The sequence below is a fragment of the Rhopalosiphum maidis genome, chromosome 1, assembly GCF_003676215.2.
Source record: "Rhopalosiphum maidis isolate BTI-1 chromosome 1, ASM367621v3, whole genome shotgun sequence".
In the NCBI taxonomy this organism is placed as follows: Eukaryota; Metazoa; Arthropoda; class Insecta; order Hemiptera; family Aphididae; genus Rhopalosiphum; species Rhopalosiphum maidis.
Genome location: NC_040877.1, coordinates 61,309,473 through 61,431,368, shown reverse-complemented (window position 1 = coordinate 61,431,368; position 121,896 = coordinate 61,309,473). Strand labels below are relative to the sequence as shown.

The 121,896-nt window shown below is 26.9% G+C and overlaps 8 protein-coding genes and 1 long non-coding RNA gene across 16 annotated transcripts; 5 read left to right on the top strand and 4 right to left on the bottom strand.

Moving 5' to 3' along the window:
- Positions 1 to 21,468: 21,468 nt before the first annotated feature.
- On the bottom strand, positions 21,469 to 27,435 carry LOC113548537 (synaptogyrin). Its single transcript, XM_026949477.1, has 5 exons — positions 26,967 to 27,435; positions 23,311 to 23,548; positions 22,492 to 22,631; positions 22,265 to 22,412; positions 21,469 to 21,694 (listed from the first exon to the last, which is right to left on the bottom strand). The coding sequence occupies exons 1-5, from the start codon at positions 27,069 to 27,071 to the stop codon at positions 21,669 to 21,671; spliced, it is 657 nt and encodes a 218-aa protein (XP_026805278.1). The 5' UTR covers positions 27,072 to 27,435; the 3' UTR covers positions 21,469 to 21,668.
- Positions 27,436 to 29,797: 2,362 nt separating this feature from the next.
- LOC113561064 (phosphoribosyl pyrophosphate synthase-associated protein 2) lies at positions 29,798 to 33,045 on the top strand. Its single transcript, XM_026967266.1, has 7 exons — positions 29,798 to 30,039; positions 30,108 to 30,227; positions 31,575 to 31,684; positions 31,745 to 31,923; positions 32,168 to 32,446; positions 32,515 to 32,661; positions 32,725 to 33,045. The coding sequence occupies exons 1-7, from the start codon at positions 29,963 to 29,965 to the stop codon at positions 32,881 to 32,883; spliced, it is 1,071 nt and encodes a 356-aa protein (XP_026823067.1). The 5' UTR covers positions 29,798 to 29,962; the 3' UTR covers positions 32,884 to 33,045.
- A 6,162-nt stretch (positions 33,046 to 39,207) lies between these two features.
- LOC113548167 (myosin heavy chain, non-muscle) lies at positions 39,208 to 63,212 on the top strand. Of its 5 annotated transcripts, none has more exons than XM_026948896.1 (30): positions 39,208 to 39,962; positions 45,811 to 45,967; positions 46,037 to 46,164; positions 54,466 to 54,489; positions 54,693 to 54,716; positions 54,779 to 54,871; positions 54,933 to 55,095; positions 55,184 to 55,327; positions 55,394 to 55,761; positions 55,827 to 55,997; positions 56,063 to 56,848; positions 56,928 to 57,187; positions 57,256 to 57,472; positions 57,567 to 57,896; positions 57,965 to 58,088; positions 58,148 to 58,356; positions 58,439 to 58,567; positions 58,643 to 58,775; positions 58,854 to 59,032; positions 59,107 to 59,340; positions 59,396 to 59,581; positions 59,660 to 59,854; positions 59,918 to 60,082; positions 60,251 to 60,678; positions 60,744 to 60,889; positions 60,952 to 61,141; positions 61,235 to 61,352; positions 61,412 to 61,575; positions 61,653 to 61,798; positions 62,885 to 63,212. In XM_026948896.1, exons 1-30 carry the CDS (start codon positions 39,615 to 39,617, stop codon positions 62,890 to 62,892), a joined length of 5,967 nt encoding a protein of 1,988 aa, XP_026804697.1. In that variant the 5' UTR covers positions 39,208 to 39,614; the 3' UTR covers positions 62,893 to 63,212. The 5 variants fall into 5 exon arrangements, with proteins under 5 accessions (XP_026804697.1, XP_026804696.1, XP_026804695.1 ...); XM_026948895.1 differs by lacking the exon at positions 62,885 to 63,212 and adding an exon at positions 61,904 to 61,954 and having other exon boundaries at positions 60,747 to 60,889; XM_026948894.1 differs by lacking the exon at positions 62,885 to 63,212 and adding an exon at positions 61,904 to 61,954.
- A 413-nt stretch (positions 63,213 to 63,625) lies between these two features.
- LOC113548170 (intraflagellar transport protein 20 homolog) lies at positions 63,626 to 65,763 on the bottom strand. Of its 3 annotated transcripts, none has more exons than XM_026948901.1 (4): positions 65,391 to 65,763; positions 64,182 to 64,311; positions 63,957 to 64,111; positions 63,626 to 63,891 (listed from the first exon to the last, which is right to left on the bottom strand). In XM_026948901.1, the coding sequence occupies exons 2-4, from the start codon at positions 64,306 to 64,308 to the stop codon at positions 63,775 to 63,777; spliced, it is 399 nt and encodes a 132-aa protein (XP_026804702.1). In that variant the 5' UTR covers positions 64,309 to 64,311; positions 65,391 to 65,763; the 3' UTR covers positions 63,626 to 63,774. The 3 variants fall into 3 exon arrangements, with proteins under 3 accessions (XP_026804702.1, XP_026804705.1, XP_026804704.1); XM_026948904.1 differs by having other exon boundaries at positions 65,401 to 65,763; XM_026948903.1 differs by lacking the exon at positions 65,391 to 65,763 and adding an exon at positions 65,162 to 65,227.
- A 79-nt stretch (positions 65,764 to 65,842) lies between these two features.
- On the top strand, positions 65,843 to 67,293 carry LOC113548169 (28 kDa heat- and acid-stable phosphoprotein-like). Its single transcript, XM_026948900.1, has 5 exons — positions 65,843 to 66,002; positions 66,131 to 66,351; positions 66,419 to 66,549; positions 66,615 to 66,766; positions 67,053 to 67,293. The coding sequence occupies exons 1-5, from the start codon at positions 65,993 to 65,995 to the stop codon at positions 67,109 to 67,111; spliced, it is 573 nt and encodes a 190-aa protein (XP_026804701.1). The 5' UTR covers positions 65,843 to 65,992; the 3' UTR covers positions 67,112 to 67,293.
- A 98-nt stretch (positions 67,294 to 67,391) lies between these two features.
- Positions 67,392 to 70,012, bottom strand: LOC113548168 (tRNA (cytosine(38)-C(5))-methyltransferase). The gene is made up of 4 exons (XM_026948899.1): positions 69,820 to 70,012; positions 69,520 to 69,709; positions 69,144 to 69,438; positions 67,392 to 68,307 (listed from the first exon to the last, which is right to left on the bottom strand). Exons 1-4 carry the CDS (start codon positions 69,872 to 69,874, stop codon positions 67,861 to 67,863), a joined length of 987 nt encoding a protein of 328 aa, XP_026804700.1. The 5' UTR covers positions 69,875 to 70,012; the 3' UTR covers positions 67,392 to 67,860.
- A 9,415-nt stretch (positions 70,013 to 79,427) lies between these two features.
- Positions 79,428 to 82,617, bottom strand: LOC113561186. The gene is made up of 3 exons (XR_003406147.1): positions 82,483 to 82,617; positions 80,089 to 80,283; positions 79,428 to 80,032 (listed from the first exon to the last, which is right to left on the bottom strand). It is a non-coding gene; the product is annotated as an uncharacterized LOC113561186 (long non-coding RNA).
- On the top strand, positions 81,726 to 96,407 carry LOC113560979 (fatty acyl-CoA reductase wat-like). Of its 2 annotated transcripts, XM_026967174.1 has the most exons (10): positions 81,726 to 81,877; positions 81,947 to 82,040; positions 85,509 to 85,769; positions 87,548 to 87,693; positions 88,673 to 88,782; positions 90,299 to 90,491; positions 90,962 to 91,109; positions 91,209 to 91,333; positions 91,426 to 91,683; positions 96,203 to 96,407. In XM_026967174.1, the coding sequence occupies exons 1-10, from the start codon at positions 81,726 to 81,728 to the stop codon at positions 96,279 to 96,281; spliced, it is 1,566 nt and encodes a 521-aa protein (XP_026822975.1). In that variant the 3' UTR covers positions 96,282 to 96,407. The 2 variants fall into 2 exon arrangements, with proteins under 2 accessions (XP_026822975.1, XP_026823058.1); XM_026967257.1 differs by lacking the exon at positions 81,947 to 82,040 and having other exon boundaries at positions 81,740 to 81,877.
- Positions 96,408 to 101,273: 4,866 nt separating this feature from the next.
- LOC113561112 (fatty acyl-CoA reductase wat-like) lies at positions 101,274 to 109,090 on the top strand. Its single transcript, XM_026967377.1, has 10 exons — positions 101,274 to 101,608; positions 103,095 to 103,185; positions 103,252 to 103,500; positions 103,624 to 103,769; positions 103,892 to 104,001; positions 104,925 to 105,117; positions 105,851 to 105,977; positions 106,081 to 106,205; positions 107,615 to 107,869; positions 107,949 to 109,090. Exons 1-10 carry the CDS (start codon positions 101,478 to 101,480, stop codon positions 108,040 to 108,042), a joined length of 1,521 nt encoding a protein of 506 aa, XP_026823178.1. The 5' UTR covers positions 101,274 to 101,477; the 3' UTR covers positions 108,043 to 109,090.
- The last annotated feature ends 12,806 nt before the right edge of the window (positions 109,091 to 121,896 follow it).

Genomic DNA, 121,896 nt, shown 5'->3' with positions numbered 1-121,896 from the left:
CCAAAATATATTTAAAACATTTAACCCCAACATATAAACCCGGTGTTATAACTTAAAATTTCGTTTCACTTTATTCATTTCGATATAATGTGGTTTTTAATCATAAAAAACCCTAAATGAAAACACTCGATAAAATGCTTGATCTGACCCCAGCTAAAAAAACATACTTGCTGGTACTTTAACAATATATTTTTTTAGATGGTTGCAGTTGGTAGTTCTTTGTAATTATTAATAAAAAAGATAGAAGACTATTCAACAATTCAAAACGACTTCGTTTAGTAAGCTATTTCGATAAAAATCTCTATATTACGAGTAAAAAACACTACTGCAATACAATACATTCCGAGCTCTCTTTATTTTGCATGCAAAAATATAATATTAAAAAGCAATAAGGAAATATTACATTTATTCGCTTGTATTGTTGTGTCCTGGAATTATGAATTATAATTAAAATTGTTAATAGAATGTCATTATTTAACAAAAAAAAAAAAAAGTTTAATATAATATCCCTGTATTTCTTATAAGACTGTTATAACTACAGCTAATGTGATGTTTATAAATTTATCAATTTTTATATTTTCGATTACAAACATTCTAAACACGTATAGTTGTAGGTTATAAGACAATAACAATATTAATTGTTTACCACGAAATTAACTCAGTTGACAGAAACCGTATTAAAACATAATATTGTTCGTCATCATTAGCATACACGCATTATTATACATATGTTCTATGCTCAATATTCGTAAACATAATATTGTAATCAATGTTTCCAGTATAATAAGAAAATAATTCAACTTCATTTATTAACTTCGGTGTTTTGCTGTTTATTGTTTTTCGACTAAAGTTGCATGACAGAATAGCTCCTAAACTTTAAATTCATTGAATACATTTTCGCCTGTCGGAAGAAAAACACGCGAATCCGTCATCGTATAAACGTCATCACGAATTCACGAACACCTACACTAGCGCCCCCACCACCGCCCAATGCATTATACTGCAGACGCGGAATCTGACCATAAGTAGGATTTCCATTTTCTTCACATCGGCAATTCAGTCAACAGGATTTGGACAACGCCGTCTTGTCTGTTTTCTAATACGCGACAAGAACATCGAGTAACCGTTTTGCATTTAACACAACGGCAACGTGTGAGAGGGTCCATGTACATGCATATTTAGATGTATAGATATGCTGCGCATTGTGGTTGCACGGAATCCCGAAACTTTTTCTTCGTTTTAGTATTCACGCGCGGTTTTCCCGTTAAAGTATCTAACCATTACATATAACTACGCAGTGTTTCCGGTCTGTTGGCCGTATTTAATTACTCTGCCGTGAGCCCCCGAGAATGATGTTAGAAAAATAAAAATGACTTTTAACAAAACTTTCACGTCTTTATACATATACATATAATAGTGAGAGAAAAACGCATTGTTGCCTTCGCCGTCATTCGTGATAATTATTCAAATGTCTGCCAATTTTCCACCATCAATTTATGGTTTACCATTTCCTTTGTCAACGTGAAATGTAAATTTCACAGTGTTTGAAATCTAATTGTCCTTTACGCGATTGTCGTCCTTGCCCATTTTATGCTAACTCAAACACCAAAAGAAAAATTCAACAATATTTTCTTTTATTTATTCGTATATGTATACATACACATCAGAATACATTTTTACTAATAATATTATATTATTATAAAATGTACTTTTTACAAAGTAGTAGAAGTGATTCTCGGGAAAAATCCAGGTGCATTTATAGCATGAGTATATGCCACATGGCTCTGATGTTCCCGGGTTGATAACAAAACAAAACGGTTTTTTTTAATATTCTAAAAACAGAGATAAGGTTAAAATACAATATTTTAATTTATTTTTTCTAGATGTATACATATACATTTTTTTCTATATCCTGTATAATAATTTATTCATATAATACCGTTTCTTGTTTATATATATTTTTATACCTATATTAACTTTTGTATTATGTTTAATGTACACATATGCGATAAAACAAGTTGACACCAAAAAACTATTAAGATTGAAAATTCAGACTTATAGAGTTTTACGTACAAGTTAAGACTTACATACGTAGTAACTAGTACTTATAATTAATAGTGTCATAAACAGGTTTGTTTTCTTCAAACAATAACCATTTTAAAATACGCATTACATTTTTCTATAAATTTTACTGGTGTATCTCTTGATTTCTGAAAAAACTTTTCCCCCTCCCACAAGTCTGAGAGTTTCTACACTGGTGGGTTATCCACCTCATGTTATTTCACTTTCATGCTGTTATTCAGCAAAGCTATCAAATTTACTTATTGTATATAATAATATTACAGATCGTAAATATACTTTGTTTAAATAAAAAAAATAATGATATAAACTACATAACTGGAAAAAAATAGAAAATTATTTATAGATTTATTTTTAGATTCATAATATTTGTCAATATACTTCTGTCTAGAAGAAAAATTAATTTTAAATTAATAACTAGTGGAAAAACTGGAAACAACTGTGTTACTATTTATGGGAATAACTTGATTTAAAATTAATTAAAATAAAAATGTTCAAAGAATTCTATAAATATAGCTGATCTTTTTATAAAAGAACTACATGATACAATTAAAGTCTAACTATTCATAATATTTTCTGTATTATTATTTACTTAAAAATGATCAATAAATAATATTATACAAATATTGTTAAAAAGATACAAACTTAATATGCGTAATATAAGCTGTTTTAATAATTATTCTTTAAATGTATTATTAAATACAGCACAACAATACATTTACTGATTTAAAATATGATTTCAAACCAAAAAAATTCAATTGTTTTAACCTTTTAATAAATGTTTTTATTTACCTTTTTCATTTAAAATATTCAATTTAATGTGCTATTATATTATTGCTATATATTATTATACATGATGACTAGAATGTTGTTATGTCTATACTATATGGTTTTTATACATTGTTAGTGTTTGTTTATTATTTTATTATTTAAATTTAGATTGGCCTTTTCCTGTTTTATCACTACTGCCGTGTACAGGAGTCAATCCGGTTATCGTCACTACCAAATTATTCGTTGACCTACCTACAAACTATCGTAACAATGACACTGTAGGCCGTTGCGGATTAAAATATATACAATAGCTACCGTAATATTTTAACATCTACGCATATCCTTTTTGTATTAACTTATAATTTATTATTTTTTAATATAAAAATACGACAAAATAATACCTCTATTTTTTTATCTAATAATCGTACTACTGTTTAATCGGAATTTATGTTTAAAAAAATAATTTAACGCGATAATATTGTGATTGCACCTACCTAATCGTTCGGTTGATAGTTACGGCATAGATCAATTTAACAAATCAAAAGATACACGAGCCTTATTGTAACTTTGTTACAATTTCCAAGTGCGTACATGTGGTTGTTAATTATTTTATTGTAAATTACCAGAATGGTTGTATGTAAATTTCCAATCGTCACTAGTCCTATGTTTACACTTTAAAATATAAATAACAAATTTAATCATCTTCTTAAAAATTTTGAAAAGAATTACGTTTAATCAATAAATAACATTTTTAAATTGCTACTCAAAATTGTAGCTGAATAAATAAAGGAATTCTGTGTAATTCTATGTGACATCATAACAGAAAATTATATTAAATTTCTAAATAATTTTTCAAATTTTACTAAAATTAATTTAACTTAAATAACTTAACAAACGCCAAATTTGATATTTTTAATATTAATATCAATAAATATACAGTATTATACACCTTACTTCTCATATAATCATTATTAATTTATTTTAATATTAATGTTATTATATAAATAATCATCCAAATAGATAATTCAATCATTAAATTTAGTTTTAGTCTCTATATATGAAGAAATCACATGGAGGACAATTTCATGTTTATTTTTTGAACTTTGAGGCCCGTAAGGGCATACCCTCACGGGCTAGAGTTTTTTAATTAGTACAGCATAAAAATTACTACGTTTGAGGAACTAGTGAGTTTAAATTAAATATTTATAATTCATATATTATATGTACATACAAAATATGATTTTTTACAATTTTAGTATAAATAAATGATTACTTTGCCTTAGTCTTAAAATATATATTTATCTATCATTATATGAATTTATTATAATAATTTATTTAATGTAAAATTAACTATTATTTATTCATTTTTCTATCAGCTATCACTTACCGGACGATACTTAAAAAAGAAGAAATTATTTTGCGTATAGCCATTTCACCAGAAGAATGGCTATCTGTTACATTAAAGTATTGATTATTAATCTAACATAGTAACATATTCTTATTAGTTATTACAAATAAATTAATTTAAAAAAAAAAAACGAAATCAAGCTATATTAGTATTTTTTTAATATACCACACTCTATAGTTTGTATTGAATTAAATACAATTATATTTTCATTGTCATTATTAAAACAAATTTGATTACTCGTAAATCATAATGAATCATTCACAAAACAAATAAATTAAAATAAATTAAATGCTCTTTCAAATATATATATATAATAAATTAATAAATATGTTAATAGTCTACAAAATGCACCAAGTTGATAAAATAAGGTATTAATATTCTTTAGTTCAAACTTTTAATATTACTATTAGTATAGTTGATAGAAATATAATCTTTTTAATTTAAAGCTAAATGTAGAAATATAAAGTTCATATATAGTGTCTATTTTAATATTTAACATATTTCATATTGATTAGGCATAAGTTATAAAATACCTAGGTAGGTATAAGTGAGATCAAACATACATAACTCATAATAACAGTTCATTATCTAAATTTAACAGAAATAGTATTAATATTTAATAATATTAAAAACATAACAATTTTGACAAAAATAATATTAATAATATTTCAAGTAGTACAGCCTCTAATTATACGATCTATTAACTGTAATGGAGTTAATTTATTATATTTATGATAAAATTATTAATGTAAGTTTATACAAGAACGTAGGAATAATTTTATTTCAAAATTCGAGTTGACATCACTAAGTTAAATATGTAATTATTTAAATTATTATGATTATAAAATCGTTTTTCAGTATGAAAGCCCTAAACGATATACAATAACGACAATAACTGTTTAAAATTAAAAAGCTTTAGTTCAATTTATATTAAGTTATAAATTAGTAGGTAGTATGAGGTAATTCTACTGACAAATACATAAAAAAATAAACTTAATGGTAAGTTAAATTCATTATTGAGATTTATTCAGATAATAATGAATTCGTGATAAAAGTGCGCATTTTTGAGATGTATTAACAATAAAGATTTAAATAATTTAAGGATTTAATTTATTTTTTATATTCAATTGAATTTGGAATTTTACACTTAGTACATATTATTGTAATGTTGATGATTTAATAATAAATAATTAATAAATTTAATTACATAATATTATATGGACCTATGGTTATTACTTATTAGCTTATTGAAATTTCTATACATTTTCAATGATGGTGCATAAAATTGGGCATCTTGAAAAAGTTGTGAACACATGATTTTATACTAAGATTATATATAAAATACGAGTTCTGGTTCCGAGACAGCACAAGCATGTATAGCAATCGAGTTGTACTACAAACTTTGTCATACATTTCACCGGTAATGTGTCAGTCGTAATCCTATGTAGATTGACGATTTTGTCAATGTGGAGCTACTAGAATATATAATATGTATAAAAATTCTACATAAGTTCTTTATATTTGGTTATATTATAATAAAATACGAACTAAAAAAAAAATAATGACATTTACTGATTGCGCCAAATGGTGTTGAAAATATTTTGTTAAAATAAATATTTTTAATGATAAAATGAATTCATTCCAACTGTTTCTAATTTTAAGCTAGTTAGTATTTATTACTTAAATTTTATTTGTTTTTTCATTGAAAATCTTTTACTTATTCTATATATTTTAGGAAAAAAAGCATGTAAATCTTTCAATAAATTTTAGAAGCCATATAAATGTGGAAAAACATTTTATGGCTTCTTTTTCAATTAAAGAAAAAAATCAGCAACGTAAAGAAAGCAAGAAAAGCTCGGAAAACTATTCTTAAAGGTTTCATTAATTTATACTTAATCATTTTTAGATTCTAAAATATATGATTTTCTATAATATTCTGAATCTTATAAACTGTTCATTTTCATTTTTCATATTTATTAAAAATAAATTGATTGACAACACTTATATAAACATTATTCTTTGCTATTATTTTACTTCTGTAACACCATTTTTGTATTAATAATTTGTGGTTCAAATAGAGACAGCTCATACAGTAAATCTTATATTTCAGAATTAAAAATTCATTATTGGACGTGGCTAAATATTTAGGAAAAAAAAACATCTGACAAGACACATAAACGAGGGCCTTCGTATACGCGTTAGCATAATGTGTGTAGATGTCGGTATGTTGTGTTGTGGACCATCATTACAACGTTCTCGTGGCTGGTCCTGAGCAGATGAGCGCTGCGTGCGCGTAATGTCAAATTGACAACTATGACGACAATCGAATCCCAATCGGCGGCGGCCATGGGCTCCGACGGTTGATGGCTAGCGGCTAGTGCACGATGACGATGCAGATATGACAAAGGTCCGTTTATTTGTCTACATACCATTATTATTAATACATGTCTAAATAAATATAATATCATATGATAATATTTTATCGAAGATTCGTATTTCGATTTGTATAATATTATAATGTACTCATTATTTATACTATTATGTGGTCTCTTACTTTTTTCAATCTCATTCTATAGTTATTCCTGTATCTTTTTCAATAAAAAAGATTTTTCAACCATTTTACATTTAATACGACGATGATCTGTAGCTATATAGTACCATATTATAACATTGCATTCGGCCATCACCACGATATAGTATAATATTATGGTAATATAATTTATGTTTGCAGGTTGCTCTCGCCGGTTGTGCCCGAACAAGGATTCTAGATCTATCTCGACTGAAGCCCGCGCAATATACAATCCATCTAACCGTTCGCGCCGATATGAATTTGTTCGTATACAAAGGTCAAATCAGATGAAAATATATACAAATGGTGATGAAAAAACAGGAAATAATATTACATTATATCTTCGATTCGCGCATATTATCTACGACTAACTTGCCGGACTATTAGCAATATTAGCATATTGTGAAGAAAAACTGTATTACAAAATACACAAATATGATAAAATATGTCAAGTTTACATCATTCAATTTTAGGCAGGAAGTATTCGATTTTTTTTTTGATTTTTCTTGTGTTTGCGTACCTTTGTACAATAAAGATAATATTTCGATTTTTGTCTCAGAGATAATCGCAGATTTCCTACTACATACTCGTACATACTATTATAGCCAAATTTGACCATTATATTATATTATAATTTACCTATAAACAACGTGGAAACCCACGGAAAACGCTATAATATATTATACAATTATTATACGTGTAGGTAATAAGTAATAACTTCTAACACAATTTCTTTTAGATTTTTTAAAAACAAGGAATACGTTTAATTTTATACCTGTTACACTTTATTTATTTTAACGTTTTAGTCTGATAGAAACTTATACGACTTGCGTTAAATAGTAGAATGCAGCAGCTTACCTCAAATCACCCAGCTGACCATTTAATATTATAACTATGTACCAATGTAACGCGGAAGATTTTCAAATTTTCGACGGTCTTTTATCAGTAGTTACAACAACTAGGTTTTACTAAGCCCTAGAGCCGACTTAATTGATCATAAGTACTAGTCAGGAACTTTATACTACGACGGAGTATACCCGCAAAAGCCTTTGATGCGTCAAACGTGGACTTTGGCGGTCCTCCAAGGACCTGTCATACTCACGACATCGGTCACATTATATTATTATGCGAGGTTCTCGCACCACCGCCGCTGACAATTTCCGATATCAGTACGTTCAGATTGGTGTTCATCGAGGTGTGGTGAAGTATAGGTGACTTAAGTTTTATGTGTAAATCTGAAGAAGTGCCTTAAAGCCTTGGTCCGTTACTTAGGTCCCTAATAACTGATAACGCGAAAAATGACTTACTGTCGCTGTCGCCATCATATAACAGAATCAGTGCGAATTGGACCGACCTAACTATAGTATAGTAAATTAGACTACTAATATACACCAAAATTAAGAACTTCGACTCAACAACGGTTGGTCGCCCAATCAATCCGCAATGAAGTGTTCCAAAATAACGGGAAACTGTAATTGGTACCGAAGAATTGGCTAGTTGTTATGTATGGTAAAATTCAGACGCCACCGATGATTGAAGATAATTCTCGTATTCGAACCTGATAGAGTAATAGACCTGTTGGGTCTAATAGGATAAATAACTACAATCCTTAGTGAATGACGAAGACGAAAACAGAAAGTGATGGAATAGGCCGAACCGGATCTGACCAGTGACGGTGGTGAAGTATAATATATAATAATGCACAAATCGTGATGGTTGTACGTGACGCTTGTTATTATGATAATTTAGAAATTTTAAATCATAACGATTTTAAACGTAGTTCGGCTTAAAATTTAATAACGTACAAAGGTCGTTTTTATCGTTTAGAGATGCAAACGCAAAAACTGTTTGAAAATGTTAAATGTCTACGTTTCTATAATATTACCATAATATATTCTGTATAGTTATAATTATATTCCCGCGTTATTTATTAAGTGCTGAATTTAATTTTTACATGACTTTGTTAAAGTTATATAAGATTATTTAAGTTATAAAGCATATAATAGTTTATGGCTATTGAATTATTCATAAAAAAAATCTTTACAAAAATATTGTTAAAAGAATAAATAGACAGATGAAAAGTACAAGCATATAAGAATTTCTTTTATAGAATTTCATTATAGCAGTGTTATGGTGAAAACTCTGCGGCGAGATGATATTCAATGAAACGATTGTTGACACGTTCGTTGTTAGAAACAATATAATATTGAATATATATATATATATATATATATATATTAAATAATATAATATATTATATTGAATCACCTAATATTGGTCTTTGAAAGTATTAAATAGCCAGTTTCGTTAAGGAAAAAAAATATTTTTTAGTCGTATGACCATATTTTATAATGGTAATAATTCGTAATCTAAATTACCTAAAATATATAATTTAAAACAAATTATTAGATGGGCAAAAAAATTGAAGTTATACTAGATCATTCTAAATCCATTACTAGGACATCAACATCGAAGCCATGAAAATTTCGTTGTATGATATGCTCTATGGATTTTTTATTTCTTGATATTCTTCTTATTGTTATCTATACATTGATGTATTCATTATATTCATTATAACAATTATGTTTAATGTAAAAAAAAAATATGCATAATTTTATAATGTGAATAAAATTTCTATCAAAAAACTAACCGTTAAAAAAAGTCCATATTATAAAGACCATTTAATAAAAAAAAGCCAGCCTTTTAAAATATCTACAAAATTGCCCAGTTTAAAATTTTTTTACTCCATAACCTTATTTCTTTCATATTTAAATGAGCAACAATGCTTTTCAATTTGTATTGCCTAACACTTGGCCAGTTTCTGAATTGGCCTGTTGAGCGTTGTCAACATCTGTCGCTGTTAGCCAAATACTTATGAACATTTTTTAATGATTCTTTAAAAAAACTTAATATGTAATAACATATAAGATATCCTTAATTTAAAAAAACTGAATTTTTTGGGAGAAACCTTGAATTTTTTCTTTTTTTTATAATTTTTTTTTTCTAACACTCAATTGATAGGTTACTATAAAATTGGCCTAGTATTAAACAATACAAATAAAAGATTATTGTTGGCCGTGAAAGTAGAGGTAAAGTGAAGGGCTAAAGGAAGAGTAGACTTGGCCACAATGAAGATATAACTTCAATGATGGACCAGCTATTTTTTTAAGTATTCTTTAACTTGGCCTTTTTTTAATGGTTGGATTTTCGATAGGGATATCATACCTTTTTGTTAACTTTCAAGTTTCAACCATAGTTATCTACATATAGATAACCGTGTTTTCAACTGAAGCATAACCGAAAACTATGGTAAGATAAATTAATTTTAACCCAGGTACTAGATCTATACATTGGTTGCACCAAATATTTACATATAGATAAACTCATTTAACTGAAGTTAAAATAAAATCTATTGTATAAACCATGTTTTAAATTGTGTCTGTTGTTAAAAATGTACTTTATCACCAGTCAAATTAGAGACTGATTTATTGCCGTGTATATAATTGTATGTATGGTTAAATGTCGTTAATTATTTTTTTAGGTTTAATTTACGACAAGTTTGGAGTTTTATAAAACTATCCTAAGCAACGGTTGCAATTTCTCTCACTTCATTACGAGTAACTATACATTTTATTTATTGGTATTTTTAGTCGCTATAATAAATCATAATTATTATTTTTATTATTATTTCATGCGTTTAGAACTCTACTCTTTAAAGTGGCATTAATTTTTAAAAATTTGAAATTTTGAAATTTTTTCCCTTACTTACATTATAAGTTAATAAATCTTTGTGCTAAATTTCACGTTTTTATCTTTATTTACCTTTTGTACCTTAGACTTTTATGTAAATTTCAGAATGTGTAAATTAATAAAAACAATTTAAACTTTGCAGAAAGCCTTCCTATTGAAACTGCTTAAAATTATACGCTCAATTTTTTACATTGCCCTAAACATCAGTATTTCAAATTTCAAAAATCAAGAAAGTCAAAAAGCAGAAATATGAGAATGAGAAAATCTGGGTGAATTAGTTAATATAGAAATATTTGTAATGTGTTACAAATTTCCAATATTATGTTATTATGTACCAAAATAAAAAAAAATAACAGTTATTTGGAAAAAGAGTTTAAAAATCAATAATTAGATACTATATATAGGTATATAAAAAGCACAACATTTTTGAAGTTCAAACAGAACAGGCCAATAAAAAAAATTTAAAAACTTAAAATTGTTTAAGGGGTTGCAGCATTATCATTTCTAAGGAGTTGAATATAGGCAATTATTTACATAAATATATAATCTCATGGCCTGTATGTGTGTGCAAAGTAAATATTAGTGTGTGAGCCGTGAATTTCCACAAAATTTCAAACAATAGCAAGGATAATGATAGCTTAATATTTTGAAAACTGTTTATAATCAGTTAATATGACAAGCTGACACGGTCATATTTTACTTTACGTAAATACGTAATGATTGTCTTAAATATTATATAGGTTAGGTACTAATTATTTGTTTATCGTGGTAAATAAATATTAAAATATGTTTATATAAATATAACAATTAATATTCACAAATGTTATATTTATTATTTTAATATGAAAAATAATATATAATCTATTATATTTTACAACTTCGGATGAAAACTAAAAATTGATCCGTGAAAACCAATTTTTCATCCCAGACCAAGTACATGAAAAAATGTAAAAAGAACATCGATTATCCGTTTCTATTACAATCATATTAGTTTAAAATATTATATTACCTTTAAGTGTTTAAATACAAAAATAACAAATCTTTTTACTTGAAATGTTGTTAAATAAAATAATGATTTTTATTCTTAAGCGCTAAGTGTTGAATGCGTAACATAGACATTCGTTAATATGTGAAAATATTGTAAGATAATTTTTTTGAATTATTATTGAATTATTCCCTGGTAACAACACTAACAACGCCATTTTCCTCACTATTCAAGTACTCGCGTTTTTCATCATCGGCGCGACAGTTGCGATGGATTTTTATCAGAATGACAAAAACTAAAATGTCCGATATTATGGTCTGTCATATTTTATTTATTTATTAATACATTATTCAACAATATTTCAAAATGGCCTTAATATTGTTTACACTCGTAAACTTATTCTAACCTTTAACGAATTTAATGTTTAAAAGGAATTTTATCCAGAAAGGCGTTTTGTATTGCGTTGTTGTAAATTGTAATGTCTGTTGAATAATTACCTACACTTTTTAGTTTTAGTTTTCATTTTTGTTATATTTATTTAAATAACGATTCGACTGATACTTATGGATATTTAGTAAATTCAATAGTTTTTTTATTGTTTTCACTTGTGATGTAGAATTAATGTAACAATTTTAATAAATATTATTTAAGTCCGGTCCTTCTAATATTGTAGTCTTTTTTTTTCTATTTTTGATGCACTAAAAATACACCGACGATAGATTGATAGGCCGTGTTAATGAACAATTCACTCGTTTACCTTTGACAAATTTTATTAAAATCGAATTATAAAGTTCTGCTCAATTGTTATTATAACTATAAATTAAACGTTCAGTATGCTAGATTAAAAAATTTCGCGCTCTACAAAAATTATCTCAAACACCAAACTGCTTAAAATTAGAAACTCTTCTCAAAGAGAAATTCTTTTCCTAAAACAAAACAAAAAATAAATAAAATAACTTAATTCATAATAATAATAAATTTAAATAATTTGTATTTTCAAGCATTCTGTGGAATAGGGATGAAAACTATAAATTACATAAATATATAAATAAAAAATAAAAATAATGAACAATAATTACCATAATTTTAATTTTAATTTTGTTATTATATTATTGTTTTGATTTAAAACTCATTTTTATAGTGTAACCGATGATCCCAAAATTGGTGAGTCTATTAATTACCAACTATTCTGTATTTATATTGTACAAATAAAGTTTTATACCTTTCTTTTGGCCTTGATAAATGCGTTATTTTTTCAGGCACCTTTTAACTATGCTATTCGAACTCTGATATTCATTTATTATGGTCATTCGAATAACGATACTTCAAATTATGATAGGAAACTTAAACGATTTCGTCTAGAAAAAAAATCGTAGTTGTAAAAGTAACTTTTAAAAAAATGTACACTAAATTATATGCAAATATCATAAGAGTATAGAATGAGAACAATATTTCACTATATTATTTTAGTTATATGGTTGTTCATTATTCAACTGTTAACCTTGAAGTTAAAGAAGGCGTAACGGTAATGAAAATATATTTAAACACATGTTCGAGCATTTAAATTACAAGTTTATTATGTTATATAATATACTCTACGAGCTACGACTATGTCGATTTTGTTGATATTGTTGTAAAAACATTATTTGTTCACTAAAATAAACTAAAGAATATTTTTTAAATATCATTTCAGTTATACATACATATATATTCAGACTACGCACTCAATTTCAAATTTTAATTTACAAAATATTAGATTTATATTTTCATAAAAGTCGCTCAAGTACGCACAATATTGCTATTATATAATATATTAGGTACTTGTAAAAATATTCACAATCGTTTAGTATAAATTCTCAAATTTGGTATAAACACTATAAACACTAAAAACTACTTTTCGTTTTCAAAACCATTACGCCTTTTATACTGTTAGAAGTATAAAGCCACAACTTTGAAAGAATTTCGCGATTGTTGCAACAATCACATATGGCACTGACATCGAGACCTACTTATATAGTTCTTTACAAATGACATTTATAACATTTTGAAATTATTTTATTTTATATATCTCCTCACATTTTATTAAAATTGCTTTTATCGAACCCTTTAGAAATATTTACTTTAACGATGCAACATCCTCTTGGGAATTTTATTGATTCATTTCTATATGCTCGTAGTCGTGTAAACACCTAGCTATAGATATATACTATTAAAAAATATATCATTAAAAAATTTTGTTTGATTGATTGCTTTTACATTTTAATTCAACGCATATATTTGAATTTTAAGTTATGATTACAAATTGTACAAAATTCATTAAAATTCATGTTCTATAATTAGAACATTCAGAGCACAATTAATTTTAAATACATTAATCATATCGGTTAAAAATACGGTTGTGTACCTGAAAATTTTGTTATATATTTATTCGTACAGTAAAAAGTAAAATTAAGGCCTCGTTACAAATGTTAGCAACCGAATAGTAAATATTTTGCTCGTGTAAGTATACGTTATACCACTTGTACTAAAGCTAATAAATTTCGACATGTGATGTAATTTATTTAGATCTGAGTATTGCATAAAAAACAATAGCTAGCTTTGTGCATTATAAATGTTTGTTTTAACATAAAATGATAACAAGACTCAATAAAATCACTTCGTTAACTATGAGATACTTTAAAAGAGAAGAAAATAGTAATAGTGTGCTTCTTCGTAGGCTATTTGTATATTAGTAGAACTCCATATATTTTGAGTAAAATTAACTTGTAATAAACAGTTAAAAAGGTTTACAACATTTTTTATTTGAAGTAAATGATGCATACTCTGATATTCATATTGTTTTTTAGTATTTATAAAGGAAGGCTTTTACAAGTTGTAAAGATTAGGTAAAATTAGATTTAACATTTTTTTATCGATTTTTAAAGCATTTTTTTTATGTAAACCATATTTTGACTATATAAAATTATAGTTTATAATATATAATATAATAACATTTAGTTTAGTTTTATTACAAAAATATTTAAAGTAAGTAATCAATCAAAATGTTAAAAGGAATGATTGACATAAAAATTTAGTACGTCTGTATATTATAGAAAATAGGCTTGAGTCCCTATACATAAAACGAAATATAGTGAACTTTCAAAAGTTGACAGAACATCATAATTTTCTCTTATAAAACGCAATAGAATATTATATTCATTACCGTAGAGGGTCGAGCAAACAGAGCCATTACTAATACGCTATTTTGTGAATATATATTATATAACCTTTATAAAAGTTGCGTTTAATGTCACAGCTTATAATGGGCAACTGTATGATTATGAATGTCAATGGATCGATTAATTTCATCACCAGGCTGTCAAACATTATGTTTAGCAAATAATTTGAATGGAAAATAATTAGGCATTTATGTAATAATGTATTAATGCCATGTGCGCAAATAACCAATGTCAATTAATGGTTGAGCGTTGAGTTTATTATTATTATTTTTTTTTTTAATAATAATTTCTACTATATGATGTATTTTAATCTTTAACTTTATCGTACAAATTAATTTTCAAGTCTAAAAAAAATTTAAACGCCATCATATTTGCGTATAAATGTAATTTTTTTAAACATGTTTAAGAATGAATTCTTAAAGTCGAGATTGAAAGTTAAAACAATAATTTTCATTAATATAGATATAATGTAGCCTACGATGCTAAATATATAACTGATTTGGGTTATTACGATTTAATATAGCACTATAAAATAAGATTGTTTTGGATCAACAAACTCATTTTAATGATGAATGAAAACTATTTTAAATGTCGACGAATTTCAGTACCTACATTAAATTCAATTTTCAATTGTACGTTTATATAGTTTACCCAATAAATGGTTTTGACCATTTTAATTTTCAACAATTATTTTTCAATTTAACATAATATATTGCAAATCGTATTTTTATAAACCTAACAATAACAAAGCAGAATTTGTTTTTTAATTCAAATCTTGAATTATTAAAAATTAAGACTTGCATTATAAACATATTATTGCCATAATAAATACCTATATTAAATACAAATTCATCAACAATAAGAATTGTATCATAAAAAGTTTATGCTCGTGATTAGAAAATAAAAACTATCTAAATAATTAAATATTTTAAATTTACTTAAAATAATTTTAAAAAGTAACGAATGTTCATATAGCTGTTTTTAAACTTGATTTAATGTCAACTTTTAGTTTTTATTTACTTTCAATTAATTCAATGTAGCTGTTCGCTCATTATATGTATTTGGAATTCACTCAAATAGTTTTTATAAGCCTCCAGTTGTTATCCAGTCGAAACTTTATAAAATTGGTTATTTTAAACCACAGCTGTATTAGACATATTATATTACAGTTTAGCGTATTACAAATATTTGAAATATTTTATTCATTTTTGTTATTATATAGGTACTGATATTCGTTCAAATATTTGCTATTTTTCGACCGCTGAACCCAAAGATGATTTGGAGTGTACTGCATTATGCATTACTCTAACTGCCGGATCAATATAGAAAGTGCTGTAGACAATATTCAAGATAATTGAAGTGGAACCACATTGCAATGTAATAATATAATATTTGTGAAAGTACATTATATTTGTTTTTGAAGAGAAAAAAAATGTAAAAAATGTAATGTTAAAATTTTCAATTAATACAATATATTAAAACCTTTTATATGTATAAATAGTATTATATTCATATAGTTAAAAATAAATAATAATGTAAAAATGATATGCTAACATTTCAATGCAATACCTAAGTTCAATAAATATGTAACTATTAGTGTGATATATTTCATCTTTTCTATGCCACCATAATTAGAACCAGCGAGTAAATTAGGTTAATTCCTAAATAACCAGCCTTTAATTATTGTTCTTTTTAAATATCTATTTCGTTGTTCTCTTAATCATTGTGTTACTCTTATATGATATAAAAATAATAATGTTATAAATTATAATATATTGCAGATCTACAAAAAGGTAAAAAATTGATAAATATAAGGAATTAAAAAGGCAATTATTATATTTTTAGTACCTATTGAATTATGTTGTAACATAATATAAATATTATTAACAATAACTATTTGAGAAGTTAATAACAATATAATAATATATATACATATATATATTATATATATGTTTCTTCCCTTATTTTATTCATGTCGTTAAACTAATCGACTGGCTTCGTGGTAATTGCGCGTTTTGGATAGGTTGTTACTCGAACGAATGTGTTAAGCAGTGTGCTGTCATTTTAAATCTAAAAACGATTAATCATTACAGTCAAAAACTGATTTTCTGAGTTATGGGTTTTGACCGTAAACATAAGCGTTCTTTTATGATTTTCACGAAAATTAATGGGAATTTTATAATTTTGACATATTTGAAGTACGATCTACATCTAGTTTCTGATCTATTGCATATGCTGTACATGAAACTTTAAACACGTTTACTGATCTAAAATGTATTCACTCAAAACTAAAACCTGCTAAAGCTACTTCTTTCTCTCTCTCTCTCTCTCTACCCCCCTTTTTTTCATTGAATCGGAATTAATAAAAACTATAGTAACACTAAAATAATAGTGCTAAAAACCTAACACGTTTCTATCAAAAGTGCACTACACCCTTTTCCATCATTACTCATTTCCAACAAATGAGTATGAGATATTAACCGATTCTAAGTTTCAACCAAAATAATTTTTATACGTGTATTAAGAATTAAGTTATATATTTTTAATTTTACAACATAATGATTACTTTAAATTATGTGAAAATTTTCCCGGAAAATAAAAAAAAATGTTGATAATTCTTTTATGTTGTATTTAAAAAAAAAAGATTTTTTTGAAAATATGATAAATGGATTTATTGTTACTCGTTAGTTATTGAAGGGACAGATGAATCAAGAATGAATGAATCGATTGCATATTTATGTACTGATAATAAAATAAATACAAATATGGACTTCTTAAAAATATATATTTTTTTTTATATTTCAAGTAAAAAAAAAAGTGGACAAGTGGATAACATTCTTTTAGAAAATATATAAATATATTCAAGAAAAATATAGATCAATCAAATTCCAATTACGAAAATATAAATATAACACGCCGTAAATGATAAAAATGAATTGTTAATATACATACATAAACTAGAATATACACTTCACCGCGGTAGTTAAGTCGAAGGAAAATGTTTTAGTGACTGTGCCGCATAATATTTCTATGAGTTTTTAAGATTTTTAACTCAACTCGTATACCAAACTAATTTGTATAGGCAATTCTCATAAAAGAATTCCTTTGAACATGAAACACTGAAATGTCATAAAATATTAAACTTTATCGGTACACATTTTTTAATGGACAACCGAAAACTTCATAATTGGAAACATTATTGAGCTGCAACAGCTAATGATTTAGGTGTTTTTAAAGTATCCTAAACAGTATGCCACAATATTTTCAAAAGTATTCTACCAAATATCTATACTATACTATATACAATATAACACTTTAATTCCACTAAATAATAAAGATAAAGTTTTCAAACTACAATATGTATTATGAATGGCATGGGTCACGCGGACTAACTTTGAATTTCTTTAGGAACTCGCTCATTCAAGGTTCAAATCTTAAATTATAACTTTTATAAACTTTAACTAAACTTTTATTTTCAAATTTTCGTTATTTTTCATCGACATATGAATTCAAACGATTTTAAATAAGAAAATGTGTCTGGTTATGTATTTTTTATATTTTTCAATTGCTTAAGAAAAACTTATAAAGAGTTTTATATTAAATGTTCTATCTTTTTGACTAACAGATAATTTAAATTAACTATTATTATAAAAAAATATTATTTTATTTATTTGCATAAAGCAAATTGCTAGAAATTTTGAATATTACATGTGTTACCCCTCCCCTTCAATTAAAGTTACATAAAAATATTAAATATTTAGTGGATAATTAGCACATACTTTATATATATATTATAAAAAATAGTATACCTCTTATTATATAAGAATTAATAAGTTAAAAAGAAATTACTTTTGATTAATTTATATATGGACTTAATCTTTTTTTTTTTAATTAACTTTAACGCAAAAAATTATTTTTTCTATGATATGCAGTTGGTAATTAGATAATTAATTTTATATTCACTGTAAGTTAATTTTTTCTACATTATAAACTCCATTATACGTTTAAATAATATTTATTTTTTCGTAAAAGTTATGTTTTATTAGAAATAAACCTAATGAGTATACACACATTCTACGCTGCATGCAGATACATCAGTAAATGTTATTATGTTAATGTCTTATGGCTATTGACTAATTATTTACTATGAAGTTATTGTTATAACTATGAAAAGTTATCAGTTAAAATCACAAATACCAATAATATTCGGTTGTCGACATCGTTGAACAACTATCAAGTTGGAAGTTTTCCGTATTTATAAATTTTGTTTTTTTTTTTAATTTGTTTTTTTTATTTGGCTGGAAACTGGAGAGTAGAGCTGGTTTCGTTTTAACGTGGTAACGCTCTCCGTGTCGCACAAAAATCAAAATTACCCCCAGCCATAAGACATAAACGATTTGGATGCATGTTTTCAAAAATCAAATTTTAGAAAGCCGAGTTTTAGAATGACAACATTTTGAAAATTTATATTTTAGAATATAAAACTTTTAGAAAATCTGTGTTTTAGAATAATGTTAAATGGTGTTTTAGAATATAAGATCGGGAAAAAGACATATCAAAATATAGAAGTTTTAAACAAAATATTGTTTTATTTTGTAATATAATTTACAATACAAAATGTTGAAATTATGATACACTTCCAAATCTGTAATTAGTTTATGTTTGATCGGGAAGACGGTAAATATCAAAAATGCATATTAGTTATAATTATAACGCTTTGTTGTTCAATTATCGTTATCAAGATTGACACAATTTTATTTTATTTATATAGATTTGATTGAAGCAACGCGTTATGAACCATGATTTCCAATTGAAATGTGGTCAGTACATAGTCGAACTGTTAACGAAATGCCAAGAACATCCAATTCAGCAGAATGTTGGCACAACAAAACAAGGGCGGATCCAGCATGTATTTACGGTCGGGGCATTTTATTGGAAAAATTATATAATATAGATATAGCCCCCCCCAAAAAAAAACAATATAATAAAAATGCATGTTTTTTAATATTATTTTTTCCAGTGGGAGTGGCACTTGCCCCCCAGTACCCCCCTGAATCCGCCCTTGCAACAAAATATATCGTTTATTATCAACACATCCTGGTATACATGAATTTATCTTCAAAATTCAAAAAGAACAACATAAAACTGAAGCAACAATCGAATCATTGATTTCAAATAAAGTATTCAAGAAAAAAAAGTACAATGAAACACAGAACAATAACTTATTGAAAATATGTAAACGAATAGTTAATGATTCTAATTATAATTTAGATTATTTTTTTGGGAGCTATTGTTAATAACCTTAAGTATTAATAATTATTATATTTATTTTTTATTATGAAAGAATTATTAGAAAACATTTTATCATTTAACATTTTAAGTATTAATAATTATTAAATTTATTTTATATCATATTAATATAAATATTTTTATAAAAAAATTACAAGAAAACATTTTATAAACGAGTAAACAAAAAAAAAAAATATATTTCTAAAAATTGAAATTCTAAAAATTTTATTTTCTAAAACTTTATATTTTAAAACTCGGCATTCGAAAATATGACTTTCTAAAACCTGCCTCAATACCGACATAAACATGTCAAATTATCAAAATATAATTGTTGTATTTCTATGTCGTATTATATATTTAAATACTAATAGTCTAATAATATATTCTACTCGGCCAATACTCGCCACTTGTAATATTAAGTATACATATACATTGTATATAGGTACAACCATTTTAAATATATATTGTCCACTTATCTTAAAATCAATAATATGGTATCATGCGTTACTTTTAGGTTAAAAGAAATATAGGTACAATTGTTTTTTCTATACAGGTACTCTCATGGCTTTCGTGAAAAAAATGATCACGAATGAAAATATAAAAATACATTTTAGATAAAGAAGTCGAACATATCATCGTTTTATTATCTATAAAGAATTATAGGTAATCAAAACCCACAACATGAATAATCCGTATGCATATATTTCACATCACTTCAAATATATTTCAAGAAAAAAAAATATATAATATATACGTGCGTTAGCACTTGTATGTAATAATATAGTAATGTTTATATTAATAGTTGATTAATAATTTATATAATAGTATATAATATTAAGATATAGGAGGTATCTACCGACAAAATACTGATACGGCAAAATAGAAATGCGTTCGTAATAATCGCATTGATCACGATGATGTACCTAAATTATATCTAAATTACTAAAATCTAATATTGCCTGCGACATTTTTATTAATATGAGTAATTATTTCTATTTATTTAAAAATATGTTTGTCACTTATATTTTAGAAAAAGAACATTATTATAGAGATTGATTAGAATTATATTACTTCTTTTTGTACGTTACTTATAACAGTATATACATAAACAGCTATGCATATTATGTTATTGAGTATAAACTCTAAGAATTTGATCGTTAAACTTTGCGTCGTGATGCATTATATTTCATTTTAGCTTTCATCGGCGCTTGATATAATTTTATTTAAAGAAAATCTATTAACAATACCAATAATTATTTCACAATTTTTTACTAAAATTTACTTATGTTTTTATAAATGGACAACAACAATGATGTATAGAATATTAGTTTAAAATGTAATGATACAATAAGTATATCAAAAAATAAAAAATAAATAATAATAATAATAAAAATACATATAATTATCATAAACGAATTTGTTACAAATTTCAAAAATTGATACTACTCGCAACTAACTATTCAATAAAATACGTTGTTTAGTTATTGTGAAGTAATAAAACCAGTAATACCATCAGCGATAAGTAATTTGGTATGACGTGTAGTAAAAACACAATCTCCTGGTATGTTCAGTATCATCGTTGGAAAACTGATTGTGTACTTAGTAAGCTTGAGTTTGATATTCACCTAGATGATAAAACAAATGAATAACTACACAATAATTTCAATAATATGAGTGTTTTTGAATTGAGTGTAATTTTATGATGTCTTGTATGCTAATAGGATATATTTTATTCTCTTCATATTTTACATAAATACCTATTATAACCTATAAGGGTGGTTGATCTATGAAATTTTCACTAATTGGATGTTAACTTTTGACGTAAATGAATACATACATTTAATAAAAAAAACATTTGCGAGGGTAAATAATATTAAAATAGATGTATGTCAAAAATATTTATGTTAAACAAATTTATTGCTGATTTTTGTGATGTGAAATTTGTGCGATTTTTATTTGTGGCCTTTTAAACATTTTCCTTTTAACCGAAAAAAAATGCATATTAAAACCTATATTATACTTATATTATGTTTCGTAGTTTCGTATCATTAAGTATTAACACATACCTACACGTGTGGAGTAATATACCTGCTTACATAATATATTCGCTATATATGTAGTGAAAAAAAGTAAGAACAAAAACAATATTTACAATAACAAAATTTTTAATCACTATTTAATATATTAACTCATACCCGACATCTGTTTATTAAACGGAGATTCGTTGGTACTGTTATTTTGCGTTTCGTCGTATGCTCCAAACTGATCGGCTTCAAAAGATGATATAAATGCTGGATCTACGCCCATTTGATATCTTTGGTATGAAAAATATGCAGAAGTCCCCTGTGACAAAATTTAATCAAATACATAAATGATAATGATTATATATTGATGTAATCAAATACGAAGTTTTTGAACATACCCATGAAAAAATAGCAAATAATGCAAAATAAATGGCAGTGGTTGGATTGGCAGTGCTAATTGAATCAGGAAAATCGGGTGTATCACTCCATGAGTTAGATAGATAAATGAAAAGTAAAAAATTCCAAAACGACCATAGACCTGAAATTTAAAAATATATTAAAAGTATAGATGTAATACAAATATTTTGCATTTGTGTTCACTCGCCTCAAAATAAGTATTATGTTATTTAGCTATTTACTATATATAAAATTCTACACTCTCGATAAACTATATACTAAACAACATCTATAGCTTTCGGCTTAGTATAATATTTATTAGAAAAATTTTTTATTTTAACCACTAATTGAAAAATCGAATCAATAGATTTGCAATATTTTACAAAAACAATTGAATACTAATAATAATTCAATAATTCAATAATCTTAAACTTCAATATTAAGTTTAATTTTTTTTTCTATTTAGTGTCTTTACTGTCTTAGTAAAATGGAAATATTTTTTGATAGTTGTAATTTAACATACGATTATATATATATTTGTTTAAAACGAGTTTTTGGATTTTTTTTTTCATTATATTCTATGACTTAAATAATTGACAGAACTTATTGTTATCTATATCAATTGAAACTAGCAAAAAACACATTTTTAAAGTTACAAAATGGTTTATAGATAAAGCACAACAATTGTTGAATTATTTTTAAAACTATTTAGATACCTAACATTTATAAAATACTAAAAATAAATTAATAACCATATTTTGCGGAACTATATGATACGTGTCTAGAGTTTAGTTTTATGTTTGCTTATCAATGGTTCTTACATGAGAATCCAAGGTCAATGAGCACATAATGTTTACGGCTTTTCACCGACGGCACGTTTTCAAAATAATATTCGCCGCCAACGAATACAGCTGCTCCGATCACTGACGTAAAGCCCACCACTCCACCAATGTGACAACCAAAACTCTTAAGCTTGAACATGCATACTTCCTCGTTGGTTTTTGTGTCTGTAGTCCATGAGCCAGATGATGCACAAAAATATACGATCAAACCAAATAACTAAAATAATTATAAAGCACAAAAGAATTAATTAAAGAGATAAAAATATATAATAGATAAACATAAACATCAGTGTCAAGACATTAAATACTTCGAAAGTTTTTGGTTAAACATAAATTTAACTCAAAGTATATTTTTTTGAATTGAAGGATTAATTTGTTAGCTTAGATTAAGCTACGGAAAATCACCCAAGCTTGTTACAAAAAACATGTATCTCATACTGATTAATTTTTATTAATTATTATAACCTATATGTACTATAAGTAGAGTAACTTAATTTGATGATTCACAGTTACAAAATAATAATAAACATAATATTCTTAAAAATGTAAAAATTCACTTTTGAGCTCATCAAAAAAATAAATAAATAACAAATGTGAATTCAATTCAACAATAAATTGAGATAATTTTTAAATATCTTTAGATTTCGTTGATATTACAATTTTATAAAATAATAATAATATATAATGATTATTATTATATCCCAAAAACGTCTAATCGATAATTATTTTATAATTATGTTGTACTTAGGTAATATTCTATAAAATGCATTCGCAAATTTACTTTTCAAACCATCACAGTATAAAAGGTTACCACGTGAATAGAATATGCAAATAAGTATTTCTTTTCTTAAAATGCATATATTATATTCGTAGTTTGGTGCTTACTCATAGCATAAACAATATTTTTAAAATTTAAACAATTTCAGAAAGTTACGATACATTCATAATGTGCAAAAAAAAAATAAAATAATAATAAAAATATTATTAACAATAATATAATGCGTATACATTTATCACAAAAAATAGAACACTATACGAAATTTTGTTAATTTTATTCATTATATTTTATAAAATGTATCACATTTTTCATTTTACATATTAATATATAAGCCCCTTTACTTCAATAAAATAATATTTTAATATTTTTTTGAATTTCTATCTACTGCTTAAGATATCAATAAGATTATCTCCGTACCCTTAACTTTTAAATTATAATTATTTGTTACTTAGGTACATAATCCGTGCCTTATTTTGGTTTAAATTGCACTAAATCATTTATACCTAGTTGACTAATTGATATTTTTTTACTATACGTAATTGGAATTAGAAAAAAAAATGTATTGTTGATTTAAATATGTGTACTATTTCGGTCTTGTGAATGCAACTCCCCAGCTATTAAGTAAATATACATTTATGTTACATTTTACCTACACGAAGTAATATGTATAGTATATAGTATATATTATAGTATTAATAAATTTTAATATGATTATGCATGTTTTTGGAGGACTACATAGTGGTTTGAAGTGATGTTGACGTCGTGAAAACTGATAAAGGGGATGCTCTTCACTTTTATTTCTATATTGCACGTCATATACTTCACCATTATAACATTTTCTAACCGTACAAGTATTTTACTTCATAGATACTTCTACAGAAATTTTTTTTTACATAGCTTATTAATATTTATTTGGCTTTACCCGTGATTGCGTAATATAGTGCAAATCAGTATTGAAAATTGAGACTATAAAAGGAGTACGGCGTAAGCCATAAATGCACGTTTGTATGTGTGTATTTATATGTATAATGTATATATAATAATCCTTCCATCCATAATCTAACAAGGTACAATATATAGAAAAATTCCACTAAGCAAAAACTAAATTAAGGCATCAGCTATTAGTTAATCATGTAAAAGTTAAATGCATTGCATTTATAATTTCTTCCAAATGTAAAGAATTCATACAATAGCATAAATTATAGTTGTAAAGAAACCGTATAACGGCAGTAATTACTTCGTATGAAAATATTTCAAAAATATTCTCTTCTCGTAGTTTAATAGTAGCTATAGGTATTTAAGTTAAAGATGTGATATTAACCTAGTTATGGCTTTGATTGCGATTTTACGCTATGTTTCTCGTTGGATACAAAATTATTCTACGGTATTATTACAACACTATATATAGGTTATTACCTATCCATTTCCCCACCCACTTATATATTTGATTAGACTGCTTCGTCTATTACTACATACTATTAAACTAACCTTATACGGTTATAATACGCGATACGCATCAACGGATCATGATCATACATGAGTCGACGATCGCGACGGACAAAATAATATGAACGCAATATTATCTGCATATGCCATATATGACAATTCATATATGATATATCCATGTATGTATTATTAATGTTATTATATACAGGCTCGGTTTACCAATTAATACACCCAGTGTAATTTAAAATTATGGGTCACTATTTGTCACTATCTCTGTACATACTATACATATTATAGCTTCAATAATATTTATAAGTAAGAAGTCTAAGCCTGGTATTCAAATTAATTAAAAAATCACAAAATGTGTTTTTAAAAAATATACGTTTATGAGTTATTAAAAATGGCCAAGTATGGAGTGGTAAAATGTACTCGTTAAAACCGTGCTATTATAAAAAAATTGCACTACTGTTTATTTATTCGTTTGTTATTGTATTACCTATCTATAATTGTAATTTTCAAAGAATAATATAAAAACTAGTTAGGTATAGTAAAATATAGAAAAAAATTATAGTATTTTGTGCCTATTTTAAAGTATTAAATAATAATTTTAGTATAGGTAAACGTAGATTTTTTAAATTGATATTTTTTTGTTTCTACTGAACAACCAGTTTTTATTTTTATTTTCTTCAATTTTCAATTTTCAAAAGTTTCAAAATAGTGCAATATACCTATATGACCTTCAAATAGTAGTTTATATACGTATGATGCTCTAAAAAATGTAAAATGTTGAAATTTGCACGAATATACTCTACTACAGTAGAAATTGTATTTTTAATCTCACATTTTCACGAATCATATTGTTTTGTGCTTACTTAGCATAATAGGCAATACGATCGACCCGTAACAGCATTTAAATGCAAACAAACCAGAACAGTAGACTATAAGCACAACAAAAAATTGCGTGTATAATTTATACATAACACATATGTTATGTTCGCGGCTGAATCGCTGGATAAAAAGTTACAATTTAAAGCGTTATTAATTATTAATTAATAAAAAAAAAGAAACTAAACGTCACGTCACGTCATAAACACTGGTCATAAATGTGCGTTGATATTTCATCCACGCGCGTACATACAAATAAAAAAAGAATTCACTTAAACTACTCGTACGTCTGCGAATTTCAGTGATGTATATACATCGAACTAAATGTATTAAAATGAAAAATCGTCCCCTCAATCGTCGATCTGGCCCAATGCGATCGTCCCATGTAGGCACGTCATGTGCGTCACGTATGGCCATATCGTACGTCGCGTATTAAACGCGCACAGCACTGCACGTGTGCGCGTATTATATTTTATTATAATCTATCGTTATGATAATATTATATATTATAATATCGTATACGTACCAACGACAACAGTCTGACGAACACGTGCGGCTTGCGGACAAAGTTTTGAACGTTAAACTGGCCGCCCACTTTGCCGGCCCCGTAGGCTTGAGGACCAGGATCCATACCTGCGACGATCGACGGTGACAGCGATAAATGCGATCTGTACGGAGACGGTGCGCCGAAATAATAACGTTGAGCGCGGAAGACGGTATTCGCGGTACGGTCGACTTTTGCGCGATACAATATACTATAACGTTATAAAGGTCGCGGTGATCGATTAATAATATTTTACTGTCGCGATTACGCGTACACCTCTGTGCGTCGCGTATAATGTATTATATTATGATGTATTGTGCGGTCAGCGGTGGATTTCGTTTTGTTTTGATGTTTTCCGCTTGTGTACAAAACCCGCGTATTATCAAACGCGCGACGAGGCGGCGGCGGCGGCGGCCAGGAGAGAGCTTTTGCCGAGATAACGGCGTTCATTGATTTTTCAACGACGCTCGTCGCGCAACGGCTCCGCGGGATAAGGAGGGTGAAGTGGGCGCGCTGAGCCACCGCTATCGTCGTTGCATCCCGCCCGACGCGACCACCCGCTGCACCCATGCCGCGCTGTTCGATATATATTTATATAATATACACGCACACACACACACACACATTGAAAATATTATACATCGTGTCACCACTCGCGAGAGGGTTGCGCTGCACCGTTAGTTGGCCTTAACGATTCGGGGTGGGCGTCAGCGGCGAAAGCGCTCCGACGGCGGCGTCGCCGTCGCCACCGTAGAAGTCGTACCAACTTGCGGCCTCGCGGGTTTCTTTGCTGGCTGCCAACAGTTTGTATGTAAGGCCCGCGGTCGGCGTTGTACAGCTGCAGCTGTATGCCTGTGTAGCTGCATGACGGTCGTGCTGTGCTGGGTTCATGGGTAATACCTATATATACCTATTGGTGGCTGAAGCTCATTTAAGGGCACGGCGAATTGTTAAATCGTACATAATTAATATATGCCTTCTTGGGGGGTTCGGCGGCTACGCTGCGTCTCCCACTCACGCCGACAACACCAATTGCGGCCCGCGGGTATACAGAAGTTGGCAATTTAATTCAAAGATCATATAGATTATACACGTCGAAATGGAAGGGTAAAAGTTTTGAGTAATAAGTATCCTGAATCCACTCACGACTACGTTTTCTTTGTATATTATTGGCTGCAGGTGTAACTATATACAAATAATTATTCCGAAATAAAGATATAATTAAACGCATGTCACATAAATAGGTATACATCCGGTACAGCACGTGTAAGATGTGTTATATGAATAGAAGACGAAAATTAAAAATAAAGATAATCGTACAAATGTTTATTCTGTAGAAAGTAATTAAGTTAAAAAATCGCCTAAAATGGCCAAAAAAAGTCTTAAAAATAAAAAGCAAAATATAATTTCGAAATTGAATTTTTTTGTGTCTTATTTAATTCGATCCCATCTGTTTTTTCTACCAAACTTCACATAATATGTATACTGTGCTAATTTTACCAATTATCCTAGACATCGGATTAAATTTCTGAAAATACATTAGAATTCATTCTTGAAAATGTCATAATAATATTGAAGTGAAAAAATTAACTAAAAATGTTTAAGAAAGTTCTTTTCAAGTAAATTCCATAAAAATTCAAAAATATTCTCATAAATTCTATCGAATAAATAGGTCAGTTAAAATAATTTTCAAAAGATTAATGATTTAAACTTTTGACAAAAATAAACAAAATAATCACGTAATTTTGTGTAGTATGTTATTGAAGACAATAGGTATAGTAGGTACGTGCTCGTGCGGCAGCGCACTGATATTTCTTTTACACTTAGGTACACACAGTCATTCATACTATTTTAAAATGAGTAATAAGTAATCACTTACTACACACACATTTACATGATCGACACGAGACACGCACGCTCTTATAAAATTGCCTATATTGAAATCCTTAAAAATTAACACCCCTGAAAAAGCTTTGTACAATAAGCTAAATAAATTCATTTCCATACAAATTCTCAACTTTAGTTATTAAACACTCGTTTAAAATTTCCTAATATCCGAGCTATAATTAAGACGTATATTTAATATTATATATCTAACACAAGAGATTAACAAGATTGCTAAAATACTCCTCTGAAAATATTTCGCTCAAATATTGTGGTTTTATTTCTGTTTAGTTTTTTTTAAAATTAAATTCGTGTACATGATCATCATAATTCATAACCCATATTATTTAGTTATAAATGTTCAATTATAAATTAAAAATAATACTCAACAATTATGTAATTAAATCGATAACGTTACAGGCTTTGACTTTTAATTATTGCGAAAAATAATTATCCATACCTTCTATAGAAATGATGATTTAACTAATTAAACTGTTACCATACAACTATAATATCTGCAGTCACAGATTAAATTAATGTTTGTATGATATTTTAATGTTTCAGTATACATGTATACGGCAAATCAAAGACCAAAAGACTAAAATATAAACAGTTACAAGATAATAAAATAAAATAAAGCGGTTAATTAATATAACAAATAGTAAATTATAATGTATATTATTATAGTATTATCACAGAATAAATTTGAATTTCATCTATTCTGTCGTATTATATATTTATATCACATTTATTCACGGCGATTAACAGTTAGGAAAAATTATAAAATGTAAAATTATTTATTTTTTTTGTATAATACCTAATCAACATTCAACAAGTGAGCCGCCGTTGCTATCACTGTAACAATACAACGTCTTTGATCTAAGCTGTTGTTGATAAAAAAATAAAAATTAGGCTTATCAAATTCATTTATTTTCAAATCAATCAAACCTCGATGTTAAATATTATTATAATAAATCTGCACTCTGTACATTGGCCATTGACTGTTGGCAGGAATTCCCATCTAGTGATCGATTTGCTTGAATTAATTTGAAATACCGAACTCTCGTTAATTTTGGTCAAACGTACTAATCACCATGGACATAGCTACATCGACGGACATCATGATAATTAGCGGAAATTCGCACCTCGAACTAGCCAATTTGGTGGCTCGGTAATTATAATTTAAAGAGTATTTCTAATTTCTACGGATTATAGATATTTAAATCATTAAATTTACAGCCGACTTGGTGTTAAACCGGCCCGGTGCGCTGTTTCTTATACCACTAACCGAGAAACATCTGTCCAAATAAGTGATTCCGTTCGTGGTAAAGACATATACATCATTCAAACTGGTTCAAAGTATGTATAATTAATAAATAATATTTATACAAATAGTTCAATAATAATACATTTTATATTAGCCAATTTCCTACATTTTTTTGAATTATTGAATAAGCATTATAACATAAATTTATTTGCATTTATAATTATAAAAACTAACATATAAATATAATCTCATCATAATACAAATATCTGTGGTAAAATTTGTATTTTCTGAGTTGTAAACAATAATTTGAAACATTTTTAAACGTAAGGGCTGAATTTTTGTTTAGTAATAAGGAATCTAAGGTATAAATATCTGTTGATGCATTGTGATATTGATCATTCTTTATGATTGTTTGATTAACTGTTTGTTTTCTTGGCAATTTTATTTAAATTTGCTAAAAATAAGTTATTAGTTGGCTGCTTTACAAATGTATTAACTTGGTGTTGATACTCTAATAGTTTAAGGAAGCAAAACATTTCTCAAACTCACAGTTAGGTTTTTTTTATAAAATGTAACTTAATTATTTAATATTTACAAATAAAATGTATTAGACCTTTTATCGAACACACATTTTTTTCTTTAATAATTTATAAAATCAAAGAAACGTGTCTGATGTTAACATTATGTGAATTCTTTATACAAATTACAATTATTGTTTTCTACTTCATTGTTTAAAATATTAAATCTATTAACAAAATGTTTAAGGTGGATAGTTTCTAAACTTGTTACTGACTATTTAAAAAGCTCATTGCTAATAAAACCATACAGTTTTACTACTAACTGCCATAATTTTGTGATACTTATTAATACTTTAATAGTCTTAACTATTCTTATGAACCAATAAAACATTTTGAATAAATTAAAAAGTATATGTATTATAAATCATAGATTTTATAATTATATATATTTATTTCATCTGATTTTCTATTTCATTAATATTGGTTCATTTATGTTATTTACCTAAACTATTAAAGTAAGATTAGTACTTGGAAATATTAAATATAGTAATTTTTATAATTTTATATCATAAATGAATTAAAAAAAAAGAACGTAATAATTACAATTTAAATGATGAAGTTATATTATTATTATAAAAAGATAGTACACATCATCGAGCATTAATACATTTGTTCTGAATAACATTTTAATGCCCATTGAATTAAAACATGCTTAATTATATCTCAGTATGTATTTATTTATATTTTTAAATGATTACATCATAACTCATAAAGTCATAATCTTTATTTTGACATTCCTGTATACATATTTATATATTAATATATGCCTTTTTAATAATTACTGATTACCTATGTTTAGCTATAAGATAATTATTATTTTAAATCTTGTTATATATCTTATATTCTATTGAATTGTTTTAGAGATGTAAATAATAATATAATGGAACTCTTAATCATGGCATATGCATGCAAAACTTCTTCTGCCAAAAGCATTGTTGGAGTTATTCCTTATCTACCCTACAGTAAACAATGTATTAAAAATAATTTCACTTATTACCTTCATGAATAATTTATAATTGATTTTGCTTTAGGTAAAATGCGAAAACGTGGTTCTATTGTATCCAAACTTTTAGCAAAGATGTTGTGTTCATCAGGTTTAACTCATGTGATTACAATGGATCTTCACCAAAAAGAAATTCAAGGTTTTTTTGAATGTCCAGTTGACAATTTGAGAGCATCGCCATTCCTTTTACAATATATTCAAGAATGTGTAGGTCTTCAATTTTCCAAATATTAATTTTAAAATATAGTAACATACTATATTTTTAATTGCAAGGTTGCCACTGTGCTTTCATATTATAGAAATGCAAGAACTAAGATAGATTACACAGTGGCCTGCCCTATATGTTCAAAATAATGTATTATTAAAAATTTAAAAATTATAGTAATACATTTTTTTTATTGAAGTAGACTTTCTAATTTGTGTTAATAAAATGTTTTATGAATTTAAATAGATTCCTGATTATCGTAACGCTGTTATTGTTGCAAGAAATCCTGGATCAGCTAAAAAAGCTACATCATATGCTGAACGTTTACGTTTAGGAATTGCTGTTATTCACGGTGAACAAAAGGAATCCGACTCTGATATGGTTGATGGAAGAAATTCTCCACCACCGTCAACATCTCGTTCAAGAACAATGGATGTGGGAGTAGGAGTACCACAACATCCAGCCAAAGAAAAACCTCCCATTAATGTAGTGGGAGATGTTGGTGGTCGTATCGCTATTATGGTGGTCAGTAAAAAATATGGATTTTAACAACATGATTAATGGAAATTTCTTAAAAAGCAAATATTTTTCAGGATGACATGGTAGATGATGTTGCTTCATTTGTAGCTGCTGCTGAAGTATTGAAGGAACGTGGTGCTTATAAAATTTATGTTTTGGCTACTCATGGTCTTTTATCTTCCGATGCTCCAAGACTTATTGAATCTTCGCCAATTGATGAAGTAAATTAATAATAAAATAACACAAGTTTAAATTAGCGAATTCATTATGCTTACTTATTATAGGTGGTTGTGACAAATACAATTCCTCATGAAATCCAAAAAATGCAATGTCACAAAATCAAAACTGTAGACATAAGTATTTTATTATCAGAGGCTATTCGCAGAATTCATAATAAAGAGTCCATGTCATATCTATTCAAAAATGTCACATTAGAAGACTAAGAATATTTTTAAATGTTAATCATTTACTTAATTGTGGTAAAATGAAGAACATAAAAAATCAAATATAAAACTAATAGAATTCCAAACAATGATTTAGTGATTTATGAATTGTATAAAATTTTGAATACAAGTATGAATAATTATGTATATTTCAAATGATGATATCAAATTACTGTTTTTTTTTTTTAATAAATCTTATTGATTATCCTTATTTACTAAGTGGATATGAAGAGAATACATTAATATTTAGAACAACTTACACATTAATAATGTTAAAATTATTATAATTAATTGCCGACCGATATATTTTAGTGCCATTATATTAAAATATAATTATTGAAATTAATTTCTATTTATTTTAGGAATGCTCTCAAATTTTTTTAAATAATAAGTGATCAAACATTTATTTTTCATTAATATTAAATATTTACAAACATCAGAATGTTCAGCAGTTTGATAATTAATATTTAATGTGTATTCACTTGTGAATATTCTCAAGTAGTCATTAGTCACGGTTTATAAATCTTATATGTTGATAATTATTACTTAGTATTAAATTCCAATTTTATAAATTATATAAACTACAGATTTTTGTTTTATTATTTTCTTCATATTTAAATTGTACTATGTACTTAGGAATTGGGATTTAATAGTACTTTTCTACACTTTGAAAAGAATCAGAATTTATATATATTAAAGTGTTTACCTTTAAGGCTTTTATCAAAATATTTACATTTCATAAGTAGTTTAAATTTCAATACGGTTAAACTTATACAATGTATTTAACATACTATATATGGCTCTATACGGCCTATACCGTAAATAATTTACATGGTATTTAATATATTTCTTTAGTTTATTTAAACAATTAGTAATAAATCAATTTAGTTGATTTAAAATTTTGTTTTCAGATAGTTTTTATTTATATATTTATACATTTTTTTTTTATGGGTATTTAATGTTCACTCAAAATTTTAGTATTTGACTAGCCGTGAATACGTTTTATTGAGTTTCAAGGGCTAAGATTTTTTATTAGTTATTTGTTGTTATTAGTAAAAAATGAGAAAGTAGACTTCTTAACCTGTACTAGTGTCTATATAGAAATAGGATGCAAGAAATTTTTTTTAAATATACAATACATAAGTGGCTCTTTATAAAATTGTATCATCACAAATGTATTTGCTTTTAAGATTATTTCTTGGTTGCATATGACTAGCTCCTTCTCAGTAACTTGATTTGTGAAAGAAATCCACTTACTGAAACATTTTTTTGTTATGAATCATTTAATAATTAGATACAAATATATAATATAAAACAATGATATTATTTTTTTGGATGAAGAATACCGGCAGATCTGAATTTTCATAGATTGAAACTGTCTCGAAAAATAACTAATTTTGGAACAGAAATCCTTTAAAATAATGAAATGGCCAGAACGGCAAAACCCTTGTTTAAATATTTTATTAAACTAAATCAATATTTTGATATTTCCAAGAGTATTTGATTTATTTTCCACGTTAATGACTGGTTATTTTGATTTGTTATACTTAATTCTGAACAGAACAATTATGTACCTATTAACTATTGTTTTTACAATGCTGTGTATGGTTTTATTTGTGTCAAAACATCAGAAAAATTATCAATCTTCAATATTGAAAGTAGTTTCTGGTAATAAATTAAAACATTAGATGTTTTGCTTTTTTAAACATTGGAAGGGGCAGTCAAAAATTCCCAACACTTAAAAATACCATGAAAAATAAAAACAAGATAACTTACATAATACCAGTTTTTGGTATAATAAAAAAATAAATATGTGACTTAATTTAAAAAAATCTCCTTTTAAATTATTATTTATAGTAATCCTTATATTTATATATATATATATATATATATATAAGAACAAGCCATTTTTATGAACCAATTTTGTGACGACGCTATTTAACTTTTTTCCAATTTTTTTTTTACAGAGTTGTTCCAAATACCTGTCTGAGTGTCATCACGTCGCCCGATTTTCAAAATTTTGATTTTAAATGGCTGAAATCGGTGAAAATAAATTTTTACGTGTAATTTGTATATCTATATTCATATAATAATAATAATAGCAGTTGGCCGATAACGGGAATACGGTACGACACAACGTCCCGAGAGTTTCCAGCTACCTGTAACCTGACCTTTTTTTTGTGTGTGTATTTTATCAGCGTGTAGATATGAATTGTTCTGATGCGTAAAACACCGGTCACCGATTAGCTCAATTATATAAATTATAAAATAAATGTTTTTCGTCTTTAAGGAGATTGGAAGCGGTGCTTTCTGTCTTTGTCTAACACACGTAGAACATATATAGCTATACGTGCCTGACAAAAATTTAGGTACTTCTAGTTGTTCAATTTAAAATATGTAAAGATGATTGAATTGTTATACAAGTTTACTTTGCATTGGTCTAAGCACTTATTCGATTGTTTTATTATTTAAAATAAATATTTTGATGAGAATAAATATTTTAAATTTTATAAATTTGACAATTTTTGTTATTAAATATATTAAAAATATTAATAATATGCTTTGACCGATGCAAAGTAAACTTGTATAACAATTCAATCATCTTTACATATTTTAAATTGAACAACTAAAAGTACCTAAATTTCTGTCAAGCGCGTATAGCTATTTTTCTTATGTCCCACGTGTGTAAGACAGACAGAAAATCACTGCTTCCAATCCCCTTAAAACACAACAATGTGTGTTCAGTGTTGATTTAAAAATTTCATTTTGAGAAAGCAAAAACTGCACACAGGCAAAGCCGGGTAATTCAGCTATATTTTATATTATTTTAATTTTAAACTTTTTCAATTTTAAATTGATAATTTTTTTGTTTTTGTAAAAATAATTTAAAATTGAAACAAGATTCCTCGTATGTTTTTTATAATTTAAAAATACTGATAATACATAGTATGCATTATGCGCAATTATTGTGTGTCTAGGTACCAGTGGCGACTCATGCAATGGATCTCATGGGCACGTGCCCAACCTACAAAATTAAAATAAGGTTATTGAAGAATTTATATTAGATTTAAATTCAATAGGTATTAGTTCCATCAAATTTCAAAATATAGTTAGTGTACCTACTGGGCCACTGGGGTACTGGGCACTGGCAACTGGCTTCTATCATATTATTTGAAAATATTATATAAAAAAAAAATATTATCAAATGCGAGCGCTCCTACGACGCAAGATCTTAAGATCTATAAAGAAAAAATATTTAATATCTATAATCTATATATATTCTTTATAGATTTTGCCTACGACGTACAATACGGACATACTATATTTATACATGGTAGTAGGTATAAAATCCTACCTATTTAATATTTATACAGGCACAAATTCATTGTGCCCCGAACTGCCTGCAAACAGTACTTTATAGTATATTCCCCACAATTTAAATACAATACAAATTAAAAAAACTAAGTCTAGAGAGTTTAAAAGAAGTTTTAATAAATACATTTATTCAAAATATAATTGATTAATGGTTATATTAATATGGCTAAGTTTGTTTTATTCTCCTTGTTTACTATTCTTGTCTTACTTCTGATAACAAAAATTGGTCACTAAAACCGAATAAATGATTTGGCTCATTTGAATGGAAAAATTAATACCTACTCATGTTAAATGGGTATTTATATATAATAAATACGCATTTAAATTTAAAATCTTAAACTTTTGGGCGTTTAAAAACTCATAAAAGATGAATACAAAATTATTTCACATTTATTTCATTTTTATGCCCACCAGTTAAATTTAATCTTAATTCAAGCTACAGCACAAAATTGTGATGTAACTAATTTTTTTCAAATTCTCCACTATAAGAGTTGCCGTTTTGGATAAAGTTGTTAACTTATTATAATTTATTTTATATTAATATATTATATAAATTATAATATAATGTTATTTAAAGTTACGCGTATTGTAGCATTTGTAGCAACAATACCTGGCATCAGTATCAGCAGAAAGATTGTTTTCGACATTAAAAAGTATAAAAACAGTAACAGTAAAAAAGTGATTAAATGCATTAGCAATGGCCAATGTTAATATGTTATCCAAGATCTTTGATATTATCAATTAAAAAGAAAAGTGTGGTGAATCAAATACCAAATTGTAATGAATGGGTCGTCTAAGTATTCATAAAAAAGTACTTATTATGTTACTTTCCTGCACAGTCTCGAACAGAACAAAAAAAATATTTTTTATAGTAATAGTAATAAAAAAAATATATCACTATAATTTTGTTACCCTTAAAGTATAATTACGTCAAAAACTAAAATCAGGGATTTCAAAATATTTTTTTGAGAGAACGGGAGGGGGGAGTGATCGCCCCCCCTGGATCCGCCTTTGATATTATGTACTATGTGAGTACTTTTAGTACTTTTGCTATATTTTTGAAAAAAATATGTTCAACCTATAGCGACAGTGGTAATGTGGTATAATAACTAATAAGTAAAAAACGGATTTAAATGCATTGACGAAAACATTGCTTTCCAAGAAAAAAGTTAATTTCAAGGAATAAAAAAATTTCACTTTTTTTTATTTTGCATTTTTTGATATTTTTAGTGTATTTTTTATGTTTTTAAGGAATTTTTTGTATAGGGATTGATAAAATTCGATAAAAATTAGCAGCACCTGTTTATACTGCAGTGGCACAGTACTATTATGGAACTACTTATGGAACATAAGGTAACAATAATAACGAATGTGTACCTATCTAAAATGTATATTCATTTTTTTGGAAATAATTTTCAGAGTAAAAAGAAGATAGGAGAATTAGAAGATAACGCAAATGATACGAATAATTAACACCTAAGAATAAAAATTTATATAATTTAACTAATTTTTTCAATGTTAAAAATAATTTTAAAAGCATTTTCTAGTGCATTTAAAAAAAAAATTCTGTTACGAGTGCATTAAATTGTATTTTTTGAAGGCATTTTTATTGTTTATTGCAATGAAATTGCAATTGTTTAAATTATTCAATAATCATTTAATCCAAATGTAATGCATACTCATTTACAGTTATAAATTACCTACCTGTAATACGATTTATGAATAACAAGATACCTATACCGGGCTATACACGCTCTAAAATTATATAGCACATGATGGCATCAGACCATCTTCCTCCATTTTTTTTTTATTATTAATTTTGTATAAGCAATATTAAAATTTAAAAACTGGTTAAAATTGGTATTAATCGTAACAGAAATTGTTGAGAACCGGAATCGATATTTTTGTTTATTACTAAGAACCGCATTGAAACCGGAATAAAAATTTCTAGAAAGTATTGGAACCAAGAAGTGTTTCAAGTGTTTAAAACATTATATTTCATACAAAAAGGAATTTTTTCTTTTAAAAATAAAAATAAAATAAGTTCCGTACCAGCCTTCCTGGTTCTTTTCATTGTAAAAGGAATTTGTTGTAGGTAGTATAGATACTTAAGTAGAAATTTATTGTACTAGATTTCATAAAATGTATTTTGGTCCCTCAGTTGGTTAAGTATTCTAATGTAAAAAGAACGATAATTTTCTCAATATTTTCAGATTCTACGCCTTAAAATTTACGTTTTGAAACAAAACAAAAGTTAGAAAAAAAAGTTCGAGTACTAAAGTGCATTTTATTTTAATCGAATTAAAAAAATGTATTATAGAGATGATGATTGGTTGCTTGATATAGTTGTGATATAGTTCAGTTGGCGGGAGATGAGTAAAAGAACAGGAGAGCTGGGAATTACGGCGTTCCATCGATGGCCAAACTGGTCGGCAGCTTATTGTGGTGCGCGCACGCGCGACTATTTTCGCGCCGGTCGCCAACGCCGTGTATGATATTCATATTATTATTATTATTCCGTATTCGGCATATTGAATATTCCCCATTCATATATTATATTGCTGTAATATTACAAATATTCATTATTCGAGTATAATATTGTATTATGGTTGTATTAATTGCATTAATATTATAATAGGTAAATGGTAATACGTTCGTCGTCCTTATTATTATACGTCATCACCCGTTGGCTAAATGTTATTTTTTATCAGCGGGTGTGCGGCTCGTCATCGTCGTCCCACCGCGAACGGAATACCATAAAGAACTATAAAGAACAGCTTCTCCCGGGTGGTACACTGGTACGGCACACGAACGGACTGAGGCAGGCCACTACCTTACGAGTTGCGAACAGTGACGATCGCAGTCCGGCACCGATAGAGTTGCGAGTGTTGCGACCGTATAACTCGGCGGCACACCACCACGACGACCCGGACGACCGCACCGCGCGGACCGTCGTCAACACCGCCACCACAGTGCATCGTCTATTCGTCTTCGATAGTTGTTCAGTGGAGGAGGAACGCGAGTCTTGACTGTTCTTTCTCTCTCTCGCTCGCTCTCGACCGTAATCGCGTTATTCGTATCGCGCGCGCCCGACGGACGCGACAACCGCAGACCCGGCACAGGCCACAGAATACAGATGCGTTGCAACAACCCGGACGCGTCCGCCACTGACTTTTGACAACAACCTATATTATATTTTGTATTTTTATAATATCGAGATACGTTATTTTTTACGCGTTTAATTATTTTTGATTATTTAAACCGTTTTTGGTTTTTTTTTTTTTAAACATAACACACATATTTGTATCCATCGCGCCCGTGGACGACGTACGCGAGTGCGCCGAACCCTCGTAGCCATGGACATGGACACCGACCGCTCGGACCCGTTCATGAAATACCTGGCCGTTGATCGCAATCAGCTCAACGATCAACCCACACAGGCAGAATGGACTCAGAAACGTCTAGTGTGGGTGCCCCACGAGAGCCAGGGCTTCGTTTCGGCCGGCATCAAAGGCGAACGAGGCGATGAAGTTGAGGTCGAAATCGCCGAGACCGGAAAGCGTGTGCTTGTCGACAAGGATGTCATACAAAAGATGAACCCCCCCAAGTTCGACAAGAGCGAAGACATGGCCGAGTTAACATGCTTGAACGAGGCCTGTGTACTTCACAATATCAAGGACCGTTACTATTCAGGACTGATTTATGTGAGTCAACATCAGTACTTTTTATGTTAGAACCTCAGTTAGAACCATCCGATTGCCCTGTGTGATTTAAAATTTCTATCGACTAACAACCGGTTTTTAATCTGACAATGAAGCATATTGTTCACCTGTGCACTTAGTAGGATAAATTACATCTGTTTGTGCTTTTCCAACCAATCTACATAATCATTTCTTAGTTATTATAATAATATATACAATACATGTAATAAAGTCGCAACATTAGCTAAAAATTTACGAAAAGTCCCAGAAATACATTGAACTTATCTCCTCTTCCATTATCCGGTTGCCTACAATACATTGAACATGAATATAATAAAACGATATATTGATATATTTTATTAAAATGTACTCATGATGGGAACTTTTAATTGGGTTAGCACTTTTAATAATCTTAAAATGTTTTAATTAATAAGCATCATCAGTTTAAAAATTAAATACTTGAATTATTTTGATATCATTGATTTGTATGTTCAATGAAAAAATATGCATTTTATATTATTTACTTATGTTAAAGAAACAAATATTTTTCATTTTTAAATTGATAGTGAACAATTATCAATTGTATAAAATTGAATGATGTTCACTTGACATACAATCATAAAGGTTTATGAATAATTTGAAATTTTAATATAATAATAATTTTAAAAGAATAATTTTTTGTTTCTAATGATTCCCACTTTTATAAATAGTCAAATAAGTTTATAGATGCCTATCTACAAACATTACTACTACCTACCAAATTGTTTTCTCATATTGAATTTTTTATCTTATATTAGAAAACTCTTCCAGAACATCCAGTGGAAATCCATAAAGTACCTATTTCCTAAAAATAAAAACTTCTATTAAGCATTGAATATTTAATTAGGTAACTCATTTGTTAGGTAGGTACGTACGTACTTATAGTACATACAATAATTATTAGTGTAATTAAAATTAGGATAATTTTTTATCATTTCACTAATTTTTACACATTCCAACATTAGTTCAATACTCAACAAAATAATAAAACTATTTTTTTAAATACCTTTCATGAAATGCTTACTACACAATTAGAAAAAACAAGCATTACCTAACATAAAAAATTAATCATAAAACAAAATAATCCACTGGGTTGTCAGATATGTTAACATTTTTTCAATCATTTATTGGTATAAATATTTTTAATAGCTTGGTAGGATAAGGATTACCTATTAAGTAGTTAATGTATTTCTTTTAATTTAATGAAAATAAATAAAAATGTTAAGATGGTAGCTCTACTATTGATAAATTTTTAGAAATCCATATAAGTACTTGTGTATAATATAATTGTGCAAGTATTTTTTTAGACAAATAATGGTTAAAAGTCTGTAAATTAAAAAGTAACCGTTTTAATGTGAAAGTTTAAGACGGTTTTAAATTGTAGATACTAGTAAACCATATTTGGCTTCAAAATTATACAAGTCTAGTCAAGATTATAGGACAAGGTTGTCAACAACCCTTTACATTTTTACCTATATAAATTTAATTATTCAAAAGTTTTATTGTAATCAATCATTTTTTATTGGTATAATATATGTTGGACCTGGACATTGGTACGCTATTTTAATATAACATTCTAATGGTAGGTTTTTAAAGTACTATAATCGAGACTATAGTTAAATAGTTGAGATATACCAGAAGTTATTTAGATATGAATAGTAATTATAATAATGTATATAGAGATGAATACCCATTATAATATAATTATTTAACACTATTAATTGAATACATTTAACTTTAGACTTGCAGTTAATGTTTGATGTATACTTCTTTTCTTAATAGGTATAATAAAGTACTAATAATTTTTTTGTTAAATACCGACTACTTGTTTAATAAAAATAATTATTAAAACATAAAACCGTGCATAAAATAGAGTATGTTGCAATTGATTTATTGATTAGAATATTGTTCATATTTAAGAATTTTATATAATGTTAAAGTAAATTTTTTTTAGGTTATAAAATATTGTCATTTATTTACATTTTTATTCCAACTAACTTTAAAACTGTTTAAACTTAACTACCTAACACTTAAAAAAATTTAATTTTATATTTTTAAATTTTAACTATTGTTTAATAGTGTAAAAAAAATACCTAATAAATAAAATAATTACAAACTTTACAACAATAATAGTTATTATAACTAAATAGGTTGGTATTCATGTTAATAAGTATTTTAATCACGAAAAAATCTATGAAACTAAGATGATATCAAAATATATATATATGAAATAAACTGACCATCTCTATTATTGTAATATTTGTGGTAAATGCAAAATGAGTAATAAAAGTAATTTTTAATTCAATATTTATATAATGTTTAAACAATTAGAATACTATTCAATGTTATAGATATATAAATTACTAAAAACTAAGGTTTTTTAATTACATATTTGATTAATATTATTTTTATAATATACTTACTTATCGTACGTATTGTATTTTGTTTGTTAGGTAGGTATAATATTTCGGTTATTGAGTTAATAATTTAATATTATGAATTCAAAAAATATATTTACAGTATTTAATTATTGCGGTAATTGTATTTTCTATTTAATTCTATTAAAAATGTTGAAAAATTAATGAAAATAGTGATTAAATAAATTTAAAAAAAGAATATTAATTTAAGACGTATATTATATTATTAGTTGTCATAATACGTGTTGGTATTTTTAGAATATTGCTTCTGTTTTTCAGTTAAAATATGCTAAAATCTTTAGAGGTACCAGTTACAAACATAATTCATATGAATTTTATTTCTCAAATATATTTAAACAATTTAAATCATCAGTAGCGTTCATATTGTTATTTCGAAATGAACCCAAATACCTACAAAAACCTTTATTATTATTATTATTATTAAGCACCTTGGAATGCAGCCTGCAGGTCATATCAGGTCAGCCAGTGTGACATAATCTTGTCTGGACAACTCACCCTCTTATAAACCTCTACTGTAGAAACAGAAACATACTTAGCGCATTTGTTCGATGTGTTCATAATTCGTAATACTATATCATATGTAATAAACTTATTACTAAGCGAAAACAAATTATTATTAAGACTTGATTACTCAGACACAGAATAATATACGAGATGGTGTTTGTTTATTTCAATCCTAGATTTGATTGTTGGTCACCACTTGGTGTTGTCTTCTATATATAATAAGAACATTAAAAGATTAAAACAATTAAAAATAATGCTCGTTAAAAAGAAAACCAAGATAAAATAACTATGTGTCGCTTTGTCATGCCATTGTATAATATACGTTTGTTTAATATAGATGTTCATCTTTTTTTGTCTACCCAATTATCATTATTGGTATAGTATTCAAAATAAAATCGCGATTAATTATTTTTATTGTACTTGAATGATTGATTTTTCGACTTAGTTAGATCTGTTATATCATCTTTTATTATAATTATCGTATTTTTTTAAATTTAATTCGATTTTAAAATCATAAATTAACAGTGAAAATACAATTTAATATTTGCTTATATCACTGAAAACGTATTTCGTAAAATATGGTACTACATAATAACATAATATAACTAATAAAAATGTTCTGTCTATAAAAATACTACTCTAAAATAGTATATTTTCTATTAAATTGAAAATTATAATAATAGTATTTCTTTAAGTTAAATCGTTAGTTACATAACTTTACCTACCTATCTTTGGTTATGAACTAAATTGAGAGAGTTCAGTGTATTGCTTTAATTACATTTTCATTTGTCGTGCTAATGGATCTGAGAATAGTCGAAATGTTTTTGTCAAATATTCTAATTAATATTTACTGTGTATAGCTCTAACGCGTATTCTTAAAAGAGGAGTGGTTATATTATGTCCAAGGAATGAGTAAAGCCTCAATCCTATGAGTCATAGTCAACATACTCGTACAACACTTTTCCAACAAATATGCGTATTTTTATTAAATTATATTTTCTCTTGGTTATTTATTTTTGTATAGCATTTATTTCGCTTGTATATTTTTTAATTTTTGATTAATTAAATTTACTTTTTTTATATAATAAATTACGTAGTAGGTATACCTATAGTTTAATAGAATTTTTCATTTTATTTTTATGTATTTATTTAAGAGGCCAAACCCGCTAATATTCACTATACAAATGTCATTTGTCGTAACCGATTAGTAATCGCAACAATAATGCTGTATGTTGGAATCCTGGTCCATTTTAAAAATTAATTCTATTACGAAACGCAGGAGAAACCTTGTCGGTGTATTGAATCATTCACGGAATTCGTTGAAAATTAGCACCATTTAATCAGATTTAACGGCCATTCAAAAATTCCTTATAGAAATCAATTAGGTCAAATAGTTTATCAGTATAATAATGCAATAAAATGCATTTTTTTTTAAATAAATGTACTTACAATTTTTTTTTTTTTATAATAAAATATTACTAAATAATAGTAGTTATAAATTATACATTTTATTCTAATAATTAATTAGTCATACAAATATATATATAAATGTAAAATTTATGTTGAAGAGTCTACAATGTGGCACTTTGTTTATTAAAACTTTTTTATGAAACAATAGAATTTTTTTTTTATAGTTCATAATATTCATACATATTATTAAATTTTAACTATCGTCTTTCAGCTGATTTTGAAATCGGGAAAAAATAAATCAAATAATATTAACTTTTCCAAATCCAGATTAAGTAAAAGAAAATTGCATTTTTACACGCGCGCGCGCGTGTGTGTATTCTAAAAAAGTTTTTCTTATAAATTATAATGCATGTTATAAGGTTAGGTATTACATAAAAAAACTGAAAAATTCAAGGTCACCCGTACAAAATATTAAATGTATTTAATTTAAGCTAAAAATCTCATGTTAATTGTTGCTATTTATATATTGAATAGAGATAGAATTATATCCTCAATGTTAAGCTGAGATAAGGTTATAAGTTAATTCATTACTCAATTCATGTTTGATATTAAAGTATAAAAGATTTTCCCTATTATTTTAGTAATTTTAAGTGTTAATAGTTCATAATATAAAACCACAAAAGTCATCTTGCAATTATATTATTATATAGTCAAGTACCTATGAAAGATAAAGATAAAGATTAAAATTTATTATATCTATGTGTGATGTATTGACTAGTGACAAAAAATATAGTTAACCTACAATAAATAGAAGGTATAAAATATTTAATACATTTACTATACAATCATAGGTAATAGCGCGTAATAGGTATTCATTAAAATAATACAAACATGATAATTTTCGTAAAAGTTTAAATAGTTTATTATATTTTACTAAGTATAGAAGTTAACCTATACATAACAGAGAAAATAAATATAAAATATATTCTTTAGGATAATAACGGATGTTGTTTTTATGAAACTGGTTTTTATTTGTAGTTTTGTCTGGGATTTGGTCTCTGTTTGAACTATCATAAAAACAGAACATGATGGGAAATTTAACACTTTTGTATTAAAAGAACTATTAAAAATGTATATTTAGTTAAAATAATTTACTTACAAATTCCCAAAATAATATGAATCAGAATTATCATTCAATAAAATCTTATTTTGTGAAAATTTATGTTGTCATTATCTCAAATTGTATTGTTAAGAATTAATATTATTTTTTACTTATAAATGTTTGTCTATTCATCAGACAATATTTATGTTGAACACATTATATCCCTAAATGTATGACAACGGGTATAAGAGGAAAATCAGGTTTATATTATGTTTCCCGAATCACACCAGGGACCTGGATTGATTATTATTTTGTGTTTTTATAAATATGTTTTATATCTAACTTTTTAAATTTTTAGACATATTCTGGTCTCTTTTGTGTAGTGGTAAATCCATACAAGAGATTACCTATCTACACAGAAAACATAATGGAACGTTACAAAGGTAACAAACGTCACGAAGTGCCACCACACGTATTCGCAGTAACTGATACTGCATACAGATCGATGTTACAAGGTTAAATACATATTTTTATAAAGATATATAAAAAAGAAATGTATTATAATTTTTTTTTTTGTATTTTAGATCGAGAAGATCAATCTATACTATGTACTGGAGAATCAGGTGCTGGAAAAACCGAGAACACGAAAAAAGTTATACAATATTTGGCTTACGTGGCTGCATCAAAACCCAAAGGAGTGATTCAACACGCTGTGAGTAACAACATATTATGTCATGTAATCATTTTTATACATTTCGACTTCGACCCATTTATCACTTATTCGAAATATATCGTCATTATAATAAACAGTTAATCAAATAAAATAATTTCTTTACAAAAATCAATAAATAAACATTTAAAATAGTAACATTTATGATATTAATTAGTCAACATATTATAATAAAAATTATTGACAGTTTCTATTCAAAAATTATGTTTACATTATTGAAATTATGTCAAACTTGACTAAAATGCAATAATTAGTTTAATTTTAACGAATTTGGTTTTATCAATTAATTTGAATAATTAGTTAAAACAAACGAAGGACAAACATTTCTAAATTTAAATTGATATAAAATAAAAACAAGCGACTACATATTTAAGTTGTTGCAAATTAATGTTATACATGTAGATTTTGTACTTTTAGCATTTCTGTAGGTTTGAAATGAAGGCGTAATGTTGATTTAACTCAAAACCACTCCCATTTCTATATTAGGCTCTTAGATGGATATCTAAAAAGTAATTCATGTAATACACCGTGCTTTTTGCCTGCATTAATAGATCTCACGTTTACTGTTGTTTTATTCATTACGTCGACGAACGCGTGCAAAACTCGACTCTAATAATGCACATATATCGCATGAGGTTTTCCGTTTTTAATCTGTAAGGGTTTACGTGAAAGCTGGTATACTATGAAAACCAGAATGAAGTTGACCTTAGTTATGGATTTGCAATATTTCTACCCATATTTGTTCTATTATTTATGTCTATATGTTTCCTTTAGTCAGATCACAAAGTTATTACATTAGTATTATACCCTAAAGTGATTTGTACTCTTTTTAATTGATAGATGTATGTTATTACTTGGCATGTACTTTATTTATATACTTCTACTGTACATGATTGATACATGCGACACGTCGTACGTTTATCTTGTATACTTGTACAAGTATGTTATTATATACGTTATGCATTTTTGCACTGTCCGTTGAATATTAATATTTGCCTTAAACAGCTGCAGCGTGGTGTGTACACTATGTACGAATCATTACTTGGTGGCAAACGCGGTGAAAGCTATTATCTTTATTGGCTCGAACAATACATAATCTGTCCTTATTTTGCTTGGAATAATAGCGAAACTCGTCATTGTTGTGTACATACTGAAGTTAAACACCCATGAATGGTTGGTTTTAACTCTAATATGGTAAAATATTCATGTCTAACTTAAGTATCATGCAGTTATAATCGTCAATGTCTGCAGTGTATCGTCAGTAGTCTATTCCAATTTAGGCGGTTTCCGTTGAATGCTTAATTATAATAATTTTCTTACTGTTCCGACGACCTTACACGCTGATTTTCGAATCAAATAATAGAACATAAAATATCAAACCAAATTCGGTTAGGCCGTTTGTTTTTGACTGATATCTTTACTTGTCGTTCGTGACTCGTATTATTTTTTCATAATATATTTAGAGATATTTGAATCTGTCTTGTCGATGTCTTGTACATACTCATGTCACTTGTGTGTATAATTAATATTCATTATGTAGAATGATTTTGCCCAAAGAGAACAAAATGTCGATATATTCTATATATTATGTAGAGAATTAATGTTTATAGTTGAATATAGTGAAAGTAATGTTGAGATTTGTCGGACTCCCGTGCAGCTACAAGGATGATGTTGAAGTTTGCTGCCTTATTTGGCGCCAAACTGATCAGTCCACATATGGTCACAATTTTTATTTTCTTAACCGTGTCATGTGCAAATTCTCATATAAGACATCCGCCAGGCTACCCAAATTCACATACGGTTATCATATACATTAGTCTATTTTTGGGCATATGAATAGGTACTAACGATGCATTATCATGAATTACATTTATTGTATGTATATGTATATCACAGAACTGTCACTGATCAAAAAGTAATATGGCTGTATATTGTATAAGCAATTACTATTGTATAAAAATAAAATACCATAATTCATTCATATTAGGTTTTCGAGTTGGTAAAACATTTTATTGAAACAAAATAAAATAAAATAATTTTGATGGACATTTAGAATTATACAATTTTAGTATAGTGTAATAATATAATACATACAATGCAGAAGTTTGATTTTTACTTTGTAGACGAATTGAGATTATTTTAACGTTTAGAAAAATAAATTATTTAGTTTCTTCAAAGTTGTTTTTTATTTAAATTCGTTTATTTAGCACACAGTCACGTCTGATTTAACAGCATAGGCTTATGAATAGGTTACAATGACGGGTATTTAATCAGTTCGGCACGTGCTAGTGTTGAATGTTAAATGTTAATATTATTTTAGCATTAATATCAGTGATAAATAAATAACTTAATCTGCCCAATTTAAAACATGACATTTATTAATTTAGTTATATTTGAAAAATGTTAAATAATCTATTAGTATGAATCGATTTTTATATTAATCAAATGTATTCTAACTTTTATTTAAATTATTTTTATCTTTACAATATTGGCAACAGATTATATTTATTCTATAATACTGAGTAATTTGATTACTACGATATTAAGAATTAAAAAAAATAATAATAATAATAATTAATTTTTAAGCGAAGACAGCTTTTTAATTTTATATTGGATAAGTGAATAATCAAATACTTAAAAATTATAATATCGAAAGGATATTGTTAATTTGCTAGTGTCAAAAATTAGTATTTTAAAGATGTTTCAAGACTGTGCCAATATTGACACTTGAAAAACTGAAAAAGGCTCGGTTAATTTTTTAGTTATTATTTCTAAAACTTGCTTTTTATTTTAATAATTTCTCTATTGATAAAAATCATAAAATTGTGTGCCGTTCATTTATTACAATTTTTGGTATTAGCGATGTAAAAGCGCAATATCGACTATAATTGTTCACAAAAAAATGGACTGCCTTCTGACATTATAATTTTTAAGTATTGGATATAATAATGATTATTAAACGCGTTAGTTAATTTAATTTAAAATTATATTTAGGTAAGTTGGTATAGATAAATAAATGTTTGTGTCGTTATGAATTATATAATAAAATGTGATGAATACTTCTTAATGGTCTTTGTTTACACTAGTAAATATTGCTTTTAGTATTTCTGGATTTTTTAATTTTTTATACTTTATTATTTTCTTTTCAAATTTCGAAAAATCTAACTTTATAATGTTGATCGTTGATGGATTTTTCTTTTTTATCAGTTCTTTCAAATTATGATAGCATAATTATATAGTAAATTAGTATTATAGTATAAACAATTGTCATTTTTTTTTTTCATATCATTTTAACCAATAAATGTGATCGATGAGAGCTCAAAACTCAAGACATTATGCTGTGTTGTACAGCACACTCCAATCATAATTTAAAACAAAATGTTTAATTGTTGTATAATAACAATATTATACATAGGTACTATTATATTCCGAATTGTATAAAAAATAAATTAATTTCATGGTTGACTAAAATGTAATGGACCAATCATAAGCCACAAATCATTTTAAAGGGACCATTAGTTTATTATTGATTCATTAAAATGTTTAGTGATTGATTATGCAATAGCAATAGTGTGTATAACAGTATATAGTTGCTTTGTTGTTTTTTGTCGCGCTTACGACGTGTATTATTTATACGGGTTAGAAGTTAGAGCTCCGTTGGATCGTCTTGGCCTTCTATTTGTTGTTTTTATTTTTCTGTCATATTGAGCCAACGACCTGCTTAATAATGCCACATTGAAAACCTATTATGGAATTGACGTGGTGTAAAAATCGCTCCTAAAACAAATGATGGAATAGCGTATATTTTGTAATTTATCCATCTTCGCGAAGCACACATTAAATATACGTACCACTGCCTAGTGTTAATTCCGAAGCTGTGTCCCAAAACTCACGTGCGTGTTACCATAAATAGCTTTTTGTTCTTATCACGACGTCCGTGAGGTACGCGTTAAACATATTGGCGATTGGCCTTGTGCGTGGCAACTTAAATGTAAAAAAAAAATTACAAATATGTATAAATACAATCCATAATATCATAACATTCATAACCGTTTATGTAAAATTTCGTCTTGTTCGCTATATAGGTGTTCCGCGTACGATTCCGTTTTTTTTTTATTCGAACGCTCGTTATCGTTGTTGGCATTATGTATGCATTATATGACTCATACGTTTGGCCACCTTAGGGTCCCACTAGCGATTTCTACCAGATAAGTTAGCTTAATCGTCTTATTATGTATTATAATTTAGAAAACGCTCTAGAAATATCGTTATCATAAAATGATGTACTTGCAACCTAATAAAAAACATAATACCTATGTGTAATTATTTTTAAACGCTTATAAAACGTAATCAATTCTCATAATAATATCGAAATGTGCAAAACATCTTTTAAGATTCGAATCCTATGGTTAAAATAATCGTGTAAGTTTCCAAATTTTTAGTATTAATTTTAATATTTGAAGTGGTGTCACTGGACGCCCACTTATTCAAGTCCACAAGTCCTGTATTTTATTTTAAGCCCTCAAAATTTACTTATTGTATTATATGTGTATACAGATTGTAAATATTCATTTTAAAATAAAAAAAAAAAGTTTCCCAGTTTAGAATATGATAATCAAATTTATAAAAAATTAAAATACCATTATACGTGTACAGAGTAATAATTTTTTTAAATATTAACTAGTAGAAAAATGTTAGCGATGACATTATATAATATTTTCCCATATCGTTTCCTAATGCCGACAGCTATATTAATGTTTTCAATCGATGTTTACAAATCATCATAGTTTGTTTAAAAACTATTGACAACAGCGATGATGATTTATGATTATAATGATTTAATAATAATAACAATAATAAACGCGTTTGAACCGTATAAACCATACTCTACTTATACTCTGAGGATAAGGTCTATTATGTACCGCACACGTGACACGTGTGATTTTGATGTTAAATATTACAATGATCATAATATTTTGTTATTATTTCAAATTCAATACTGCTACGTCAGCCTAACAACGCGACATCCGGTAATATGTTAGTGATAACGCATAATCTACATAGCTGTACGAATAACAAAAACCATAAACGTATACTTGAGTAAAGGTAATTTAATGCCCATTACAGGGGCGGAGCCAGACCAAGATAACAGGGAGGGCGATTTTTAAAGAGTACACATTAATTTTGATAAAGTATTTATTTAGGTACATACATATGTTACTTTCCACAGTCTCATACAAAACAAAAAAAAATATTTTTTAAAGTAATAATAATAAAAAATATATCACTATAATTTTGTTACCCTTGAAATATAATTACGTTAAAAACTAAAATCAGGGACTTCAAACTATTTTTTTTTTTTTGAGAGACAGAATGGGGGGAGGGCGATTGCTCCCCCTGGATCCGCCACTAGCCTATTAAGTCTTAGAGTATCGAATAAGATTTTTGAATACTTATTTGTCGTATAAAATATTAGACATTTATATTCCTGCAGATCCAAAAACCCTATCACATTTATTAATGATAATTATTCGTTTCTCCTTACATCGCTAAATGCCATAAATTATATTTTTTAAATTCTTAATTTCTGTTATATTTATGTAAAATCCTTTAAATTAGTTCATTGGAAGATTTAACAATATTTTTAAATATAAAATTAATCAATTCTCTTGTTGACGTGTTATTAATAAATATATTATATTAGATTGGTTATTTCTAAATTATTATTCTGGGCCATCTACACTGAATGAATTACTATAATATATTATAATTTATAATAATTAATTACAGTGTTTCTAAACTTTTTTTCTGTGGCGACTTCCCAAATGAATGTTCAATATTGTTATAAATAAATGTTCAATTTTTAACGACCCCTAAATGTATATTTTGTATAGACGTTTAGTATATACATATTTATATATGTTGGTGATTAAATCTTCTTGGAGTCGCGACTCGCGACCCCCAGGTTGAGAATTGCTTATTATAATTTAATGATAAATTATGGCTGTTAAAAACAAATAATGGATATTTAACATTTTTTTTATGTAAAATTGAATTTACAGGAATACAAGATGACCATTTTCATTTTTAATGTTGATATTCGTTATCCTAAATACGTAATAAAAGAATTCTGGAATTGATTTAAAAAAGTGCGCCCCATTCCGCTAGACACCAATACAATACGACTTTTTGATTTATACTTGTGCACATACTTGTTTTTATAGAATAATACATACACACGAGTTGCATAATACCTTTTCGGCGATAAAAATTACTCATTAGTTGTGTTTCTCGGGAGACGTGTATGAGTGTACATAGTGGATATTATATATCTATTATAATATTATTATATTTGTGGTGTCCTATAATAGTTACCTCTGTATCGTATATTTGTATTATCATGTAAAGCGATATTTTTTTTCTATTGCGCGGCATAAAACGCGACCGGAATCGTCTAAATCGCATAGCGCCGCGTCTTTGTTCCGTGCGCGCGTTTATGTTAATCGTCACGTTCTCCGCCATGCGAATTTGAACGGCGAAAAGAAATCGCGGTACCGTTCAACGCATATAAATAACAAGTACTATAATATATATTATTATTAGGTATTTACTTTTAATAACGATGCTAAAAATTAAAACAATTTTTTTTAATAAAAATTGTTAAGAATGTTTGCACACCTTAGTAAAACGATAATATTTTTCTAACATTTCAAGCACACCACGACCACATAATAATTATGTAGTGTTCTAAAAAACAAAAATTTAATATATTTGTTTTTGCAATGACTTGTGTAAAAATAAAAATATATATTTAGCGTTTTGTGTGTTGGTGGATCTATTTCTTACCTCATGCGTCTGTGCATAAAATTAAAATATGTTAAAAAATATAGTCAAACATACGATTTGACAAATCACCTGATCAGTGATGATCATAAACCGTAACAATTACCGCGACATTTTATTGTGTTATTGAAAAGTGATAAAATATTTAACTAACCGGCTTATGATTATTTTATAAATTTTTTGTTGATTGATTAAATAATATTACTACTTATCGAAATTTATTTAGCAAGTTCGCCTAGTAAAACATAATTGTGAATTCTTTTGTATATCTATCGTAACATAGGTATGTGTATTATTATTATTAATCATATAGAATGCGTGAGATATAAAAAAATAATTTTAAAACGGTTAAAAATCAACAAATGATTCGCTCGTTAGTCATCGGCGGCAGTCGAAATTTATTGACATTAAAGAACGTGTCTCATAGATTATTAATGAGTGTTCGACTAAAGTTGTACAGATAGCTGCAGTTTTACGCGTTCAAATGGGTTCTTAAGTTGATGTGTCTTATCAATTATAATTTAACTTATTGTTTATAGTAGGTATTTACTATTTAAACAAATATACTAAGTGGTTTTTTTTCTTATGAGCGTTTGCTTGCCTAGTTGCCTATGATAACGTAACGTTATGATAGTGTTTTACATTAAACAAATTTAAAATAATTATTATAATATGGAGTATGGTCTATGCTAGAACTGTCTATGTGCTTATCAACAATTTTTCAACTTATAATTGTTTTGAAATAATTCCTTTAAAGTTTAAATTTATTGTTACAATACAATTTAGAACATTTACTTAATTGTAGTTTATTTAGGCACTTGATTATTTTCTTAAACTTTTCATGATCGTTCTTTAAATTATATGAATTTTTTATAGTATTAAATCAAAGCCTTAATTTATAACGATAAACTAAATATCCATGTTAAATTATTATTATTACCCATTTTCGATAATATTGTTTTAGAAGACATTTATTATAGTTTTTATACAACACTAGTTTTGTCATTGGCAGTGTGTTTATTCTTTCGTCTTTTTTGTGAACCTAACTTCTTATATAATTTAGTAGAATAAACAATAAGTAAATTTTATTATTGACGTTTTTAATTTGTCTTAAATATTATGTTGACATTAAACTTCATTACCTCTGTGTTAAGTAAAACCAATATTATAATATTAGATAGGTATGCACCACTTTTATTCATACAAATAAAACATGTACAACATTTATCGAGTAATTGTTTAAAAAAAAAAAAACCAAACATTACGTAACTTATTTATTTATTCCATATTTACCATATTTGAAATTCCTTTTTTTAATATATTTTACGATCCTTGAAAAATAAAAATGTACACACATACACACACACACACACATATATATATATATTTATACTTACTTGTTTTTTTTTCATGTGTATGTTGGTTTTTGGAAAATCACAGTCCCCTGGTCCAGCTTTAGTTGTTGTAAGTATACATAATTATATACTTATTATTTATTTAGTTTATTATATTAACTAACTATCCTTACCTATATTTAATACTATTGTTATTTTTTTTTTAACTTATGTCATGCATTAAATATATATTATCTATTAAAATATTTATATTGCCTCACAAAAATGTTTGCACGCTTTCCATTCGGATTGATGATGTACTTATTTAACTAGTGTAATACTAATGTTAGTTATGAGGTAAGTAGAAAAATATTTTCTAGTTCAATAAAAAAAATATTCATATATATGTTTTTGTTTAGGGTGAACTCGAACAACAGCTATTACAAGCTAATCCCATTTTAGAAGCATTTGGTAATGCAAAAACTGTGAAAAATGACAATTCTTCTAGATTTGTGAGTTTTATTTTAAATCAATATGTTACTGACTCTAAATCTATTTTAATTTTATTTACAGGGTAAATTTATTCGTATTAATTTTGATGCTTCTGGTTTCATTGCTGGTGCTAACATTGAAACTTATTTATTGGAAAAATCGAGAGCTATACGACAAGCAAAAGATGAACGTACATTCCATATTTTCTACCAATTGCTATCTGGAGCAACTGCTGAACAAAAAGGTAAATTAATATTATCTATTTTTTATTTTTACACAACCAAATTGATTATGGAAAATAAGATGTATATGTTATATTATTTTGTTTTTAGCCGAATTTATACTTGAGGACCCTAAAACTTATAGTTTCCTTACAAATGGTAATCTCCGTGTGCCTGGTGTAGATGATGCTGCTGAGTTTAGAGAAACTGTTAATGCTATGAATATCATGGGAATGACAACTGAAGATTATTCTGGTATATTAAATTTCAGTTATTTGTTTGATTAATGTAAGCTTAATGTGCATTTATATTTTTTTTTAGCTATTTTCCGAATTGTGAGTGCTGTCATGTTGTTTGGAAACATGCAGTTTAAACAAGAGCGTAACAGTGATCAAGCAACATTACCTGATAACACAGTTGCCCAAAAAGTTGCTCATCTATTGGGTTTGTCGATAACTGAAATGACTAAAGCCTTCCTTAGACCTCGTATCAAAGTAGGCAGAGACTATGTGTCCAAAGCTCAGACCAAAGAACAAGTGGAATTTGCTGTAGAAGCTATTTCTAAAGCGTGTTATGAACGTATGTTCCGTTGGCTTGTTAATCGCATTAATCGATCTTTAGATAGGTCTAAAAGACAAGGAGCATCATTCATTGGAATCTTGGATATGGCTGGATTTGAAATATTTGAAGTAATTTTTTAGTTAATATTTTGTTATATTTTAATCTAATTAAATATTTGTATTATTTTTATTAGTTAAACTCGTTTGAACAACTGTGTATAAATTACACAAATGAAAAACTGCAACAGTTATTCAACCATACCATGTTTATTTTAGAACAAGAAGAATATCAAAGAGAAGGTATTGAATGGAAATTTATTGATTTCGGATTGGATTTGCAACCCACTATTGATTTAATTGACAAAGTATGTATTGTGATACAGTTTTAAATTCATTTTCAGCATAAACTAATTTTTCTTGTACTTTATAGCCTATGGGTGTTATGGCCTTATTGGATGAAGAATGTTGGTTTCCAAAAGCCACTGATAAATCATTTGTAGAAAAATTAATGTCAGCCCAAAGTGTTCATCCTAAATTCCATAAAACAGACTTTAGAGGTGTTGCTGATTTCTCAATAATCCACTATGCTGGAAAAGTTGATTACTCTGCACATAAGTGGCTTATGAAGAATATGGATCCATTGAATGAAAATATTGTTCAACTCCTTCAATCTTCTCAAGATTCTTTTGTAACTCATATCTGGAAGGATGCAGAAATTGTAGGTATAGCTCATCAAGCTCTCACTGATACACAATTTGGAGCACGGACAAGAAAAGGAATGTTCCGTACAGTGTCGCAATTATACAAAGAACAATTGAACAAGTTAATGATCACCTTAAGAAACACTAATCCTAATTTTGTAAGATGTATTATTCCAAATCACGAGAAAAGAGCCGGTAAAATCGATGCCCAACTTGTACTAGATCAACTACGATGCAATGGAGTTTTGGAAGGAATTAGAATTTGTAGACAGGGTTTCCCCAATCGTATTCCATTCCAGGAGTTTAGACAACGGTATGAACTTCTTACATCAAACGCTATACCCAAAGGTTTTATGGATGGTAAAAAGGCTTGTGAAAAAATGATTAAAGCTCTTGAACTAGATACAAATCTCTATCGTGTTGGTCAGTCCAAAATATTCTTCAGAGCCGGTGTTCTTGCTCATTTAGAAGAAGAACGAGACTTCAAAATTTCTGACCTCATTGTCAATTTCCAAGTAAGCTTTTTTAAAATTAATATTATTATATTACAAATCCAAAACTATTTAGTTTACTATAAATCACGTATGATTTTAGGCTTTCTGCAGAGGGTACTTAGCAAGAAGAAATTATCAAAAACGTCTACAACAATTGAATGCAATTCGTATCATTCAGCGCAATTGTTCAGCATATTTAAAACTGAGAAATTGGCAATGGTGGAGATTATATACTAAAGTTAAACCTCTTTTAGAAGTTACCAAACAGGAAGAAGTATTATCTATTAAAGAAGAAGAATTGAAGGTAGTCAAGGAAAAATTAGATTCTCAACAGCGTGGTGTTCTTGAACTCGAGAAGAAGTAATATATTTTTAATTTTATTTAATAATTTATATTTCAGGATGTAAAATGTTATTTTTTACTAATAGATATCAAACAGCAGTGGATGAGAAAAATGCCTTGGCTGAACAACTACAAGCAGAAGTTGAATTATGTGCTGAAGCTGAAGAAATGAGAGCTAGACTTGCTGCTAGGAAATTAGAACTAGAAGAAATATTACATGATCTAGAAGCTAGAATTGAAGAAGAAGAAGAAAGATCTAGTACATTAGCTCAAGAGAAAAAGAAGTTACAAATTAACATAAATGTTAGTTTTATTAATTATTGTTTAAATAATCAAAATAATTTTTAAAAAATATTATGTTTTATTTATTTTAATTTTTTTGTTTTAATAATTGTAGGATTTGGAAGAACAATTAGAAGAAGAAGAAGGAGCACGGCAGAAACTTCAATTAGAACGTGTTCAGATGGATGCTAAACTCAAAAAATTAGAAGAAGATCTTGCGCTTGCTGAAGACACTAATGTGAAACAAGTCAAAGAAAAAAAGGTTTTGGAAGAAAGAGCTGCAGATTTGGCACAAACTTTAGCTGAAGAAGAAGAAAAAGCAAAACATTTAGCTAAATTAAAAGCAAAACATGAAACATCAATTGCAGAATTAGAAGAACGTTTATTAAAAGATAATCAACAAAGACAGGAAATGGACCGTACTAAACGTAAAGTTGAAACTGAGGTAAGAATACATTTAACATATATCATCTATAGCAAAATAAAAATAATTTGTACTATAAAATGTTTTAGGTAAATGATTTAAAAGAACAGCTAAATGAAAAGAAAGCTCAAGTAGAAGACTTACAATTACAACTTGGTAAACGAGAAGAAGAATTAACACAAGCTTTCATGAGAATTGATGAAGAAGCTGCAAGTAAGTTTTTTTTCTTTATTCTTGTATGATTTGTTATTATTATAAATAACATTTTACAGGTAAAGCACAATCTCAAAAGGCTCTCAGGGAATTGGAATCTCAACTTGGGGAACTTCAAGAAGATCTTGAAGCCGAACGTACTGCTAGAAGTAAAGCTGAGAAACAAAAACGTGACCTTAATGAAGAACTTGAAGCCTTAAAACACGAGCTTTTGGATTCTTTGGACATAACTGCTGCACAACATGAACTTAGAGCTAAACGAGAACAGGTATAATAAATAAAAATCATTTATCAGTTTACACGCTTGACCTTAAAACACCTTAACATCCATAAATGTTGTTTCCTATTAGGAATTGGCAACCTTAAAGAAATCATTAGAAGAAGATACACAATCGCACGAAATTATTATTACCGAAATGCGACACAAACACAGTCAAGAAATATCCGTTATAAATGAACAAATAGAATCCTTGAAAAAAGTATTGCTTTGAAATTCATAACTTGGGTATATGTGGCAAAATTATATTATTCTCTTATTTTTAATTACTTTATAGTCTAAAAGTCAATTGGAAAAATCCAAGCAAACTCTTGAAGCCGAAAATGCTGATCTTGCTGCTGAACTGAAGTCTTCCGCATCTTCAAAATCCGAATTAGAAAGGAAACGTAAAATTACTGAATCTCAACTTAGTAAGTATTAGTTTGTAAAAAAAAACCAAAATAATGTACAATAAATTGAATGATTTAACTTAATAATTATTAATATAGGTGAGATACAAAGTAAATTTGCTGAATCAGAACGTTCGAAAAATGAATTAATTGATAGACTTTCTAAACTTAGCAATGAATCTGAATCCATTGTTAATCAATTGGAAGCAGCTGAACTTAAAGCTTCTGCTGCTGAAAAATCAGCAGGAACAATGGAAACTCAGCTGCAAGAAACACAAGTATTTAAAAACAAAATTATTTGATTTTTTTTGTAACTTAGTTATTAATGTATTGTTATTTTGATTTTATTTAGACACTTCTAGAAGAAGAAACCAAGTTGAAATTGTCATTAAACTCGAAACTAAAACAAATTGAAAGTGAAAAAGAAATGTTACAAGAACAGTTAGAAGAAGAAGAAGAGTCCAAGAAAAACATGGAAAAACAAATAGTTGCTCTTAATTTACAAATTACTGAAACACGGAAAAAAATGGAAGATGATGCTGAGTCGACCGCTGCAATGGAAGCTTCTTATAAAAAAATCTTTAAGGTATATTTTATTCACTTATATTAGTTGAACATTTATATTTACATTTATATTTTAGGATGTGGAATTGTTACAACGACAAATTGAAGAACTACAAGCAACAAATGATAAATTGGAAAAATCTAAGAAAAAACTTCAATCAGAATTAGATGATATTAATATTGATTTAGAAGCCCAACGATCCAAGGTTATCGAACTTGAGAAAAAACAAAGAATATTTGACAAAACCCTTGCTGAAGAAAAGGTAACAATATCATAAAGATATTTAACACCTTTTTGAAGAAAATTTTAAATTGTTATTGTAAATACTTAAAATTATTAGGCGGTTTCCGAGCAAATGGCTATTGAACGTGACACTGCTGAAAGAGAAGCTCGAGAAAAGGAAACACGTGTGCTTTCTTTAACCAGAGAACTTGATGAACTGATGGTGAAAGTTGAAGAATTGGAAAGAGGAAAGAGAACACTTCAAAATGAGTTAGATGAATTGATTAATAATCAAGGAACAGCTGACAAAAATGTTTGTTTATACTTATTATTCACATATTTTTGAAAAGAGTATTAAATTAATTTTTTTTTTTAGGTTCATGAACTGGAAAAAGCTAAACGAATATTAGAATCACAATTGGCTGAGATACGTGTACAGAATGAAGATTTGGAAGATGAACTTCAAATAACTGAAGATGCTAAATTAAGACTTGAAGTAAACATGCAAGCATTGAGGGCTCAGTTTGAACGTGATCTTGTTGTAAGTGACTTATGAAAATACTTTACTTAATAATTTATATCTAACTAGTTATTGTCAGTTTCCAACACCCTTATTTTTTCTTTTGTTAATGTTTTTAGTTTATTTAATCATAATTACTATACATCAATTTCTGTAAGTATTTTTTATTGTATTAATTATGTTAATTAGGCCAAAGAAGAGCAGAGTGAAGAAAAACGTAGAGGACTTTTGAAACAAATTCGTGACATTGAAGCTGAACTGGAAGATGAACGCAAACAAAGATCAACTGCAATGGCTGGTCGCAAGAAAATTGAAGCTGATTATAAAGATCTAGAACAACAGTTAGACATGCACAACAAATTAAAAGAAGATGCATTAAAACAACTTAAAAAACTACAAGTTCAATTGAAGGACGCTACTCGTGACGCTGAAGAGGCTAGAGCTTCTCGCGATGAGCTTTCTGCTACGTCAAAAGAAACTGAACGTAAATTGAAATCGGTTGAAGCTGAATTATTGTTATTGACAGAAGAGCTGTCTGCATCTGAAAGAGCTAGGCGTGTAGCTGAAAGTGAACGTGACGATTTGCATGAAGAAATGAATAGCAATTCTAACAAGGGGTTTGTGATATTATTTATAAAAAACAATGATAAGAATATTTTTAATAGGTATTATATTTTGTTAGCAGTACATTAATGGTTGATGAAAAGCGTCGTCTGGAAGCAAGAATATCTACATTAGAAGAAGAATTAGAAGAAGAACAGACCATGTCAGAAGCGTTGAATGAACGAATTAGAAAGGCTCTTATTCAGATTGAACAATTGAATTCGGGTAAATTAATTTACACATTTTTTTTACCAAAAAAAAAAATGTTTAATTATTATTTTGTTAAGATTTGGCAAATGAACGAGCAACAACACAAAAATTGGAGACGAATAAAATGTTATTTGATAGACAAAACAAAGAATTAAAGGCCAAATTAGCAGAAATTGAAACCAATCAACGAGTAAAAACTAAAACTGCTATTTCCAACTTGGAATCTAAGATTGCCAATCTCGACGAACAACTGGAATCTGAAGCTAAGTAAGTGGTGTACAAAAAATAAAAAAAAACTGATGGATTAAAATAAATTTTTCTTATATATTGTCATTATTAATGGTAATTTTCAATGGTTAGAGAAAGACAATTGCAACAAAAAGCTAATCGTAAATTAGAGAAAAAAATGAAAGAGGTTGTGATGCAATTAGAAGATGAAAGAAGAACAATTGAACAGTACAAGGAACAAGTAGAAAAGGTATGTACATTAAACCTTATCATAAACATAGCGAATACAAATATTTTTTTCTTTTTTAGAGCAATGCTAGAGTCAAAACGCTGAAGAGGCAAATTGAAGAAGCAGAAGAAGAAATCAGCAGAGAGAAGCACCAGAAACGAAAAATTCAACGCGATCTCGATGAACTTTTGGAATCCAATGAATCAATATCTAGGGAGAACAATAATTTGAGAAGCAAACTCAGGTTCTTAAAAATACATTAAATATTTATTGGAAAACAATGCTATAATATGCATGTATATTTTTTTATTTTTTTTATAGGCGAACTGGAGTGACCACGACTTCCAGAATAGGTGCTACTGGAAGTAAACGAGGTTCAACAATTGATGATTTATCAACAGTCCACGGTAGTTCTCTTGATGATTCGTTGGAGTCAAACAATGGATCAAATGATACAAATTCTCTTGGTAAGCAAGAACAGCTTTAAATATGAATAAAATTAGAATAAAATTTTACTGTTGTATTATTGTTATGGTCAAGTAGACGGTGTGAATTAATATTACAATATTTAGGTGCCGAAGACATGTGGTCTCGATAAATTTTCAAGATTATTACTTTTCAATCAAAAATATAAATAAATAATGGTATGTAGGGAATGCACATAACAACCATCTCTTAGTTCTCGACTCACCAATTTAACTCATTTGTGTTAAAAACTTGGCTTATTTAAATCCAAATTGAGATTTCCCCAACCCTCTGTCTAGTGATTTCAATTTTTTTTCATTTGTTTATAAGCCATTGTTTTTTCCCACATTAAATGCATGGGAAAATGTAATAATTAATCTGTGCCCTTGCATTATTTTTAGTAACAGTTACGTTCAAAATATTTAGTAATTTTTTTTAAAAAAAAATGTGATTGCCAATTGTATACATTTTCGATCTATGATAAAATTATATAATATATTATTATTGGGTTTTGCTTTTTGATCATAAATGTTTATGTAACTCGACATTATTTAATACATGGAAGCATACATTATTTTTGAACATAGCTGTTAATTTTAGTAAAAAATAATAATTTAAAATCAATGTTACTTAGTATTGTATTAATTTATACTTATAATTATTATTTTTAAATGTAATCTAATATTAACAATGGTTGTACAAACATACTACCTAATAAGGATTTAATTTTTAATTCCTGACTAATACACATTAATATCTAGTCTTATCAATTTATGTAGTTATTAGTGTTATTACTTATTAGGTTTTCGTGTAAACATAGTCTCTAGGAAAAGAAAAGAACATTGGAAATATGTAACAAATAAGTGATAACCTAATTTGATTAACTCATAAATAATTTTTACAAGCACTGAAATTGTAAAAAACTATAATATTTGGATGATAGCATGTAAAATCAAATAAAACGCTATTTTTAATCATTAATTAACGAAAATAAGTATGTAGTATTTAGGCTGTTAGTATTTGTTTAATCTTGCTATTTAACCATCAATTACAACCAGTATTGTAATAATAATGTTATTATTTTTCAGGTCCGTGAAAACATAAGGCTCAAAAAAAGAAACCGAATTTTTTTAATTATAGTTTTAACCAGAAACATTTCCTCCTCCCTTGATATTGTCCTCAATTATTGTACTGTACTTATATTTACTGTATACTTTAAATTGATTTGTTGTCAAATAAAAATGATCATCTCTGACATTTTACAAGATATTCTGAAACGCATTAAGTATTACAACGCCCATTGTTTTTCCGAGAACGGAAAACTGTTATTATTTATTATTTATTTATAATGATTCTATGTTTTTTTTTTTTAATTTTTGTGTTTGTATAAAATAATTTCTTATCTAACAACAATAATTACTTATATATATATTAATCATTAACAATATAATAATAAAAACATTAATGCCATTTACTTTTTTATATTTATATTCAAATTACATGTTATTACTCGTCAGTAATATAATATGCTACACATTCCTTATTATTATTATTTTTTTTTTTTTGTATTTGTTACATTTTATACAGAATCTTGGACGTGTAGATAAAATTAAAAACGAATTATTATTTTTTTATTTTACCTATATATTGATGATAATTTGTATTTTCAAGGTTGTTTTGTGAAAATTGCGTACTGATGAAAAAAAAATCATATATTTATACATAAAATACAATTATACACATATTATTCTTTTTTATACTATACGATAATAATAATGATTTTATTTATTATATTATAAAAATTGCATTTACCATAATTATTTTTATGCTTAAACATTATTTTATAGTTAAGGAATAATTTGATTAATCATTAAACAATAATAAAAAAAAAAAATATTTAAGTATTGCTATTCATTTGTATCTTATTATGCCTTTATTCTATATTAATGAATGACGCTCACAATTTATCCAAAACCGTTTAGTTTTGAAACGATAATCGATTTATTAAGTCCGTTTGGTCGGATTCGATTTTTTGCAGCGATCTGTGCTCTACCTTGTAACGTTCAAGCTCCGTTGTCTTTTGTTCGATTTGCGACTGAAATAGAAAAAAAATTAAACAATGTTAAATTCCAATCTCCCGATCCTAGCACGCGCAGTTACTTTTAACTTGGCGATTTCTTCTTCCACCTTATTGGGCAACGATGCTAGCTTGTTCGACACTACAATCGCATCTCGCTTTTCTCGCTCCACCTGTTTGGCCAGATGGTCCATGACGCCAATAAACGTGTTAACTGACTCGCGGTACAGCTCTATATCTGTAAAAAAAAAAAAATGAAAATTATTTTTCGATTTCTTGACAGCCGTCCGTCCCGGTCCCACGGTTACCGCTCATGAATTCTATGCATTGATCCCTCAGACCGGCCACCTTGTCCGCCAACACGGGTTCCATGACTCTGGCCTTGCCCATGTCGTCGACACAAACGACATCCGACACGGGTACGCTGTCAGCCATCCTCTGCAAAAATACACAATATGCATTTTTTACAACATGTCGGGAATCGAAGAGAAGCGTAAAATCTCGTTCATACTTCACAATACTTATATTATGACATATATACTATAAAAATATATTATAGGATATTTTTTTGATAAAAGATGGTAAATTAATTTAATAGAAAAAAAATTCTATGAAGTTCAAAATAATCTAACATAATGCTTTAACTAATCAGCTGTTGATAGAGTGGTGGAGTAGTTATTGTCACGGCATTGTTTCTTCCCGCAAAGGCCGTGGATTGGTAGAGAAGTACTCGCTATAACACTAAGTATTAAGTATCATAATTAAAACATCACCAATAAAAAATTCCAGGGGAGCGGCATACACCCATGTCCACCAAAGCTACGCCACTGATTCATAGCAAATATCATTAAATTCTGAGGAAAATTTGAATACCTAAAAGTCCAAGAACCCCAGGGATGCGTTTTCTAATTCACAATTAACAAATAAGTATAACAACAGCCAATGTCAACCATTGTATAAATTACAATCTTAGAAGTTATATAGAATATTATATTCGATTTTAATATTAATGATAGTTTCAAGACTTTCATTAGACAGTACCTAATTAAAATAATGAATTATCGGCTGAAATTTCCGACTGTATTATAATTGGTTAGGTAATCGCATCTTAGCGTTTGCATTATTTGCAGTTTGCAATCAATTGCAGACGGCAAACCGCAATAGTATGATTACATTTTAAAAGTCGCAAATACTTTAAAACAACTATGGCGTTGACGTAGGCAATTTGTTAATAATTTTGTTTCGACTATTGTCCACCAGTCCACCACTAAAATTTTCTTTGGATTACCTATTCGAATACTATCCTTCCATTGGATCTACGCATCTACGAATTGTTTTCGTTTCTCAGTTTGGAACTATTATTATTGATTTATTAAAAATATAAAATGTCTATCTATAATTCTAATATTTAAATTAATAATAAATTACAATCTAAAAATACATAAATGTGTAGGCTTGTGTATTGTAATAATATATTATTTGCTATTCACAATATCGTGTAAATATTCAAAATGTACATTTTATTACGGAATATCTGTACTCCAACACTTCGAAGGCGCGTATTTTAAATATTTTTGATACTGTTTTCGTCGTTATCTAACGCATGACGCACACCCGCGATAATACAACGACAGTTTTACACTTCACGTGCTTATTTGAAAACTCGACTCGGTTGGTAATAATTTTTTTTATAATATAAACGATAACGATTGAAAAATAATGACAATGGCCAATGACCTTTTTAAAATATTTTAGGATTTCTACGCAAATATAAAATATGTAAATTAAATTGTGTTTGTGTCGGCAAACACGCGGATGCCGTGGTAACGGTATCGCGCCACATTTGCATTTATACATCCTCTTTGTCACGGCCGTTTTTTCCAAGATCACAGCAGTCTGATGCAATAACACAGCCTTAAATATAGCGAATTTTATCATCGACGTCAATATTTTGATAAATAATTTTTTGATACAGACTCGCTAGTCTTGTCCCTCAAAATCATTTTGAAATCCAAAATTCGTAAATAGATCGTGCACATTGCTCAGTTGTATTTGTGTTCGATAAACGTTACTAGATAATTACTTATCTGTCACTAAACGAAAGCCTTAAGTGTTCAAAATGCCAAGAGGTACGTAAATCGCAATAGTTTCTTCGAAGGCGCTTTTCTTTTGTTCTGAATCAATCTTAAAACAATGCGTTTAAAAATAAAAATATTTTTTGCTTAATTGATTTTGTTTTTTTTTTTTGTGTTTACAGGAAAATGGACTAATCACAAGGGAAGGAGTCGCAGGTTTACAAACCCCGAAGAATTAGAAGAACAGAGAAAACGTGAAGAACAGGAAAGAAGGTGGAAGAAAAATAACAGAGGTGATGATGAATCATCAAGTGAAGAAGAAAAACCCGTGACCAAAGGAGACAAAAGCAATAGTGAGGATGAATCGGAGAGTGAAAGCGAATCTGAAGAAGAATCCGACGATGTAATTATAATTTTTATTATAAAAGCTACTATGGTTAGGCAAATTTTAATTTTTTGTTTTTTGCCAGAATAAAAAAGGTGTTGCTGGCCTGATACAAATTGAAAATCCAAATAGGAGACAGTTAAAAGCAAAGAAATTAGCTACGCTTAACGAAACCTTAGATACAGCAGAACCAGCTCAGTTATCTAGGCGTGAAAGGTTGATAACGTTTATTTCTTATTGTTTTTAAATATAATTTACATAATATATGTTTGATATTACAGAGAAGAAGTTGAAAGACAACGGAAAAAACTGCATTATCAAAAGCTGCAAGCTGAAGGTAAGACAGATGAAGCAAGAGCAGATTTAGCTAGATTAGCAATCATTAAACAACAACGTGCAGAAGCTGCAAAAAAGAGAGAGGATGAGAAAAAAGGTAAATTTTTCTTTAGTTATTATTTTTTCATATTGAATATGTCTGAATTGATATTTACAAAACAATATAATATATATACTAGACTACATTCTGTCCAGCGAAAGAATGCGCAGATTTTGTGCGACCCCCCATGTCACCCTATTAAAGCCAGTTCGCCTATGGCAGGGTGTCACTTGGGAATGCGCCAAAAAACTGATTTTTGTTGGTCTGCAGCACGTTCTTTTGTTGGACAGAGTGTAGCTCTGTATTCTTGTACACTTTTTATATCATTATTTTTTTTTTATAGAAAAAGAGATGGCCAAGATTCAAAAATCAGCCGAGATGCAAAAAGCACTCGGAAAATAGAAAAATTTAAATTATGGACTGATATGTAATGTAAGAATTAAATTACAATTATGTTCAATTATTATGTTAGGCAGCCATTTTCAATATGCTACTATAATATATGCTTTAATTTATAGTAGTTATTATAATTATCATGATTTACAGACATTCATCTAAATTAAACACCTATCAAATATTGTTTACATTATTTTAAAGTTTATTTTTTTTTTTTTGTAACAATAAATCTCATTTAAATAATATCCAATTGATTAATTTTAACCATTTCACAGAATACAGTTTATAAAAATTATCATATATCATTTATTTATATATGTATATTATATATTAAACTTTTGTTTATCAATTTTCTATTGTGTGTTAAATTAAGTTTCAAACAAGTTGTAATCTATAATAGTTAACATTTATTTTTTTACCATTGACATAAGTAAGTACCTTCGAACGTAAACATTACTAGAATCTGTTGGAATAACATAAACATGAATAATCTAATAGATAAAAGTAGAATTTTAATAATTATATCAAATAAAAATATTTGATAAATTTAAAATGTATTGCAATGTCCTTATATGGAGATTAAATAATATCTTGATTAATGATTTATCTTAAAATAATTAAATAAATATTTCATGATATAAAAAAAATACAATATTTTAGAACTTACTTTATTAACAACCATATTTGAAAAATGTAGTAATTTACATATAACATATATAAATATAATTATGTATAACAATAATAAAGTTAAGGGCTTAAGGCAATAATAAACATAATAACCGCGAAACAACATAAACATTTATACTGTTTCCCAGAAGTTGGTATGCCTTTTTATTGCTGACTGGAAAATCGGTTACAGGAAAACACATAAACTTTGCAACTTCTGCAGGTGTAAAAAATCTTAATTTTAAACTTTTCAGCACTTCTAAATTATTGTCGTTGTCCTTAATAATTTCTTTAATATTTTCTTCACATAAACTGGAATAAACGGAACCTGTGCCGCATAAATATGAACTGTATGAACGAGTGAAGCAACATGACCTCTTACTGTGTTTGGTAACAATGTCCAAAGCTTTGCCGCCTTTCAATAGTTGCTTGTCATTAATCAAATATTCATCTAATTCTGCGTCGGATATACTTAATACATCTGAAACTTGTTTAACGCGATTGCACAATTTATTGTCCCAATTATTTTCAGTTATCTATTTAAAAAAAAAAACGTTTGATATTAATTAAATATTTTTACAATGTTTCAAAATTTAAATACTGTATAATTGTTGATTCAGATGAAAACTGTTAGGGAATACATCCAATTAATTTAAATTTGAATTTTTTTAAGTCAACTGTAAATAAGCTTGTCTAAACTTCAGATAAACAATATTAAGCTGTAGATTTACAGCTTAACATAATTACTAAATAATATAATGTGCAACATTTAAAAATAATTTAGTAAGTATGAAGAAATCTTACAATGTGTTGGTAAACTATGAAGAAAATAAAATGTTTGTAACTTGACTAGTTGATTATTTATAAAAACAGTTTGCATCTATAAACATTACCAGGTCATTGGATATTAACTTGAACCAATAAGACTGTAATAAGTAATTATATTTTTAATATTAGTATGAACAATTAAAAATATGTTCAAAAATTATCAGTGATACATATCAAACAGTTTCCTACGACTAGTGTATTTGCCAAGTATATAAATAATTAAATGGGCAAGTAATTGTATATAGTATGCTGAAGACTTTTATGCTTATTAGTATATTGGCCGTTTCATTGACTTGCATCATATTTAGTGTCTGTCATCTGTATCAATGATCAAAAATAGTGCAAGGATACTTACTGATAGCTTGGTAAGTATTACTAGTACTAAATATTTAGTCAAGTATACCAATCGTTAGAATATGGTTTAAAAATCAATAAATTTAATTTTCTTCAAAAAATGGACACTTATTGCTAATATTAGTACAGAGATAAGCAATTAGCAACATTATAAAATAGATTTTGTTAGATTGATTTCTAAGTAACTTACGATATCATTTTGTAAGGGTATTGCAAAATCTAATGGCTTCTTCTTGGCTAATAAATAATACCTCAATCTTGAATTGCATATGCCAAAGTGTACAGGACTTAGAAGAAATTCTTTAAATGTAAAACCTGACTGACTCAAAGCAGAAATTAATTTATCTCTAGCCAAAGAACTTTCAAATCCTTTAACATTTTCCACTAAAATATATTTAAGTGATTTTGATTTAGGAATTATATTTTCAATAATGTGCAGCAGTGGCTTTGTTCTTTCATCATTAATATCCTTGACAAGACCATTTCTAAAAATTAAATAAAAAAAGGGAAAAATATTTTATTTATTAAATAAGTGTGTATTAACAATAATAAATAAAAAAGCTTACCTTGTGAAAGGTTGACATGGTGGGCTCATCAATAATATATCTGGACAATATGCATCAAACTGTTCTGGACTAAGTGAAAGGATATTCAAATCTCTGAGGTTAGTCGATGGAAAAAAATGTCTGTACACTGCATTTGCTACTGTATTTATATCTACAGCTAGGACAACTTCAAAATTTTTCAAATTGCATTCTGAAAAATATTAACATTTATAATCCTCCACCACGATTATCTAAGTATTAACATTTAATCTTGTGTATTTAAATATGTCTCATATACTATGTACAATATTGTTGCTATACCTTTTAGGGCGAAATGCATTCCACCGATACCGCTGAAAAATTCGATGACTCTCATACTCAGAATTCGAAAATCATTTGTTATAAAAATGTATTTGAAAGAGTATAATTTAATATAAATTAAATAGAATTAATTTCATTTAAACGACAAATAACAGTGCAAATAAATATTGTTAAATAACCTGAATATTATGAACTAATATAATAATAATTATTAATTATAGTATTAATTTTGAATTGATATTTATATTTCATTATTCAACTATTTCTACCTCGATAATTTGTAAATATTATTCTTGATAAGGAAACAACGTGGTCGATAAGAAAAATGGCATTGTGACCAATTACAATAGACAGTATGAATCTCCAACGAATACGTTTTGGCGCGTTATCGTTTTTAAATTATTAACCATTTTCTATTCCAATGTGTGGTTTGACCGTAGCATATTTATATTGACTATATTATAGCATAGATACAATATACTAGTACTATAATATACTTAGTATATTTAATCTACGGTATAACTGACTAAAACGCAGGTATAGTAACCACGAATTAAGATATACAGGACTGGAAACGATATTGTTGGGGGGTGTGAGAGGTAAATCCTCCCTTAATGTATACAATGAGCGGGATACGGAGGCTTCGAGTTCTTGTCAACACTCGCGCCATCTAAGTATCCAAAACAAGAAATTAAAAAATCGGTATGCTTATCCATCTTAACTTATAAATCTCCCGCCTTTTTCATGCTCCGTAATATATATAATTATACAATATTATAATATATTTTGTTCCTACCTAACACATTATAATTATAATTTATTCATGTTTCGTCTTGACTTTGATGACTTGATGCTCAACATAGTACAGATTCAGAAGTTTTTATTATAACAATTGATCATGTTCTTGAATAACATGGTGATTTACTGACATTTCCTTGTAGTGATCATAAAACTGAAATGATGACTAATATTTTCCAATACTACATCACTACGAGAATGAAACAGCTTACTTTGTTACAAAACAAACAATGAAAAAAGAAAAATTACAAGAAAAAATAATTATCAAAACTTATTACTACATAATAGGTACTTAATAAATTATTCCCATTATATTATATACTAAATACAATCATACAATAAATTATTACAAATTATAATAAATTTATCAATATTCTAGAATAATAATAACTTGCTATAAACTCGTAATTAGGATAGCGGCCGCCGGCCAAGAGTTAATTGCTAGTGTTGATTAGAACCGAAATTCCCTCGTCCCCCGCACAGTCATAATATTAAGATGTATTCGTATCAACATTCGTTTCCAGTCCTGTATATCTTAGTTCGTGTATATACTAATTCATTTTAAATACTATCCATGTAAATATAATTGAAAATATGGTGAATATGATGAACAGCAGAAAAAAGTAGTGTTTGAAAATAAGGTTGACAGAAGGAAATGTAAGTTCAATTAAAAAATCTCTAGCAACGAGCATCATTTATTGCTGACATTACGTTAGGCCTTGGTCCCCACTACGCAGCTCGCGGGCCGCATTAAAATTAAATTATTCATTCTAAAATCCAAAATTCTATAAACAGTGAATTAACACGTTCACGGTCAGTTACTGCTATAGCTGTAATTTACAAAACCAACGAAATCGGGCATTACTGCTCATGCAGTACTATTTTCAATAGTATTAAATGAAACTAAATTAAATAAAAATGATAAGATAATAAGCGACGTTCATTTAAATTACCAGTTGGACAGATAACTAATAAGTAGGCACCAACGGGCTACGATTATGAGTTTGTATTAGTTTTATGTATTTTGTATAAAATAAACTATGAATTGAAATTTAAAATTATAATTTTATTATAAATCCAAGAAAAACAATTGTGTCATTCATGTACTTTTTCCTACAATACCCTTTCCTAACAAATAACAATATATATATATATTTTTTATGTTTTTAATTATTTAAAAAATCATAAAAAATGTATGCGGTCCGCAAATAATTTTCAAAAATTATATTTGGCCCATTCTACAATCTTAGTGAGGACCGCTGATGTTAGGTCTAGGTCTTGGTTCAACATCGGTTAATTTAAAATTTTCTAATTACCAACTTATATCAAATATTGGCATTCCTCTTAAATTGTTTGATTCTAAAAGTCAAGAACAATTTATGGAATTACGTTTTTAAAAAAAAATATTTTGTATTTTACAACTTACATTATTAAATATATTTATACTTGTAGCTCTATGGTTTTTTCATAGAATTGAAATATGGTTACATATTTGATATTCTGTAATCAATTATAATTAAAATTAAAATCTTGGTACAATATATTAACTAAAGTTGAATAAATAATTTTTAGTTTTTGATATGCCTGCGGCTGGTATATCGCGGGCGGCTCATATGGCGCGGTTGGCTGGTACATCTAAAACAATTTATTACATTAATTAAAAAAAAAAACCGGAAAGCATATTATATCGAGTGGTAATGTACTAATGAAAGTCTGGCGATAAAAAGTTCAATTTATTTATTATATACAGTCGAGTCGCGATAACTCGAAGTTGAAGGGAGATAAAAATTCGCTTCGAGATATCTAACTCGAATTTATATTAATTTATATTTTTAGGGAAATATCAAGTTGCCAAGTTTTTCGAGTTATCGGCTTATCGCGACTCGACTGTATATTTATTTACTTCAACTTAAATCAATATTATAAGTACAATAAAAATTAAAATATGACATTACACACCAAAAGCCGTTAGATTTTTGAAAAAGCACAAAGGGATAGTAGAATAGAAGAGATTGGGATTTAGGAACCAGCTAGGAAAAAAAAATGCATAGGGTAAGATAAAACATTTCATTTTTATTTTATTTTTTTAAAACTTATAGTCAGGGCTAGGATTTTTATGCAATAAACAATTGTAAAATATGCATTTTATTTACCAAAATATGCAAAAATATGCAATTAAATTTTTATAAGATATACACAAAAATATAGTAACAAAATAAATATTTATTTATTGAAATACATCAGTGATTGGCTATTTGTCTTCGTATAATATCATTGAGAAATAAAATAAAATAATTTAGAAATAAAATTTATAATTTAAATTCAATAGTGTAAATACGTATTACATGCTACGACCACATATTTTTTTAAATTTTCGAGTACCTATAAATGATCGGCTAATTCATTGTGTTTATTTTAATCAGTTAAAATATTCAATCTTTTATATCGCATATCTATTGTACCATAGAATTGTATTTATAAAAATAAAATTTATGTTTGCAAAAAAACCAATTTTTATACTTTAATCAGCAGGGCTATAGAATTAAATACGAAATATTAATACTACGAAATATACTATAAAACATGCATTTTTCGTATTCTTATTAAAATCAAAATATGCAATAATATTCATTTTATTCAATATATGCAATAATATGCTTTTTAACCAAAATATGCAAAAACATGCAAAATAAAAACCCCACCATTTATCTCATCATGAGGTGATTCGTGGCCATTATAGACAAAATCAATAATCAGAACTCAGAAGTCGCTAAATAAACACGCTGTTGCATATAAATCCTATAGCCCTGCTTATATTATAATCATGTAGTTAATATAATAGATTGAAAATATAGCTAGCTGTAGCATAAAACAACCTGGGGTCAGGAAACAAACTTTGCTGTTCACATTTTTCAATAATTGTTTATTATTTTTTATGGTCAAACTTACAAATGTGAAATGAAATGTTATATCAAACCATAAATAGTTTTTACCTTGGTTTCCAACCTAAGCAATTTATACAAAAGTATAATATTGTGTACATAAACATATTATTAACTTATAAATATATATATATATATAAATAAACTGGACTTTTGTTCGCGGGACTTTTTTAACGGACTTTTAGGTAGAATGCTGTTGAGTAGATATCGTCATTACAGAGTAATTAGTGGGTAATAGATGTGTTAAATTTTAATTCAAATTTCAATGATGCATCATTATATACGAAGAAAAACCGATATTCCTACAATTTGTTAAATTAGTTTTAAACATGTCAAACCTTTTGTATATTACTAATTGAAAAATAAGGCGGCTTCTACAACGCCCGGAATCGAGGCATATCAGCCACTAGTAAATTAATAAAATACCATTACTGACAGTACTTATTAATATAATGCGAAACGTTGTGATACATGCAAAATCGTTTTTCGTAAATTTGTGATATATGTATATAACTTTAAAATATTTAATTTTAATTTAACACACACATTATTACTTATTAGTATTAGTACATTACAAGGTAATTGATCAGTCTGGTCAGTGGCACATTTAGGGGAGGAAAAATGCTCCAAGCGGCAAATTTTTGGGAGCGACGAAAGATTCTAATATTTGTTAATGACGTGTTCATTTTTTTTAAATTTTCATACCTTTTTCGTTATTGTTAAGTATTCGATAAGATATAATAATATTTTCATTCGATATTCAAAAGGCTCGAGCCTTCTTCGACCGCTCGAACGCGGTCCGCTGTAACGGTCGGGTATGCAGACCGTCGCCGGCAGCGATCCGGTTGTATTATTTTATAGAAACCATGCGGTCAGCCCGCGTTCTATGTGCCAGAGCCTAGTGTAATAACCAGGGTTGGGAGTTCATAGCAGTTAAAACTACATAAATATTTGCTATATTACCTTAAATATTGAGGAAACGTACTTTTGGCATTTTACATTTTTAAAACAAAGTTACTACACGTTTAACCGAAAGGCGAAATTAAAACGTAACACTCGTGTACAGGCACACCACGAGACGAATGTGGACTGTATAAAATGAATTGACTATATAATGCATTCAACGCTTGTTCGTTGATAATCGTTAAATAAATAATCGCAGTAGAAATACTAGAAATAGACAAAAAAACCAAACAAAAACAGTAAATAACATAAATTAGAACCAAATACCTAATACGAAATCATCGTAATATAATATTATACTCGACGGTTGTATAATATATTTTATTATAAAAGAAAAGATAACACAAAAAAAAAATAATCACAAAAACATCTATGTCATATATAGGTTAAAATATTAAAAATCGTCGGTAATTTTTCGAAATTAAAATACTTTGCTGAATGAACAAACAATAACGTCGTCAAAACATACGCGTTGTCATGATATGTTATATTTACGTTTCCAATCAATCGGTCGGAAATATCAATTTATTAAAATACTGAAAAATTTAAAAGCTAAATTGTGTCTATAAATATATATTATATATATATATAAGGCCGTAAGTATACTGAGGGCCTCTAAAATTATGATTTTCCTGGGCTGTTTTTTTCTACCAGTCCGCCACTGTTTATATATAATTTTAATATTTTAATTTTTAATATTTAATTTTTTGTGAAACCGCGTATAATAACGATATATTAAAATTTAAATATAGCTAATAATATAAATACTAATACTAATTTTCCTAGACTGACAAATCATCTCCGTTCAGAATCGTTTTTCGTATATAATGATAACTGTCATTACATTCAAATTTAATATATCTAATTATTGTAGTGATTATTTTAATTTAATTTAATGTTTTGGTAAAAAAATTTAAAAAAAAATCCAAAATAGCCATTTTGTAGTTTATTTTTTGAAAAAAATTTTATGTTCCAACATTATATTTTCATTAATTTCATGATTTTTAGTATTATTTCTAGTTTTGAGAAAAAATTTAATTATTTAATACCATAATATAAACATGTTATTAAACATGTAGCCTGCGGGCTCCTTCCTATATGATAATGATACGAAATGATTCTCAAAACTAAAAAATACCTATTCAAAATCACTATGTTAATAAAGTAATAAAAATAAAATGTTGAAATGTCAATATTTTCAGAAAAATAAACTCTACAAAATGGCTATCTTCGATTTGTTTAAAAATTATTAAATAAAAAATTATTTTTTTACTAAAACATTAAATTCAGTTAAAATATGAAATACCAGTAATCCCTATTCCTATGAGTCTTTTTACATACGATTCTATTCAACTAACCTGAACACCCATTGTTTTGCCTGTTCTTTATTTTTGGGAAAACGGAATAACTTGATATTTTTATCATTTCGTTTACTTTTGCCACAGTTATAAAAAATAGGTACATTTATTGCCTTTCGTAGCCATGATAATATTATTAATAATAATTGTTAATTTACGAAAGAGTTGGAAATCGTGTTACCGCGGCTCGTGCAGACTGCATAATGCAGCCTAAGTTGTTAAATTTGTAAAGTATTATTTTAAATTATTGTGTTTGTGTTAAATGATACAATTTACGTTATATTCTTTTGTTGTATTATTTATACAATAGATTCTTGTCCACAGCGTTGACGATTGTTATTTATATTAATATTATTGTATTATTATTTTACTCTGTATCGCAATTTATTTTTAGCATATTAAATCGCCCGAACGCCGATCATATCACCTCGTACATCTTCCGCGGCCATTTGGTTATTATTGTAAATTATTTTTCGATATTACAAGTGAGTGCGCGATCTATTAAAACGTTGTGATATTAATTTACGTGTTTCCATATCATCTATACCCGTGGGCTATCTTTAGTATATTTAATCTATGATTATAGTTAATTCGAAACAGAAAACAGAAACCAAACATGTCCAAACAAACATTTATGATTCTCATCGTCCGTCTCAAGTGTACTACAATAATTTATTTATTTATTCGTATGGCGTGTATAATGATTAATAGACGTGTGTAGACATATTATATTATTTATATTATTATAATAAACAGTAGATAAATAATTGGTAATAGTAAAACAGAAATACAAAACACAATTTAATGAAAATCATAAAATAACTCAGTAACATAATAACAAATCAGAAGAATTTGGACATAGAAGACAAGGTAACGTGATAGTTTAGTTATGATTTAGGATCGAGATTTTTGTTAATCACTTGTTAACGACACTTAAGGGCATACCGGAAAAGTTTTCTAAGTTTCCGTTGTATTTTATATTTGGGAATTCGATGATAACACAAAATAGTTTTTGGTTAATGTGGCCGCGATCGTGGTTTGGTGTTGAGAGACTATTCCACATGTGAGTAGTGCGTATCTTAAGTTACAACATCTGCCGCGACATGTCCGGATTCGAATTAGTGTTGACTGGTTTGGCGAGACTCACCTGTATATCATCGCATTCGATTGTATTGTAAATTTGTAAGCTAATATGTTATCAATAAACGATTGCAACAGCCAGTAGTCGCGGAGTAGTTACATCCGCACAGATCCTCCACTGCAGCAGTCGGTTAAAAAAAAAGTTTGCTAAATTTGGTTTATGCATTATGTATATCGTACATGTGATATATCTGTGTATATAGTATATGTATAAATGTGTATATCCTATATAGATTATTAAACAGTTGTAGGTTATATTTTGGTTGTGAGTTTAGACGTTTGGCAAAAAAATTTGTGTTACTTATAGTGATGAGTTGCGTTACAAATAATTATCTACATGCGTTTTTGACCCATAAAGATTGCTTTTACAATAATTGGCAACAAATGTCAACAATCTATAATTTTATAAGTAGTATGTATAAACAATTTTGCAATAAACGTATAATATTTGTATACAGATTTATAATTACAATCATAGGCGTAACTAGGGAGGAGGGTTTGGGTAGGCTTCAGCACCCTCCTCCCAGAATTTTCGGGTAAATGTATGTGCTTATAAAGATATTAGTATTAACTTTATTTTTTCCTACAATGTAAAAAAAATATAATGTTTCATATAAACGAATAATCCATTCAAGTCAGTTGTAAACACCAATAAAACAATAAATAATAGGTAATCTAATTAAAAAAAATTATATTAAAAATATTTTTAGGAATCTAGCTCCTCCTAACTTAAAAGACTAGTTACGCCTATGATTACAATTTATTTTTTCATTATTAGCTAAAATAAACATTCGGTAATAATTAATGAGTCTTATTAATAAGTTCATAAACAGCAGTGTAGCAGTACTTCCTGTTGCCTCTTGCAGAATTAAACTTTCTTTAATTCGATAAATCTAGTAAGCGATATACCATGTTCAGACTGTTCAGTATGGTCTTGACTTAGATTCAAAAAATGGCAATGCGTGAGGGTTGAAACATTATCCCCATTGTGCACGAGCTTGGTTCATAACAATCCCTATTTTTTGTAAATTTTGCTATTACACGCTTTACCTTTTTTTTTAGTATTCCTAGATAAACATCTTTTTAGGGTTGTATCTAGTAAACATAAACTTTTTTTCGTCTATTTGTCATTTGCTACTGTACACTGTGTGTGCTACTACATGCGAAAATAGGAACTGGTGCATAATATATAGTTCATAGATTATGCGTTCATATTTAAATTGTGTATTCACGTTGGTTTTTGGATTTCCTAATCATCAGCAAGGGTAATTTAAGATAACCAGTTGCATTTGCACATTTTTTATGAAGTACGAATAACAAGATAATGGTTAATCGCGTTTATATTGTATAGTCAAATGTCATGTATGTATATTCAAAACTATAGAATTGAAATTAAAACTTGATTATGTAATGCTCTACTTTCCATAGCTCAAATTGATTACAAAATAATGTCGTTGTAGTGTCACCTTCAAAATTATAACTTTTTCGTTGTTAACCTTGTTGTTTTTTACAATGTAATATTTTATCAGATTTTTTTTACTGTCCTTATTTACTGATGATCGGTTATACGTTCAAAAAATATTTTTTGAAGTATAATTTTTATTTATTTTTAGAACTTGATTAATACAATTTTTCAAGCAGATATTTTACTTGAGATTTAATAATTTGTTTGTTCGATAAATAAAAATTCCAGGGAAGGCAATTTCAAGTCATTGTTATAGTATAGCAGGGATGGCTTTAGTTCTTTGCCGGATGGGGGGGGACAATATTTTTTGGTATGTATATATTTAAACTATAATAAAATTAGTCAACGAGTGTTTCCATATTATAGCAAAAATGAGTGTATTAAGTTATTATTTAGAGTAAAAATTAACACTATACCCCGTATTTACTATTTAGATAATAAGTAAAAAAATATTTAAATAATAATATTAATGAAATAAAAATTTATATACATAACCTTGACTATTGACCATTATATATTTTTGGAGAGATCAAATTCTCAAATAAAACGATTAAGAATTGTTGTATTACTTATGTAGTTTTGAATGTCTTAAGATTTATAGTATGCATTTAAATTACCGTAGTTATTGTTACTTATAATATAAAATCTAAATTTCTATTTTTCATACTAGAAAATCGATTAAATATTTGACAAAATAAAGAGTAAGATGTCATATGGTCTCTATGCTCCTCTCCCTAAAAGCCGCCCTGTAGTATAGTCAACAGTTGTATAGATGAGAAAAGGAAGCTTTTTTTGTTTGTGAAAACCGCAGAAAAAAAATCGTTAGAACTTACGCCATTGTAATAACATTATTATAATATGTAATAGGCAACCATAATAACAAAATTATGTTGTACAAAATATCATCGTGTTACGCTTGTTGTAAAATTATTGTAGCAATCAAATGGTATTATGTTAGCTTTGAACCGATTTAAATATGTGCTCTCGAGCAATTCTATAAGCAACTAGTCTTAGATTTAAAGCTTTTGTACATACATATTTTAATACATTACTTATATGGTTTATGAAGGCTGTGAAGAATACTACCGTAGATAAAATATAATATTTATCAGCTGTTGGCGAGGGATGTTTTGCGTCATTTGACAGGGTTTTCTCGACGCGTTTATTATCATGTCGATATACATAAACACATTATTATTATATTAGAAATACCTCAATCCTTAAATCTTTTTGTATGAATGCAGTTCACGGTTATCTACATAACCGTGATGCAGTGTATTGAACACGTTTATAATATAATGCATAGGTATAGCGATAGGGTATACTTACCCACGTTAATAACAATATTACGCAATAGGTACGTAATCATATTATATAAGTATCTATATCGTATGTACGTGTATAGTAAGTTTGCTTCGGAATACACATCGTAACCGGTTCTTTATACAACTTTGTACAATGCAGTATAATATCTGATAGTCTTGGAGGAGATACTAGATTTTTTCTACCACACCGCAAATGGACTGATACACGCACACATTTAGTAACTAAAATTAGAACGATTTTATTAACGTCAAAATGTTAAAAAAAATTGTCGTCATACCTATGTCCCATTAATCGAATTTAGTTTCGGAGCGGAGTGAACATATTATTGGTACCCTGTTCAGTGAAAAAACATACCACGGCCCGGTTAATATCCGTTTTTTGCCCATCCCCATGCATCAGCTTGCCATAGTGGAACCGGTCTTGATGGCATAATGCTATGTGGATGCTCAGAATATTTTGTTTGACAGAGTACCTATAGAAAAAGTTCTATTGTGAACTATGTTTTACAATTATGTGTTTTTTTTCAATTAGTTGAATTTTCAACTATATATAGGTAGTTTCTGATAGAAAATTAAATTTCGTTGGTAATTTTAATACTTATTGTAGTAAAAAGTAAAAAAATTCCAAGTAAATTTTTTACTAATCGGGAAAAACTAAAAAAATAAGCACGGAAAACCACGTATTAGCACCAACTTTTGAGCATATTTATTTTGTTTTATGTTGTACCTAATTAAAAAATTTTTAAAACTTCAAATTTTCACAAAATATTTTTATTAAAATGTTCTTAAAATTTAAACATGATATAATTTCACATATATTTTGATTTTTGATATTATTTATAGACATTTAAAATGTTTTTTAGTTTTTTTTTCTATTTTATAAAATTATGTTTGTGATCGACAATTTAATGAAAAGTTTATCATGAGTTTTTCTTACAATAATCAAAAAATATCGAAAGTACATCGTCGCGTTTATTTTTACGAGTGTTTAAAATTTAAATTTTTACAAAAATCGTTTGAACCTAGAAAATCTGCAAATATTTTTTTACCTAGTTAATAATTCATCCAATGTTTAATTTTGATGCCAACATTTTGAAAATTCTATAAATTATTCATCATAATTCATAAGTTTATAATCTTATTAAAACGAAATTTTCAAGTTAGAGTCACATTAATATTTTATGGTGTCCTCATGCCTCAATTGGATAGGCTATACTAACACATTATACATTATTGCACATTGATACATTGCTGTATTGGCGTATAATTGTATTTTAATAGGTACAATTGTATTCAAACATAATATGAATTATGGTATAATATATATGATGGCCACACACATTAACATCATACATCTTACCCATATGAATTAATATTTATTTAGTCTATTGTTCATTATATTATGTTAATGTAAAACGTTAACAAATAGAAAATTGCAATTATATAATAACTTACAGATCATTGATCATTACTATACTCAAGAGATTATTCCACCCTTTGCTAGTTTTATTTTAGTTCCTAATTATTTTTTTACAACGTTAAATATGATATATATTATGTATTTATGACTATTATGATAACGTTTATTTGTTCATAAATTTCTAAACGACGTATAGTAGACAACAGTTACACGCTGTATAATATTATTAGCTTTATAGTTTTGAATTATACATTTATCCGTTAGAATAAACACCTACCTACATGTAGCATAATGACCATAATGAAATGGTGAAAATATCGATGTGCCGTACGAAATTATAATTTATTATGGTCAGTAGGTTGTTGTATTATTAGCATATATCAAGTTATACATATGTAAAGATTGCTCATAATTCTAGTTCTTAATAATTGTTAATAGTAAAACTTACTTTGATACGAACTGAGAATTTATGATTAGATATTTATAATTATTGCAATGGAAGGCGGTGATATTTTTATACAAGATTTTATAAACGATCTTCAGGAATTTCCTGAGAGCCAAATTCAAAAATGTTTTCGTGGTTCTGGTATTCTGATTACTGGTGGAACGGGTTTTGTCGGAAAAGTCTTAATTGAAAAACTTTTAAGGTACGTAAGTAAAATATGCTTAAAATATATTATTGTTAACATAATAGTAGTATTGAGTTTATTCTTTAGGTCATGCCGTGATTTAAATACAATTTATTTGGTTGTGAGGCAATTGAATGGTAAAAATCCTAATGAAAGGGTCAAAGAAATGTTTTCCAGTCCGGTAATTAATTAATTATAATTTTCTCCTTAGTGGATGAGTATGTGAATTAAATAAAAACTAGTTTTTAAAACTAATTAACGATAAGTAGGTATCTAATATCTACTTATATTATTAAATGTAAATTTATTTCATTCATATATTTTAATATTAATATATTATTTCAACAAATTGTAGAATCTACGAAACAGGTTGCTCCTTCAATTTTATCACTATTACTATAATGTTAATTAATGTTATATGTATATAATAATAATGAAACATGTATACTCTTAAAAACATATTATTTATTAGGTTTATAAAATACAATATATACTGTGATTAAAAAATATTAAATATCAATAATATTTTTAATAAGTATACAAGTATATTTAACAGTATATATTGCTCAGACATATTTAAAAAAATGTAAACAATAATATTTGTATTGCATTAAGAAAATTACCTCTTTAAGTACAATTCGTTTTCCATTTCCAATTTATGAATAAATGTTGTTGAAAAGTTTTCAACTATTTCACTGTCTCAAAATATTATTTCGAAAAATAACATACACCTTGACAAACCAACTATCTTACCTTGTGCTATGTTTAAAATTTGATTGTAGAAACTGATCAATCTCAATCTAGTAAATTAATTTATTAATATCTTGTATAAAATTAATTTATATTTTTATTCAAAATGCAAAAATGAATAATAATAATTCTTGGTGTATTGCTTATAAATATTTATTTATACTAATACTAAAGAATCGAAATGATTTATGCATTCATTACTAATGGGAAAATATTATAATATCATAATGCTAATACAACATTTCATTTTATCGATATAGGTCAAACAAAAATGTTAATGTAGGTTAAATGATGACTCTATAATTGTATTAAGACATAAAATCAACAATAAATTATAGTTTACTTTAAAATTTTTACTTCATTATATTGTATTAACATGATATTTTTTCAATATTGCTGTTCTATTAAAAAAATAACAAAACAATTTTTTAAGACCAACATTTTCAATAACAATTAAAATCTATGTACGTGGTGTAGACATAGTTTATAGTTAATGCATAATTATACGTTATAACTTATGACTTTAAAAGCCAACAGCGATGCTGGGAAACGGAAAATAGTCGAGCCATATATATGAAAAATCAAGATAATGCATACCACAGTCTATTGACAAATTACATATTATAATAAAGTATAGAAGAAGACTGTAAAAATCACCTGTAAATGGTTTTCAATAATGATTTGTTAAAAATTTAATAATACTCGTCAATTAAATAAATAGTTTAAGTACGTAGGTAGATATATATTTTAGAATATTTTATTCACATTCGTGTACTTTAATTTACATATGAATATTTAGACTTTTTATTTTTATTTTTTATAGTTCCCCCTCGGACAACATCATTAAATAATATCATAGAATATTCATATTATGCTCCAGAACATATATGAATACTATTGAATAGGAAACCGTAGTAAGAGGTTTAAAATACATATAAATAAATAAATTATAAATTATCATTTATCTGATATCACGGGGAGCGTGTGGTTACGATTAAATATTTTGATTTTTTTTTTTTTTATCAAACCAAGCAAATCATAAATTTAAATAAAATGAAATTTCACCGATAGATTTGAGTTTATACCAGCGAATATTTTAAATGAAAATCGAACAAATATAATAAGTCTTTTATAATTTAAAGTACTCAAAAAAAGTTATTTTGGTTCAAAAATATTTTTTTTAATTGTCACAATGTGTTATGTACATAAATAAAATAAATATAATTTAGAAATTTTAAAATTGATTATTATTATTATTATTATAATCATTTTGTTTGTGAATTTCTTGCTTGGTGATTGAAATTCCTAGATTTAAATATATGAAAGAGAAACCTAGCTTTAATACACTAATAGAGGCATAAATAATATTCAATTATAAATATGCAATCAAAAAATATTTTATTAATTTAAGATAATTATAGTGAAAGGTATTTGTATTTTCACATAGCTATTTTTATATATTTTTACAAAGTATGGTGCAAATTTAGGAAGGTTCAGTAAAATATTATACTATTATTAACCCTAGATTGATAACCATTCGTTTATTTGACGAATATGGGAAATTTTAAATGTTATTGTTGGTACTTAAATATGTAATATTTAATCCAATATCATTACGCCCTCTTTGTATCTCTCATATATTATGTTCTATATATCTATGCCAATAACGTTTCACGAAAAAAAAAGACGAAATTTGTTTTTTTACAATAATATTATTAATAATAAAGTTTTCCAAGAGTTTAATTATAATATTTCTGATTTATTGAATTGAACCAATTAAAAATGGTTAGATGTTCATAATATTTATAGCATTCGTCATAAAGCCGAACGGTTAGAAATAAAGTCAGATAAGTAAGGTTAGTAATTTATGGTTAAATATTGGAAAATTTAGATCGGCAATGAAAAAAATAATGTATAACTTATAAATATTAATAACATCATTTAATTGCTAAAAACAATGAAATAAATTTACTTGATCTAAAAATCTGTAATAAAAAGGAATCGCACAAACTAAACATTTTTAAAATTATCAATGACGTATAAAAATTAAATTCTATATTATTCTCCATAATATCTTGAAACCTTTTTTCCATCTAAACTCTAGAGTGCTAGTATAACGTATGTCTTAATGACCATAAAAATAGGATTGAGTCCAAAAGTTAATTTGTATTCCATCATTAAGTCAGTCATTACAATACATTTGTAATGTGATTTTAATGCGTTACAGTTTTATGCTTGACTGCTGCTGTCCTTGTACATGTAGGTAATCACTCAAATATAAAATATTATAATATGGCGAATATAGACTTAGTTTACTAATATAATATTCACCCACCATTGGGTTTAGGCACTCATACGAAAATTCACACCGTATAAAAAACCATATAAACTACGTTTCTACTATATGGTCCTTTCAACTCTTTTAAAAATATAACAATATAAATAAAAAAACATAATAATATGTGTGCAATATAACTATCAGATTTTATACAATAACATTATAAAATCTTTAATTCATAGATAAAATGTAAGATGATGAATAAAAACGATTTTTTTATTAATTATACTCCTAATATATATGTTGATTGTTTTTGTCAATATCATAATTTGGATTATTTACTATACATCAGCATATTCTTTGATTTTTAATATGAAATAATAAAATAATTTAGTGACCAATGACCATATACAATTATAAGAAATAATTATTAGTGAAAATATTAATATTATTTTTTTAATTATAAAAATAAAAACTTTGTATGATTGTATAAATTATATATTTTCAGACTCTTTGTCTAATCTAGTATTATATGATATAATAATATGTTAGTAACTGTATATTATTACGTTATACTCCAATCTGGCAATTTGCATAATTTAATTAGTTTTTTGGTTATAGTTTTTCGACCGCATGAAAATGGAAAATCCAACGTACCGTAGCCAAGTACAAGTGGTGAGGGGCGACTGTTTTCAGCCGAACATTGGCATAGACGAAGTTGATTTGAGAAGGATTGAGTCCAAAATAAATGCTATCATACACCTAGCGACGGCAAATACGTCCGATAATCACCCCTACTGCATGTTGCACATGGCTATCTGCACCAACGTCCGAGCCACCAGAGACTTGATTCTCCTAACGAAGCGTTTTCAAAATCTCAAGGTTAGGTCTGGTCTTTTTTGGTTAGCTTATGGCAAGGGGAAGAGATAGTTGGTGCGCAATTTCGTTGGAAGTAGATGATTTTTAATTATTTTACATTGCACTAATTGTATGTATTTAAAATTAACTTTTAAAAGCTTAGTTTAATATGACAATCCGTATTTATAAGGAATCCTCACGCCTTCATAAGTTTTCAAGATTGTATGTTATATAGTTATCTTGTTAAACCGATAAAGTTCACATAGTGCATTGATTACCAGGCCCAGGCTTACTCTCACACCAACAATTTTTGTTACTGTTCCACTCGTTGCTTTAAATGTGGAGACTGTAATTTCTAAAGGAATTGCACGAAGCCCCCTATAAGGATCTCATCAAGTGCGTTTTATGCTTGGGGTCGCATCAGTAGCGTAACTATGATTTACAAGGCTCGCGACAGAACCTAGTATTTTGTAAGCCCTTGTTTCCTGAAAAGTTAATATTATTTTTCGAGCTGTTTCTTGTTTAATTGAAAGTAATACTAAGCCAATAAGTCGCTCATAGTCGTTAATCTCTAATAGTATTATTGAAATGATTTTTATCGTAATTTAAATTTGATAGAGCTCTTTGTATACTCGTAGGTCTAGGCCCATCGAATAATTAACCTTATTGTTATACCACTAGGCTACATACAGCCTTATACAAAGAATAACCTTTTTACAAAACCCTAATTTAAACTCATAAATGATATAAAATGCTAAAAACAACAATCGTTTCATCTCTATATTTGTTGGAATTTTAGAAAGGTACCATTCCAATAAAAAATATAAGCAATTAAAAGTTAATATCACAGCTAATATAGTAATACTTTATCATTCACCGTCAGATTAACAAAAAAATACAACTTCTATATTTCTCAAATAATATAAGTTCATTATTAGCACATTGGCCATAATTATTCTTAATAACAACAATATTAAATAATCGTTTACTATCTATTATTTTCATTCTACGATAAAACACCTTGTATCATTTTATTAAACTTTTCATGTATTAACTTATATAATTTTCCATGTGTATAAATAATTGTCAAGATAAAATAATTATAAACTGATTTCTATACACGATAAAAAATAAAATTAATATATATAAATGTATATGATAATATAATGAAAAAGTATAGAATTGATTTATAACAACATCAAAAAATAATTAATTAAAGTAAATATAGCAAACATTTGATGGCTCAGTTATATCATTGAGTAGTCATTAAAAAATATTCATTTGATGATTTCAAATGAATGAAGTCACGAAGTGTAAAAGGTGGTATACATTTTCATGAAATTGTCTGCAACTTTTCGTAAAAAGGTAAATTTCACAAACTAGCTATACCTTGTAGACATCATATATAATAAATAATAATAATATGTTGGAATAATTACATTTTTATATCATGTGCCCTTATGACTAGAGCGCAGATTTTTATGCAATTGCATATTTTTTTCCTTTTAATATTTTTGTCAATTATTTCCACAAATCATCATAATTTGAAACTTACTGTGAAATTTTTTTTTTGCATATTTCTATATACTCGTATTTAAATAATATTGCATATTTTCGCATATTTTGGTAAAATTCAAAATTTATTGCACATAAGTTATGACCGATTATTTTATCTATAATAATAATAATTATTATTATTGTATAATGTAAATTAATATATATATATATATATATATATATATTATATAGTTCTATTTTCACTTATTTATTCGTGTTTATATTTTTTCACGCCTTTTCTGTAGGCATTTGTTTACATGTCGTCCCTGTTCACCAACCCTTCGATTTTGGACGTATATGAACAATTTTACAATTTTCCGATACCTGCGTCCACCGTCATCCATATGGTTGAAGCCTTTCCCGATTACATCCTGAACCGAGTAACTTCGGGGTAAGTTCAATTACTATTATTTTTAAATTTAAGGAAAGTACAATACTGATATTTTATTAATCGTTATTGATTATAATATATTGACTTTTAGTTTTTGAATAGAGACTAAACTATGTTTTATAATCTAACGTAGAATTTTTCATAAATACTTTGATTTGTGTTTATTATAATATACGTGAACATTAATCATTATTAAGTAAAAAATATAATTAAATAAATTACAGTATTTTACACTATTTACACCACGTATTTTTTTAAATTATTATTTTCTTGTATAAGGAATTTAAATGCTTTCAAATAAAATAAAAATAATATAAAAATATTAATAAATATTTATTTATTCGGTATTTAATTAGATATAAAATATGAAAGCATAATAACGATTTGCTTTACATCATAAAATTAAAAATATTATGGTTTGTCAATATATGTATCAATAAATATATTTCATAATATGATTGGTATAATTAAACAATTAAAGTAATTTATTTTAGTATTACGGTAAATTAATTTAATTTTTGCCGAAAACATTTTATTTATAATTATTATTATACTCGTATTTATTATTATAATAATTTAAAATTAATATTTATATCATATTACGTTAAAAATAGAAAAATATATAAATAGAACATTTTACAATGTATCTATAGAATATATGTTTATATTTTATTAATATACCTGGAATTACCATTTTCCCTAATTTTTTTTTGTTTTGTTCGATTATTTTACTCTTGGAGTACATACTAGATCTAATTTTCTACCAGAAACGGCAGAAACTACTCTCAAAGTTGAAAATCAAAGCATATAAAAAATAAAACACACATTGTAAAATTAATACATTTATCGCTCCGCTTGAAATTTAAAATACAAAAATAAATATCTTAATAGATATCAAAATAGTAATATAAACGTATATTTATTACAATAGTTATTTTTATTACCTACGTTCTACGTAATAATATTAAGTGTTCTATAGGCTTGTATCCGAATGGCCAGATGTGGTTACGTTTACCAAAGCGTTATCAGAGCAGATAATTCAATCAGCCGGACCAGAACTACCCGCGTGTATCATTCGACCAGGATTTGGTAAAGTTTTATATTGTTTTAAATTATTACATTAGTTGTATACAGTATACATGTATGTATGCAAAACTTACTCTTTATAAAAATATATATTGAAAGGTTTATAAGAGATACCTATACACCCTAATAGTAGCAAATAATTAATTTTATAACAGACCAAAAAAAATAATTTATTCGTGTTTTTAGAAAAAAATTTGAATTTTTTACTATAAATAAGTTTATTTTATTTGAAAAGATCAAATATAACATCTACTAAGTTGATAACCTGCTTATTATTATCAATATTATATAACTTTTAAAAAAAGTAGTTAGTATTGCAATAAGGATAAACTAGTTTTTTAAATCATAATGACGTGCTGTATTATATTTTTGTATGAAAATATTAGCAAAATAGTTTTTTTTATACCTAGTTTTAGGTGGCTTTTTGACAACAAATATATCATGGTCACAGTCATGTAGCTTGTGAGATATGACTAATATAAATAATTAAAATACAATAAATGTATAGCTTTATATTAATTTATGAGTAGATTGTTAGTTAGTGGCGTTTTTTTTTTTTTTTTTAGTTGGGTATTCTCCGTGTTTGAATACTTTTTTTGTCTAAAAAAAATTACTTATTGTATTAGTACTTACTCATGCCTATAAAAATAAATAAATATTTATATCCAAACTGCAAAAGTGAAATTTATTTTATTAGTTACGATGACATATTTTAGAAACACATGCATGAATAACACCTAACTATATGTAATAGGAAAAATTAGTTTCAAGAAAAATGTATCTAATAAATATTGGCGAAAATAATATTATAACCTTATCAAAAAGGTGGGTACGTGCCAAGTGTGTGCCAAGATTCAAAATATTTTGAAAAATTTACTGTAGAAAATAATAATATAAGCATTTTGGTGATAATTTCAAGTGCATACTATATCTATTAGTTATTATTTTGAATAACAACAATAAAATAAAATCGAGTTGTCGATTACTGATTTTGCGTAAAAGTTCTAATTTTTCATTAATTTTTTTTAAGCTATTTTATAAAACATTGGAAATATTTTAATTTTAACTTTCAAAAAATACCAATTACATTCAATTTTCTACTAGAAATTATCCCTAAAAGTTTTAAATTCAAACATTTTTATTGTCCCGAAAGGCGATAACAGATAGATAAAAATATAACTACACGTTTCTAATTTCAGAACTAGCATAAAATTTATTAGCATTATATTAGGAACTATATGGATATAATTTTATTTACTAATTATGTTCGTATGACCATATGTATTTATATCTTTTCTTTAAATATTTTGGTAATTTTATCGGGTTTCATATAGTGAATATTGTAAATACGTAAAGAGACATTGGATCGAAATTAACATTACAGGTTAATATAGCGTAGTATTATAGGATTATTTATACATGAATGAGAGGACAACGTATAACGATGTGATACTAAGTGCTGAATGTATTATTGACGAACAGATTTTGAATTCTAACAGATTTTTTTTATTTTCTGCAGTCTTGGGCACGGCTAATGAACCGATAGCTGGTTGGATGAACGATTTGAACAATTTGACCGGTTGTGCGCTAGGTTCTGGTCTCGGCCTGGTACGGGTTTTTCACGGACCTAGTAGCGTTAACGCTGAAATCGTACCCGTTGACATGCTGGTTAATCTTCTTCTGGTGGCATGCTGGGAGTTAATTGGTAATAGGTATGTGTATGTACGTTGAGTGTCTTCGTTCGATTTGTGATGAAAGTCAAACAATACATTTTTCAGAGTCCCTTACCATTAGTTAATACCACTGTTATTGCAAATGGATGAAGTTTATTATACTTCATTTTTATTTATGTGTATTTACTAGTATACACTATGCATTTCCTAAATCTGTGTACTTTCAATTTCAAACTACCGACTTTTTAACGGTCTTTACTATAATATAGAAACTTATTTATTAATCGAAACTTCAATAGATAATATTGTAAATATATATATATATATACATATATATATATTTTTGTAACATTATATTTTTTATTCATCTGTTACACAAGGAACAATAAGAAAAATTGATGAAAAAAATAAATAAAAAATTACAGATTATACTGATACTAAAGGCCTCCCAGAGGTACTACGAATATATAATATGTAAATATATAAATTGATAAATGTATGGTTGACAGGACGGACGTCGTCAACGAGGAAGTACCCAAAGACACAGTTAACACTTTGATTTATAATTATGCTTCGTCTAATTTTAAACCATGCTCTTGGAATCAGTTGGGAGAAAAGTTTTTTAAAAACGAAAAAAACGTTTCATCGCCAAACTTTGTAATTATAACATACTTATTTGATAATTATAAATCACCGTCTCCGATAATTATTCATTTAAATTTACGTTTCAAAAATCTGTGTCATTATTGTTTTCAGTTTTGGATGCCGTTTTATTATGTTACTAATAGCATATTTATTTATTGGTTAATGACGTTTTATTTACACACTGTTCCGGCCAAAGTTGTGGATTTGTTCATCTGGCTTATAGGAAAAGAACCCAGGCAAGTTTGCCAAGTTTCAAGCTTTTCATGCAATTTTTGTATGCTTTGATTTTCGATCACATATCACTTGAATACTTTTTTTTTATTTATAGACTGAATGAGTTTTATAAACGAGTGCATACAGCAGCTAGAAATTTGAGTTCGTATCAACAAATGCACGTAAGATACCATAATCACAACGTCAAAAACTTAATGAACAAATTATCATCGAGAGACAAAATGTTGTTTGACTTCGATATGAGCACACTGTCGTGGGATGACTATTTTCATAAGTATTTGAAGGGCCTTCGGGTATATTTAATGGGAAATCCCTTGCATATGCCGGGAACAAATAATAATACACTGAACAGGTACAGAAATTAAATTTTAATAATGATAAACTAGAGTAGGTAATAACAATAAATCATGATCGTGGTGGTAACATTTCAATTCAACAAAATAAATAAGTACATAGCGTATATTGATACAATGTCATTATAATTTTTTTATTTTTTATTGCTTTTATTAGAAAATATTATAGCATAACAATTAATAAGACATGATATAGAATATAATAGAGAGTGTTACAATAATATACATTTACAACAATAGAGATAAGAGTAATACATTGTAAAATAACTTAGGGTAATATATATAATATTAACTATTGATATGCGCTAATGAAAATTTAAATTGTAATTATAATGAGGTGTGTAGTTTGTTTGATAAGATAATAATATAACGATTTATATTGGGGAAATGAGATTACGATTATAGAATAATTTGTTTCTGTAGGATGGTGATGTAGGGGCGTCTTCAGGTCAATTCTACGGGGGGGGGGGGGGTGAAAAATTTTAACTTTTACATACCGCTTTGATAAACCAAAACTTAAACCTATAATATATTTGATATAATTTCAACTTTTATTAGTTTTAAAGATTTCTAATATATTGTACAGATGCAGTAAAATAGTACTTACAATCTTAAAGTAAATAATAACAATGATAATAATAATAGTAAAATTATTATTATTATATTTAAAAAATTATAATATGTTATATAACAAAGTTCAAAACTGTTTTATTAAAAGCAGCAAAGCGATTAATAAAGTTGTCTGTATTAATTGTTTCATTTCTATATGTATATTAAAAAGACTAAAGAGCTAATCCAGTCAGCCTCTGCTCACTTAAATGCTTACTTATCTGCTTCTTAACCAAATTTTTAATCTAATAAGCAATAATACACAAAAGCAATAATAACTTAGAAGCATATGCATAAGAAATAAGCAGTAAATAATTTATTTACTTAGATACTTTAAAATTTAAGTTTGTAAATAAAATAAATGCTTGTTAATGAATAATTGATTTTCTGTAATCAATATTAAAGTATAGTATCTACCTAATGAAAGAGAAGTAAGGCTGTAAGACATTTTTAGTATAAGTAAAAATTTAAATGTACCTATTAGTAAAATTTGCAATATGCATAATCTTTTACTTTTATATAAATATTTAAAATATTAAATACTTATAAAAAATTAAAATTGTGTGTTAAAAAAGTATATAGGCAGTTTAGTAAAGATTTTAAATAAAAGTATAAAAATGTATTCATATTTCAATGTTAATTTGATAACTGAAAAGTGAAAATGATACCCGCGAAGAGTTGAGAAGCTGCGTTCTGCAGTTGCTACGCTAACTAGAAGAGTGTATAATATAAAAAGAATTTGTCTAATACAAAGAAAAATAAAATCATGACATTCTTCAATGGCGTTAAATACATTGATTGAAACTTGTAACCCTAACATAAAAAAAAAATCGTAATTAAATTTTCATAACATATCCAATTTTAATTATTAAAAAAAATATTAAAAATTTGTACTAAAGAATTATGGATATTTTGTAAAAGAAAGCAGAACATTACACGACTTATGGGGGGGGGGCGATAGGTGCGATCGCCCCCCTCAGGGACGCGCCTGTGGCTGTGAGGAGGGAAATGAGGGGGTTTATTAAAGCGGAGAGTACTGTAATACACTTAGTTAACAGATTATCATTTGTGGAAATATTAGGTGATATATTATTTTTAGGGTCAATGATAGAAGCGTAGGAAGCTACAGGAAAGTGAGAAGGTATTGAGAGAGAAGGAAGCGTAGGAGCAGTGTTCGGAATTGTGTATATTGGTTTTTGTTGAGTCGGTAGAGTAGTTTTACGATGTTTGAGAAAGTTCATTATATTTTGTGGCTTTGATGCTTTTTTGGTTTTTGGTGATATTTTTGTACACGGAACAGGAGGCTATGTATGGTCCTGAGAATAACGCGAAATTCGCAGGAGTGGATGACGGTTTTAAGCATTCAGAGGATAAATGGTTATCTCTAAATTTGACACAGCGAGGTGTATGGTGGCAAAAGTTACTTGTATGAAAGTAAGCTTGGCACAATTTGCATTGAGAAGGGGCACGTTTTTTATTTTGCAGCTCAATTTTGATTTTGGTGTGTAACAGCGAATCCAGATTAAGAATGATGCTATTATTAGTTGTAGGTTTTAATTCGATACGAAAAAGAGGCAATGCACTTTTATTGATACGGTATAAAATATTCGTGACCTGAATTACTTCATGGCCCTTATCTGTAATGTAGGCTTGTATGTCTTCAACTTGCGTAGACGGGTGGAGGTGTCTGATAAATACACTATACGGTTTTAATGGCTTGGGCAGGTGAGTGTGGGATTGGATCTGCTCGTTATCAGTTAGGTATTTAAAAATAGCATTCCAGGCAATTATACTGTCAGCGTGTATAATAAAATATTTAGAAGTTGATTTAAATTGAATGCTCGACTGGTCAATTATATCAAAAAGATCATTTTTGAGCGTAGAGAATACGTAGCCTTCATTTATGTAAAAGGGAGGTGTCTGTATTTTGACCATTTGGGTTGATCTTGAGATGGAATATTGATGGGCGGACTGAACGCCTTCGGAGGAGAATCGGCATCTTCGGAGAGAGAGGCATATTTATTGGGAGAAACAAATAATTTGCTTTTTTTTTCGCTGTCTTTGGTGGACGATGATAATAAGTTTTGTTTTGAAGTATTACGGGTCATATTTAAAACTGAATATAAAATGCCATTAGCGAAAAGCGATAACGGACGGAGGTAACGCACGTCTGCTCACGGTGAGCGTTAACGATCGACTGGTCATTATGATTATATTGTATTTTTAACAACTGTTCAAAAGTGATATATATTGGTTAGATTGACGGGTTGAGTAACTATTGATTAAACATACTTATATATCTAGAGCATAATATTATAAAATATGCTATATAGTTATTATTTAATATAATCACCGATCTTGTCGATCAATCGAATTGTTACCTGCAAGCTCCATTATGTTACAATTAAGTTTTTATATAGGACCAATATCACTGTGTGATTATAGCCCCCTCTATTGACGAAAAAACAAATACACTAATTATTATTATTCTTCCGAGTTCCGAGTAAACACTTCACAGTTTCGCGAAGTTACGGTAAAGTTATTAGGTACTCGATAGAATCATTAAAGTCGTTGTAATCGTTTCTTTCGTTAATGGAGGGGGTGTTGTTCATTTGAAGGAAGATTGTTTCGTGTGGTCAGCAAGCAAACGGCTTATTGTTTATTATTGTATTCTTGTTATATGTATAATAAACTACCTATAAATTAATTATATGAACTATTATTGTTCTATTCAGAGGCGTAGCGTGGGTTTCAGCTTAATGTATGCATTGAAATAGTAAATTAAAAAATCGTGGGGGCTACGTCCCCCACACCACCCTATACTCTTCTTAAAATTTAACTTGAAACATACAATGACACAATGTTTTACGTGTTTGTTAATATATATTATGTAAGTACATAACACAATATTATATTTAATAAACAAAAAAGAATAATTCGATAGACAACGGCTGACGATAGCGTATGCAAAACTGATCTTGCATACACGAATGACAAAAACACGACCGCGAGCATTCTATGTTTTGTTATTAATATTATCGATAAGAAACATAAATAGCTGTAGCTGAATGTCTGTATCCGTAAGCAATCGCCAACGAGCATACTGCGTACATAATGAACATGATAGGTACTAGCACTAGCCATTAGATATAGAGGACTTTAGCGCGGCGCGATCGTAGTGTTGCGGATTAATCAATCCTAATGAACTTGGAAGAAAATTCACAAAATATTATATTATGAAATACTAAATTAATACAATTAAAATTTTTTTTATAAGTATATTACATTATTAATACAAAAAAAATTATTTTTTCAATTTGTAAAGTGTATGTTGTGCATACACAGCATACGCACACGCTACGCCACTGGTATTATTGAAATAATACTGAAGTAAAGTTAATCAACCTTGAACCTATTATAAAATAATTAAAACTGATACAACATAGGAACGTTGACATATATATAAATAAAGTGTAAGTGGTGTAGTGTCGTCAATTTCTTTCAACTTTTAGTGATATATACACAATTTTAGTCATTGTTTATTTTACATACATAATGATATACACCACGGAATAACTAAAAATTTTACTACGCCACACGTCACCCCGACACTAAAGATGATATTTGTGTTTTTTTATTAAATGTTTCGGTTGTTGTCTCATTCTGATATTGACCCACAGCCCACGGTATTGACCGTCCTATGAAAAGTGAATTCGCTTTGTGTGTGTTCCACAAGGATAGTGACGAAAAAAACTTATAATATGAGGTGTCATCACTCCTGCAGGCTTGGTGATATATTGTACAGAGCACGAGTTTTTCGTATAATATTTATATTTTAATTAGTTCATTGCATTTTGGAAATACGTTTTTAATGTTTGAATGCTATTATAAATGTAATTTTTGTTTCAGGTTGATTACAATTCATTACAATTTTATAATTTCTATAAGTGTACTTATTGTGATGTATACAATATATTTTTATTATTAAATAAATGTATATATATTTTACGTATGATATGTATGGATGAAATATTTCTAAAATAATCAAAAAATTAATTATAACATAAACGCATTTTAACCGTCTCTCTATTGTACGCGTACCTATCTAAATTATTGCTGTAAAACTATTAACTATAATTAGTTTATAATATATGTTATAAGATATAATATCATTTATTTAATATTTTCACACTGTACGTTAATAATGTAGATGTATACAATAATATTATAGTTATTGCATTACATATTTGCATATCATATTGAAAACGAATTTTTCAAAGTAATAACTTTATATTAGATTATGTTATATCGTTTTTGTATTTAAACTATCTATTATAAAATTCATATTTATATATATTTTTATGATAATAAATTACAGTTACACCTTACACCAATCGTATACATTTGTTATTGAATTTAAATTAAATTAGTTTTTTTAGTTTATTTATGTTATGTTTGATTATATATGTTTTATTATTTTAGATTGCTAATTAATAATTAGCATATAAATAATTATATGTTTTTTGTTTGTGTTTTTATCTATCTTTTTAAACTATAAGTAATAGGTATAATGTATTGTGTATACATACTGCAGATATTAAAATTATAAAATTTATATACATTTTAGAAAGACAAAAACTTTAATATAAAAAAACATCATAGTTATTCTACTTACTACAAAGATAAGTAAATAAAATTGAATAATTACAAACATATGAAGAATTTCTATTTTAATAAATTTTAGAAATATTCAAGTATATACATAAAACCAAATCGGTTTCAAATCAAAATTTAAGTATCTGCATAGGTATTGAGCCTAGGTAAATCAGTGAAATTCATCTAATTTGTTTATATATAATATATAGTATATTAGTATCTTAAGAATGCATTTGAATTGAACAATTTACTGTCTAAGTATATTATATTACATTGTGTTTTTGTTTCAAACTAAGCATAATATGTAATATAATACTTATAGGTACGTACATTACATGAGGTTACTAAGCAGTGGGTGCCGGGTGGTAAGAAAGCAGTGCCGCGTTAATTTTCACTATCCAATCCATATTCATCATAAACATTAAAATATAATTTAATATGGCCATTTTTTTGATTCTAAGAGTGTACATAAATTTAAAGCAAAAAAAAATACACACACACACCCACACATATATACATATATATAGGTATTTTATATACAAAGTGATCCATTTAAAGTAGGAAACTATTAATGTATTTGAAAACATTTTTGCTGAATAATTTTAAGTGATTAAAAAACAACATTTTTCTAAGAAAAATATTTATTATTATTTTATTATCGTTATCATAATTGAAAATCGTTTTTGGCTATAAGACAACCAGGGATACTCATTTATCTAGTGAAGTTTAAAGAAACAATTGTTATTTCCTTGAGAAATTAGAGGAAAAATAAAATTTTCGTGTGAAACCCACGGATCACGTAAAACATCATAAAGTTCGTCGTCTTTTATTTTATTAAATTTAAAACCTACATAATTGCAAATTTCTCTTATATTTGAAATTCCAGTAGCAGGGGAATGAATTGAGTTGGGTTGATCGTCTTCATCATGGGGCATAATTTCATTTTCAGACTTTTTGTTTACAATATTATCATCTAATTTTGTTTTTTCTTAAAAACGTTAATAATTTGTATTCTGACGTTTCTTCTCTATGATTTGGATTTATACGTATTATAAGTCTTAATCCCAAATAAAAATAAATTTAAAAAATACAAATAAGAATAAAGAATGTATGAAAGAAAATTACAATTTGGTTAAGCTATTTTTAAATTAATAAACCGGTAGTTTTCTATAGGTATGATTAACAGAACATATTATATAACAAATACCTAAAAATTTACAAATAATATAGGAATAGGTAGATATAAGTGACGGCTCGTGGGTGCTAATCGTACATTAGCAGCCGACAACGACGAGCGTACACGTAGTTAATTTAAAAAAATAGAAATAAACTACCCAATATAGTAGTATATTTTACCGTATGGACGACGCTGCCTGTCGTCCAAAACTTGAATACATATAAGATGTATGAGCGTCAATAGACAATAAATATAAACGTAAAAATGTGTGATTAATCAGCGCTTGTGAAAAAAAACATACTTCAATAAGTTCACAATTACACAGGTTTTGATTGTATTGTTATGAAATTAAAAATGTAAGCTTACATTTAGCGTTGAAGCATAGCCCTTCGTCAATAGGAATTTCACAATTACACTATTATTTTATAAAAATTACTTAGCTGTAACTCCTTTTATTGGTTTAAATGTACCTAATTAATGATTTTACTAGTAGATAATAAGTAGTATTATTTTTATTTACAACTGTATTTTTTATTTATATGATACTCGTAGTAGTATAAAAAAATTGTCGATAGAAAATTGACAGGAGGGCACGTGCCCCTGTGCCCCTCCCTTGGATCTGCCACTGCTGCAACGTAGGCATAGACATTAGGATAGCGACTACCGATATTTAGAATAATATAACACGCAATTAAAATACTACGACGTAGAAACAAACATACTACTAAATAATGTGAAGAAGGTAGCCATCGTACCGAAACGGTGTTTTGTTAGGTCTAAAAACAATAAAAATAAAAACCACTTTTGACTCTGACTCTCAGCACGGGGAGATGAACAAATTCAGCGGTGCGTTAACCTAACGAACCATAGGCCTACAATTATATATTATAAACATAATTTTAATCATATCGCCAGTTCTGGGGACTCGGATACAGTGATTGCGGTTGACCACCTATGCTTGGGTAGATCGTCACCGGACGTCACATCGGAATCTATCATCGCACGTGCATCCTGAAATGCTTAATAGTGTGAGAGCAAATGACGCACTTAAGAATAGGCCAGAGGATACGTGGGTAGTAGGTCATGGGACACTGACTATATAAGGGGGCCCTGGAGAGGACTCCTGCAGATGTGATTTACCAGAGTTAGCGCAAGCACCTTCACGTCGTTCCACACCAGAAATCTGTCATTTGGATTTAGAATATTTTCAATTAATTTAATAAATGACACTTAGAAATATTTCGACTCTTTTTATTTCGACACGACCTGTGCTTTCAACGACCAGTTGCTGGCCCACTACAATAAGTTACAATAAACTACGTGTTCGAAATCTGATTTTTATAAATCGGAATACTCTGAAGAATAGTATGCTCAGAAAATGAAATTAAAAATGTATGTCATTATTTAAAAGAGTAAACAACTTAAAAAATAATAACAATGAAAAATAGTAAAAAAGTATGTATATATTTTTAAATATTGTTTTGTAACGATTTAAAATAATTACGTAAAAAAATATTTGTTAAATGTTTTAAGTTGAATGGATCACTCCATGCATCTATTTATATTAATTTAACGTTACCAGTTCTTGTATAAAAGAGAAATTTATCCCTTTCCACCCCACCACCATCACCATTGACACTGCTTTATTGTAAAACATTATTATGTTATTATTATTGATTAAAGCTATACTAATACTTGAGGAAAAAATATGATCAAAAAATGACATGTCACTGTTTCTTTATTAAGTATTTTTTAACATAATAAATAATAATACAATACAACAATAATATTATTGTAATGAGAAAGAGATATAAAGAGATAGAGATAGATATAGACAGATAGAAAGAAAGAGAGTGAGAGAGAACTTTTCATTGACCCGAATATGCAGAACTAATGTATACCGACGCCTGAGGTATGACCTGGGAAAAGGACTTTAATATTCGGCGTTGCTGTAGTAGATGAGAGGATGATTGTCATGCAATTTTTTATTTTTTACGTTATTTAGAAAGTATCATGTATGTTAGTGCTCTAATAAAGGTATGATATTATATATCAGGGGTGGCCAAATTGCGTCTCTCTTCATCGACGTATGCGGCTCGCGGTCTTATTTACAAAAACCAAAATTTTAATTTTTTTTGCATAAATTTATATAAAACAAAATGTTTTTATTATTATTATTTTATAATTTCATATTTAATAATTTGATATGTTTATCGGATGTTAGCTATCTTTATTATTTTTGTGGTGTAAAACTACAGATTAGATAATTTGGTTCTTGATATAATTGCATTAATATATGTGGCTCGCGTACATAGTCATGTTGGCCACCCCTGTTATATATGCTGAACCAGGAAATCATTATGCATACTATCATAGTATTTGTGCATTAGTTACATTGTTATCTATGGCGGAAGGGAGTCGTCTAATATTTTATGTTAACGTAATCGTATTGTATTAAACGAACGAGACCGATGAAATCTAAAACAGACTGTATATATTATAGGGTATTTAATTAAATATTATGAATTTATTTTTTACTGATAATTAAATTAATATAGATATAAAGAATTGAGAAGATCGCGTGAACTGAATAATTTTGCACCTTTAACAGTTATCTATATTATTTTAATTGTTTTACTAAAGTTAATTATGACAATTTTAACGATGAAATCGTATTTTGGTCAATTATATAGACTATTATAATAATTGTTTTCGGTTTTTTAAACTTGAAATTGATTTTTTTAATAATACATAATAGTTACACGGTTTGAATAACGTTAATATACATCATAAATAATATTACCTACTAATACTAATGAGTAATAAAACACACTTTTGTATATTATTATAGTTGTATGATTCATGTATATACAATTTAAATTCTCTAGTATTGGGGATTATGGTACTAATTGAAACATAAACGTAAATGGAAATTCATAATCATAGAGGACGTTGGTTTACACGGAACTTACATAACACATGTTCAAATAAAAGTATTAAATACAATTTGCATATTTAGTAATATGAGCAACCTTTGTTGGTGTCATGTTTAATTATATACTAATGAGTATTTTAAAAGTATATTATAACGTGACAAGCAATGATATTCTAGGTTAATAAGAAAAATTGATATTAATCAAAACAGAATAAATCATCATAATATACACTGTTAACGGTATGTGTTCGTTTTACGCGGAATATTACAGTTCCAATTCTTAATTGGCTGAGCATTAACGATCGTTTATTCCCTGTGTAGATCCATACATTTTGTTTTTAAAAAACTTTGTTTAATTCAAGTGACAGTGATAGTGTTTCCTAATTTGTTACATTACATTTATATTAATAATTTTTATGAGAAATAGGACAATGACAAGTGGCGACGAATCTATTAGTGAAATACAACAATTTTTTAAAGGAACTAACGTTTTCATAACTGGCGCAACCGGATTCATTGGACATGTTTTAGTTGAAAAAATTCTTAGGTACCTATATCATATTTTTATTTATTTTTTAAATTTTATTAGAAAATATACAATCTGTGTTCTATTGCTCATACAAATATGTGCTACTAGAAAAATAACACGAACAATGAAAGGAAGGAAGCCATTTAGTGATAGTACTGTCTAAATAATATAAATTAATTTTTATTCTATAATATATATTTTAAAAATAAATGTAATTTATTTATAAATACCTAACTTAACGTTCAATCATGTTATGGCCTTATGTGATTTGTGGAAAGCTTATGGGTATAATAAAATATCGTAGTATATATATACCATTACTCATTAATAACTAGAGCAGGAGTGGATCTAGACCAAGATAACAAGTGGAGGGGAGCGATTTTTAAAGGGCACACATTAATTTTGATAAAGTATTTATTTAGGTACATACATAATACATATGTTACTTTCCACAGTCTTGTACAGAACAAAAAAAATATTTTTTATAGTAATAGTAATAAAAAAATATATTACTATAATTTTGTTACCCTTGAAGTATAATTACGTCAATAACTAAAATCAGGGACTTAAACTATTTTTTTTGAGAGAACGGGGGGGGGGGGGTGGGCGATCGCCCCAATCGCCCCCCTCTGGATCCGCCACTGAACTGGTGTGTAAACATGTAGAAAACGTTTAAAAGATGTTGTACTAAAATTATATATATATTTATGTTATTTAATAATCTTATATAATGTAACAATATGTTATGTTGTTATAATGCTCGGAGACAGATTTACCTGTGAGCTGCAAATATCTATAATAATGTCAACAAACAGTTGGTACATTTATTCTTCAGTCGTATTAAGTATTATAATGACAAAAATAAATAAGTATGTGTTGTGCGTGTTAAGTTAAAAGTTGATTTTCTATTTTTAAAATTTTTTTTCTTTGTGATTGTATTTAGTAAAAATTTCCGTTATTGTAATTTGCATCTACGCTTTTTACTTTACATGGAATCACGTTAAGCGTGTCATTACAAGAAAAAATCAGTTTCGATGACCGAAATAATGTTTTATGTGCATTGGTTAACTCGTCATTTTGATTATTATTATTTTTTTAAAACATTTCATTTTAATTGTATAGTTACAGAAATTACATAGTTTTAAAACTTCAAATACTAGTAATTCAATACTAGATAATTAAGATAATAATATTAAGCAGTCAATATATAAATTTCTATTTTTTATTCAAAAAAAAAATTAATAGGATACTTGCAGTGATGATTAATTAGGTGTTTTTATTTATTTTGTTCAATGAACATAACTTGTAAGTAATATGTAATCAAATAAAGAATTATACAAAACTTATAGATATAATTTTACCCCGTAATACTGTTTTAGAGCTTGTACATTTTTTATTTACTATATTATAGGTACCAGTAAAAAACTTCTACCTTCTGCAGTTTGTGTGGCACGCCTATAGTTTCTTAGATTCTAAATCGTTTTATTATTATTATTTTTTTTAGATCATGTTTAGTAAACAAAGTGTACCTTCTAGTCAGGTCGAAGAAAAACAAAGACCCGCAGACTAGATTACGCGAAATGTTCAGTTCCCTGGTGAGTTTTGTGTGCTATTAGAAATGTTCGAAAATCGTAAATGGTAAAAATAATCGATATTTTCAGCTGTTTACGCGACTATGGGAAGAGCAACCGGACTTCATCGAAAAGGTATTGCTTATCACTGGCGATTGCGTGGAACCGAATCTAGGTTTATCGGCTGCTGATGAAGAATTCATGGTCGCCAACATGGATATTGTTATTCACTGCGCCGCCACGATCAATCTGAACGGACCTCTTAAGCACACCAGTTTCATCAATGTCAGGTGTACCAAAGATTTACTATTGATTGCTCGGCGTATGCATAGACTTAAAGTAATTATGACCATTTGGAATAAATAAAATAAAAAAAAAATACGTTATAAATACGTTCAAGCATTATTATACGTACAATTATAAGTGTAACAAACTTATACGATTGGTTTCCGATGCTTATAGTCATTTGTGTATGTGTCCACTGCGTTTTCGAACCCAAATCAACCGATTACCGAAGAAATAATTTATGATTGTCATATACAAGGGGACGTTTTGATCAACATGGTCGAAAACATGTCGGATTCAGTCTTGAACTCGATAACGCCCGAGTAAGTTCCTACCTATTTTACTTACCAACGTCCAATGGTATTTATTTATTTATATTTATGTTGGATACAATAATTTATCATATTTCGATATTGTGTATTCGAATTGTATATTATGTTTTAAGACTTTTAGGGACGTGGCCAAACACGTATACGTTATCGAAATGCATCGCAGAAAATCTCGTAAAACAATATGGTCAAAATATGCCGATATGTATCACCAGACCGTGCATTGGTAACTATATAACAGTATTATTTTATACATACAAAAAATAGTTAAAGAAAATTTGAAAATATTCTGTCAAATTAACTAGATCCATATTTTTAGTAACAATAGTAAACATTGACCAATCCAATGATACAGATTAATAATCATCACTAAAATAAATTAAATTAATCATATAATTTATGAAAACAACATAATACAACTAATAACTATAATAGTGAACTATTTGTTTTTCAATTAATGTTATAACATAAAACATATCCATTATCATATCAATATTTACCCACTGTATACAATATACATAAATTATTATACGAGAGCGAGCATGCTTGGTGAATCACCCTGTGATTTCGAGAACTGGATAACATAAAATCATGAGAGATATTTATAAATAGGTAGAAAATCTTAGACGTACATAACTCGAACAAAGACTGTAGATTGGGTTCGATTAATTATTTGTTAATAATGTGTTCTGAATACCACAACATTTTTCATATCCTTGAAGAGTTATACTTTAGAATATTATAGTATAAAAGTATAATCATTATATTATTATAAGTTTATTTATGATACCTGGTTGTGGATTATCTAGTTATAATTTTTACGTTGCAGTTGGACTGTGAAGTAGTTAAGTATGCAAAAATCGAAAAATGATCAAAATATTATAATTTTAAAACTTGAAAATATCATGAATTTAAAAGATACTTAAAAGATAAAGAACCTAACCTAAAATGAATGGTAAAAAATCATTGAATGTTTATGCAAATTTCGATCCCACTTTACTTCATGTAATGGTATTGCTATAATTGTTCAGAATGAGTCTATTCGCATAAAGCAATGTTGTTGAATATAAAAATATTTAAGACATATATCTCTAGGTATGTATAATAGTATTTTTATATCTAATTATGTTCTGATTTTGTTTTCAACAGTCGGGTTTACAGACAAAGAGCCGGTAACTGGATGGGCAAATACAATGAAAAGTGTACCTGGTTTATGTGTAGGGTTGGGATTAGGAGCTATACACGTGGTATATTTAGATCCGAAAATTCGAGTAGTAACAACACCAGCTGATAATGTGGCAAATATGATTATTACTGCAGCTCATCATGCGTCTAAGACACGGTAAAACCAATAAACAGAAACTACGATATTTTTGTGTAAAATATATTTATTTCAACCGAGACTGAGTTTGTTATTTGGAACGTTAAAAATATATTTTACAGGAAAGATTTCTTCACGAATCACGATATTTTTTTTAACATCATATAATTGTTTTAAAATTGTATATACTACTTGATAACATTTGTTATTTTTGACGCTATAGTCAATTACATGAATTATTTATGTGCTTAGAAAAATACATTGAAATCTTAAAATAATATTTTTCATAAATATATTTATGAAATTCTTAACGAATAATTTATCAATTTTTATTTACACTTAATATATATATATATATATATAAATAAAAAAAAATGTTATTTAACTTTAATAACACGTATCAAATACCATACCTAATGCACAGAGCTTGTTCGCATTAATTTTGTTTATTTTTTAATTTTATGAACAGGTTTCTAAGATCTCTTCTTTGTATTAATTATGTCAAAAGTAAAAAATTCCTATTTATTAATTTTCAATAAATTGCAACATAAAAAAAAAATAATTGACAATTTTTTACTTTCTTGATGGTTTCAATACGCAAACCTACTTACTTGTAAATTATATTATTAAGTCTATTTTAATTTAAAATAGGCTTATATGTACTGTTTGGCCGATAAAATAATGTTATATTTAATAATTCATCGTTATTATATTTCATATTTAATTTTAAATATTTATGCTTTTATTTTATCAGTTCAAAACCTATAATCCCAGTATTCAATTTCGTTCCAAATAATAGTGCACCAGTATTGACATACGGCCAGGGTGTAAAGTATATTGTAGATATTATATCGAAAAAAGAATTATATTCCGATAAACAGGTAAATATTTTAATAGAACAATAATTAAATTCAAATAATTTAAAGTATAAATAATAATTATATAATTGTAAATTGCAATAATTGAATTCGTTTTATGGTGCAGTTGTGGAAACCAAATGTGGTTGTAGCAAAATCAAAAGTATCATTTTCTATACTTTTTTTTATATACCATTATTTACCAGCATATTTCATTGACTGTTGTTTATGGATTACGGGGAATAAAATGAGGTAAATAATATATTTTTATTTAAGACAAATAAAATGTATTAAATTTTAAAAAGGACAGGTACACACTACATACTACACAGGGTGATTCTTTTATAGACTCATTATTTTGTCAATTACTAAATTTTTTTTTAAATATTTTGTATCATGCTTAAACTGTATGAAATTTTTATTTTTTCACCCTTTTATTTAATATTGAAACCACTATCAGCTTTAAATTTTCAAATGGCAACTTACGTTTAAAATGTACTAAATTAATACGGCTGTTTTTTTTATGAATTTTAACATTCAAATTATTATTTTTCGTTAATTTTTTGGCGAAATATAACTTTTCAAAGTTGGATGGTTTTTGGTTTTTATAATATTTTTTGTTTCTGAAGACCTGTAGTCACATGGGTAATAGATAATAAAAGGTACATATCGTCATATGTTATACATATTGAAAATGATTAAAATCTATACATAATATTTGTTATTAATTATTTGATCGGTGGTCATCGTGTTTGCAACTTATATTTTTAATCATTTTCAAAATTATATAATTATATAATTCCTATAATTTTACAAAAATTATATATAAATATTATTTTGTTTATAATTTTTGTTTTGGCCGAAAGGGGAATCGGTCTTTTTTAAATTTGGTCGAAAAGGGAAGGGTACGTTTTTGGTCGAAAACGGCCATGCCCGGATAAACACTTAAAAACCTCAAATCACCCAATTTGAGCAGTTATAACTCATTAACGGACAACGGTTAAATAAAAACTAATGATTTTAATGTTTAAATTCATAATAAAATAACCCTATTATTTTAAATATAGGTTACCATTTGAAAATCAAAAGTTGATGTGGTTTCACTATTAAATAAAAAGGGTGAAAAAAATAAAAACTTCAAACAGTTTGAAAAAAGCATGATACAAAGTATTTTGAAAAAAAAATGAAAATAAGTTAATACATGACGAAATAATGAGTGTATAATGATAAAAAAATCGTCCTGTATAACGTTTCGACGTTATATTTTATACTAAAATATTCTAGATACAAAATAATATATACAATAACTGTACATATTTTTATGACTATAATTTTGTTATTATCTTATAGGTATGTACTATGTAGATATGGTGTGCATATAATTTTTTTGCCATTAGTATTTTTACAATTTGTATACGTTTTAGAGGAGAAGGGTGAATCTTTATCATGGCAATTCCTTGGCATGTTAAAATTCAGCAACCCATTTGATAAAGTTAACTTTTAATAATAAACTATAATAAATAAACTTTGTAAATATCTCACAATTCTCTCTGGTGAAAGTTTTTAACTATCTATAATCTACTTAAATTTGTTTTTTTTTTAAATAAAGTTAATACTTTGTATGTTTAATCTGTATAAACAGCATAATGTTTTTTTTATAGAGCAACAAAAATATACAAAAAAGTGAAAACTATGATGAATGAAATGAATTATTTTTGTATCACTGACTTTAATTTTGATGACAGACATTTAAAAGCTCTCATATCATCACAGAGTGATCAAGATAAACAATTATTTAACTTCGATATAACAAACATAAAATGGTATGAATATTTTTTAAATTCCTCATATGGAGTAAAAAAATATATCTTAAAAGACTCTGGAGATGCAACAGTCGGCAAGAAACGATACCAAAAGTAATATTTAATACATAATTTAGTAAAATAAACATGTGATATAATTTAACTCTTATATTATTTTATGTTTGTTTTACAGAATTATGGTGGCTTATTACATGTTATCTACAATTATGTATGGTTGTCTTTTATATTTATCTTATTTATTATTGAAAATGGTATATTTCCTATAAATTAATGTGTGTCTATAACATTATAGATAGATATTAAATACCCGAAATACACCATGCAATTATACATCAGTATGTAAATTTATTAGTAAGTTAATAAATATATTAAAAAAATTGAGACAAAAACTATCCTATCTTTTAAGTTGGACCAAAATACACACAATGTAAAAAATTTCATCCCAATCGGTCCAGCAGTTTCGGAGTTCATTCCGGATAAACACTGTTGACACGAAATTTTTATACATAAGATGTTCTAAAATCTATATAAATAATATAATATGGTATTAATAATTAAAAAATTGTGTCCTGGAAAAAATATTAGTACGCTAAATATAGCACGTGAAATTTTAAAATATATAATGTTAATAATAATGGTGTAAATAATTAAAAAATTCAATCATGGAAAAAAATTTTGGTACGTATAAATATCATGGTTTAGGTAAGACTTAAATAATAAACATTTAATGAATTTTAATGTACGACTATATTATGCAACACGACGTATTATTGTAACAGAATTATTTAAAAGTAAATTGTATAAATATAAAATATTAAAGTTTTAAGTTTTTAATATTTTAGATCTAGTTGCTGCACCAATGATTTATAGATGAGACCCAGCTTACTGTTTTCAAAATGAATACAAATTATCGCAGACCCAACTTACCTAATCCCATTTCTTCCTCGGGTATTTTTACCGATTACCGCTGTATTTTTGCAGTGAACGATTTTAATTAAATGCTTAATTATCACACTAGAAACACGAATATAATAACAGTTTTCAGTCCCTTACTTAATTATGGTGTACTATTTATGAGAGCAGATCTTACTTCAAATGTTTTATATGCATATAAAATAATGCTAGTCGTGATTTTAGATTTATTTACAAAATCGGTAGAACAACCTGCACGTGTAGATTTATCTTAAACATACATTTCGGTTGTAAAATGCAATCAAAATAAATCTAAAAATGAATAACATCGATGCTGTAAATTTAATATAAGTAGATGCATTTGTACATATTGTATTGTATTGTATTGTATTGCATTAAGTATTTATGTAACATATATAATATAATATTATTTTATTATATTATAATTAATGAAGCTCAAACCTACTTTTATTAAAATAAAATCAATTAACGATATTTAATATATTATTTTAAATGTATGTACATTGTACAGTTGAGCACACATTATTAAACCAATTTATATTCTGATAGAAATATACGACGATATCATGTTTGAAACTAAAATCCAAAATTATTTTTTTTTATTTTATACCCTACAGCCACTGTTGTACTACAGCCCACTAACCGTTGATAAAGATTTACAAATAAGCTCTGTGAGGTTGGCCGCCCAATGTGAAATTTTTTTTTCCAAGTTTTTTCAATAATTTGTAAGTTATTTGTAAGTATTTGTAAGCACTAATTGGAAATTTGTAAGTTCAGCCGTTTTCAATTATCCACAAAAGTTTAAATCACGGCTAACTTCCACGAAATGTAGCCGTTTCGTTATTTCCAAGTTTTTGACTATGCCAAATTGTTATGCACGATTTGTAAGTATTTGTAAGCACGAATTTGAAATTTGTAAGTCGTCCACTACCCAATTCTACAACTGATGACGTTTCTGATTGTGATATCATATCGACAATTAGTTAAGTCTCCTTACATCTAATTTAAAGGGACCAGAAAAAAGTTCGAGATAGGAAGTGCCAAGTGACCTATCGTTTCATACGGCAGTAACCCAAAAACGGAAGAAGTGGAATAACTCCTTTATAATTTCATTCATCATTATCGGAAAACGTGAACTACTGCACGTATGACTATGACGGTACTATTTATAGGTGATAACTTATAATTAATTAATAAATGAACGCCAAGAAAACAATATAATATAAAACGATTTAGATTTAACAATTTTCGTCTAATTTGTACTCTGTGAGTAAATTACTATAGGTTACCGTACACCATTGGAAATATTTTTCGCTGCCGCTGTTGTGTTTATCGAATTTTATTTGCATTAATAGATGATTATTAGGGCGCAAATGAAAGATACAGTGTCCGTAATAAGTAACAACCAAACGATTGAAGTCTAACCTTGTAAGCGTGGCCATCGTTGTCTTTGTCGGTTTTCGTATTTACACGCAGCGATGACTATTGTTATATTATTTTCGAACGGTCGTGTTCGTACTATACTATGTCCTTTCAAGTCCCCGTATCAAGTACCTATAATTAAATAGTACATAAATATAACGCATTGATCGATGCCTTGGCTCTTGATGAATATAGATAATTAAACGGAATATCGTATATCAATACGATATCTACATTATTACATTATGTTAACGGCATTTATTATATAACATAGTGCATATGTTAATATAAAAATTAATTATAAATTGATAATATGCTTTTGCAAATTTTAATTAGTCAGTGAAGAAATTAACAAGTTTAATATAGTGTACAATTTAAATTGGCATAATATTTACCTAAAGTGCATAGTTAACGATTTTATTAATTTTTAATACGATTATTTTCCAAAATTCATAACATATTATATTATTCATGATACGTATGTGATATCGTTTTTTTTGTTTCTTTTTTTGTAATATATTGTTATGGTATAAAACTATAAATAATTGTTATAACAATAACAGTGACAATTCTGAATATAAGTATTTGACTAGGTGACTACGTAAGTGATATTATTAAATTATTCCCTCAATAAAAAGAACAATATACATGCACATCACAAAAAAAAGTGATTGTATTTAAATGTTGTGGAAATGCTATAACGATGCATTTACTAAAAAAATTTTAAATTTAAGAAGTATAAATAATAAATTATGTAAATAAATAAAAATATGAATTATTTTCGTTCAAATGCAAAATTAAAGTTAAGGGAAAAATAGATCGAAATTTTTTAATTATAGACGGCATCATTGAATGAAATTCAAATATTATATTTTATGAATTTGTTTTAGTAATTCGAAGGAAGGAAAAGTGTGTAGGTATTTTTTTTAAACGATAAAAATAATTAATAATTATTTTAGGTATTAAATTAGACAAGAAAAGTGTAAGTTTTCTTCTATAAATTATAGATTGTAACACATCTAAGCATTCGAAGTATTTATGCGGAAGTCAACTCTAACTTGCCCTACAAAACTTATTTTCGTTTCACTATACGCTTATCTCGGCATAAGATGTAATTATACAGTATTTAAATATTATATAATTGTGGTGTATACTTTTAATTCGATGCTAAATTATCACACATGAGCAATATAATAATCGATAAAGAAAAACTATTTATTATAAATGTATAACCATTATAAATTGTAATAGATATTATTATTTTGTTGAAATTGTATATTATTTAATATACAACATTTAACGTTCCATGATTACGTCTAATGTATACATTATATTATTTTATTGTACATATTTTAAAATTATTGTACATACTATATAGTATATACTACTAATTATAGCTATAATTGTACCTATACAGTTATCGATATCGATCAAAACAATTATAATTAAAGCCAATTTATTACATTTATGATTACCTACGTTTTTTAGCACGTTTTCATAGTTTAAATTATTATTTTGGAGTATAAAAAACAATGGTCTATTATCGTGACTATATATTTACTATATACCTACCTAGTTACTTTATTTCTTATAACCAATAAGTAATCATATTAAGTAAAATTATAAGTATTCTAAATAATGCTGTTTCTATATAATTTCAGTAGTATTATATTTTTTTGCTACTGCGTAAAAATTATTTTTAGGAATTTGAAGTCATTTATGGAAATGCACTTTTTAAAATGTTAAGAATACGACTGGTTATCACAGATACAATTTATGCAAATTTAACGTAGCCAAACTTGTATGCATTTGGTGTATATTGTGATTTTGTGAAGCATACAAGCTGTGTATACTATTTTAAGGTCTATGTATAATTTATAAATAATTTAATCGAAAAAGTAGTATTTACATCAATACTTTAATTTATTTATTTTACGGTGTGTGATTAAGGAAACAATTAAAAATTAATTTTTTTGGCCTTATAAATAAACTTATTATTATTTGAGGCAGTGATGTAATCTTGTTACCGTGATACAGACCTCCTCAAACACGTCTATAAAGTTTTTCAGTTTTTTCCATTCACAAATTTTATACATCGTGAATCGTGATCAATAATGTGTACTGTATAGTTTGTAGAGCAGATTTAAAAAAAAAAGAGAAAATAAAAATAAATGTTTCACAATTAAATATAATCAATAATATTATTGTTAAAGTAATTAATTTTATTATTGGTATTACCTAGGTTAATTAAATTTTTTTCGAAAATATAATTGTATTTAGTATATTATTATAATCCATCATAATAATATATAGTTGTATGTGGTTAACTGGAAATCGTCGATACCTTGAACTTTTTCTTCGGGCTCTAGAATTTTCTATTTAAACAATAAAAAAAAATCATGTTTAACACAAATATTTTCATGAATAACACAAAGTTTCGTTTTTTTATAAAATTATATTTTCCTCGTGTATGTTCATTTACTATCGAAAATAAGGATATTAGTGTTATTGTTGTTACAAATAAGTGGTTTGGAGTGTTTGGACTATATCAACATGGATAATGATTTGCAAGTGCGTGGATATTTATCAGATTAAGGCATTTTGTCATCTGTAAGAACTGTGACAAATACTCAATCATCAGATAAACAAAGTGGAATAAGAATGTACTGAATTCCCATACTCAAAATTGCACAACCATTTCTTTCTGGTAGATTTTTGTTTTTATTTATAAAGAAACTTGTATTAAATTTTCAAAATTAAGATATATGTAAAATTAATTTTTTTCATAAATAACAATATTAGAAATTTAAATTTTGTTGAAATTATAACTTTAAACGTATATAAACATTTGTTACGGACTCACCATCACTTTTTTTTATTTCTATTAATAACTTATGAGAACCTATTGTATTACATTTTAAAGATTTTTGGCCCAGATAAAAACTTGTTAATTTCAATTTTTGACGGTAACTTAATTTTTGAAATTAAGTTATGAATATAATAAATTAAAAAAATTAATTTTATCAAAAACTCGTTTAGCGTAAAAATTCTTGTTTTCCTTAATTTTTGTTTTTGTTTTTCTAGATTATAAAGAAATACTAGGCAATTTTGATCTCTTTAACAACCGACTATGTTTAAGGGTTTCCAAAAGTTTTTGTATTATATAATCTCTTTGTTTTGTCTGAGCAAATCATTTACTTATTAAATATTTAGTAAATTATTATTTTCTTTATAAGAATTGTAAGCCTTTACATTTGTTATTTAGTAAGTCATTGTAACATTGTAACAAATGTGTTAAATTTGAGTTCAATGATAATTCATTGTAATTACATATCGATTTTGAGCGAAAATTAAAGATACTTATATATTGTTGTTACTAATTTACCAATGAGGTATTTTGAACTAGTTTTATTAAAAAAAAAAAAAAATTGCGTATTATATTATATTATAAAATAATAATACTTATAATATTATTTTATATAATATTACTAGTTATTGCGATGTTTAAAACATTTTGATAAAAAATGTTCGTTTAAACGTAATCATTTAAATTAATCAAAATTTAAAAATGTATCTTAAAAGCTCAAAAATATCAAACTTTAAAATGATACCACGCGGTCTAGAAAATTATAATATAATTCATTATTTGATGAAAGTGTAAGAGTCTATCACAGTAATTCATTTTTGAATTACAATAAAATATCAAAATCGATTTTGTCAAAAAAAAAAAAAAATTTGTTGCGTTATACCACTGGTTTTGTAAATTTTTTTTTTCAGTTTCTTACAGTTATTAAAAAAAGTACCAGTTAATTTTTATTTTTAAACCCCCAAAGTTCAGAGTAGATTTAATTTTCTACCAGAAGCCAACTTAAAATTTTAGTATTGAAGTATTTTTTTCAATTATAAGATATAATAAGTTCAAACATACAAAATAAAAACAAATTATTGGGTAACTATTACATTCAAGTTAGTTTATTGCATTATTATTATAAAAAATCTTGAACTTATTTCATTTATATAATATTTTAGCTTTGACACACATCGGTGCACAATGGAGATATTCCAACAAAAATATACGAGTAAGTTATAAAAATGGGAAGTCATCCTTATTTTTGACTTTTATTATTAGTCGTACGCATATTCGCGGAACAACTTATATAATAATAGGCCTAGTTATACAGTATACACTATATATATATATATATATATACAGCGCTTTTATTTATTTTGCATTATTTTTTTTCAAAGTGTTTCATTGCATTAAAAATTAATCATAGCAAACATATTATAGTCTTTCGTTTATAGATTATTTCGAAGACGCAGCAAGAATATAATTAGTTTATAATGTAGTTTGTTTTTTGTTGTTGCTTTGTTTGTAAATAATACATACCTACTTTAATGGTATAGTCAGTGTAGGTACTATGTCTACCTTTATTGAGTGACGTCTATGATAATGGTGATTTTAAATATTTACTGATATCGTTATATGATCCGATAATATGTTAGGAAGTCATTTATAAACATTTATGAGCATTAATTTGAAATTTTTAATTAATAAAGTAATATCGGAAACTAAAAATACGAAAACTACAAAAAATAATTTTTACACAACTTTTACAAAGTTGGAAGTTGATTCAAAATTTGCAATAATGGAAAATATTATAATGATTGATAAAATGACAATATTTTATATTCAATATTGAATATTATTTATTAAAATTCAGAACATAGTACATTTTATGTGCCGTTATTTATATTTTATTTTAAAAACATCAATCATATTTTTACTTATTAAAAAAAAATAAAATGACTTTATCAAGATTTTTTGTATTTATATAGGAAATTTCAGATAATATCATATATATAAAGAAGTCGGGCCAACGTCCGACCCCAGATAGCTAGGGTTCGTCGCCACTAGATTAATTATCATAATATAAAATTGTACCAGGAACATGATTTGCATTACAAATTGTAACAGTAAAATATTTTGTCACGTCAAAAAAACATTTTGGGTAATTTATTCGCTGTGCGAGTATAGATAGGTATCTTGTATATATGTGTAATGCATCATATAGATGGTAAACCTATAAGACAGATACTTATTCGTGTATCATTATTATACATTACTAAACCTAATAAACGATTGATAATTACAAGTTTTATTTTTATTTGAATCGATATAAAATACCAACATATATATTTTTATGCTTAATTCGACATAGGAAGCAATTAACGAACATTGTGGTAGTGCGTAAAAATTTATCATTATTAAACATTTTTCCTTGAATAACAACAGTCACGTTTATTAGAAATAATTTTATAAAAAGAATCAATAAGTTATACTTTATAATAATATATCGAAATATATTTCGCACCAGTAAATACAATTGTATAAATGAGTAATAATATTATATAGTATTAAGCAGGTATTTCCTTATAGTTTACTGATCTTTGATTATCTTTCTATATTATTGTTTGTTTATTATTATTGTTTTTTTATAAATATATTTTAATTTTGGAAAATCAGAATACTTAGAAGGTATGATGTATGCTTTATGTATCTATCGGATAACAGCTTCAAAAACATATCAATTTTATATATTTTAAAGAAATTACTTATCTGTCATCTGTATACTATACATTGTTTAGATTCATAGCCTTCTAAGTTTTCACAACTAAGTTATTTGGTGTGCATGTGTTTCTAATGTTTCCATTAAGCTCACATTTGTAATTTAAATCAACATTTATTTCTTACTTCCTGTAAAAAATAATAATTGGTATGTAACTATAGTTTGAAATATTCTATGTTAAATATTAGTAAGACATTGTTTTTAATTATAATACAGTGCAATAGACCTCCTATTAGATCACCCGAAGGTTGAATAAGTTGATACAAAATATTATATATATATATATTTACATATAATATACTTATTTAAAATTATACACGCGACGAAAAGAAAAAAATAATGTTTAAACTACACATAATACAATAATATTTAATTTACATAAGTATACAAAATTATAAATATATTTTTGAATTCTTAAAATATTGATTGTAATAATTTACTACCCACAATATCATTGATATCGATTGAAACCGCATATTTTTTAACAGCTGTATTTAATAGATTTCAGACATAATTTTGCAAAGAGAAAGTTAATTTTAACGTTGGTTTTCTAAAATATAATATAGTATAATTAAAGTGTTTAACAAATTTACAAATTATAATAACATATATTACGTATTCAAATTTAATAAACATATTATTTTTAAACGCAATAAAAATGTATACATTTTTGGTTATTTTGTAGAAATAGTCTGCAATAGGAACAAAGTTATAAAATAAATATCTTATTCAATTTTATAAATGCTTATGCATACACATTATATCTGTCACGTTATTGATCTAAATTTAAAGTCTGAATTATTAAATGTTTTTAAAACAAAACGTCTATATTTTTGATAAAATATTGATGTTTTTTAGAAGGTAACTTATAACGAATAATGATATCAAGTGTTGATACCTTAAAATAAAAACACATGAAGTCTAAAGAAGATATTTTAGTGTTGTGAAGATTGTTAGCATAGCAAGACAATTATTTGAAAAACGGTACATGCCTGTTAAATACAATAATATATCTGTTATCCCTAAAAACCATAAAAACGTTAAATTCTAATCTTTTTTTTTTAGGTTTAGCGAAGTGATAAATGTATTGATTTTACAATTTTTTTTTTTTTCTGTCATCTTTTTTTGAGGCAATAAAAATGTTTCAATTTTCAACTTAAGTGGTGGTTTCTGGTTGTAAATTGGATCTAGTTGGTATTTTGAAAGGTTAAAAGTTCAATTCTATGTACTTTTCAAAATGTATATAAAGTTATATAATATGTAATGTGCATGTATTGCCAAATAATGTTTACCGTACTTTTCTTAATTATTGGAAAAAATAAAAACAAATCAAGAATAATAGGAATTTGTACGCCAAACCAGTTTTTGACATATTTATTTATTTATTTAATTCAAAAACGAATAATCGAATAAACGTAGACAGGCGATTGTAAATTCCACCAATATATAGGTTAGTAGTTAATTTTTGGGTTGAATTTAAAACATGTAAATTCCACCGGTACATATTTTTGACATGAAAACATGTTAACTCCATCGATGGTAAAATTCATAGATTAAAAATATTTTCAATTAGCTACACATTTTTTTTCAACTACCAAACAGTGATCATTATTAATTATTATATATTTGTTTTAAATTTGTGTAAACAATGATATAAGTATCTGAATATAATATGTATAAATTAAAAATCTGTACATAAATTATATACCTTGTACCTATTACCTATTGTAATTTATTATTATTATTGCTTACTAATTTTATTGTTATTGCGTGTTTAATAGTTTATATCATACCTATATACTGTAATACTAATTAAATGATCTCTAACGAAAAGGGTGAATCTCGAATATCTAAATAAAATAAAAATGATGTATACCAGTGGAATTTACATTTTTATTCAGGTAGTAAAAAATAACCGATTAAATTTACATGCGCCCATGTAAACAATTGAAATTTGTAAATCATGTAAATATTTTAATTTCTTGATCTGTTTATAGTAATTATCGATTTTTTTTTTATAAATACTGATAAAAATGTAATGTGAAATGTTTTTAAGATGCTTAAGTGCAACATATTTCCTAATTCAAAAATACAAAAATGTATAGTCCTAACATTTTTTTATAAGAATTTAAAGTTAGAATTTCGATAAAATTCGTCAAAATCTCGAAAATTAAAAATTATTTTGTAGTTAAAGATATAAAAATTTGTCTATTTATACCATAGATTTCAAAAAAGTACAAATACTTATAAAAAATAGTCTTAAAAACTTTATTAAAAATAAATTTCTACCGGAAAATCGAATTAATTTTTATGATTGTTAGAATAAAAAATGTTTACGTCAATGAATATTCACTTGCATAAAAACTATTTTATCTTAAACAACTTTTTGTTTTTGTTGTAATTCAAAATTGAATAACTGCAGATATTTAATATTTTCATAAAATCTTTATATTATCATTTTTTATATATTGTGTAATAATTTTCAAAATATAAAGAATTATAGACATAAGGAATTTTTTTTCTTTAAATATCGACAAAACAATATTTACAGGATAAAAATTCTTAAAGAATTAATATAAAATCCCGTACAAGTTGATCTTACGAATATATTTGTATAAAAATATTAAAAATGTATAGTTGTCTTATTATCGGTTTCTATAATTATAGTGATAACTTTTATGCATACAAAAATTCTGGGAAACCAATAAAAACCATCAAATGTATTATATTATTATATATAAATTAGTTACTTGTTAACATAAACAATTTATGAATATAAATTTAACATATAAAACGTATGGTTATTGGTTAGTATGTAACTAGCGTAACATGATAATTGAATTTGAAATTTGTAAGTCGTCCACTACCCAATTCTACAACTGATGACGTTTCTGATTGTGATATCATATCGACAATTAGTTAAGTCTCCTTACATCTAATTTAAAGGGACCAGAAAAAAGTTCGAGATAGGAAGTGCCAAGTGACCTATCGTTTCATACGGCAGTAACCCAAAAACGGAAGAAGTGGAATAACTCCTTTATAATTTCATTCATCATTATCGGAAAACGTGAACTACTGCACGTATGACTATGACGGTACTATTTATAGGTGATAACTTATAATTAATTAATAAATGAACGCCAAGAAAACAATATAATATAAAACGATTTAGATTTAACAATTTTCGTCTAATTTGTACTCTGTGAGTAAATTACTATAGGTTACCGTACACCATTGGAAATATTTTTCGCTGCCGCTGTTGTGTTTATCGAATTTTATTTGCATTAATAGATGATTATTAGGGCGCAAATGAAAGATACAGTGTCCGTAATAAGTAACAACCAAACGATTGAAGTCTAACCTTGTAAGCGTGGCCATCGTTGTCTTTGTCGGTTTTCGTATTTACACGCAGCGATGACTATTGTTATATTATTTTCGAACGGTCGTGTTCGTACTATACTATGTCCTTTCAAGTCCCCGTATCAAGTACCTATAATTAAATAGTACATAAATATAACGCATTGATCGATGCCTTGGCTCTTGATGAATATAGATAATTAAACGGAATATCGTATATCAATACGATATCTACATTATTACATTATGTTAACGGCATTTATTATATAACATAGTGCATATGTTAATATAAAAATTAATTATAAATTGATAATATGCTTTTGCAAATTTTAATTAGTCAGTGAAGAAATTAACAAGTTTAATATAGTGTACAATTTAAATTGGCATAATATTTACCTAAAGTGCATAGTTAACGATTTTATTAATTTTTAATACGATTATTTTCCAAAATTCATAACATATTATATTATTCATGATACGTATGTGATATCGTTTTTTTTGTTTCTTTTTTTGTAATATATTGTTATGGTATAAAACTATAAATAATTGTTATAACAATAACAGTGACAATTCTGAATATAAGTATTTGACTAGGTGACTACGTAAGTGATATTATTAAATTATTCCCTCAATAAAAAGAACAATATACATGCACATCACAAAAAAAAGTGATTGTATTTAAATGTTGTGGAAATGCTATAACGATGCATTTACTAAAAAAATTTTAAATTTAAGAAGTATAAATAATAAATTATGTAAATAAATAAAAATATGAATTATTTTCGTTCAAATGCAAAATTAAAGTTAAGGGAAAAATAGATCGAAATTTTTTAATTATAGACGGCATCATTGAATGAAATTCAAATATTATATTTTATGAATTTGTTTTAGTAATTCGAAGGAAGGAAAAGTGTGTAGGTATTTTTTTTAAACGATAAAAATAATTAATAATTATTTTAGGTATTAAATTAGACAAGAAAAGTGTAAGTTTTCTTCTATAAATTATAGATTGTAACACATCTAAGCATTCGAAGTATTTATGCGGAAGTCAACTCTAACTTGCCCTACAAAACTTATTTTCGTTTCACTATACGCTTATCTCGGCATAAGATGTAATTATACAGTATTTAAATATTATATAATTGTGGTGTATACTTTTAATTCGATGCTAAATTATCACACATGAGCAATATAATAATCGATAAAGAAAAACTATTTATTATAAATGTATAACCATTATAAATTGTAATAGATATTATTATTTTGTTGAAATTGTATATTATTTAATATACAACATTTAACGTTCCATGATTACGTCTAATGTATACATTATATTATTTTATTGTACATATTTTAAAATTATTGTACATACTATATAGTATATACTACTAATTATAGCTATAATTGTACCTATACAGTTATCGATATCGATCAAAACAATTATAATTAAAGCCAATTTATTACATTTATGATTACCTACGTTTTTTAGCACGTTTTCATAGTTTAAATTATTATTTTGGAGTATAAAAAACAATGGTCTATTATCGTGACTATATATTTACTATATACCTACCTAGTTACTTTATTTCTTATAACCAATAAGTAATCATATTAAGTAAAATTATAAGTATTCTAAATAATGCTGTTTCTATATAATTTCAGTAGTATTATATTTTTTTGCTACTGCGTAAAAATTATTTTTAGGAATTTGAAGTCATTTATGGAAATGCACTTTTTAAAATGTTAAGAATACGACTGGTTATCACAGATACAATTTATGCAAATTTAACGTAGCCAAACTTGTATGCATTTGGTGTATATTGTGATTTTGTGAAGCATACAAGCTGTGTATACTATTTTAAGGTCTATGTATAATTTATAAATAATTTAATCGAAAAAGTAGTATTTACATCAATACTTTAATTTATTTATTTTACGGTGTGTGATTAAGGAAACAATTAAAAATTAATTTTTTTGGCCTTATAAATAAACTTATTATTATTTGAGGCAGTGATGTAATCTTGTTACCGTGATACAGACCTCCTCAAACACGTCTATAAAGTTTTTCAGTTTTTTCCATTCACAAATTTTATACATCGTGAATCGTGATCAATAATGTGTACTGTATAGTTTGTAGAGCAGATTTAAAAAAAAAGAGAAAATAAAAATAAATGTTTCACAATTAAATATAATCAATAATATTATTGTTAAAGTAATTAATTTTATTATTGGTATTACCTAGGTTAATTAAATTTTTTTCGAAAATATAATTGTATTTAGTATATTATTATAATCCATCATAATAATATATAGTTGTATGTGGTTAACTGGAAATCGTCGATACCTTGAACTTTTTCTTCGGGCTCTAGAATTTTCTATTTAAACAATAAAAAAAAATCATGTTTAACACAAATATTTTCATGAATAACACAAAGTTTCGTTTTTTTATAAAATTATATTTTCCTCGTGTATGTTCATTTACTATCGAAAATAAGGATATTAGTGTTATTGTTGTTACAAATAAGTGGTTTGGAGTGTTTGGACTATATCAACATGGATAATGATTTGCAAGTGCGTGGATATTTATCAGATTAAGGCATTTTGTCATCTGTAAGAACTGTGACAAATACTCAATCATCAGATAAACAAAGTGGAATAAGAATGTACTGAATTCCCATACTCAAAATTGCACAACCATTTCTTTCTGGTAGATTTTTGTTTTTATTTATAAAGAAACTTGTATTAAATTTTCAAAATTAAGATATATGTAAAATTAAT

What these genes read in the sequence shown, in the direction of transcription:
- LOC113560979 (XM_026967174.1), top strand. Translation starts at nt 81,726, where the DNA reads ATGGAAGGCGGTGATATTTTTATACAAGATTTTATAAACGATCTTCAG. An exon ending in AAGAAATGTTTTCCAGTCCG is followed by an intron (nt 82,041 to 85,508) that starts GTAATTAATTAA and finishes TTTTGGTTATAG; the next exon opens with TTTTTCGACCGCATGAAAAT. An exon ending in ACGTTTCATCGCCAAACTTT is followed by an intron (nt 91,110 to 91,208) that starts GTAATTATAACA and finishes TATTGTTTTCAG; the next exon opens with TTTTGGATGCCGTTTTATTA.
- LOC113548167 (XM_026948894.1), top strand. Translation starts at nt 39,615, where the DNA reads ATGGACATGGACACCGACCGCTCGGACCCGTTCATGAAATACCTGGCC. An exon ending in AACGTAAAGTTGAAACTGAG is followed by an intron (nt 57,897 to 57,964) that starts GTAAGAATACAT and finishes AAAATGTTTTAG; the next exon opens with GTAAATGATTTAAAAGAACA. An exon ending in ACAAGGAACAAGTAGAAAAG is followed by an intron (nt 61,353 to 61,411) that starts GTATGTACATTA and finishes TTTCTTTTTTAG; the next exon opens with AGCAATGCTAGAGTCAAAAC.
- LOC113548170 (XM_026948901.1), bottom strand. Translation starts at nt 64,308, where the DNA reads ATGGCTGACAGCGTACCCGTGTCGGATGTCGTTTGTGTCGACGACATG. An exon ending in ATGCATAGAATTCATGAGCG is followed by an intron (nt 64,112 to 64,181) that starts GTAACCGTGGGA and finishes TTTTTTTTACAG; the next exon opens with ATATAGAGCTGTACCGCGAG. An exon ending in AAGAAATCGCCAAGTTAAAA is followed by an intron (nt 63,892 to 63,956) that starts GTAACTGCGCGT and finishes TTTCTATTTCAG; the next exon opens with TCGCAAATCGAACAAAAGAC.
- LOC113561064 (XM_026967266.1), top strand. Translation starts at nt 29,963, where the DNA reads ATGGACATAGCTACATCGACGGACATCATGATAATTAGCGGAAATTCG. An exon ending in GTCGTATCGCTATTATGGTG is followed by an intron (nt 32,447 to 32,514) that starts GTCAGTAAAAAA and finishes AATATTTTTCAG; the next exon opens with GATGACATGGTAGATGATGT. An exon ending in AATCTTCGCCAATTGATGAA is followed by an intron (nt 32,662 to 32,724) that starts GTAAATTAATAA and finishes TACTTATTATAG; the next exon opens with GTGGTTGTGACAAATACAAT.
- LOC113561112 (XM_026967377.1), top strand. Translation starts at nt 101,478, where the DNA reads ATGAGAAATAGGACAATGACAAGTGGCGACGAATCTATTAGTGAAATA. An exon ending in TTAGTTGAAAAAATTCTTAG is followed by an intron (nt 101,609 to 103,094) that starts GTACCTATATCA and finishes TATTTTTTTTAG; the next exon opens with ATCATGTTTAGTAAACAAAG. An exon ending in TTGAACTCGATAACGCCCGA is followed by an intron (nt 103,770 to 103,891) that starts GTAAGTTCCTAC and finishes TTATGTTTTAAG; the next exon opens with ACTTTTAGGGACGTGGCCAA.
- LOC113548169 (XM_026948900.1), top strand. An exon ending in CTGAAGAAGAATCCGACGAT is followed by an intron (nt 66,352 to 66,418) that starts GTAATTATAATT and finishes GTTTTTTGCCAG; the next exon opens with AATAAAAAAGGTGTTGCTGG. An exon ending in GAGAGAGGATGAGAAAAAAG is followed by an intron (nt 66,767 to 67,052) that starts GTAAATTTTTCT and finishes TTTTTTTTATAG; the next exon opens with AAAAAGAGATGGCCAAGATT.
- LOC113548168 (XM_026948899.1), bottom strand. Translation starts at nt 69,874, where the DNA reads ATGAGAGTCATCGAATTTTTCAGCGGTATCGGTGGAATGCATTTCGCC. An exon ending in AATGCATTTCGCCCTAAAAG is followed by an intron (nt 69,710 to 69,819) that starts GTATAGCAACAA and finishes AATATTTTTCAG; the next exon opens with AATGCAATTTGAAAAATTTT. An exon ending in CCATGTCAACCTTTCACAAG is followed by an intron (nt 69,439 to 69,519) that starts GTAAGCTTTTTT and finishes TTTAATTTTTAG; the next exon opens with AAATGGTCTTGTCAAGGATA.
- LOC113548537 (XM_026949477.1), bottom strand. Translation starts at nt 27,071, where the DNA reads ATGGATCCTGGTCCTCAAGCCTACGGGGCCGGCAAAGTGGGCGGCCAG. An exon ending in CATTGACCTTGGATTCTCAT is followed by an intron (nt 22,632 to 23,310) that starts GTAAGAACCATT and finishes TTTAAATTTCAG; the next exon opens with GTCTATGGTCGTTTTGGAAT. An exon ending in TATTTGCTATTTTTTCATGG is followed by an intron (nt 22,413 to 22,491) that starts GTATGTTCAAAA and finishes ATTTTGTCACAG; the next exon opens with GGGACTTCTGCATATTTTTC.